Source organism: Lithobates pipiens, unplaced genomic scaffold, assembly GCF_037356315.1.
Source record: "Lithobates pipiens isolate NorthernLeopardFrog02 unplaced genomic scaffold, aLitPip1_a1.2 Scaffold_18, whole genome shotgun sequence".
Taxonomy (NCBI): Eukaryota; Metazoa; Chordata; class Amphibia; order Anura; family Ranidae; genus Lithobates; species Lithobates pipiens.
In genome coordinates, this window is record NW_027507758.1 from 214715078 (window position 1) to 214859256 (window position 144179).

A 144179-nucleotide genomic window follows, 5' to 3' on the forward strand; every position below is an offset into this window, starting at 1 on the left:
TCGTCTTTAAGGTTGTATAAGGAGCCATAGTAGTTACTGAACGCATCCGCTATATCTTGTGGGTGCTGTAGTTTAGTCCTTGTCTCATGGTGTAATACATATTGAATGTGGGTCCTATGTCTATACCCCTTTAATTTATGCGCTAGCAGTTTGCCCGCTCTATTACCACTAGTGTAGTAAGTCAATTTCATTTTCCTGGAGGCTTTCTCAAAGTCCTCCAGAAGGCTCATTCTCAATTCTGTTCTTAGCAGCGTGAGTTGGTCTGTCAAGGTTTGAGTCGTGTTTCGCATGTTTTTGGTCTCTAGGGACTTCAATGTTTCAATAATAGCCGAGGTCCGCTGCTGCCTCTCCCTTTTAGCCCTCGCCCCTTGCTGGATCAGTACTCCCCTGGCGAACACCTTGTGTGCATTCCAGAGAATAAAAGGATCTGATACTGAGCCTGTATTAGTATCAAAGAATTCAGATAGTCTTTTCTGAACATATTCTTTGGTCGGACCATGGTGGAGGAGTCGGGGATTTGCTCTCCAAATAAAAGCGTTTTTTCTGTTTGTAGGATTCCCCACTTGCAACTCCACCGGAGCATGGTCCAACCGAGTTATGTCGTGGATCTGCGCAGATTTACATTGAAACAGTAATTGCTTGTCAATCAAAAACAAATCGATCCTGCTATATGTTTTGTGGCTATGAGAAAAGAATGAAAAGTCCCTGGCGTTGGCGTTCAAACATCTCCACGCATCAAAAAGGGAGTGCTTACGCAAAAATGGGAGAAGAGAAGGTTGAGGTCTTTTAGGATGTGATGTAGAGTCCAGCTTGTGATCTGGAGCCAAATTAAAGTCCCCGCAGATCAGCAAGGAGCCTTGAAGTACTTGATGAATTTTCTTCATAAGTTTGTTAAAAAAATTGGATTGACCTGCATTAGGGGCATAGATGTTCGCCAGTGTATAAAGTGAAGAGTTAATTTCACAGATCATAATTAAAAATCTGCCCTGAGGATCCTCCTCAATTTTGTGTAATTTAAATGCTACAGTGTCTCTGACCGCCACCATTACCCCTCTTTTCTTTTGGTCCGCACTGGCGAAGAAGGCATGGGGAAATTTGGGATGGGTGCATTTTGGAGGTGCAGTGCTCTGAAAGTGAGTCTCTTGCACGCACAAGATGTCGCAGTTCCTTTGGAGGGCTTCTTTCCAGACAGACCTGCGTTTAGCAGGGTGGTTAAGGCCCTTGGCATTGATTGATAAAAATTTAACCGCCATGGAAGATGATTGTAGAGAAAGTGCTTACCAAGTGGGAGCGTCTCACACGTACGACTGTTGCTCTGCGCCAACGTGGGTTTCGTAGGAGCTTCTCAGGCCGATGCTCTAATGGATTCAGATGGCATAGGATGGAAGCTTGCCTCGCATCTGGGAGGGAAGAGACGACTGACCATTCAAATAGAAAAATAAGGTGAGAGTCAACAAATAACTGAGTGGACAAGTGCCACCAACCATGTAAAAAAAAAAATCAGAAGTAGTAGAAAGGTCAAACATAACAAAAATGCGAAAAAGTGTGACATGATGCCACTCAAGTAGTAATAACTTGGGGGAAAAGTTGATTCCAACTTTACGGAGTGATACAATGCCTCCTGAGCGGGTGAGGAGTGAAGGATCCCTATTCCCAATCAGGTGTGTTTGCGGGCGTTTTTGTGGTTAACAGTGCGCCATTCTGTATCCTGCTCATCACAGGGGCTGCCCTGTCGGGGAAGCTTCTGAGTTTCTGCAATGATCCCCCATGAACTCAACAGGGCCATGCCCTTGGGGATGGAGTCCATTACATATTCCTTACCATCTTTCGTGACTATCAGTTTTGTGGGGAAACCCCATCTGTAGCTTATTTTAATTTCTGAGTGCTTTCGTCAAAGTAACCATGTTTCTGCGTTTTTGCAGCATGTAGTGAGAGAGATCCGCATAGAATTGCAGATGAGAGTATTCGTGAGGAATCTGGTCCTTCTGCCTAGTGGCTAGCATGAGTCTTTCCTTCGTGTGGAAAAAATGCAGGCGGAGAATGACATCTCTGGGGATGTTGTCAGATAGGTAGCTGGGTTTCGGGAGTCTATGGATTCTGTCCACTGTGAAGTCAAGCTCCTTCAGGTCCGGCAGAATGGCCATGAAAAGCTGTACTGCATATTCCCTCAACTCCTGCTGTTGCACCGACTCGGGTACCCCTCTGATCTTCACGTTATTCCTCCTAGACCTATCTTCAATGTCCGCCATTTTAGCTCTGATATCTTCTATCTCATCATCCTTCGCTTCATTAGCGTCAACCAGCTCATTAATAGTTGTAGCGTATTCCCCCATTCTGTGTTCAATATGGGTCACTTTAGCAGTTACAGACTGTAGATCTTTCCCAAATTTGTGCATGCATGCAACCATATCTGAATTCAATGAGCCCCTCAAAGATACCAGCATCTCCTTTAACACAGTGTCCATAACTGGTTGGCCGATAGTGGGGAATGTGTCTATGGAGTCTGGCAACTCCCTAGTGTCATCCCCTGAGTCTAAGAGGGAGCTCACCTCATGGATGCCATCCGCGTCATCCGGCTTGAATCGCGCCTTCTCCGGGCTCCCTGAGGACGGTGTGGCAGGTGGGGACTTCGGATCACCCAGAGGGCTGCTCCTTTTGTGCTTCCCATGCTGCGTTCTGCGGCTGGAGGCCGCGATGGACGGCGTGGAAGTATGGCCGGAGCCATCTTGCTTCCCTTCATAGGCGAAGTATTCCGTGAGCCTTGCTGGCCCTCCCGGTCTGCGTTTCTTCCCCGGCATGTCAGCGTAGTGATCCCTGACTGTCGGGGGTCTGGATCGCCGCCGTGGATGCCCGAATGAGCGATCGGGATGGGTGCTGTTAGCCGCTTCTTCCCCGCTGAGTCAGGAGCTCCTCTACTACGCCTCCATCTTGGACTCCGGCTAGCTCCGCCCCCTCCAAATAGAGCTTTCTTTTGGTGGTATTTAATTACAGCTGGGAGTTTTATTTTTTGCTAAACAAACAAAAAAAGATGCAAAAAAAAATAAAAATCATGTTTAATAGTTTGTTATAAAATTTTGCAAACAGGTCATTTTTCTCCTTCATTGAAATGCGCTGATGAGGTGGCACTGGTGGGCACTGATAGGCTGCACTGGTGGGCACTGATAGGCATGGTTAAGATGGCACTGATAGGCACAGATAAGGCGGTACTGATAGGCACAGATAAGGCAGCACTGATGGGCACAAATAAGGAGGCACTGATGGGCAAAGATGGGCACAGATAAGATGGCATGGATGGGCACGGATAGGTACCACTGATAGATGAGACTGATGGGCACTGATAGGTGGCTCTGATAGGTGGCACTACTGGGCACTGATGGGCGGCACTGCTGGGCACTGATGGGCACTGGTAGATAACACTGATGGGCACGGATATGTGGCATATGAGGTGCAGCACTGTTGTTGAGGCAGATTGTGGGCACTGATGGGTGGCACTATGGGCACTAATGGGTGGCACTATGGGCACTAAGGGGTGGTCCTGATGGGTGGCACTTTTACTATATGTATGATGCACTGGCAGGGGGCAGGTGGGCACTGATGACTTGGCCGTGATCGGGACTGAAGTCCCTCTCACGGCCGCCGGTGATTGGCTTTTTTTTTCTCCCTGCGCTGTCAGCGCGAGGAGGAAAATAGCTGATTACCGACTCTGTTATGCTCACATGATCAGTTGTCATTGGATGACAGCTGATCACGTGGTAAGGGGTTGGGATCGACCCCTTGCTTCGATCCGTGATCAGGCGAGTCTCATAGACTCGCTGATCACAGAGCGCCCCGCCAGCGCCCCTCAGGGGGCGCGCAGGCTGCTCGTGCACGGGACAATGTCAATAGACGTAGTCCCAGCAAACGAGGTCCGCGCTGTAGCCGTCATTCGGCTATAGCGCGGTTCTCAAGCGGTTAAACAGAATTGATCCCAAGACAGAGTCTGGGGTACCCCACTTACCACTTCAGACCAGTCTGAGTACACATTATTTATCACCACCCTTTGGACACGCCCCTGTAACCAGTTTTCTACCCAAGAACAATGCCTGCAGGCCTCAGGTTATCAAGCGTTTATGGGGAACTGTATCGAATGCTTTTGCAGATACACCACATCCGCAGGCCTCCCCCTTTCTAGATTGCAGCTCTCTTCCTTGTAGAATATTAGGTCTGGCATGAATGACTCTTTGTAAACCCATGCTGATTACTACTAATGATACTGTTTTCTTCAGTAAATTCTTGGATATAGTCCCTTATCATCTACTCCAAAAATGTACCTACTATTGATGTTAGGCTGACTGGCCTGTAGTTTCCAGGAATAATTCTCTGTCCTTTTTTGAATATTGGTACCACATTGTTTTTTCTCCAGTCAGCTGGTACAACTCCTGTCATTATGCTGTCTGAAAAAGATTAGGAATACTGGTCTGGCTATATAACCTAACTGAGTTATTTGAGGACTCTCGGGTGTAAGATTAAAGTAGTATGTTGTAAAACAGTTAAAGTGGTTCTAAAGTTAAAATATTGTTTACATTAATGCATTAGCTGCATGCCCTCCCTCCCTAAACACTTACCCACGTCCTCCAACGATTCAGCTATATATCCCAGTGCATCTGGCTGCTCTTTTTTGTGAGAAGAGAGCTGGGGGGGGGGGGGGGGCAGCTTTCTGTGTGTGTTTATGGAGAGTACACCCGCATGTGTTACCCCATAGCACACACAGAAGAAGAGCAGAAGTAAGGGCCAGCAAGGGACCCCAGAAGGCAAGGAAAGGGGCAGCTCTGTGCCTAACCATTGCACAAAGAAGGTAAGTATAACTAACATGATTATCATTTTAGTTTAAAAAAAAATGAAATATTACAAAGTAATAGTAATATGTATGTATGTAGCCTCATATGACTCATTTGTCATTAAATGGTCAAGCTGGAGGTTCCTATCACACAAATTAATCAGCAGAACAAGCTGACTTGCTTTGCTTTCTCTTTGGATAACCCATATGGATGTATTTTTACAATTTTACAGTGATATTCAGCTTGTGATTTTGCATGCACATTCAATCTGTGTGAATGAGGACAAAATCGAATGCTATTAGGCTATTTTCTCTTCAGGCCAAATGTTATTCTTACAGAATCAGGAAAATACAGCATAATGGTCAATACATTGAACTGATTATTTCAGGAAATAAATACTTATGTACCATTCTGGGGCTGGAGGACATGGACAATGACAACAAGTGCATCAGCATCAACACACCTTTGCTCCATTGAGCTCTGTAAGTCCATCTGCTCTTTTGGCAGATGGGACCTGATGTCTTTTTATTAACGGGTCCCTGTGAATGACCTTTAAATGAAAGATGCAGCTGTGTGGGTGGAGCTACACAAAACCACACTAAATTCAAACAACTGCAGACAGAAGTCAACAGGGAGAAGTACACCACCATTCAGATAAGTGGGGGTGGGGGTGATTTGAGGGGTTGGGTAATGTGACCACGTTTTATGTTGCAACATAGTTAGAAATGTAAACTAAGCCTTTAAAATGAACCTAAACACAAGAACAAAAATATAATTTATTGCATATTGCCAGTCCTTTGATGTGGTGGCTGCATTTGTTTTCCTTTTTCATGCTTATTTCCTTTATTTTCACCTTCCAGTACACAATTTGTGTCCTATGGTAAAAAAAAAAACAAAAAAAAACTATAATTCATTGTGATAGTGAAGGAAGCCTATTAAGGTGCAGTAGTGTCACCCTAAGCTGCTCTCTTCTCATTTAGACTATGTAATACCTCGCCTTCTCCTCATCTCCATAACATGGGGGGGGGGGGGGGTGAGAGTCTGTAGTTCACAAAGATGAATCAGATAGGACTGATAGCAATGTTTGAAATGTTGGTTTAGCAGAAGAACAATGCACAGTCATCTCAATTTTTGCACGTTTTTTTAGGGTAAAAAATGTAATCATGAATTTAACCCCTCTTAAACCAATGATTTAAAAAGCAAAATACGGAAATATTTTACAGAGATATACACAAAGGCAAGGCAAAAAATTACAGGCATCGGGGTCAAAGACAATAAGCAACAAGCTGAAAGAAAAAGGCAGGAAACACGCATGTATGCTAAACATTACGTGCTTAACACAGATGACGATGTATTAGTATATAGCCAAGGAGAAATTAAATTCAAGTAGCAGGGCTAGAAAACTGAACTCAAAAGATAATCAGCAAAAATATAACAAAATGACATCAGAACTTGGTTGGGATGCAAAGAAGCATGACAAAATCACAAAATCTTTACACATTTAAAACTTGTTAGAAGGCACTTATGAGGAGGGGGTGGAACACTGAATAAATATTAATATGGAGATACCAAAGCACTTCATAGCTTAACCTCATACTACAGAGGGAAGTGTAAAGACACAGAAGAGCTCAGGAAACTGGATTCAAAATAATTGGATTCAAATAGCAATAAATGTAAACATCAAGTTACCTTGTTCACAATTCCACACTCATATACAGCTTCTACAGGTGCTACAAATGAAATGTAAAAATCTATAGGATGCTTTGATAAAATATTGAGCAAATGTGAACCATGACTTTCTATATTTGTTTTAGGAGACAGGAAATAAGCGAGGATACAGAACATTTTGCATTGCTATAAAGGCTTATGCTGCTTGAGCCTGAATGTAGTTTTCAATGGAGGTCCTAGGCTTGTGAATATACATTGCACAATGCCAGTTTTTTAAATGAACAACCAGCGCTAACTAATAAGTAGCCAGCTTCTTTCAATGCCCATCCTGTCATTTGATGGGTCCACTGAGCTGTGCCTCTAGAAAGTGAGATGGTACTGTGCATTCACCCACCATTTACTGAAGTTTTTCTACATAAGCTCATATACTGTAGAATAAATCCAACTCCTAGTGAAAGGAGTATATAGTTGTGAACATTTCTAGAGCAGGGGTCCCCAGACTTTTCAGTACAAGGGTCACAAATATTCCTGGGCAGAAAAAAAGTCAGTTTTATAAATGAACAAGTCAAATTTAATCAGCATATGATTTAGGACAAGAGGGGAAAAAAACTTCAATAAAGCAAAGCAAAGAATTTTCAAATAAACTTGAACCCGACAGATTCCCCCCATTACATCTAGGTCTCTATCATAGCCCCCTTAAATAAGAGTCCCCATCAAAATCCCTCTTACATTAGCATCTCCCCTTACATAAAAGTCCCCAAAGGAGTCCCTCCTTACATCTGGGTCCCCATCAGATTTCTCCTCTTACAACTGGATCCCCATCAGCATGCCTCATTATATGAGAGGGCCACATAAAATCTTTCAGCAGGCTGAATTTAGCCCAGGGGTCACAGTTTTTAGGTCCTTTTTTCTAGAGCAATGTAAAATTGTTAACTTCAAATTCTGCTTGCCACAGAAATTATGTATGCTGTCCCCTACATGAGGGGACACTCCAAGGAACACAAGGGGCTCAGGACTATTTGCAAAATGAGTAGACTCGTGTACCATCTATGTGGATGGGGTATCCTTCTGTTATCATTGATTTTGTTACCATAAAGGTGTAATACCAGAATCTTAGAGTCTTTACTACTGTGATACTTTGAGCATGGGGTATCCTTCTGTTGCTTTTGGTACCATAAAGGCATGCCAGAACCCTGTAGTCTTTACTATTATGGTGCTATGGTTGGCTTTAGAAACGGTTCCTGCTGCACACGGCACATTTGCTCTTGAATAATCTCAAAAAGGACCCCGAATACAAGCAACTTATATAGAGCTGTTTGCTAGATTACTGCCATTTGCACTATTAATAAATAAAGCCCAGACTATTTAATGAAACATTACACAAGCAGACTTCCATTCCTGTGTCACTATTATCTTTAAGCAACCATTGCAACCAGTCTCAGAGAAAGGAACACGTAATATTTGAAATGGTAAAAATGAGTAAAAAATTGCATCATTATGTTTGATTAGTAACTTATATGTTATGGTCAGTCCGATTTCCATTAAACTGAGCCTTGAGTGTATGTTAAGTCTTCCTTGCTTTTCTTCTTTCATCTTTTTACGCTTCCCTTAATTGCTAATGTCCTTATCTACTTCATTGCTTCAGAGCTGAAATCTATCTAGTTACCATGGAAACAGCATACCCAAGTGCAGAAAAAGAAAACAGACCATCTACATATAGGGAAATCTGTTTTAAAGAACGGAACGGATAAAAAAAAATCTGCTGCATTATGTTTCCTTCCTTCCTATGCCGACCACTGCGTTTACAGGGATTTGATCAACATGTACAAATACATAAGGGGTCCATATAGTGAACTTGGTGTTATTCACTTTAAGGCCATTACAGATGGGTGCTCTTTATGTCTAGAGGAAAAGAGATTTAATCTCCCAATATGGAAAAATGTCTTCACAGTAAGAGCTGTAAAAATGTGGAATAGACTCCCTCCAGAGGTGGTTCTGGCCAGCACAGTAGATTGCTTTATAAAAGGCCTGGATTCTTTCCTAGGTGTACATAATATAACTGGGTACTAACATTTATAGGTACAGTTGATCCAGGGAATATCTGATTGCCTCTCTAGACAAGATGCCTTAGATTTTGTCGACAGTTTGGGAAATAACAGTTACAATCTACAATCTATCTTTTACCATTGAGTGTGACCTTAACCACTTGCCTACTGGGCACTTAAACCCCCTTTCTGCCCAGACCAATTTTCATCTTTCAGTGCTCTTACACTTTGAATGACAATAACTCAGTCATGCAGCACTGTGCCTGTCAAGGGGAAATTGTAGGAACTCACCCAAGATTCCACCCCCCACCTCAAAAATAAATGTATCCCATCCCTGCTCAGAATGATCCTCATCCCTGCCCAGCATCATCCATCCCTCTCCACAATGTATCCCTATCCCCACCTAGAATTATCTCCTTCCCTCTCCACAACGTATTCCCATCTCCGCCCAGCATAATCCATCCCTCTCCATATTGTATCCCCCATCCCTGCCCAGAACGATCTCCATCCCTCTCCACAATGTATCCCCGTCCCATCCCTCTCTACTATGTATCCCCATCCCCTCCCAGAATAATTTCCATCCTTCTCCACAATGTATCCCCATCACCGCTCAGCATCATCCATCCCTCTCTACAATGTATCCTCATCCCTGCCCAGAATTATCTCCATCCCTCTCCACAATGTATTCCCATCTCCGCCCAGCCTCATCCATTCCTCTCTACAATTTATCCCCATCCCTGCCAAGAATCCTGAAGAGGGATAGATGATGCTGGGCGGGGATGGGAATACAATGTGGAGAGGGATGGATAATGCTGAGCGGGGATGAGGATACAATGTAGAGAGGGATAGATGATGCTGGGCGGGGATGGGGATATACTGTTGAGAGGGATGGATCATTCTGACTGGGGATAGGGATACATTGTGGAAAGGGAAGGATGATGCTGGATGGGGATGGGGATACACTGTGGAGAGGGATGGATGATTTTGGGTGGGGATGTGGATACACTGTGGAGAGGGATGGATGATTCTGGGTGAGGATGGGGATAAATTGTGGAGACGGATGGATGATTCTGGGTGGGGATGAGGATGATGGAGTTGCATTGGGAAAATGGATGAGGATGATTACATAGTGAAGAGGCTCTCCACAATGTAACTCTCATCCCCACCAAGAGTCATCTTCATCCATTTTCACAATGCAGACATGATACAGGAGATGGTCAGAGACTGAGGGCATGATACAGAAGATGGTCAGAGACTGAGGACATGATACAGGAGATGGTGAGAGACTGAGAACATTATACAGGAGATGGTCAGAGACTGCAAACATACTACAGGAGATGGTTGCAGACTACAGACATACTACAGGTGATGGTCAGAGATGGCAGACATAATACAGAAGATGGTCAGAGACTGCAGACGTAGTACAGAAGATGGTCAGAGACTGCAGACATAGTACAAGAGATGGTCAGAGGCTGCAGACATAGTACAAGAAATGGTCCAAGACTGCAGACATAGTACAAGCGATGGTCAGAGCCTGCAGACATAGTACAGGAGATGGTCAGAGACTGCAGACATAGTACAGGAGATGGTCAGAGACTACAGACATGATACAGGAGATGGTCAAAGACTACAGACATGATACAGGAGATGGTCAGAGACTGCAGGCATACTACAGGATGATCAGAGATTGCAAAGATAGTGCAGGAGATGGTCAGAGACTGAGGACATGATGCAAGAGATGGTCAGGGACTGCAGACACAAGGCGGCTGGAGAGCAATGGGGGGGGGGGGGGTCTGGAGAGCACCACGGGGGCTGAAGAGCACTGGGGATTGGAGAGAGCGGGGTGTGGAAAGCATGGGGGGGATGGAGAGCACTGGAGGAGCCAAAGGGCACTGTGGGAGCTGGAGAACATGGGGGGGTCTGGAGAGCACTATGGGGGGGGTGGAGAGTACCAGGGATCAGAGAGCGCAGGGGGTGGAGAGCACCGGGGGAGGGGGTATAGAAGAGCACGGTGGGGGTGGATGGAGATCATGGGGGAACTAAATAGCACTGGAGATGGCGAAGAACACAAGGGGGTGCCAAAGACCAAAGATGGGGGGAGGGAACTGGGAAGGAAAGGGAGCACAGGAGGAACTGAAAAACACTGGAGGGAACCAGAAAGCCAGGGGGGATATAAAGCACAGGGGGGACTGGATAGCAGTGGGGGAAGTACAGGGGGGTTGAGAGCGTGGGAGGAACTGGAAAGCACTGGGGGGAACTGGATACAACTGGTGGGCACAGGGGGGTGGATAGCACTGGAAAGCACTGGGGGGAACTGGAAAGCATTGGGGGGACTGGATAGCACTGGGGGGACTGGATGGCATGAGGGAGCACAGCGGGGTGGATAGCACTGGAAAGCACTGGGGGGAACTGGAAAGCATTGGGGGGACTGGATAGCACTGGGGGGACTGGATGGCATGAGGGAGCACAGTGGGGTGGATAGAACTGGAAAGCACTGGGGGGGACTGGATAGCACTAGGGGGGAAACATGAGGGGGTGGAGAGCACTGGAGGGCACTGGGGGTGACATGGAAAGCACTGGGGGTGACATGGAAAGCACTAGCGGGGACTAGAAAGCACTGGGTGGGAAAGGGAGCACAGAGGGGCAGAGAACACTGGGGGAGCTAAGGAGCATGAGGGGCAGAAAAAGAAGCTGGATAGGAGGAGTGGCTGGGGCAGTGGCATATAGAGGAATTGGTCTCTTGCAGCCGCTAAATGCTTGCAAGAGGGAGAGGAGGAGAAGCAGGCATTCAGCGGTTTCAGGAATATGGAAAGATCAATTCCTCTATATGCCGCTGCCCCGCCACTCCTCCTATCCAGGTACGCAGGGAGGCTGCTGCAAGCATTTACTTTTTTCCCCGTCTGGCAGGCAGCAACAGGCGATGGGATCGGGATTCATCGCAGCTCCTTCCCCCTTCAGGCCGTCATAGCGCAACTGGGTAGTTTACGCTACCTGACCCACTTGCTGGACCAAATAGGCAGGGTGACCAGTGCGGGCTGAAGGAGCAGCCCAGCTGCTTTCCCCACATGGACGTGTGGCCCAGCGGCCACCCCTGAGAGGCGCCAGCCAGACACCCCCACAATCTGTGGCACCCCACTGATGGCAGTCACTCCCATAGGAGGGATGCAAATGGGAACAGTGTTTCTTGCTGCAGAAAAAGTACAAGAACTCAGTTCCCACAGGACTCGACCCCTGACTGTACCAATATGAAATATACCAATATGAAATGGAACTTCCACTGATCTGGTTCCTCCCCCTTCCGGTGTCACATTTGGCACCTTTCGGGGGGGGGGGGCAGATACCTGTCTAATCCAGGTATATGCTCCTACTTCTGGCGAAAGTGCACTGCAGAATCCGCCATGTCCGGCCCCTCCTCCATCCCCCGCTGTCTTCTGGGAGACACACAGGTTCCAGAAAACAGCAGGGACCATTCAGAACGCACAGTGCGACTCGCGCATTCGAAGTAGGAAACAGGCTCCTATCGCGGACGCCCTTGACAGGTAAAAAGCTAAAAGTCAGCAGTTGCAGTATTTGTAGCTGCTGACTTTTAATTTTTTTTTTTTTTGCAGGCGGAATTCCGCTTTAATCACCAATGGGTTTTTGGGTTTTTTTGCGCTATAAATAAAAAAAGACCAAAAATTTGGAAGAAAACCTAAATTTTCTTTGTTTCGTTTATAGGAGTTATATATGGTCAAATTAAAAAGATAAATTGAGACTTTTTTTATACCAATGGTATGTTCATCCTGTGGCAAGGTAGGGTTTGAGCATTTGATCATTGAAGTCGACTCCTCCCATTAAAAAATTGTATTTGTGGACACATGTTGGCTTTTAGCTTGGTCCATTCCTTCTGGGGATTTCCACATAGGTGTTATTGTGGATTTAAGCAGGTTAGTAAGCACACACTGCCTGCTTATTATGACACAAGCTTTATTTGATGACTGGTTCACCAACTGTTATACCCTCAGACAAGCGTTATTTTAGGAAAAAGAATCTTGACCTATATCCAAACGTAAAGGTAGTGTATTTGCCTAAAAACACAACTGCTACCCGACAACACATGGATCAGGGAGCAATAGCAACATTCAAGGCCTACTATTTGCACAACACCTTTTCCAAAGCTGTAGCAGCAACTGAAAATTATGAAGTTACCCTTCGTGATTTTTGGAAAGCTTACAACATTTGTCAATGCATAAAAAACTTTGCCTCAGCTTGGGAGCAGGTAACAGAAAAGTGTATGCAGGGTATATGGAAAAAATGCTTAAAGCGTTTTGTGAACAATAGTGAAGAGTTTGATTCATCCACCCCCCTCTCTGCCCCTCTCTTCATTTGAAGCTCACTGTATTCGTTTATTTTCTCCGGTTTCATTGAGAATTGCTGTGATCTATCCGCCCCCTGGACCGGTATCAAACTTCCTTGACGACTTCTCCTGGCTACCCTACTTTCTCTCCTCTGAAATTCCAACAATCATTCTTGGTGACTTCAACATCCCTGTTAATCTTAACACTCCTGCTACTTCTAAAGCCGCGTACACACGAGCGGACTGTATGGCCAACTTAGTCCGTCAGACAATCCGACGGACAGTCCGTCATACTTTCCACTGAACGGACTTGACCACACACGGATAGCCAAACAGTCCGCCGAAAGCTTGCGCGATGACGTACAGCACGTACGACGGGACTAGAAATAGGAAGTCCAAGACACAGCAAAGCACCCTTTGGGCTCCTTCTGCTGACTTTGCGTTAGTAGAAGTTTGGTTAGAGACGATTCGCGCTTTTCAGACTTCAGCTTAATTTGTCCGTTTTCTGCGGCGCAGTCTACCTGTGAGGTTTGTATCTGTCTTTAGGTACGCGTGGATCAGTTGGTACCTGTTGTTAGGCGCTTCTGGTCCGCTCGTTTCTGGGTTTCAGGTCGTTCTTCATAGGTCTGGCTGTTCTTCAGTGCGTTCAGTTGAGCTTGTTTGTCCAGCCGACCGTTTCAAAGCCATGGAGAGTGGACGTACTCGGGAACGAATTCGTGCTATATTGGGGCTTGGTGTTGGGGTTAATACTTTGACCCGAGCCCAGTCTGTGAACAGGGTGAGGAGGAGTTCATGGACAAAGAATTGGTTGCGCCAGCGTGACCAATTCTCGCATATGCCTTTACTCCGTGAGATCCGTGAGAATAATCCTGATGATTTCAGGAATTATCTCAGGATGACGGACCCCATTTTTTCACCGTCTGCTGGCTTTGCTGACCCCTTATATCAGCAGGCAGGATACCTGCATGCAGCAAGCCATCACTCCGGAGCAGAGGCTCGTCGCCACGTTGCGCTACTTGGCGACAGGGAGAAGCCTTCAGGACCTCAAGTTCTCTACAGGCATCTCCCCCCAGGCTCTGGGGATCATTATTCCAGAGACCTGTTCTGCCATTATTCGGGTCCTGCAGAAGGAATATATGAAGGTAAGTTTGTTCTTTTAATATTGCATTATATGCATTGTATGTTTGTATTAATTTCATCATGACTTTTAATATCCATGACAGGAATATGCTGTGAATGTCCCCTTTATATGAATGCATGCATTTTATTCATTTTTTTAGCTTTTTAACTTTTTGTGTCCCACGTGCATATTTGCTTTCACTAACGTCCCCAGCATGCAATCCTGGGCCCCTATACACCCACAGCCGAGACTGTTTTTCTTTAATTCATATTGTCAGCTCCATTGTACTGTTTTACTGCCCCCCCCACCCTTTGTATACTCTTTGTATACACCCTTTGTGTGTATGTATATATATATATATATATATATAGGGATTGTATACTCATTAATTAGGCCCCCCACCCCACTCAAATTGGTTGCAGGGATTGTATACTCATTAATTAGTCCCCCACCCCACTCAAATTGGTTGCAGGGATTGTATACTCATTAATTAGGCCCCCACCCCACTCAAATTGGTTGCAGGGATTGTATACTCATTAATTAGTCCCCCACCCCACTCAAATTGGTTGCAGGGATTGTATACTCATTAATTAGGCCCCCACCCCACTCAAATTGGTTGCAGGGATTGTATACTCATTAATTAGTCCCCCACCCCACTCAAATTGGTTGCAGGGATTGTATACTCATTAATTAGTCCCCCACCCCACTCAAATTGGTTGCAGGGATTGTATACTCATTAATTAGTCCCCCACCCCACTCAAATTGGTTGCAGGGATTGTATACTCATTAATTAGTCCCCCACCCCACTCAAATTGGTTGCAGGGATTGTATACTCATTAATTAGTCCCCCACCCCACTCAAATTGGTTGCAGGGATTGTATACTCATTAATTAGTCCCCCACCCCACTCAAATTGGTTGCAGGGATTGTATACTCATTAATTAGTCCCCCACCCCACTCAAATTGGTTGCAGGGATTGTATACTCATTAATTAGGCCCCCACCCCACTCAAATTGGTTGCAGGGATTGTATACTCATTAATTAGTCCCCCATCCCACTCAAATTGGTTGCAGGGATTGTATACTCATTAATTAGTCCCCCACCCCACTCAAATTGGTTGCAGGGATTGTATACTCATGAATTAGTCCCCCACCCCACTCAAATTGGTTGCAGGGATTGTATACTCATTAATTAGTCCCCCACCCCACTCAAATTGGTTGCAGGGATTGTATACTCATTAATTAGGCCCCCACCCCACTCACCCACCTAACTTATGTCCCCTGGTCCATCAGATGGCTGAGTAATCTGTGAATTGGGCCGTCTTTTTTTTTTTTTTCCAGAAAAATGTGTTCAATATTTCTGTTTAACTGTTGTTCCAAAATGTTTTTGAGTTTTCTTTGTTATGAATTGTTTGGATTTAATGACTCCCCAGTTTGACTCCCCAGTTTCCTTCCACGCCACAGGAATGGCAGACTGTGGCTTCCCAATTCGCTGCCCGTTGGGACTTTCCCAACTGTGGAGGGGCGATCAACGGGAAACATGTGAGGATTGTGCCCCCATCCCATTCGGGGTCCTACTATTGGAATTATAAGGGGTTCCATAGTGTGGTGTTAATGGCGGTGGTGTCAGCACAATGTGACTTTCTGTATGTGGATGTGGGGAAGAACGGCCGGATGTCTGACGGAGGAGTGTTTAGGCAGACCGAGTTCTGCCACCGTCTCATCACTGGTGGCCTGGACTTGCCACCAGATGCCGATAATGTGGAGGGTCTACCTTTTGTTTTTATTGCTGATGAAGCGTTCGGTCTGAGTGACCATCTGATGAAACCCTTCACCCAAAGGACCCTCACCCCGGAGAGGAGTGTTTTTAATTACCGGCTGGCCAGAGCAAGAAGGGTTGTGGAGAATGCCTTTGGTATTATGGCCAGCCGGTTCCGTCTGTTTATGACAGCAATCAACTTAGCAGAGTATAAACTGAACTATGTAATTCTTTGCTGCTGCATTTTGCACAATTTTTTACGCAAACTATCTGGAAACCAGTACCTGCAACCAATTGGGCCTGAGGCCGGACTAATATTACCTGAACTCACAGGACTGGATCATGCCCATCCTGGCTTAGCCCCCCAAACAGCACGTGAGGTGCGTGACCGGTATGTCACCTATTTTAATGGTAGGGGGGCTATTCCAATGCCAGCTGACCAATAAAAATTTATTTTTGTTTAAATGTGTATTGTCTGATCAAATTTTTAAGTTTGGTTCTTGTTTGCTTTTCACGGTGCTTGTCTCCTACATTCTCCTAATTCAGGGATATGCAATTGGCCAACCTCCAGCTGGTGCAAAACTACAAGTCAATCATGCCTCTGGGTCTCGTGCTTGTGGCTGTCAGTCTTGCTATGCTTCATGGGACTTGTAGTTCTGCAACAGCTGGATTTCCACTAATTGCATATTCCTGTCCTAGTGCATTTGTATTGCAAAGTGGTTTTTGCCAATAGTAAATAAGGCCCTTTGTGACAGAAAACACAAAATGACTTCCCAAACTGGTATTGAGTATTGAAAGAAGTAGACACACACACACACACACATCTTTTTTTTTAATTTTTAATAGTGCACATTCCAACCAGTGCCTCTTTTTTAGATATTTTTATTTTTGTTTTGTTTTGTTTTTGTAAACATTTTTTTTTTGTAAACATATATATATATATATATATATATATATATATATATATATATATATATATATATATATATATATATAAAATAAAATTTAAAAAAATACATAAAATCGAATTTTGAACTATTTACAGAAAACAAGGGGGAAAGCCAAATTTTGAAGATGCACACCAAAAATTGGTAATGTCAACATGTGCTATCTACCATCATGAGTGATCAATGGACGTGTTTGGTGGGTGCAATCCCTTCCTCTCACATACTAGAATGAGGAAGGGTTTGCAAACACAAAATGCGTCCATTGCGATCCTCTGATGGCACATAGCACATGTTGACACACCGTGTGCATCTTCAAAATTTGGCCTCTAAAAACAATGTTCTAAAAACATTAAAAACATTTTTACAAGGAAATGAAGAACATGATCTTTCGTTTTAGGGAAAAGGGGCTTAGATTCTCCCTAAAACATCGATCATGTTCTTCATTTCCTGCCTCATAGTGTCCAGTTCTCGTTGCATGTTAATCATCTTGTTCTGCATCTGATCGATCTTGCCATTCCAGGCCATGATCTGACCAATGAGTCTCTGGGCACTGTCAGAGGTAAATGGCTCCGCGGCTTGTCCCTCCACAACCAGATCATCACCTAAAAACATGTGTAGATAAAAAATTTGTTAAAATATACAGCCATTAATTGTTTACCTTAAGCTGGGTTGTCAGACACTCACTTTGTGGGGTGCGTATCTCCACCACCTCTTCCTCCTCCACATCTAGCCCTGGGCTGGGCTGCTCCAGCTCTGACACTGGGCTGGGCTGCTCCATCTCGGACACTGGGCTTGGGCTAACTGCCCAATCAGGCTGGTGAGGTCGGGGGGTCCTGGGCTACTCCGCCTCTTGTCTGAGTCTTTGTTCCCCTATGAGAATGAAAAAAACAAAAAAAAAAAGGTATACTTTTAAGCACAGTGATATTTGAGTTCAGAAATTGGAATATGAAACATTGGTTTGGAGTGGTGTACAATTATTAGCTGGTTATTACAAGATCCTAGTTTAATACATCATTAAAATGACATTTTTTTAGTTAGACTGTGTTCAGACTGCTGCGATGTGCGAACGCTGCAAATCTACTGTGGTTTCACGCATCGCATGCCTCCCGGAGGCAGTTCACACTGCCCTATGTGACCTGCTGGGAGTGTCAGTGTAAAGTTTTATTGGCACCTCCAAATTATTTCTCATATCACAGTGCAATCTTTTTTTTTTTTTTTTATTCAAAACGGATTTTATTAACACACAAAAACATACACAGGTCATCACATAAACCACAAAAAGAAATACATATTCAAACAACTCACACAGAAAGACATCTATTACCTAGCATAGTCACATGTCGCAGGAGGTAGTGAATATCCCATTAATCAATCATGATACCACAAATATAGGGCAAAATCTTAACTAAGCAGCCGTCCCATAACCAGCTCCAGGGGCGACAGCCCGGGAGTATCAAGCCATGGTCCCCACAATCTCTCAAAGCGTCCCGCCCGGCCTCGGTGTTGGTAAATGTACTTTTCCATACTCAATACATTCCCCATCTGAGTTATCCATTCCTTCAACCTCGGAGGGTCGCTCGCTCTCCAGTGTTGAAGTATGAGTTTGCGCGCCTGAAAAAGAGCTCTCCCCAGGGCCTCCCTAACCGGCGGCCCCAACGAGGGATCGTCCAGCACGCCCAAAAGGCACACCTTCGGATCCTGTGGAATCCGCACCTGGAAGGCCCCGTTAAGAGTAGCAATGACCCCCGACCAGTATAGATGTAATTTGGGACAACGCCAAAGTAAATGTATGAGATCCCCCCTATCCCTGGCACATCTGGTACAAAGGTCACCTTCCCCAATCCCCATCCTATACAGTCTAGCTGGTGTTCGGTGCACCCTCATAACAATATATAGTTGCGATAAGCGCTGTGCCGTGTTCAATGAGCAGCCTTGTATTGCCTGTAAGGCTTCCGCCCATTGGTCCTCCTCAAACACTCCCACATCCCTCTCCCAGGAGGCAATCACCCTGGCGGGGAAACCCGGCATAGATGCATTCAGTAACATGTTATAAGAACTGGATATAAAACCTTTAAAGCTGGTAACTTCAGTCACAAACCGAAAAATTGGGGTAGGGGATTGCCTCCAGGGATTGTTTCCAGCTTGAGCCTTGACAGCGTGGCTCAATTGCAAATAATAAAAGTACATACCCTGAGGGACGCCATATCTTTCCCTTAATACTGCAAAAGAGAGCAGTGATCCCCCAGAAAAAATTTGCGACATAAGAGTCACTCCACAGCGCCTCCAGCGTTCAGCACAAGTCAAACCGACCATCTCCCCATAGTACCGATTATGCCATATCGGGCTATACTCCGTAAAGCCCTCCACATTCTGCAATTGGCGTGTTTTATTCCATATTTTTTGAATTAGGGCAAACGTTGGAAAGAGTCTGTTAGACTTGGCGAACGAAAGAGTCTCCAAACCCGCCACCACTCCATCCGACCCCGTGCCATGGCTCAGAAGGGCAGCGGCTGGATTCTCCACCCCCTCCCCCACCTCCCGGCTATTCACCACGGAGCGGGCAATATGCTGCAATTGAGCCGCTATGTAATACAGCCATGGGTTGGGCAGAGCCAGCCCCCCCACCTCCTTCGGCTTCTGAAGCTGCTCCAGACGTATCCTAGGAGGTTTGTTAAGCCAGATAAATGATCTGAATAAGGAGTTAATAATTCTAAATAATTTAAGCGGGATCACCATGGGAGTGTTATGTAAGATATATAGTAATTGTGGCATAAAAATCATTTTAATAAGGTTCACCCTGCCCACCAGTGACATCTTCAATTTAGCCCACACTTTCGCTTTATCTCTGATCCTGCTCAGCAACGGGGAAAGGTTCAGTGATAAATAGTCACAAGGTCGCGGGGTGACCCATATCCCCAAGTATTTGAATTTATCAGCGACTGGAATATCATACCGCGTAGGATCCCGAGGGGAGGGAGCATCTAGCAACATAAGATGTGATTTGGTCCAATTAATCACCAGACCCGAAAAAGACCCGAAGTGCCGAACCACTCTCATAGCCTCAACCAAAGAACCAGAAGTATCCCCTAGGAACAACATAGCGTCATCTGCATATAGCATCAGTTTTTCATGTAACTGCCCATATTTAAAACCCGTTATCAAGGGGTTGCTTCTCACCAGAACAGCCATAGGCTCTATGGCAAGAGCAAACAGCAGAGGCGACAGAGGGCACCCCTGCCTGGTTCCCCTAAATAAGGGAAAAGGAGTTGACACCCTCCCCGCCTCCCTGATGACCGCCGATGGGGAATTATACAGTAGCTGTACCCAGGACAAAAAGCCAGGCCCAAACCCAAACCGCTCGAGAGTCGCCCACAAATATCCCCATTCAATGCTATCGAAAGCCTTATGGGCGTCGAGCGACAGCAATGCCCTGTCCCCCATATTATCAGCCCGGGACTGCACATTAAGAAACAAACGACGAAGGTTAATTGCCGTAGACCGCTCAGGTATAAAACCCGATTGGTCCGGGTGAATGAGGGAGGCGATCACCGTGTTCAATCTCCGAGCCAGCACTTTAGCAAGGATCTTGATATCATTCTGTAGCAGCGAGATCGGCCTATACGAACCGGGATCCAGCGGATCTTTCCCAGGCTTAAGAAGCAGCACAATACTGGCTCTTCTCATGGACTCAGGAAGGCAGCGGGATTCCCTGGCCAAATTCAGGGTACGGAGCAGTTGGGGCAGAAGTACTTCCCCAAACTGTTTATACACCTCTATTGGGATGCCGTCATCCCCCGGGGCTTTAGAGTTAGGGAACGAGTTGGCAGCCAACAACATCTCCTCTAGTGTAATAGGCTCCTCAAGAAACTCCACCTGGGAATCCGCCAAACTCGGTAGCTCTATCCCCCGTAGAAATTCCCGAACTTCAGCCACATTACGTGTCGACTTGGACTCATAGAGTTCCGAGTAGAAGCCTACCAACTCGCTCATCACCAAATCCGGAGTGTTAACCAGCCTGCCCAACCTGCCACGCACAGCCCCAATAGATGGGGAGGACCGTTGAGAGTGCACCAGCGTCGCCAGCAGCGTGCCCGTCTGCTCCCCCTCCTCAAAAAAAGCCAGCCTATTAAAAAATCTCTTTTGATTCGCCTTGGAGGCATCCATCCTATTAATAGCATCCTGTGCAGCTACCCAGGCCTCCCGAGTGGTCCCTCCCGAGCCAGCAATATATTCCGCCTCCAGTCGTCTAACCAACTGGTCCGCTTGATCCCTCTGGGCAGACGTAGCACGTTTAATGGCATTGACCTCAGTTATGAACAGCCCCCGTAGGAAGGCTTTAAAAGCGTCCCAGGCAGCGTTCGTGTCTACAAATGCCTCATGTCTCTGCCAGTAGGCCTCTATGTCCGCTGCAAGAGTGTTAGTGGGAGGAAGAAGATGTAACCAAAAAGCATTAAGTTTCCATGGGGCCCTCTGTAAAGTAGAAGCCGGGTTGACCGTTATGTGAACTAGCAAGGGGGAATGATCAGAGATACTTCTAGTCAAATACTGCACTTTTTCCACATGTTGGAACGCTGCATCCGAGCACAAACACATGTCAATCCTAGACAAAGAAAAATGCGTCTTGGAAAAGCATGAGAACTGCCGCTCGGTAGGGTTCCTGAGCCTCCACGGGTCCATCCAGCCCACCTCCCCCAGGAATCTAGCCAAAGACGTGGAATGCACACCCCCACCCCCCGGAGGGGGAGGGTGTCTATCCAGGCCAAGGTCTAGGACACCATTAAGATCACCCACCAACACCATAGGGGTCCCCGGGTTATTTAGCAAAAAAGTCAATAGGGCACGGAGAACCGGGGGACTAAACGGAGGGGGCACATACACCGCAGCAAGAATGAATTGCAAACGGGACACTCTACACATCAAAAATACATATTTCCCCTCCTGATCAACCTCCAATGCCATCAGCTGAAAATCGAGGGCACGATGCACCAGCACACTCACCCCCCTGGAGTAGGAGGTGTGTGTGGAGTGATGCGCCCAGCCCACCCATGCAAACCCCAGGCACGACACCGTTCCCGGGGTCAGGTGGGTCTCCTGCAGCACACAGATACCCGGCATATGTTTTCTAATGGCCGTGGAAACCATAGTACGTTTCAGGGGATCCCCGAGGCCCCTCACATTCCAGGACAATATAGGAATAGATGTCATCCCGGCACATCAGTTAAAAGGACTATACAGAATAATTCTTCCATAAATACAGTATACTGCATTCGGCATACCCAGTTCCCACACCTCCCAAAACCACCCACACCTCCATGGAAGGAATACCACAATATACAGTCCCGAAGAAGTTCAGAAATCAGGCAGCATCCCCAATGAAAAAAACCATCTAGGCCCCCACTCCCCCACCCAGGGACCATGCGGCAGTCTGTCTGCTGGGCTTGACCCGGTGTACTCCTCTGTGTGATTCTTCCACAATGATATAGTGATGACCCCTCGCCCCCCGCAGGAGCGAGAATAATGCTAGAAAGAAAAAAACCAAACTGAAAAAACAACAAAAAAAGTCTAAGGGTATAAACATAACCCCTCACCGGTCCATGTTGCAACAGGCATACCACGGCCAGTGGTTCCGTATCGACAGTGCGCTCCTGCAACGAAGGCACCTTCTTCAATAACATCAATAGCGCTTCCAAGTGTTCAGTCCTGTATAAACTGCTCCCGGCCGATCATGCTACCGGCCACTAAACAGCCAATAGTTGCAAAAGTCCTCAATCAAAATAATCACTGGTTTGTAATCCGCAAAGATGTCCAGCACGGGCCATAGCCAAAAATGTCACAGGATCAATCCACCCCCTCCTCGTTCACTCCATCCTGACGAAAAAGATGCTCATTCACCTCAAGCCACGCAGAGGCCTCTGTAGCAGACTCAAAAAATTGAGCCTGCCCTCCTGCAATCACACGGAGCTTGGCGGGATACAGCATGGCGTACTTGGCGCCTAAACGTTGCAGCCTCCTTTTCACATCCCCAAATTTTGCTCTGCGCCTCTGAACTTCCGCTGAAAAGTCAGGGTAAAAGGAGACCCTTGCCCCGTTGTATTGAACACCCCTCTTCTCCCTGGCCAAACGCAGTATGATTTCCTTGTCCTTGTAATGAAGCAACTTAGCTAGCATGGTGCGGGGGGGATTGCCCGGAGGTAAGGGCCTAGGAGGGACCCGATGAGCCCGTTCGATGGAATAGAAAGGGGACAACGCCTCACGGCCGAAAACTTCCACCAACCAGTTCTCCACAAAGTCAGTAGGATCCCTACCCTCCGTTTTTTCCGGTAACCCAACAATGCGGATATTACTCCTTCTCAAGCGGTTCTCAATGTCCTCATGCTTAAGCTCATTAGCATTCGCGGCCCTGGCCGTGATCTGTAATTCCCTGACCATGGGCACCATTCTATCTTCCACTTCGCTGATCCGGCCCTCCACCGCCGTTGTGCGCTCCCTAACTTTCTGCATGTCATGTCTGATCAGCCCAACCTCCTCTTTCAGGCTTCCAAATTGTTCCTGCAGAGTCTGTACCGTTGCTGTGCATTTCTGCACCGCTCGCAAAATATCAGCCAGCGTGGGTTGTTCCGCAGTGTCTTCCTCCTCCAACACCTCCATCGCCGGGGTATAGTGCTCCCCCTCAGCCTGCTGGGCCCGCTCAGAGGGTTCCCCCATTTGTTGTGGTGGCATCCAACTCTACATCTTCCCGGGGCCTCTCCGCCCCCTTCAACTTCTGGGCATAATAAAGGATATCTTTCCCCTGGGCTTTAGGAGTCTTAGGGAGCGCCTTACCCTTCTCCTTGCTGTCCCCTCGTGCGCGCTGTGATGACGCGGCGCCATCTTGGATATTCAGCACAGGGCCTTCGTCTCCCCTCGACGGCTTGCGGGCCGGCATGGCAGCTCCGGAGCCAGCAACTGAGCCAGATGATGCCCGCAGGATTCCCCGAGGCGGTGGAACGGTTCCGCGCCCGGTACGAGCCCCGGTTCGGCCGGGAGAAGGATCGTAGTCAGGATGTACTCAGGGAGCTCTGTGAGACACGTCCGCTCACATGCCGCTCTTGGCCACGCCCCTTCCACAGTGCAATCTTTAAACTCGGACAGGAATCGGACCACATGGTGTGAACACCCATGTGATCCGATTCTGCTGTGGACTAAAAAAAGGGCCATGTACAAGTTTGGGCCCGATTGCGATGCGAATTCAGCCATACTATATGTATGGCTGAAATCGCATCAAACAGAGATCACATGTGATTTGCACTGCAGTGCGGTGCAAATCACATTCAATCTCGTACATTGCAGCAGTGTGAACCTAGCCTTTAACCAAACTGCGATACTTTATATCTTTTGTCCAAGTTTCACAGACGGACACACTCGAATCATCCCCTGGAGTACCTGTGTGTGATTATGTCAAAAAATGTTCTATGATGTCCCAAACTACACTAAATGATTCCCAGTCCAGATGTTGAACCAGCATTTTATCTACCTATCTATCTATCTATCTATCTGTCTATCTCTTTTTTTTATTTAGACTACATTACACTGAATACATTTATGAAACAGCTGCAGCTATAAAGACATGTACACAAAGATATCCTAAACTGAGTGTGACAATTCAGTTTATCATGAACAATACAAAAAAAATTAATAACTAATTAAAATCTAATCCAACACCAGATAAATTTACACCATATACAAATTCATGCTATTTACATCCACATATACGAACGAGCATATTCGCTCATTACATGGACTATTAACCACACGAACGATCAAATTCGCCAGATTTACATATATATCGTATACCTATACGAGCGATTATGTCCGGCCGTCACGATAAGCGCAGAGTACTCACTTTTTTTCAGGGCCTTTTTGATTCTATGGTATTGGTCCGGCTCCCTGGATTTGATGTCGGACCATCGTTTCCGGAGCTGATCTTTGGCTCTTCGGACACCAAATTTGCTTTCCAAAGTTTCTACAACTGTGTTCATGATGCAATTTTTCCTGATATTGGGTTTGGGATACGGGCCATTTTCCCCATCGTAATCCTCCCTTCTCAGTATATCCACCATCTCCACCATCTCTTCAAAGGCCATGTTTGTGGCCTTATACCTCTTCCTTGCTCCGGAAGCATGGGGTTCAGGGCTTTCCTCCGCGCTGCTCACTGAAATTCCGTCCGCCATTTTCATCTATCAATCTCCCACAGCGGAACGAGGGTAAAAGGGGCGGGGAAATACGGTCACACCGAACGTCAGGGGCGGGCAACGTGGGCGACGCAGGCGGAGCTTGAACGCATGCGCTGTATATAAAGCGTTACCGCGAGGCCGTACGTTTGATCCGAACGGAAGCAGCGAGTGCTACACGCGACGGTAAGATGGTTATCTTTTTATTTCTAGGGTTTTAGCCCTGCGTTTGGAATGTATATAGTGGGATTTCACCTTGTGGATGGTTAGTTGATTTTTATGTGGGTTGGTGGTTGAGTGGGGTTGGTGTTTTGTGTGGTAGTGTGGGGGTGGGGGTGGGTGTATGGGGGGGTAGTGTGTGTGTGGGGGTGGGGGTGGGTGTATGGGGGGGGTAGTGTGTGTGTGGGGGTGGGTGTATGGGGGGTAGTGTGGGGGTGGGTGTATGGGGGGGTAGTGTGTGTGTGGGGGTGGGTGTATGGGGGGGGTAGTGTGTGTGTGGGGGTGGGTGTATGGGGGGGTAGTGTGTGTGGGGGGGTGGGGGTGGGTGTATGGGGGGGTAGTGTGGGGGTGGGTGTATGGGGGGGTAGTGGGTGTGTGGGGGTGGGGGTGGGTGTATGGGGGGATAGTGTGTGTGTGGGGGTGGGGGTGGGTGTATGGGGGGGTAGTGTGTGTGTGTGTGGGGGGGGTAGTGTGTGTGTGGGGGGGTAGTGTGTGTGGTAGTGTGTGTGGGGGTGGGGGTGGGTGTATGGGGGGTAGTGTGTGTGTGGGGGGGTAGTGTGTGTGGTAGTGTGTGTGTGGGGGTAGTGTGGGTGTAGTGTGTGTCTCGCCTACATTGTCACAATATAAATAGTGTGCATTTGGTCTGACATTAGTATTTATGTTTTTTGTTTTTTTTTCAGAAATCAAAATGCAAAAGTACACTCCAGACCCCTTTAAGGAGGAGGCCTTCCTCTCCACATTTATAGATATGTTAGAGTCGCACAGGAGCCTGTGGGATTCCAAGCACCCACAATATTCCAGCCGCCCTGGCCGGAGGAAGACACTGGGGACAATTTTGACGTTTGTGAAAACCCGACTCCCCCAGGCAGACATTAACTTTGTGAGCTCCAAAATTCAGAACCTGCGTAACGTGTATAGGCGGGAGCGCAAAAAGGTCCTAGACTCCCAATTATCAGGAGCAGCAGCAGATCAGATCTATGTACCTAAGCTGTGGTATTACGACAGGCTGCGTTTTCTGGATGACACGTCAGAAGCCAGGCAGTCACTTTCCACTCTTCCGTCTACCCTTCCCTCCACCCTTCCCTCCACCTCAGGTGAGCCACCCCAGGAAGATCCAGACCCTTCCTTGCTGGACAAAGTTGATGCGCCCAGCTGGAGCCAGGTATATTTTAGTTTCTAAAGTTAGGATTGCTCAAATATTAATCACAAATTAAATTAGATATAAGGATACAGTAGTTTCCACAAATGTGGCTCAAATCTTGGTGAACTGATGGAAAAATGTTGGTGTCAAAATGATAGCCTTTTGTATTTCAAGACAAATGTATTTGCAAGTGAGAACTGTAAAATTGTCAGTGATTGATGATTTCAAAATATAGACATATTTTATTTCTTTATTTTTTACACAGGATGAGCTCACCCAGGAGGAGGCCGGGACCAGTGGTATGGAGGAGGAGACCAGCCACACGCAGGAGCTAGCTGGGCCCAGCAGGATTCGGACCGAAAGTCAGGTCCCTCCCCTCCGCCTAGCCAGCAAAAGGCCCAGGAGGATGACGCAGACAGAGGAGGAGTCATTGGCACTTATACGCCAAGCCACCCAAGTGCTGAGTAAACCCCCCAATCCTGAGGAGGCCTACGCTACATATTTGGCAAGCAAGTTGCTTGAAATGGAGAAGGGACAGCGCAACTTGTGCGAATCGATTCTTTTTGACACTATTCAACGGGGTCTGAAGGGTGAGCTAACACGACCACCAGACTGTACAACACAGACCCTACTGCTCCTCCTCCTCCTCCTACCACCAGTCCACCACCAGAGGCACAGCCTCCAGCGAAGCGTGGAGGGAAGGCTAGACGGAAGATTCGGAAGTGACTGCCTGGCTTCAGTCTGCTCTGACAGAAGACGCAGGCTGTTGTAGTACCACAGTCTGGGGACATAGATCTCATCTGCTGCTGTTCCTGGTCTGTGGGATTCTAGGACCTGGTTGTGCTCCCTATTTTCATGTTACACAGGTTCTGAACTTTGGTGGCCACTCACTTGATGTGTGCCTGGGGGACAAAAGGCTTCACAAACTTCAAAATTGTCTCCAGTGTTGCCTCCCTCTTGATTTTGTTTTGTACAGACGAAAAATAAATATTTATTATTTCCAAAAATATTGTATGTTTTTTTTTGTTATTTTGGCTTAAAAAAACAGAGTTTATTTGTGAGTAGGCAGGTACATGTCAAAAGACTATGGGGGTTATTTACAAAACACACGTTCATGTTAATATAAATATGCTAACTTCAAGTGCAATTTTTAAAGCACTGCAAGTGCACTTGGAAGTGCAGTCGCTGTAAATTTGAGGCTAACATTTGAAATGAGGGGAAGCTCTGCTGATTTTGAACATTCAATCATGTGTAAGCTAAAATGCTGGTTTGGGTATCTATCTATCTATCTATCTATCTATCTATCTATCTATCTATCTATCTATCTATCTCTACTTACATAGTCTGCTTGGCCAAAAAAAACGCAAGTACATCTTGTTTAAACCCCCCCCCACAATAAATAAATAAATAAATAAATAAATAATTTTAAACTGACAATAGTAGTTCCAAAAATATATAGTAATAGATAAATTATAATTTTATATATATATATATATATATATATATATATATATATATATTTTTTTTTCTATTTTTCTCAAATTGGAATATTAATCATAGGATGAGGATGAATAAAAACATTTGTGATAACTCTGTGTGAATATAAGCAGCAAAGCTACTTCACTTTTCTTGCATTATGAAGAAGAAAAGAATGGGCTATATTAAAAAAACACAAAATTAGCAGCATGACGAATATGCTAGCTTCAATACGAACACTAGTTTTACAAGACCGAGCGCTTCCGCCCTGTAAATCCTTTCTGGGCATGCGTCATACTTAGCCTGTCCGACTAGCCTACTGACGAGCGGATTGTCCGCTGAAACCAAAGTCTGACGGACAATATTACGGAAATTCCGAAATACTTAGTCCGCCAGACTGCACGCTGAAAAAGTCCCTGAAGCCCACACACGAGCGGACTGTCCGCTGAAATGTGTTTCGACGGACTAAGTTGGCCAGACAGTCCGCCCGTGTGTACGCGGCTTTAGCTTCTGAGCCTAACCTCCTCTTTTGATCTAAAACAATGAACAAGTGCTTCCACTCACTCTGTTGGCAACTGCCTTGACCTCATATTTTCCTACCTATGCACTCTGCACACCCTCTCCAATATTCCTTTGCCTCTATCTGATCCCCACTTTATTAGTTTCACTCTCTCCTTGTCTGCCTCCTCCTTGTCTTCCAACTACCAAACTATTACCCGTAGAAACCTTCGCCATTTTAACCCTCCTCTTCTTTTTTCTGCTACAGATTGTCTCTATGACAAAATCTCATCCTTGTCCTGCCCCAACTTGGCTACTTCTGTCTACAACAGTTCACTGTCATCCACCCTGGATACCTTTGCTCCCCTCACTATGCACAGAATCAGGCCCCGACCACTACAACCCTGGCAGACAGACAATACCAGAAGCCTCAAAAAACGTAGCTGTGCTCTTGAGCGTCTGTGGCGTAAAACTAAGTCACAGCAAGATTTCAGCCAATATAAATCTGCCCTCCAAAAATACCATTCCTGCCTGCACACTGCCAAACAGACCTACTTTGTCACTCTCATTAAACCCTCCCACGCAGTCCCCGTCAACTACCTTTACCACTCTACTTCGTTCTCCATTACCCCCACCCACTAACTTATTCACTACCCAGGAGATTGCTTATCACTTCAAAAATAAGATTGAGACGATTTGTCTTGAGATCTCCGCTCTACAGACATCTCCCTCACCTTACACTCCTTGTCCTCCTGCACAATCAATACTTTCCTCTTTTAACCCAGCTACTATAGAGGAAGTCACTAAACATTTTTCCAATGCCCACCTAACCTCCTGCCCCCTGGACCCTGTTCCTTCTCAAATACTAGGGTCACAATCTGACTCAATCCTACACTCCTTAACCACTTCAGCTCCGGACCATTTTGCTGGCCAAAGACCAGACTACTTTTTGCGATTCTGTACTGCGTCGCTTTAACTAACAATGGCACGGTAATGCGACATGGCTCCCAAACAAAATTGACGTCTTTTTTTTCCCACAAATAGAGCTTTCTTTTGGTGGTATTTGATCACCCCTGCAGTTTTAATTTTTGCGCTATAAACAAAAATGGAGCGTAAATTTTGAAAAAAACGCATTATTTTTAACTTTTTGTTATAATAAATATCCCTAAAAAAATATAAAAAAAATAAAAATTTCCCTCAGTTTAGGCCGATACGTATTCTTCTACATATTTTTGGTAAATAAAATCGCAATAAGCGATTATTGATTGGTTTGCGCAAAAGTTATAGCGTTTACAAAATAGGGGACAGTTTCATGGCATTTTTATTAATATTTTTTTTTACTAGTAATGGTGGCGATCAGCGATTTTTATTGTGACTGCGACATTATGGTGGACACATCGGACATTTTTGACACATTTTTGGGTTAAGTATTCCTAGGGGCGTGTTACTAACTGTGGGGGCTGGGCTTTCATTTAGTGAACACTGATCTCTGCTCCAATCACATGGAGCAGAGATCAGCGTCACTTGTTGCTAGGCAGAATGGCAGATGCTGTTTACAACGGCATCTCTCCGTTCAGCCGCCCCGTGACACGATCGCGGGTATGCCCGCGGTGATCGAGTCCACGGGACCCGCGACCGGACTCACGGGAGTCCCGACCAGCGAGCGTGCCGCTGCCGGCGCATTCGCGATGGCAAGGCGGCATTAAAGATTGGACGTACCTGTACGCCAATATGCCTGCCCGTGCCATTCTGCTGACGTACATCGGCGTGCGCTGGTCGGGAACTGGTTAACTCATATCTTCAACCTCTCACTCTACTGGCATCTTCCCCAACCCTCTAAAACAGGCATCTGCAATTAGCGGATCTCCAGCTGTTGCAAAACTACAAGTCCCATCATGCCTCTGCATTTGGGTTTCATGCTTGTGGCTGTCAGAGTCTTGCTATGCCTCATGGGGTTTGTAGTTCTGCAACAGCTGGAGGTCCGCTATTTGCATATCCCTGCTCTAAAACATGCACTAGTCACTCCCATACCAAAAAAGGCCTCAGACCCCACCAATCTTAACAACTTAAAGCGGTTCTTCACCCTAAAGGGGAAGTTCCGCTAGTATTATCCCTCCCCCCCCCCGTGCCACAATCGGCACCTTTCGGGGGGAGGGGGGTGCAGTTACCTGGATAATCCAGGTAACTGCACCCACTTCCGGCCAGACCGCCGCAGACCCCCGCATCGCTCCGCCCCCCCCGTTGTGTTCTGGGAAACACACAGTTCCCAGAGACACAGCGGGGAACCAGCGCAGCGCGACTCGCGCATGCGCAGTAGGGAACCGGGCAGTGAAGCCCTCATGCTTCACTTCCCGATTCCCTGACAGAGGATGGCGGCGGTGGCTGCAGCGAGACGAGCGATCGCTCGTCATCTGCCGCCGACATCGCTGGAACCTGGGACAGGTAAGTGTGATATTATTAAAAGTCAGCAGCTGCAATATTAGTAGCTGCTGGCTTTTAATATTTTTTTTTTAGGTGCAGCTCCTCTTTAAGACCCATCTCTTTACTCCCTTTTGCCTCCAAACTCCTTGAACGTTTAGTCTACAACCGACTGAGCAACCACCTCATTGAAAATAACCTTCTTGATCCCCTTCAGTCTGGATTTTGCCCACAGCACTCCACAGAAACTACCCTCCTAAAACTCATAAACGACTCACTAACAGCCAAAACCAACAGTCATTATTCCATACTCTTACTCTTGGACCTTTCTGCTGCCTTTGATACAGTTGACCACCCCCTCCTCCTCAAAAAACTAAATTTGCTTGGTCTCCATGGCTGCACTCTCCGTTGGTTTGAATCTTACCTATCTCATTGCACCTTCAGTGTCACTTACAACTCCACTTCCTCTTCTTCAACTCCCCTTTACGTTGGGGTCCCCCAAGGTTCTGTCCTTGGACTTCTACTATTCTCGATCTACCTGTCCTCCCTGGGTCAGCTGATAGCCTCCCATGGCTTTCACTACCATTTATATGCTGATGACACCCAAATCTATCTCTCTGCCCCTCAGCTCACCCCATCAATCTCCTCACGCATCACTGATCTACTAACAGACTTATCAGCCTGTATGTCACACCACTTTCTCAAACTTAATCTATCTAAAACCGAGCTCTTAATATTTCCTCCCCCACGTGCCCCTTCGCCTGACATCTCTGTCAAGATCAATGGGACATCTATCAGTCCGTCCCCACATGCAGGGTGCTAGGTATAACCTTAGACTCCGAACTGTCCTTTTATGACCACATACAAGCCCTGTCCAAATCATGCCGCCTTAGCCTCCGAAACATTTCCAGAATACGCCCCTTTTTAACCAATGACACCACCAAGCTTCTAATTCACTCCCTGGTTGTCATGGTTATGCAGTAATCTTCCTGTGTTTGCTTACCTCCCCTCATGTGTTCAGACTAAGAGACCAGCCACTTCCACCTGGTGGTTTTTATAACCTCTCCTCTAAGCATGGCTCCACCCCAGGCCCTATCAGGGAGCCCTATATTAACCTGTGCACTGCAGGCCATCAGTTCTGATCAACCATTGTGTATTCCTTTGTGTGTTAGCTTCCTGTTACCTGCTGTGTGCTCGTCTACTGTTTTCCGTTACCGACTTTGGCGTGTCTTTGACTATCCCTGTTTGACTGTGATCCTGACCTTTTGGCGTGTCCCCGACTATTCTTGTCTGCTTGTGGCCCCGACCTTGGCTTTGTCCCTCACCATCCCTATCCTCCTGTTGCCTACTGTGGGTGTGAGCTGGGGGACCCTGGGGGTCGTGACCTGGAGCCAGTTGCAGCCAAGTCCATCCTCACCACTCGAGGCTCTGGTGAACACCTGCTGGCTCTTAGACTCCGCGCCCCAGGGAATCTTATGCTCTAACCCCGGTGGGACCTGTCTCCAGTCCGCAGCAGTCAGCCGTAGGGTCCACAACCTTGCGGTGCACTCCTGATCCCTACGGTGTGCATCTGTCACCTCGCCTCAAGGTGACCTGACACTGGTCATCTCTCGCCTCGACTACTGCAACTCCCTCCTCATTGGATTACCTTTACATAGACTATCCCCCCTTCAGTCCATAACGAATTCTGCTGCCAGACTCATCCACCTTACCAGCCATTCAGTGTCCTCCACCCCTTTCTGCCAATCCCTCCACTGGCTTCCATTCACCCAAAGAATATTCAAAGTACTGACAATAATTTACAAAGCCATCCATAACTCTGCCCCTAGTTACCTCATTAACCTAGTCCCACTCCCAAAATACCAACCAAGCCGCTCTTTTCGGTCATCCCAAGACCTCCTGCTCTCTAGCTCCCTTGTCACCTCCTCCCATGCACGCCTCCAGGATTTCTCCAGAGCTTCTCCCATCCTTTGGAACTCCCTACCCCAATCTGTCCAACTGTGCCCTAATCTATCCATCTTTAGACGATCCCTGAAAACCCTTCTCTTCAAAGAAGCCTATCCTGCTTCTAACTAACACTGTTTTACTTCCTCCATCAGCTCATCCCCCCACAGCTATTACCTTTTGTATCAATTGACCCTTCCTTTTTAGATTGTAAGCTCTAACGAGCAGGGCCCTCTGATTCCTCTTGTACCAAATTGTAATGTAACTGTAATGTTTGCCCTCATGTTGTAAAGTGCTGAGCAAACTGTTGGCACTATATAAAACCTGTATAATAATAATAATAATAATAATGAAACAGATGTTGATGTTATACTGTAAATCAAAAAAGTGTGCAAGTTGCTAACATGCTCGACTTAGATGTTGAAGTGGACCGATATTAAAGAATTCGTGGAATTTGTTGAGGGAGAGCTAAGTAATGAAGACTTATTTAATAGAGTTCAAAGCACAGCAGCACTTAGAATAATAAGAGGAAGAAAAGGAAGAAACAATAGAATAATTACAAAAGAAGTTCACAGACAGGGGGTTAGCTGGCATGTTCTCAAAAGTGAATGCAGCTTTATTACAATTAGAGAGTATGGATCCAAATGTTGAAAGGTTCTCTCAAGTGGAACGGCAGATGAAGGAACTTATGCAATGTTATTGTGAAATTTATGACGAAAAAAAGAAAAGAAAAGAAAAAAGAAAATTATAAAGCAGAGCACCTTAACAGAATTCTTCTTGAAAGGTACCCCTACCAGTTCTATAATTTCCTTGTCGTCTTCTCCCTCATCTACAACTCCTGATGACCTTGCTGGTAACTCCAATGATGATACTGATGACCCTGCTGGAAATTTCTATTTCAATTATGGCACTGATGACCCTGAAACACTGTCATGTTCGATGTGAGCTTGTTGTCGGAAAGTCCAACCGTGTGTATGCTCCATCAAACATTAGCTGTCGGAATTTCCGCACACAAATGGTTTGAGAGCGGGTTTTCAAATTTTCAGACAACAAAACTTGTTGTCGGAAAGTCTGAGCCTGTGTACACAAGTCCGACACACAAAAATAGGATTTTTATAACAGCTTAACTGTAAAATCCTTTTCTTGGAGTACATCACGGGACACAGATCCACAGTAATTACTGTATGGGTTATATGGCACCTTCAGGTGATGGACACTGGCATACCCTAGAGAGGAAGTTCAATTCCCCATATAACCCCTCCCCTTACTAGGAGTACCTCAGTTTTGTAGAAAAGCAATACACATGTGACCAAAGAGGGGGGGGGGGGGGCCCTGTGTCCCGTGATGTACTCCAAGAAAAGGATTTTTACAGGTAAGCTGTTATAAAAATCCTATTTTCATTATCGTACATCATGGGACAAAGAGCCACAGTAATTACTGTATGGGATGTCCCAGAGCAATGCCACCTGAGGGGAGAGGACACAAACAAAAGTATCATATGAGTATCAAAAGAATCATACCTGAGGACCTATACTGCTGCCTGCAGTACACCCAGAGGCGATATGCTCATGTCTTCTTACATCCACCTGATAGAATCTGGTGAATGTATGGACTGAAGACCAAGTTGCGGCCTTGCAGATTTGAGCCATGGCGGCTTGATGGTGCACTGCCCACAAAGCACTAACAGCCCTGATGGAGTGTGCTTTGATTTGAAAAGGTAGAACTTTCCTCTTCAAACCATAAGCTTGAATAACCGCAACCGCCAAAATTTTCACTATCCCCAATTACCGTAGACACCGCAAAAAACATCATTAATAAACTGCGTGACAGTACCTCACCTATTGACATCATCCCCACAAAACTACTGAAAGAATGCTCCGACATCGTGGCTCCAACCATAACCCACCTCATAAACCGATCATTCCACGAAGGGATTGTTCCCAGCATCCTCAAACAAGGCATCGTCAAACCTCTACTCAAGAAACCAAACCTGGACCCTCAGGATCCAAACAACCGTAGGCCGATTACAAGCCTCAACACCATTTCTAAGATCATAGAGAAAGCTGTAGTACATCAGCTACAACTTCACCTGGATACTCACAAACTCCTGGACCCGCTGCAATCAGGCTTCCGCCCGGGTCATGGAACAGAAACAGCTCTCCTCAAGATTTGGGATGACGCCCTCGAAGCAGCAGATGACGGAGAGCCATGTCTCCTCGTACTGCTAGACCTAAGTGCAGCGTTTGATACAGTAGATCACAATACTCTACTTGTCCGCCTCACAGAAGTAGCCGGAGTCCAAAACATAGATCTCCAATGGTTCGCGTCCTTCCTAGGAAATCGGTCACAGACAGTGAAACTAGGAAACTTCCTCTCCGAAACTCGGGCAGTCACCTGCGGAGTCCCTCAAGGCTCTCCGTTGTCACCCGTTCTCTTCAACATTTACATTCGCCCACTCTTTCAAATCATCAGATGCTCAGATCTCTGCTTCCACTCTTACGCTGACGACACGCAACTTTATTTCCGGATCAATGGAAAAAAAGATCACCAACAACAACTTGAAAACTGCCTCAAATCAATAGAGGACTGGATGACCACCAACTCCCTCCAGCTGAACCAATCAAAGACAGAGCTTCTTATCTTACACCCAAATCATAAGCCCGCAACCAAAACCTCCTGGTCTCCACCAACCGTCTTTGGGCAGACTATCTCCCCAAAGACCAAAGCGAAGAGTCTCGGGGTTATTTTAGAAGCACAAATGTCAATGGATGCGCAAATAGGATCTGTAGTCAGTCGATCTCACCATCTGCTGCGCATGCTTCGCAGACTCATCCCTTTTATCCCAAAGAATGACAAAGCAGTGGTAGTTGGAACAATCATTAATTCAGGACTGGACTACGCAAACTCGCTTTACATAGGATTACCACAATATCAACTTGCGCGATTACAACTGATCCAAAACACGGCGGCAAGGCTGATAACAGGAAAAAAACCCTGGGAATCCATTTCTCCTTCACTGAGGAGCTTACATTGGCTAACCGTAAAAAATCGGATCACGTTCAAGACCCTTTGCCTCACCCACAAATGCGTGCATAGAGAAGCTCCGCAATACCTAATGGAGAAAATAAATCATTACACACCAAACCGCAGTCTTCGATCAGCCAACAAAAACCTCCTCCTCGTGCCCAAAGCCCGGTATAAATCCAAGGGTGATCGGAGATTCGCTGTCCAAGGGCCTCGGCTATGGAATGCTCTACCAATCAACATCCGCCTGGAAGAAAATCACCTGGCTTTTAGGAAAAAACTCAAGACCTTCCTCTTTTAGCAGATGATCAAAGCTCGCCACAGCGCCTAGAGGCGATTCAGTTCGCATTGTGCGCTATACAAGTATTTCATTCATTCATTCATTCAATAATTACTTGCCAAAACCATTTGGCAATAGTGGATTTCGGCACTGCCTGTCCTTTCCTAGGACCTTCAGGCAACACAAACAAAACATCTGTTTTGCGGACCTGAGCAGTCACCTTCAAATAGATTTTGACTGCTCTCACTACATCCGAAGAATGTAGTGACTTTTCTTCCTTAGAACAGGGTTCTGGAAAACCTGAAACCACCTTTGGCAGAAAGCTAGGATGAGGACACAATACTACTCTATCCTTGTGAATGATTAAATATGACTCTTTACAAGAAAGAGCGGCCAACTCTGATACCCCAGAAGAAATGGCAACCAGAAAAACTACTTTCTTGTCAAAAGAACTAAAGGAATATTGTATCGGCTGTTTCTGTAACGCCGATAGAACTAAATTCAAGTCCCAAGGGTTCAGGGGTGTTCTAACCAGTGGACCCCCTGTATAAAGCTTCAGACCAAAGAATGCGAAGCAAGCGAACGTTGAAACAATACTGATAAGGCCAAGACTTGGCCCCTGATATTACTCAAGACCAGTTTCATCTCTAACGCCATCTGCATAAAGGCAAGGATTCTACCTCTGACATACTTTCTAGGACACCAACCCCTGGATTCACACCAGGAAACATATGCCTTCCAGACTCTATAATAAATTACTCTGGAAGTTGGCTTCCTTGCATTAATCAAAGTAGATATCACTGAGCCTGAAAGCCCTTGATTCTTCAGAATGTGGGTTTCAATAGCTAGACCGTTAAATTTAGCATTTGTAAAGTAGGGTGGAACACTGGTCAATGTGATAGCAGGTCTGGACGTAGTGGTAGGGTCCATGGGGCCACTACCACCATCTTTACCATTTCTGCATACAACGATCTTCTGGGCCACGCTGGGGCTTCAAGAACTATTGACTTCTTTGCGCGCTTGATCCTGCGAAGAAGTCAAGGTAGCAGTAGAATAGGAGGGAATGCATAAATCAGTGAGAACTTATCCCACAGGGTCACCAATGCATCTGTTCCGCATGCGAGTGGATCCCTTGTTCTTGACACAAAGTCGCCGACTTTGTTGTTGAACCTGGACACAAACAGATCTACGTTCAGGATCCCCCATCTTTGGAATATAGCCAGGAACATGTCAAGGTGAAGGGATCATTCCCTCGGAAACAACTGCTGGCGACTAAGTAGCCCACCTGCCAGTTCTCTACTCCTGGAATGAAGATTGCTGATATGCACGGCACATGCGTTTCTGCCCAGATCAGGATCTGATTTACCTCTCCCTGGGCTGCCTGACTTCTGGTGCCCCCCGGTGATTGATATAAGCCACTGCCGTGGCATTGTTGGATTGAATCCTGACACTAGAATTACAACCTGAATGTCCAGGCCCTTAGGGCTAGGTACGCTGCCCGAATCTCTAAGACATTGATGGGCAAAGTCCTTTTGGTTCTGGACCATTTCCCTTGGACTTCTTCCAGGACTGCTCTCCAACCTGAAATGCTGGCATCTGTTGTTACCACCTTCCAGGTAACTGGTAAGAAGGATTTCCCCTTCTGCAGATTCTTGGGTTTCCTCCTCCAATTGAGACTCTGACACACGTTGGGCAACAAACGCATCAGAAAATCTAGTGCTTGGATCTTCTTGTTCCAAGCCGACAGGATACTGTTTTGCAGCAGTCTCGAATGAAACTGAGTATAGGGAACTGCTTCAAATGAAGCCACCATCTTCCCCAACAACCTCATACAAAGGCAGATAGAAGGACCCTTCTCTGCCCTGACCACCTGCACCAGCTCCTTTATTGCATTGATTTTTGCCTGGGGTAAGAACACCCTCTTCTGGGCTGAATCTTTAATCAGACCCAAGTACTCTAAACTTCTTACTGGTTTTAAAGACGATTTCTCTAGGTTGATGACCCAACCTAGTTATTCCAGGTAGTTTACTGTGATGACCATACTTTGGTCCAGGCGGGCTACCAACTGGTCTATCAAGAGCATGTCGTCTAGGTATGTTATTGCTGTTATACCTTGAGTCCTTAATCTGGCCAGAGGAAGGGCCAGAAGTTTTGTAAACACCTGAGGTGCAGTAGCTAGACCAAAAGGCAAGGCTACAAACTGAAAATTAAGCTTTTCTACTTCGAAACGCAGATATTTCTGGTGAGCTGGGAAAATAGGTACATGCAGGTATACATCCTTAATGTCGATTGATGCCAGAAGTTCTCCTCCTTGTAGGACGAGATTACTGATCGGATTGATTCCATGTGAAAAGAGCAAATTTTCAGGAACCGGTTTAGATCTTTCAGATCTAGAATGGACCTGACATCTCCATTTGGTTTTGACACCATGAAAAGGTGTGAACAAAACCCCAACCCCTGCTTTTCCATGAGGACCATTATGATCACTTTTTGTGACAAAAGTAGGTCTAACGCTAGAAAGAGAGACTTCTTTTTCTCTGGATCTTTGGGGACATTTGACCTGAGGAAAACGAGGAGACGGGAATTTTCTAAACTCTAGTTTGTAATCTAGAGCTATTGTGGAGACCACCCATCTGTCTCAAAATTCTTCCTGCCAGACACTTGAGAACTCCAGAAGTCTTCCCCCCACTTGAATGAGCGGGGGCACCCCTTCATAAAGAGGCTTTAGCGTTTTATCTTGTGGGTTTCCTCCCCCAGGATTTCTTTTGTCCTTGGGGTTGACCCCGAGGTTTACCTCTTGAACCTGATGGTGGAGGCCATCGCGACTGCCTGGAGGCTGATGCCCCTGGCACTGGAGAAAGAGCCTATTTAATGAGGGACATTTACTCCTTTCCTTAACTGGCAAAAGGGAACTTTTCCCACTTGATATTTTTTGGATATATTTGTCCAAATCATCCCCAAACAGCTTTTCACCACGGAAAGGAAAACCAGCTTTTTGCATGGCGCTTCGGCTGACCAACTTTTCACCCATAGGATTCTACGCATATGCATTAACCCAAGTGTAAGGCGAGAGGTTTGAAGAATAGAATCTCTGATTGTGTCAATTTTAAAACACAAAACTGCTGGCAGCTCAACTAACTCCTGGGCCTGCTGTTCAGGGAAAACCTTGAGCACCTGTTTCAAATGGCCTCTCAAGGATTGACATACCCCAATTACGCCACTGCAGGTTGAGCCACTGAACCTGCCAAGGAAAAAAATATCTTTTAACAGGAATTCCAGTCAGATCCATAAGCATTTGTACATTGTCAACCGGACAAGTCAAACTTTGTATTCACAGAGGATATAGCAGCATCAATTGCTGGTATACTCCACATTTTGTGCCATTTTCCTCCATAGGATAAAGTGTTGAAAACTTTTTAGGAGGGAAAAAATGCTTATCTGGATGACCCCACTCAGAATATATAAGCTTTTCCAGCAATAAATGTACAGAAAAGGTATGCAATGCTTGAGGAGGCTTTAGTGAACCCAAACAAAAAGTGGGCACTTCAACTGACTCAGTTAAGTGTAGCTTAAATGTGGAGTATACCATTTCAGTAAGAGAATGCACCAGCAACTTCTCAGCATGTGAAGCTGAAGAAGGTCCTTCCCCACTTGATCCCTCAGAAGAGGAGTCAGTCTCTCCATGGTCCCCTGAGGGGGATTCATTTTACCCCTACCACTGTTCCTCTGTTTGAGGATCCTGAGTGGTAGAAGGGGGCCTAATGCGTTTTCTTCCACTCTGTGAACATGCGATTAAAGTTGTTAACCTTTCCTCTAATCCACTGATAGTTGAGGAAAAATCCTCCTCAGTTACATAGACAGGGGCTGAAGTGTCAGAAGCAATTGTAGCCCCTGATGACTCCGATGGCTCACTCGAACCAGCCTCCCTAGATCTTTCAGGGGGATGGTCTTGCAGGGGGGGGGTCCTTAGGGCCTGAGGGTGACCCTTTTGGGCCCTTATATTTTGCGGTATTTGTACCATTCCCTCTTGTTTTAGTGCTGAGCACAAACGCAGAGGTACAGCCAAGAAAATGCAGCTACTGCTGAGCAATAGTCCAGCAACTGCCGGTGATATTAAGCTCAGCCTGATGCAAAGTAAATGTGTCCTGGGAATGCCTGTGTCAACCAACAATCACATGCGACCCGTTTGCTCTGTGTCCCTCTTTTAGCTGTATGCCCCTGAAAAAGTTGCACTTGATAGCTACATAGCCCACGTTGTGGGCACTGAAGCACATCAATGCTGCTAAGCCCTGCCCCCCTTTCCTCTGACCACCCACCGCGCCCCCCTCTCAAAGATACAGTTCTCCCACGCGAGCGGGCTCCGATCCACCGGATCGTATATGGAGGAGGGCTGGGGTGGAGAAGAGCCGCTGTAATGGATGCGGCAGCGGGAGCAGCGTGGCACACCACGACTGAGCCACGATCCCTCTGCCTCCTGGGGGAAGCTGTCCAGGTGGGGGAACATTCCTAAAAGGAAAAAAAAAACCTTCCCTGCATCTTACCTGGGGCTTGGGCTGGAGGAAGCATGCAGCTTGACACAGAGGTGAGATTGACAAGCATGGAATCAGTTACGTGCTCTTGACAGCATCTTGGTGGTGACTATAGGCATGACAACATTTACTTTAAAGGAGAAATACCCACAAGAATTAGAAAAATTCCTTAGTAATCTCCCTTACCTTATCCAGCTGCAGGTTTCTGTAGTAATGGACCCAATCTTCACCTCTCACAGTGGTCTCCATTAAAAAAACCTTCAAGGACTGGGGCCCCCTTTTTATCAGGGGATCCACAGCCCTGGGCCTGTAAAAAGCACCCCGCCAGGAATATGGCTGAAAAAAAAATACTGGATCCCAGGGTAGAGCTCTCTAAAACGAGAAACGTTACAGGTAAAACCTAATTTCTTTTTACACGAGGCCTGGGTACCATTCAATTTGGCCTGGAAAAGACACTTTGAATGGATCTGGTTACATGGCTTGCCCCAGTAAGGAATATTCCAGCGGAGCTCAGCACAGCACATCTTTACTTGTAACCAACACCTAAGACACTGGTGAAAAAACTGAGGTACTCCCAGTAAGGGGAGGGGTTATATGGGGAATTGAACTTCCTGTCTAGGGTGTGCCAGTGTACATCACCTGAAGGTGCCATATAACCCATACAGTAATTACTGTGGATCTGTGTCCCCTGATGTACGATAAAGAAATTCCAGGCATGCTCAGAATCAAGTACGGAAGCGCTCGGTCTTGTAAAACTAGCATTCGTAATGGAGATAGCACATTCGTCACGCGGCAAATTTTTTACATTTTTCTTTGCAGTGCATTCTCTTCTTCTTTATAATGCTAGAATAATGAAGTTGCTTTGCTGCTGATATTCAAAGAGTTCTGACAAACTGATTTTTTATTCTTTTTCGTGATCTGAATAATCTTTGTCTTTGTTAGTTTTTTTTCTCAAGATCTCTAGAATCTTTTTTTTTTTTTTTTTTTTTTTTTTTTTCATAGTGATCTCCTTTTTTTTTTATCAAGATCTTCAGAATAATAATGGAAAATTCCTATCAAAATACTTACCGTAATTTTCCTTTCCTGATGGACTCCATGGCAGCAACGTGTGGGTTAAGTCCCGCCTCCACTACCCTATAGGACACTACTCACATAAATCTTTGCTCCCTGCCCCTGGCCGTGTTCAGTAACTAGCCTACTCCAGCCATTTGGGAGGGAACTCCTGCTGCCATGGAGTCCATCAGGAAAGGAAAATTACGGTAAGTATTTTGATAGGAATTTTCAATTTTCCTGACAGACTCCATGGCAGCAACGTGTGGGAAATAACTCACCAAACACACCCGGGTGGGCAAAATGCTGAACAAAAGATTTATTTGACACTGTCAGCCGACAGGACTTTCAAACCAAAATCAACAGAGGATAAAGATCCTGGCTCAACACAATAGTGAGGCATGAAGGTATGAATTGAAGACCAGGAAGCCGCTCTGCAGATTACATCAGGCGCAACATGACGCAAAGCCGCCCATGAGGTTGAGAGAATTCTGGTAGAGTGAGCTGTAACCGCCTCAGGAGGAGCCAAGCCCTTCTCTCTATAAGCCCATTGGATTGCCTGGACCACCCAAGCAGGGATGGATCTAACGGAGGCCTTAGCGCCTTTATTTTTCCCGTTAAATAACACGAAGAGGAAGTCAGATTGACGAAAAGAGGCTGTAACATCCAGATATTGTTTTAGAGTAACTCCCAAATCGAGTGGATGTGGACCCGGACTTCCATCAGAATTGAAGGTAGGAAGAGTGAAATTCCCTGGTTTTCATGGAAAACAGAGGTAACCTTGGGATTTGTCCCCAACATTGGAATTAGGACTACCCTATCTGGAAAGAAGGTGAGAAAAGGTTCCTTTGCACCTAGTGACTGAATTTCGGAGATTCTCTTCGCCAAAGTTATGGCTACCAGAAAATAGGTTTTAAGGGTTAATTCCCTGATTGAGAGCGTTTTGTTAAGTTGAGAGAAGAAATCTAGAACCAATGGAAGGTCCCATTTGGGGAATTTAGGCTTCCTTTGTGGCCTAAGCCTGACTGCTCCTTTGAAAAATTGTTGGACCAAGGGATGATCGGCCCATGCGACTCCAGAAAAAGCTGAAATTGCTGATACCTGGACCCGGAGAGAACTAACCGAAAGGGAGATATCCAATCCTGATTGTAAAAAGCCTAAAACGTCCCGGACTGTCGGGGTATTACAGGAACTGGACCTTGAAGACAAGTGATCTGTAAACTTCGCCCAAATTCTCTCATACACCCGGTTGGTACTACATCTTCGTGCACTAAGAAGAGTGGGAATGACTTCTTCAGGACAGCCTAAAGCCTTCAACCGCCCCCTTTCAAAAACCAAGCCTTTAGGCGCAGGTGATCCGGGCAAGGATGTAATCTCGACCCTTGAGACAGAAGGTCTGGTCTGGATGGTAAAGGAATTGGATCCCTGACACTGAGGAGCATCAGAAGCGGAAACCAGGTTCTGTTGGGCCAATAAGGGATTATGGCTATCACTTCTGCTGTCTCTGACCTGAGTCTCCTCAGGAACTGATGAATGATAGGAGTTGGTGGAAAGGCATAGGCCCTGTGGAACCACCATTTCTCCGTCAAGGCATCCACCCCGTAGGCTTGAGGATCCCTGTACCTTGAGTAGTACTTCTCCAGTTTTTTGTTGCAGGGAGAGGCAAACAGGTTGACTTCCGGGGAGAGCCCCATCGTCAGCATCCAGTTGAACACTTCCTCGTGAAGAGACCACTCGTTGTTGTCCAGAAGTATCCAGGAAAGAAAGTCTGCCTGAACGTTCTGAATCCCCAGAACATAAGTTGCTGTCAGATCCTTCAGGTTCCTCTGAGCCCAGGTCATGATCGGTTCCACCTCCTGGAGAAGGGATAGACTTTGGGTACCCCCTTTCCTTATTATGTAAGCTACTGCTGCGGTATTGTCTAGCCTGAGTAATTCCGAGGCTCCTGAAATCAGATGCCGAAAGGCTAGCAGAGCTTGAAAGGCTGCCCTTAACTCCAGGATGTTTGACACCGTCCTTCTGGAGGGGAGAATCCAGGTGCCCTGAGCCACTTCCGCCAGACAGTGGGCACCCCAGCCTCTGTTGCTGGCATCCGTTGTTATGGTGACCCATGAGATGGGGAGAATGGAATGGCAGTTGCAGAGATTTTCCCATTGGAGCCACCACGGAAGGACATTCCTCATGGATAGGGTGATCCGAATCAGCTGGGTTTTGCTGCCTGACCATTGAAGAAGGAAACCCTTCTAAAAGGGCCTCATCCTCCACTGTGCCCACCTCACCATCGGAATTGTCGCTACCATAGTCCCTATAATTTTCAGGCACTGGAGAGCCTGGAGATGAGAGACAGAGAGGGCTGGATGGATTCTGTCCCCGACCACCGAAAACTTCTCTTCTGGTAATGAGATGGTGCCTCTGACAGTGTTGAATAGGGCCCCTAAGAACACCAGCCGCTGAGATGGGTCCAGCTGGCTCTTCTCCAAGTTCAAGATCCACCCGAACTCCTGTAGGGTGGAGATGACCTGCTCTCTGTGTACCAGAAGTTGATCCTTGTCTTGAGCCAACAACAGAAGGTCGTCTAGGTAGTGATGTAGACGCATCCCTTTGGTTCTCAGAAGAGCCACCACTGCCAACAGTACTTTTGAAAATACACGAGGAGAAGTTCATAGCCCGAAGGGAAGGCATGTGAATTGAAAATGGCTTTCGCCCATGGAGAAGCGGAGATACTGCTGGTAATTTTCTGCAACTGGGACGTGAAAATAGGCGTCCTTGAGGTCTATGGAGACCATCCAGTCCCCTGCTTGAACAGATTGTTGAATTGTGGATAATGTCTCCATCTTGAATTTTTCTTTTTTGATAAAACTGTTCAAGTGAGTTAGATCTATGACTGGCCTCCAGGCCCCGCTCTTTTTCTGGACCATAAATAGAGGAGAGTAGATTCCTATGCCTTGCTGAATGACTGGAACATGGATAATGGCGCCTTGAGCCAACAAAGATTCCACGTAGGCTAGAAGAATTAGCCTTTTTTTCGTCTGAAGCCGGAAGAGAGGTGGGGACCCATCTGAGCCTGGGAGATTCCTTGAAGGTCCAAACATGACCTGAGGAGACAGACTTGACAGTCCAGAAGTCTTGGATTGAGGCCGCCCAGACATGGCGAAAGTGGAAAAGACGAGCCCCCATCTGCCCTGTCTGATAATTTAGTCGGTTCCCTCTCTCCCTTCAAATCACTTTTTGTAGATTTTTTAAAAGAGGATTGTCTTGATTGCCCAGTCTGTAACTGCGAGCTTCCCTGGCTCGTTCCTGGTACTGTCTCTTTGGAAAAGACCTTCTCTGGGCCTGCAAACGCCGGTCCTGGGGAAGGAACCCCGACTTCCCACCAGTGGCTCAGGTAATAGCCTCATCCAACTTATTGCCGAAAAGGGAGGACCCCTCTAAGGGGATACGGCACCATACTTGTTTTGAGGCTGGGTCCGCCAGCCAAGGGCAGAGCCACAGAGCCCGTTTGGCCGTAACAGAAGAAAGCATCACTCGAGCCACCAGGCGTATGATGTCGATAGAGGCCTCCCCAAGAAAGGCAGAGGCCAGCCTAAGTTCTTGGATAGGCGAGCTCTTAGCCGTATCTTCAGAGATATTTCTAAGCGTCTCATCTACACTATCCGTCCATATCTCCATTGCTTTGGACATAGCGGCCAGAGCTAACGCTGGCTTACAGGCCATTCCTGCTGTAAGATACACTCTCTTCAAATCAGCGTCAATCCGTCTGTCCAGAACATCCTTAAAAGAAACAGTATCCTCTAAGGGAAGTGTGACATGTTTCACCAGCCTCATGACTGCTGCGTCTACCAACGGTGCTGACTCCAAATGCTTCACCTCTTCTTCATTGAAAGGATAGAATTTCGAAACCTTAGATAGCATGGAATTTTTCTTCTCCACCTTGCCCCATTCATCTGTGATAATCTCACCTAGCTCCGAGATAAAAGGAAAATTAATCCGTTCCTTCTTTAATTGCTTAAAGAATTTTCTCTGTTTGGAAGGAGCAGCCACAGAATCTTCCCAGTTCAGTGTCTCCCTAACAGCTCTGACCAGAGGAGGAAGTAGAGCAAAATCAAAACCCACACAGGGATTACTTTCATCAGAGTCACTGTCAGATATGGCAGCTGAGGGGTGGCTATGCGCAGAGGATTCCCAAGTATCCTGCAGCTGAGCTCTGCACCCCCAACAGGCACTAGCTGAGTGACTAGATTGAGTCCTCGAGGAATGCGACCGTTCCTCACTACGGTGTCCTGATCTTGAGGAGGAACCATAATGTTTTGATTTGGAAGAGGAGTGCCGGTGATGCGACTTGGAAGAGTCGCTCCCTCTGTGAGAGCTGCGATGCTGTTCTGACCTGGAAGGGCTGAAACAGGAACAAGACAAGAAACCACAAGAGACAAGATATCAGGACAGAGCTAACAGATATATACCCCTCCCCCACCAGACCTTCAGGTGATCATTAAAAATACCTTTTATGAGAGGGCTGGCCACAGACAAGCGGTAGAGAATCCATGTCCTCAGCGATATCCATACATGCTGGAAAGATGACAAGGGATCAGTGCAAGCGACAGGGAAGGGATAGCCACCCTGTCCCAGAATGCCACTTACCAATAGATGCAACACAGAGGCAGGGGGAAGTCACCGCAACAGCCCGCAAGCATTCCCAAAGCTTGCAGACTAATTCCTCGTTTAAATAGCCCGCCCCTGTGATGTCACCGCCGTGCCTGTGCGCATGCGTGAAATAGCGGCAATTTGCCGCTATCGCGCATGCGCGAAACCAAGCCTCGATCTCAAACCGCACTCGCACATGCGCAGTACGGCCGAGAACGCAAACCCGGAAGTAGAACAGCGGCTGGAACGCGGAAGAACCAGCCGCCATGCCTGCACATACAAACAAACAGAAAAAACGAGGACAGATAAAAGATACACAAACTGCTGCCATAATGAACTATAGAACCTCTCACCACTCCCAACACGATCGATCACTCGGCCGAAGGTAAGGTAAGATGACACCGGACTTTCCAGGGGGCAAAACAGGTCACCTGCTAATAGCTGGCTATCCGACCAATGCGCAGCCTGCCTGCCAGTGGCCAGGACATGGGCTTCTTCACAGCGCCTCTTCCACTGCCCACTCCATACCCTGCTAATAGCTAGGGCTTAACGGAGTAATGCGACTTTCCAGACCCAGAGTCGCAGACCGGCCGACCTCAATCGTGGGGATGATAGATCTTCAGGTAGAAAGACCACTGTGGGTCCTTCGGAGGAGGACAAAAAAAGAACACGGCCAGGGGCAGGGAGCAAAGATTTATGGGAGTAGTGTCCTATAGGGTAGTGGAGGCGGGACTTAACCCACACGTTGCTGACATGGAGTCTGTCAGGAAATATATATTTTTTTCTAGTGATCTCCATAATATTTTTTTTGTCGTTTTGTGTGTCAAGTTACCACAACACAATTATTATCTTGAATTTTTTTACCTCAAAGAGGTTGGTTGGTGTTGGTGTCCCTTGTTAATTTGACATTGTATTTTTTAAATGTACCTGCCTACTCACAAATTGTCCTTTTTGAAGTAAAACACATAGCCAAGTATTTGTCAAATTAAAAAATTTACTAGGGGTCCTAAAAAATTTAAGAGGATGGCAACGCTAGAGAAACAGTTGGAATTAGTGAAGCCTTTGTACCCCAGGGCAGAAATCAATTATTTGACTGTCAAAATTGGTAACCTGAAGAGTCCATTTAATAGGGAGTACAATACGTCCCAGGACTCCGAGAGATCGGGAGCAGCAGCAGGTGACATATATGTTCCGAGGCTATGGTCTTACAGCAGCCTGTGTTTTTTGCCAGACCACACCAAACCCAGGCCATCACTCTCAACACTTCCTTCCAGGCTGCTGTGGTGGGTTGGATGGCTGTGGTGGTGCTGCTGGAGGTGGTGGAGCAATATGATCCAACTCACAGACGTGGCTTTAATTGGTGAGTTGGCACCTCACCCCTTATTTAGGGCCTGAAGTATGACCTCCTCACAGATGAGGCATTGGCCCTCCTCCATTCTTTCCACTTTACTGCCCGTCATACACCCAAAGGACTCATAGACACTAGGGTGGTTGTGAGGACTGCAGTAGTCTGCTGAATCAAAGTAGTCATTGACTCCCCCCATGTTCCTCACCTTCCTCGTCCTTTTTGTTGGAAGGCGGAGGGGAGGAACCTAGGCTTCGGTCAGGCTACAGGGCATGGCCACCTCCTGGCTGCCACTCCACGGCCTCCTCCTGGCTGCCACTTTCCATGGCCTCCTCCTGGCTGAGACTTTCCTGTGTATGAAAATGGTACAAACTTTTAGTTTTTTTGTCATCAATCACACAATTTTGAGCTCATGACTATTGCAAATTGAATGTTAACAAATAGAAAAGACTATAATTCTGACCCCAGCATTTTGCATTCTTGTCCCAATCATTTTTGGCTATTATTATCTATATGTAAACCACTATGTTAAATCAGAAATAGTGATCAAGAATAACATCTAGTTAACATAATTACATGTTTGACAAGACATATGTTGAACAATGCTATACCTCCCTTAAGCTGGGCTCTTCCACATCTTCTTCCTGGGTGGAAGGCCCAGGTTAGACATCTGAAGCTTCATCTGATATGGAAGGAAGTGTGGAAGGAAGGGTTGAGAGTGATAGCCTGGGTTCACTCTGGTCTGACAAAAACCGCAGTCTGTTGTAGTACCACAGCCTGGGGCCATAAATGTCAACTGCTGCTTTTCCTGATCTCATTGAATCCTGGACCTTTTTGCTCTCCCTATTATATGTGTCCCTCAGGCCACCAATTTTGGCCTTCAAATAGGGGATGTCTGCCATGGGATGCATCTGCTTCACTAATTCCAACAGTTGCTCCAGTGCTGCCTTCCTCTTTAGTTTGTTGGAATAATATTGTTTTTTACTTGCCACAGACAGGGCAGCTCTCTGTATTTTAGAAGAAAATTATGTTGCGCTGCTCAGAGGGGATAGTTCAATATTAAAAAAGCCAGTAACTATGCAATTCTCTTAAATAAGTGTTCACGGGGGGCGTGTCCTGACGTTGATGGCGGCGGACGTGGATTTCAACAGCTCCCAAGACTCAAGAAGAAGTCCACCGCCATCCGCATGATTAACGGCACTTTCGGACAACATTACACCACCACAGCAACTGGCACAAACAGCAGCTCATACCTGGGCAATTATTTTGAGCACATTTGCTCCACGGATGCCTTTGTCCCCTCGCCGAGGATCCTGCTTGTCCGCCGCCATCTTGTTTACACGAGGCCTCCCGGGGATTCCGATATTAACACCCTCCTGAAGGTAAGGGACGACCATCTGTCCACCTTCCGTCACTCTCCCGCACCCCACATAGGGTCCGGTGGCCGCCCAGTGCTTTTTTAATCCCCGGGGGAGCCGTAGCTGGTCCCAAGCCTGGCGCGGCCTAGTCGGGCCTGGGAATCCCCGGCCTTTCCTGGGGCAGTCGCCCAGAAGAGTGGATAGCGGCGGGCCCGCACCTCACTGGACGTTCATCTGTCCTTCCAAGCCATCCATCCCATCTGGATATAGGACCCAGAGGCCGTCCATGACTTCTATAACCCCATCAGCGCTGCTGCCGGCCCCGGCCTGGCGCGGCCTACTTAGGCCTCAGAATCCCCGGCCTTTCCTAAATTGGCTACCCGGGAAGGGTTCCACAACCGGCCTGGCCTTTTCCTGTGGCCTTATACAGTAACCCACAACTGGCCAATCCTCTTTTAATGAGACACACATAGAGGCTCAGTAAAAGACTTACTATCCCAACAATCAAAGCCTCTCCTGAATCAACAGGCACCCCAGGCTTGAGTGATTAAGACACCCTCTCTACCTCAGTGACACCCAGGCTCAGGGGGATGTCCATTGCCCTTATGAACCATACCTGACTATATTGAGAAGAGTGCCTCAAATCTTTTAGCCTGACCTTCCCCCACCCCAACAGCAGGTACATTTATTTGCCTTTACAACCACCCTTTTTTTTTTATGGGGAGCATGCGCGCCGCACTTAAGGAGAACCCCAGCATACACGGGGCTTTCAGCCACAATCCCGGGGCTATAAACACTAGATAACGCTTGTTTTATACACACCCCCGACGATAAGACTTTGTGCATGCCTAATTCGCAGAAAGGGAGACGTGGGAGCCACCAGAAGTCCCGTTCTCTATACCCTCTCAGATCACAGACTCCAGGAAGCATGGCAAAAATGGCGCCGGCAGCGGTCTTCCGTCATCTGCTACCTTCCCTCACACTACAGAGCCTCAGCAACATGACTCAACTCCTGCAAACAACAGTGAGTACAATCCACTTTCAAATGCTGAACTGGATGCTAGCTTAGAGGCATTATATACTAAACTACATTCCAACTTTCAAACTGAGATACAAAAATCTACACACACGCTGTTTTAGGAGATAGCAGCCATTGGAACGCGCACAGACCTATTAGAGAACAAGCATGATGAGCTTGCAATCGCTTTTAATGATCTCTCAAGAGAACATGAAACACTTTCTTCAGCATTTACACAGTTACAAGCGCACGTGGAAGATTTGGACAATCGTAACAGAAGAAACAACCTTAGAATCAGAGGCGCTCCAGAATCGATCACAGATTTAATCGCCTATTCCACTAAACTATTCCATTCCCTACTACCCGACCAAGACCCTACCTCCTTTAAATGTGACCGAATTCACCGCGCTCTGAGGGCTAAACCTCCTCCTGACAAACCCCCAAGAGACATTGTCTTATGTCTAAAAGATTTTCTTATTAAAGAAGAAATAATGCGGGCAGCACGTGGTATCAGGAATATCACATTGGATGGGGTACAACTGCAACTCTTCCCAGACATCTTCCAAGCAACGCTGGATAGACGCAGAAATATGAAGGAGATTACTTCGGCTCTCTTCACAGCCAGAATCAGATATAGATGGGGCTTTCCCTTTAAGCTGATAATCCCTCATAATGGCACCACATATATAGCTACCAACATATCAGAAGGAAGAGACATTCTAACCAAACTAGGCCTCCTGGATCCCAGCAACATTCCTCGCACCCCAGTTACACCACGCCCTGCTCCAATATGGAACACCCCAGCATCAAGGAGAGATGGTCGCAGAGCGAGACATGAAAGCGCACAATGGAACTAATAGTCTCCCCTCTCTTACATGAAGATTGACTAAACATTCTCTACGGGTATACCATTCTACCTCCAACAAGCGGAATTTTTTCCTTTTTTCTTCTTTTTTGCATTTTCAGACTTCACTAACTAATAATTTTTCCCTTTTTCCATCTAACTTTTGTTTTCAAATTTATTTATTTATTTTTTTATTTTTTATTTTTATTATATATATCCCCTTTTTATCCTCCGTATATTCAGCCCAACAATACGAAGGTTATTTTCCCAGATTTTATAGTGTTCAGAGCTATTTTCAATACTACATTTAGTAGTTAGATTGATTTTTCACAGAAGTTACTCATATTTACATGTTTTTTTCTACCAAAGCTCTGGTTTACCCAATACTGCCATCTTGTGTCTGTTTAGGGGAACTGCAGAACCTCTGACAGATTTGGTTGAATACATTAGGTTTGCTCTTTTTAAATTAATAAGAGAACCTTTTCTCTCACACCCTTTCCCTTCTTTAGCTTTTTTCAAGCCTTTTTTTTTGCACTTAAGCTTACTCTCCGCATATATACATATTTTTTTTATTTTTTCTAATTTTTATTATTTTTCTTTTAATTTTTGTTTACACTTTTTTCATATATTCTTGATTTCTCCCTATACATATGCAGCCTAGCAACACAAAGGTTGATATCCTAGATTTTATAATGAGCAAAGTTGTCCTCAATACTACATGTATTGGCTATACCTGATTTCACAAATACCACTTATTTATACATGTTCTTTTCTACCAGAGCCCTGCTTTACCTAATGCTGCCATCTTGTGGTTATTTAGAGGTGCTGCGGAGCCTTTGATAGATTTTTGTTGAATATACTGTTTGTTCTATTTAAATCATCAAGAATATCTCTCCACTTTTTTTTTTTTTTCCTTTTTCCACCCTGTCCCTCATTTAATTTTTATTTAAGCTTTTTTGCATTCTGGCTTTCTCTTTACTTATACATATAATTTTTTATTTTATTTATTTATTTATTTATTTTTCTTTCTTCTCTCTCTTCTTTTTTTTTTTTTTTTTTTTTTTCTTTCCTCTCATTTTCACTATTTACTCTTGTTTCTTACAGGCAGCACAAAATTATATATCACTTTTAACCAAAGTGGCTGCCCCGCCCTATGCCGTCATGATTTACCCCCACTCAGTTACTATGTTCTCCCTACACAAAGGGACTTCTCAACTATTACCCTATTTTGATTTCAAAGTTTATACATTCAGATATATTATACTGTTTTTGGTACTTTTTTGTAATTTTCTTACACTGAGTTTTAGACCGGCTGGTCTAAACAAATTTCTCTGTCGGTTGAGGAACCTTTTTTTTCTCAACCCCTTACAATTTTTATTTTATTATTATCATTACGTCCATTGTTATTACTCTGGTTATTATTACATGTTCATATTTGGCAGAACCGAAAATCTACTGAATCATTTCTAATGTTTTTGTTTAATTATAGATATGGTACAACTTTTCTATTAAGCTTAGATATGCATAGTTTAAGAAGAAAAATATTGACTAATTCATCATACACATTAATACACCCAATCACACTTCATTATTGGTGATATGAGTTCACCGAATACTTTGCATTACCTTTACATTCAGCTGATCCCAAGACCCATAAAAAATTACAATGACTATTACAATAGTATCACACAATGTTCAGGGCTTCAACTCCCCGAACAAAAGGAAAAAAGCTTTCGTACAATATAAAAAACTCAATGCAAAAATAGTAATGTTACAAGAAACTCATTTCATGAAGGACAATCACCCTACCTTTTTCCATAAAACATTCAATCAATCCTTTTACACAACCTCCTCCTCCAAGACCAAAGGAGTTGCTATTTTTTTACACCATTCCTTCCCACTAGAAGTTCAACAGGTTTACAAGGATCCAGACAGTAGGTTTATAATCATTAAAGGCTCCCTCTCAGGTAGAGACATCACAATCGCTAATATATATGCCCCTAGCGACGCCCAATCCACTTTTTTCCTACAATTTTTCAATACACTTCAACAATTTCACTCACCACATATTATTTTAGGAGGCGACTTTAACTCAGTCCCCCAACCCAATCTCGACCGCAGCAGACAAAACCCAAATTCTAAATCTTTCTCCAAAACAACCACCTCACACATTAATGACTTACAACTGATTGATTCCTGGAGAGCACTGAATATAGGCGCACGAGAGTACACCTTCTACTCTCACCCACATGACTCTTATTCCCGGATTGACCACATACTATGTACCCCAATAATTCTAGCTAATGCAAAAGACGCCACTATACTTCCCTGCTCTTGGTCAGATCACATATTGTCACATTTAGTACCCAATTTATTGGTTTAACCTCTACCCCGTACTCATGGAGACTCAACGAATCTCTACTAACAGATCCTACCCACCAACATGAAATTGAAACGGAAATAAAAGAATATTTTTCATTAAACTCAACACCAGATATTTCCCCATCTACGCTTTGGATGGCACACAAAGCAGTTCTAAGAGGTCACCTTATCAAACGTGCTGCCCAAAGTAACAGACTGAAATGGGAAAAAATCCACGCTATCACTAAAGACCTTAACAAATTATACAAAGTCCATACAAACACTCATAACCCCGACATCTTTAATATGATATCCCAAAAACGTAATGAACTGGATTCCTTATTAACGTTTAAAGCTGAAAAGGAACTTAGATGGTCGAAGGCTAAATTTTTCTTATCTAGCAACAATTACTCCACAATGTTCGCATGAAAGCTTAACCAATCCATCAAGCCTACACATGTTTATAAACTCAAAAATAATTCCAATCAAATAATCACTCACCCACAAGAAGTACTCTCCATTTTCAGGAATTTTTACTCTAATTTGCTGTCAACCCCATCCTCACCTATCCCTCCCACATCACTCTCTTGGCTAGACAACCTTCACTTTCCCAAACTTACACAAACACAATTAGATACTTTAAATGCCCCATGCACAGAAGAGGAATTACTTACAACAATTAAATCCCTCAAAAAAAATTCCGCCCCAGGTCCGGATGGATTCTCCTCCTTCTATTACAAACAATTCCACCAAGTATTAATACCAAATTTAATAAAGCTATATAATAATGTTCTAAAAGGGAACCACTTCCCAGAAGAGATGTTACATGCAAATATGTCACTCATTCCGAAACCAAATAAAGACCATACATTACCACAGAACTACAGACCAATCTCAGTAATAAACAATGATCTTAAAATATTCAGTCGAATCTTGTCAAATAGATTGGCGTCAATAATCCCCTCCTTAATTTCTCCCTATCAATCAGGCTTAATCCCAGGCAGACAGATCACGGACAATATAAGATTAGTTACAAATGTTATTCAAGATGCCAATATTAACTCCAAATCAGTTCTCCTCCTTAGTCTGGACATTAACAAAGCTTTCCACAGCGTATCATGGAACTTTCTAGATATAATTTTAGATAAATATGGTTTCAAAGGGGAATTTACACATGAATTCCATGCACTATACCATAACCCATCCACCAGAATTAGACTACCAGGTTGTAATTCAGATTTTTTTAATGTAGGGAGAGGCACTCGGCAAGGCTGTCCCCTTTCCCCATTACTTTTCGCGTTAGCGATAGAACCCTTAGCAACAGCTATTCTACTAAACCCTGACATTAAAGGCTATACTACAAACAACAACACATATAAATTAAGTATGTATGCAGATGACATGATCCTCTTCCTTACACAACCAAACATTTCTCTACCGAACCTGCTTCAAACACTCAACACCTTTGCGTCTCTATCAGGGCTAACAGTAAACGTTTCCAAGTCTGTAGGTATGCCAATTAATATCCCACCAACTCAATTAGATACCCTACGCTCTACATTTAATTTTTCCTGGTCGCTAGAATCACTCCCCTACTTGGGCATCTTCCTTACCCCCAACATCAATGATTTATATTCCAAAAATTATATACCTTTAATTAATAAAATAAGATCTACCCTCAAAATGTGGAAATCATTTAAAATTTCATTCTTAGGCAGAATCACAGCAGTTAAAATGACCATTCTACCAAACATTTTATATCTATTTAGAGCACTACCAATCAGACTAAATAAAATAATGATCTCAATATTCCAGACAATTATTAATAAATATGTGTGGCTGGACTCCCACCCACGCCTACCCAAACTGGTATTATATAAACCACAGAGAAACGGAGGATTAGGCCTTCCGGACTTTTGGTTATACTATCTGTCTGCAAGATGGGCGCAAATGGCCCAATGGCATATTTACAACTCTAAGATACCATGGGTCAGATTTGAACAAGAGTCTATCAAACCACTATCTATCTCTGGTATTCTCTGGGGCAACAAAATCCCAATAAACACTATTGATGCTCTCAATCAAATAGTCGCACACTCTTATCAATTATGGACTTTACACAATAAAAAATTCAATCTTATTTCTAGATCTCCACCCCACGCTTCCTTTGTAGGAGATCCAAGATCCCCACAAAACAACAACGATATGGTGGACTTGTCATGGTGGATCAACCATAATTTTACCTCCCTTAAGAACTTTATAGAAAACAACAATTTCTCCTCATTTGCATCTCTTAAATCAAAACATCAGATCCCAAATACAGAATTTTGTGGATATCTGCAGATTAGACATTTCTTCAATACATATTTCCAAACAACAAATCCCCCTCCCCCCTCGTTTTTTGAAAATATCTGCCTTAAAACACCAAGGAATCCCGGACTCATCTCAGAAATATATCATAACCTTCTCAATCACACTGAAATGACCAAACTCCCATACATGATCAAATGGGAACAGGAAACAAATCTCTTGCTCTCATCTCATGACTGGGACATTTGTATTAGCAATCTACACAAATGTACGAGATCAATCACAGTCAAAGAGACAGCACTAAAATGATTTACCAGATGGTACTATACCCCAGTAAAATTACATTCAATATACCCCACAACACCTCGTACATGCTTCAGAGGCTGTAATTCCCCGGGCTCATTCTCACATATCTTCTGGGATTGTTCCAAAATTACACACATATGGAAACAGTTAGAAAATTTTGCCTCAGTGATCACAAATAAAAACATAAAACTAACCCTACAGAATTGCCTCCTATATGCCCCTATCCCCTCTCTTTCCACCTACAATATGAGATTGATTCATACAATATGTGTCGCAATCCATTGGCTAATTGCTTTTCATTGGAAATCGCATTCCGTCCCCTTGGATCACCTTAAAATCAGAATTAATAACATTAATCTGATGGAAAAGATATTCCATATCACACAGAATTCCACACATTTATATAATAAGAAATGGGGTTTAACCACTCTACCTCCTTTTTTAATACTCCCTGAAATTGGGTCTCCTATACAGGTTGGTCTACGGTTTACTGCACTATTATGGCTTTAGCCTATCACCTTACCAAATTAAAACACAAAATATTGAAATATATATGCACTGCATCTTGTACAAATTTTGTATCTATGGTGATTTTCTATGTTTATCTTGATATACATTGCACTTATTATGTTATATCTATGCTTACTCTCTGTACTCTCTCTATGTACCAAATAAAAATCGTTTGTAAACAAAAAAAAATAAGTGTTCACACTGCTCTGCAAAATCCCCAACTGCAGTGAGGACACGGACAGAAGGGGGAGACCGAGAACAGCAGGATCAACCAGTTTTAGAAAACGAATCTCATAGTGACTGAAGAGAATTGCATAGTTACTGACTTTTTTAATATTGACCTATCCTCTCTGAGCAGCGCAACATCATTTTCTTCTATAGTGCATATTTTGTGGATACGGTTTGACTCACACAGGTGTTTGCAGCAGCTCTGTTTTCTCTGTCCCTCCCCTTCCATTACCCTCTCCTCTTCCCTCTTTCCCCCTACCCCCCCCCCCCCCCGACATACATACCTTCTCTTCATATGGTAGCGCGAGAATAATTTTTTTAATTTATCAGCTCTCTGTATTTATCAATAAAGTTTGGCAAGAAATCTGGATCGGTAAATTTATCCATATTCTCTGTAAGAGACAACACAAGACAAACCCTAATGTCAGGATAAACTCTACTAATCTTGTCCCAATATAGGCCTCAATCTAGAAGCAGTATAGGCCACTAACCAATGATGCCCCAAGTTAAAATTGTATCTTCGTTTCCATGATCGGCGCTTGCGCTACTCCATCCTCTGCTCACATATCGTACATAGGATGCATGCATGTTATGCTTTATATATACTGCGCGTGCATGAAACTCCGCCCCTGACCTTATTTCTAGTGTATTCCCTGGCCCTTCTCTTTCGGCGCAATGGGAGAGCACATGGCGGAGAGACAGCAGGTGCCTGCAGAGAACAGCAATGAGAGCAAGGCAGTTCCCAATCCAGGAGGAGATATAAGGCTTCAATATGTCGTTTGTATAGATGGTGGACTTCTTGAAGAGGGCCGACTATGATGGGAAGTATGGACCATACAGCAACCCAAATGTGAGAAAGGCCAACATCATGACTAAAGTTGTGAGAAGTCTGCACAGGAATTTTGGGGTACAACGATCCAAGGAGCAATTGAGGAAACACTGGTCAGACCTGAAATTGAGGGAGCACGATGAGTACAGAAGGATCAAGAAAGTGCTGCAAAAAAGTAAGTATTTGTCTGTGTTCCTATTATTATTATTATTACTTTAGTGCTGCTCCATGTGCCTTTTTTTTACTGTTGTACAGTTTAAAATGGCAAGTTTCAGGTTCGTGGGCACAGTAATCATTCATAGTAAACATCATTAGTTCGCCCACTCATACAATGTTTTTGGAAGATGCAGGCTAACTACATTTGTTCATGCCTATTTGTATTAAAAGAAGTTTAGTACATTGTCTAGATGGGTTTGTAACTAGAATGAAATGACAACTTGATTCACTGTAAGGAGGGTTTATACATCTGGATGCAGGAGCACTAGTGTGGTACACCAGAACAAGCTTTTTAGGGTGTCATACACAGGTTCTTCAGTGGATACTAGGGGTCTCTCCATGTGTGAAACTTTAACAAGTATTCCAGCTTTTGAAAGGGAAAAAAAACTTGCTTTCAGCTTGGAACTCTGCCAAAACAGACAATAGTACGACAACTTCCAAGCAATGTTTCATATTCCTATTTCTTGCCTGAAATATCTGTGTGCTAAGTATACCTTTTTTGTATTCACATAGGGGGATGCATATTTATAATACATGGTGTGCTTTTTTTCTTATTTTTAGGTGATGTGGATGTTATGGAAGAAGAAACTAATTTCAACAGTGCAAGTGCACAGATCCTCATTGGTGAGCAATCGGAATTTAGAGATGGTTACATAGTTACATAGTTAGTAAGGTTGAATAAAGACACCAGTCCATCCAGTTCAACCTGAGTGAGTGTCTACAATTGTCCCTATCCCTTGCACACTCACATTGGTCCCTACCCTCAAGGAGCCCACAATCCAAGGTCCCAATTCATATACTAGGGCCAATTTTGGACAGAAACCAATTAACCTACCTGCATGTCTTTGGAGTATGGGGGGGGGGGGGGGAAACCGGAGTGCCCGGAGGAAACCCATGCAGGCACAGGGAGAACATGCAAACTCCAGGCAGGTAGTGTCGTGGTTGGGATTTGAACCAGTGACCCTTTTTACTGCTAGGTGAGAGTGCTAACCACTACACCACTGTGCTGCCCAGATGGTCAAGCAAAATATCACTGATGTACAAAAAAAATGACCAACATCATTGATGTTTTAGGTAGAATCTAAAACCAACAAAAAATGAAACGTTGCTTGTATTTTTGCAAAAGTTTTAAAGTAATTTGAAAACCAAATGTCTCAGTGTGTCAACATGTGCTATCTGCCATCTCGGGATATCAATCCACGCGTTTTGTGGGTGTATCCCCTGAAACACGTCAATTTATCCCACATGATGGGAGCTAGCACATGATGACATTAGGCATGGGATCAGGAGGTAAATCCATTTGACTCCTAATTTGTGTAAATCTTCAAAATTTAGCTTTTATAGGGGTGACATCACTTCATCTGATGAAGGCAAAATCAACACAGTTTTGACATAATAATGTCTCATATTGCCTTCACTTTATCAAAGTTAAACTTTGTAAGTTCCTGAGTTGTGTATGTTTTATGGTTTTAAACATATATACTGTCAACATACATGTTATACACCAAAGATGTTTGTTAAAAAACCCTTTTACAATGCACATGTGAATGTGCTTGGAGTAAAATGTTTTATACTCAACAATGTGTGGCTTCTTCTTTCAATGCTCAATACCAGTTTTTAGAGTAAGTTGGTATAGTTACAGTGACAATGGGGGTATTTACTAAAGGCAAATCCACTTTGCACTACAAGTGCACTTTCAGTGCAGTTTCATTTCACTTTCACGTGCACTTGGATTTTCCTTTAGTAAAAAACCCCCACAGTGCTCTAAAATTTGACCCAATCAGGCCATTTTAGGGACTGCAAGCAATTAATTAATGGAGTTGAAAAGGATGATTATTTTTTATCATTAATGCATTACATACATTAACAACAAAAACGAGGTGTGTGTGTGTGTGTGTAGCAAACCCATAGCACAAAATCATAGTTAACTGAAGAAGAGATTGTCACCTCGTGTATCAAATAAGTTACATTTGCACTATTGAAGAAAATGGACAAAAATAAAAGGGCATTGGAGAACCTAGGAGAAGCTAAAAGAAACACAAGCAGTAAATCAAATGAAATATGAGTTCAGTTTATAATTTTTATTTTTATTTTGAACATGTTTAGATATTCTCTGGCATATCAATGGTCCCCCTGCCTGCAAAGTACTCTAGATACTTTTGGTGAACTTTACGGGTGCTTTGGGGGGGGGGGGGCAAGCTAGGACAGCCAGGTTCAAGAGCCATCAGAGTTGTTGGATCCGGCAAGCCAGTTTGATGCATTTTTTTCGCAAACAGTTATGTAACATGCAGCATGCAAGAATTATATGATTGCGTTTATATTCCGCCATGTTGATAGCTGTAAGGAATAAGCGGAACCGGCTGGCCATTATTTCAAAGGCATTTCCCACTACTCTTCTGGCTCTGGCCAGCTGGCAATTAAAAACCCTCTGGTCTAGGGTGCGGGTCCCCATCGGGAATGGCTGCAAAAGATGGTCCCCCAGGGCAAAAGCTTCATCGGAAGCACGAACGGGAGTCCCGCCACATTGTCTTCCAGAGGTGGCAAGCACAAGTGGCCATTATGGAGCCATCTGTAGAACTCCATTTGGGCAATGAGTCCACCATCCGACATCCTGCCATTTTCCCCCATGTCCACATACAGAAACTCGTAAGCCGCCGACACCACCGCCAACAACACTATACTATTATACCCCTTATAATTATAATAGTATGATAGTTGGGGGGAGGGACAATGTGGACATGCTTCCCATCTATTGCCCCACTGCAGTTGGGAAATTCCCACTGCTGGGCCAAGCTGGGCAGCCACAGTCTGCCATTCCTGTGGGTTTGAAGGAAGCTGTGGAGTCCAACAAGAAAAAAAAATAGTACTTTTGCCCATAAAATTGCAAGCAAATTAGACATGAACATTCTTGGCCAACATAAGTATAACATTTATTGAAATTAGTATTTAAAGACAAAAGTATAAAGTACACTTATCAGATTCATCACCCCCTTTGATGGCCCATTGTAAACATTTTAGGATGGGGAGGGTGGGGTGAGATGTTTTGGACAGGTAACCCTCTCCACTTCATGGAGAGCTGAAGCATAAATAATGTATGTTACTTTGGCCAGCCCCTCCTTAGTTACACTATTGGCAGCCCACTGGACAGGTAAGAAGTGTCATAATAAAAAAATATGAATACACACTGTACAAATGGAATCACATTTTTAACATTCTGTAATTACCTATGAAGATAATAAGAGAACAAAACTTTAAACAGTACCATTTGAAAGTATTCAGGCAGGCTTTTGCACTACATTCTTGAATAGAATTGGGTATATGGGATTGTATGATAGTATTTTGAACTGGATAGACCTGTGTCTTTTTCCAACCTGACTAACTATGTAACTATACTTTGGTGAATTCATCCATAACTATGAACACAAAAGAGGTAGGTATAGTGTGTATGGGTTTGGCAAAGTCAGCAGATAGAATATTGGTATTGGTTGACTTAGCAGTTGGGGAGAGGGAGGGTTCCAAATGAGTTTGGGCCCACAAAAATAAAGCCTCTTGTACTTTGCCAGAATTTAGGGCCAAAAATAACATTTGGACACATTTTAGGGGGTGTTTAGGGTGAGCACTACAATGGAGTAGGGTTGCGTATCTTCACTGGTCTCACAATTCGATTTGATTATGATTATCCTGTCCACAATTAGATTCAATTTCCGTGATGCATCATGATTACAGTGCATGGTTAAAAACGTTTTATCCGAAAATTGAAGCATTCAGAAAAACAAAATTTTTCTCCAGTGAGGGATGTTGGGATCAGAGGCAGAGGGATGTTGGGATCAGAGAAATATTGGGATCAGAGGCAGAGGGATAGATGGGATCAGGCAGGCGGATGGTGGAAGCAGAGGCAGAGGGATAGATGGGATCAGGCAGACAGATGGTGGTATCAGAGGCAGAGGGATAGATGGATGGTATCAGAGGCAGAGGGATGGATGGCATCAGAGGCAGAGGGATGGATGGATTTAGGCAGAAGGATGGTGGTATCAGAGGCAGAGGGATGGATGGATGGATGGGATCAGAGGCAGAGGGATAGATGGGATCAGGCAGGCGGATGGTGGGAGCAGAGGCAGAGGGATAGATGGGATCAGGCAGACGGATGGTGGTATCAGAGGCAGAGGGATAGATGGATGGTATCAGAGGCAGAGGGATGGATGGTATCAGAGGCAGAGGGATGGATGGGTTTAGGCAGATGGATGGTGGTATCAGAGGCAGAGGGATGGATGGGATCAGAGGGATGGATGGATGGATGGAATCAGAGGCAGAGGGATGGATGGGATCAGGCAGATCGATAGTGGGATCAGTGACACTTGCACTCAGGGTACAGGCATTCACATAGTAGAAAAACAAACTGCTGCCGGGAGGACATAAGTGATGGAATCTGCTGCTGACAAACAGAATACAGTAAACTACTTCACAGATCTCTCAGTGCTGAGAGTTCAGCTCTCCCCTGTTGCACATTCCAGCACTCTAGGAGTTAAAGTGGTTGTAAACTCTTACAGACCACTTTTACCTACAGGTAAGCTTAGATTACGGCTTACCTGTAGGTGCAAGAAATATCTTCTAAACCTACAGACAGGCACCGCAGACAGCCGCATGCTGGTGCACTGAGCATGCCGCTGCTAATGGCGATCATGCCGTTAGTGGCGGCTCCCGTGCGCATGAGTGACGTCATCGCGGCTCCAGCAAGTCACAGTGCCAGAGCCGCGATACCCAGAAGTCACAGGATAGATGGCGGCGTTGGAGGAGGAGAAAGAGGGTCACTTCGGGGATTCCATCTCAGGTAAGTTATTCATAATGAGCTAGTATGCTATGCATACTAGCTCATTATGCCTTTGTCTTGCAGGGTGTATTTTTTTGTGGCTTTACTTCCTCTTTAACATAGTGGAATGTGTGAACAGAGAAGACGGAGCTGAACTCTCTCACACGGCCAATACAAGTTGTAAGCAGAGTACACTTATATGTACTCTGCTTACTTCTGTTAAACTAACTGTGCCTTATCAAATCATCTCTTATGTACATTAAGTGCCCCACTGTAAATGCCTTTTAAAAAATATGTAGCTATTTAAATACCGCATATTTCAGACTGTTCCTCAGCTCACATGTAACTCAGACCCGACTGGCCACTTGCTGCTCCCCCTCTCCTCTCTGCTCACATCAGCAGAGGTTTCTCAGCCCCGCTCACTGTAGCTGTTAGATGGGGGGAGGAGAGCTGTATTATAAGAGGGAATTCATTAAGACACATTTATTTTTAAGCCAGGAGGGGATGGGCAAGTCGGCATGATGCCACCTGCCAATCGATTATGCCAGTCGTAACATCTACGATTATATTCAACACCCCTACAATGGAGCTGACAAAATACATTGTTACGTGACTAGGCTAGGTGTGTATGGGCCCAGCATAGCATGCTGGGGAGGTTAGTGAAGGTAAATATGCATGAAGGACAAAAAAGGAGCATTAAAAGCTTACAGCATGCATGAGGACAAAAAGGATATTCACAGCATATTACAATCATGGTAATTAGGAAATGATTAAATAAATACAATACATTAGCAAACATGAAATAATACATAGAATGTGATGTTAAAGGATAAAACTTACCTTAATATAGATCTTCTGCAGGACCTGAATTATGGCAGAACAGGTCTCTGGAATAATGATTCCCAGATCCTGGGCGGAGATCCCAGTCGTAAACTTAATTTCTCTTTCGTTCATTGATGGACACAGCTCCTTTAATTCTTGATCTTAGGGTTATCACGCCACCTTCAGGAGAGGACTAGACAGAACATGTAACACGTGTAAAAACGGCAAGACTGCACAGCACCGCCCAGGGGGTAGTCCCTCTGGCTATAGCCCCTCACCCTGCCTAATGCAGCACAAATTTGGGTGAGTCAGCTAGTCCGGGATTCCCTTCTCTGGTGTCCGAGGTCTCCGAACCTTCGATCCGGGAGATCGTTCCTTCCTCTCCATTGGACGTGATCACAACGGATACCAGCCTGACCAGTTGGGGGGGAGTTCTAAGAGTACAGTCGGCCCAGGGCCTTTGGTCACGGGAGGGAACTGCCGATAAATGTGCCTGAGCTTCGGGCGATCAGGCTGTGCATCTCCGCATGGTCAATGAGGCTACAAGGGCGTCCGATCAGGAGGCAGTTGGACAACTCCATGGCAGTGGCGTATGTCAACCATCAAGGTGGAACAAGGAGCGCAACTGCAGCACAAGAGGTCACTCACATCTTCCAGTGGGCAGAGTGACATGTGCTGGCCCTGTCGGCCATATACATCCTGCTCATAGAAAACTGGCAGGCGGACTACTCGTCAGATGCTGGACCCAGGGGAATGGTTGTTGCATTCGGATGTATTTTGGCCCCTTTGCCTAAGATGGGGTACACCAGATGTGGACCTCCTGGCCTCTCAGCTCAATCAGCAGGTGCAGAGGTTTGTGTAAGGTGTTCGTCTTCTAGATTCCCCTGGATAGCCTAGGCTGGAGTGGCTCAATGGAGGTCCTGATCGCCGGCGGTTAATCAATACACATACACTCGAGAGTACGTGGTGAATGATTACAAGGTTTAATGGGGGAGTGGACCGTCTTTTATGTGGTACTCCACAAAGCCCTGCCCCGTGAGGGGCCACATATACATACATCGACAATTTCTTAACTCATGATATTAGTTCATTCCTGAAATGTAAGTCAAAGGTTAGTACAATCTCCTGACAGTTATTTTGCCCTTTCAGCATCTGCTGACTGACCACATTCTTGCATAACCAGTCCTATCTATCTTTGTGCCTCTCAGCAATGTATAGAGACGAAACCACAGGCAGATGTTTCCTGAGATGTCAACATCTTGCATAGACCCTCTGGCGAGATATACAGATATCTGTCATCTAGTCACACTATCTTGTATATAGTTTGTCACGTACGCCAGTATGCTTGTATGTCTTAATTCTGAAGCTATTGAAATGCAATCCCAAGCATATTAGTCTTAGATTTTGACTAGTATATCTTTGGTAATTTCAATAGGTATCCCCTTATAATCCTCCCTTTGATCATTCTGTGATTTACATAATGATCATTCCTTTTCTAATTTAATAGCACAGGCTTCATACTCCGAACCCTCGTGCTCTTGGTTTTCATACCATACCGTTGGATCTTTAACAATGGAAGTGAGTTTCAGATCCTCCGGAGCGGCCATGTTTCCCTTTTTACATAAACATTTGATTATCTTATAACAGGCATATAAAAATAGAATGAAGAGAATCACAGTGGCAATTGTCATGGCAGTATTTCGGAGCCAAGATATTAATCCCCCAAAACTAAAGCTGCTCGAGAATGGATCCCAGTTTTTTCCTATGTTTCTTGCCTCTTCCTGTAGTTTATTTACCTCTTCCCTGTGTTGGGCAATAACGTCATAATAGTCTGGGACTTCGATGCTGGTATTATGAATCCAGGTACAGCACTCATAATCCTCAGTAGTCTCACAGAGGCCAGTAAGGGCTGCACTCATACTTTCTATAGCCAACTCATGTAGTTCTAGTTGCTTCCTAATTGCCCGTGTTTCTAAATTTAGTTTGGTTATGTCATCAGAATTCTTCTCCAGAATCTCATCAATTATGCCAGTGTAATTATTTAATCTTTTCATTAGGTCAATTCCCCACCCTGTCCAGGAAGGGAACCATGCCCAGGCCATATCTTTTTCTAAAAACAATTCTCGTTTATTACGGTGTCTAAGGGGGTATCTAGGATGCATGCTAGCTTCAAGGAGGTGACTTCCCTTGTTATCCCCTAATACCCCCATGATAGGAACCAGGGCTGCAAGGTAACACCAGCCCTGGGGTTTGGTTGGGATCCAGGGGTGACAGAGCTTGCCGCAGCATATATATGTGGTATTTCCTAGAGCTAGGGGCCGTTTATGGAACACGTTTCTAAGAGTATCAAAAAGGCCAGAGAGCATCAGAATTGACATTAATTGGTGTATTGTAGACTTGGTACTGGAGGTAAGGAAGTCTAAAAAGGTGGCATTTAGGGTGGGATCTGAAGTATGGAAGAAAGAAGGACTGTTAAGCGATGTCATTGAAATGTTAAGTTTTGCTTGTTTGCAAACCTCGGCTCCATCTGTGGTGTTTCCCAGTTGGAAACACCAGTCTGGGAAGTGGCCTCTACCTATAATTTGGAAAGTGAGGGTTTTATTTGAAAGGGTCCTAGTAACATTCGTTAGGACGATAGGGGGTGTTCCATTAAGGAGGGGGGTAAAATTCAAGGGGACTGCCATGAGAGGGATTCTAGCTGTACTGGGATGTAGCTTGCTGCAGATCCAGCATTTCTCAAAACCGGATTTTTGAGCATAGCTATATTTGAATTTTAGTAGTAACATCTTGTCAGTCAGTCCCTTGGGTGACTCATTAACGGGTATAATACTTCTGCTATGTCTTTGGCTGGGGGTATTATTCATCTTAGGTGGTCCACATATCCCTTTTAATAGATCTAAGTCTTTTGGATGATATATACAGTTGGCTATAAACCATGTGGGCAGGAATACAAGTAGTACCAGACTACCCCAGAGGCATACAGCCTTCCCTGACACTGGAGGTAAAAACATTTCTACAAGTTCTTATGCTTGTCCTTCTTCCTCGCTATCGTGTAGGGTTTCAAGGGTTAATTGTCCAATGCCTTCCTGAATCTCTTGCAGTTCCGGTAGCTGTTCGGGTGGGCCGGGTTCTCCTTCAATAGGTGGGGGGTCGGGGGTTGTGGGAAGCGGTGGGCACTTTTTCAGCCTGCTGGCGTGGATCCAGGTGTTTCCTAGGTCAGTCAGGACCGCAGTTCTGGACACCTTTTCAACCTTCCAAGGTCCAGAGTAGATTGGTCCGATCCTCTTTTTGTGGGCCAGTTGTTTGACTAGCACTTGATCTCCTGGGATGAAGGGGTGTGTTGGCTCTGTGGAGAGAGGAGAGAAGGTGACAGAAACTTGTTCATTCGTTTCATGAAGCATACTTACCAGGTTTTTCACGTACATTTCCTGTTGGGAATAAATGTCAATATCAGTGTCTTGGTCTAATGGGGGTAGTTCTATGTTTGCGGGGACTCCCATCAAAATTTCAAAAGGTGAAAGTTTCGTTCTGGCGTGGGGTGCCGTCCTAATCTGGAATAGCACAGAAGGGAGGTGATCAAGCCATCCCTTCATTGTGCCCCCTGTGGCCTTTTTCAATTTATCCTTTATATTTCTATTCATTCTTTCCACTACCCCTGCGCTTTGAGGGTGATAGGGGATGTGTAGTTTCCATTGCAGCCCTAACAATTTAGCCACAGCCTGGGTAACGGAGGAGCTGAATGCAGGTCCCCTATCTGACCAAATAGATGTTGGTATGCCAAACCTACAAATCCAGTTATTCAGCAAGCATTTTGCTGCTATATTGGCTGTCTCACCTGCACAGGGAGTGGCTTCGACCCAGCCTGAAAATTTATCGACGACAACGCACAGGTATTTTAGGTTCCCCTTTTGTTTTGGAATGTGTGTGAAATCTACTTGTAAATCTGTAAGGGGACCTATTGGTGGGGGTAGATGACCATGTAGGCCATGCCGTTTGCCCTGCACATTGTTTTGAGCACAGGTAAGGCAACTTGTGGTCAGGAGTTTGACTTGTTTGTTCAAGGCGTTTATGCAGAAAGATTTGGTGTACATAGTGGCTAAAGGGACGGCACCTATGTGTCCTGGACCATGAAGGTAGGAGAGAATTAGAATACTGCTTGCCTCAGGTATTCCCAATATCTTCCCCTCTTTTGACCACAGACCCTCTGGGTCTTTGGTCAAGCCAGCCTTCACCCAATACAAGACATCTTCCTTAGTGGCTAATGATTGCATTTGTGCCACTACAGATTTAAAGTTAGGACAGGTGAAATGATCCTTAAAGTACATGGACGTGGGGGTGGGCTCCTGGGTGGAGGACTGGGCTGCCTTTTTCGCTTCTCGGTCAGCTAAGGCATTTCCCTTGGAAAGTCTGCTATTATCTGAAGAATGTGCTTTTACTTTAATTATTGCCACATCTTTTGGGAGCAAAATAGCCCGAAGAAGTGCCTGAATCTGGGTAGCATTGGAAATAGGTTTATTATCTGCTGTTTTAAAACCTCTTTTAGCCCATATTACTCCGAAGTCATGCACCACCCCAAATGCATATCTACTGTCTGTGTAAATGTTCACCTTCTTATCTGTAAACAAAATGCAGGCCCTGGTGAGGGCTTCTAGTTCAGCCACCTGAGCCGAAGAGGGGGGCAGTGGTTTGGCTTCTAATACCTTGTTTGGCAACTGGACTATTGCATATCCTGTTTGGAAGGTGGAATCGGAGGGACGGGAGCAACTACCGTCCACAAAAACATCGTCTGCATTGGTAATCGGTACGTCGGTGAGGTCTGGTCTTGGTGATGTGATAGACTCCACTCGTGTTATACAGTCATGAAACTGGTCTGGGTCTCGTGGTAGGCGTAACATGGAGTGCAAGAGACGGACGGCAGGGTTGTTGGCGGGAACATATTTGAGAGACAGATTGTCTGTATTCATGAGGGAAATCTCATATCCACTGAGTCTTTGTGAGGTCATGTGTTGGGTGTTCATGTTCTGTATGAGGTGGGTGACAGAATGTGTGGTGTAAAGCGTCATCGGGTGTCCCAAGACCATCTTGTTGGCATCTTGTACAGCCATAGCACAGGCGGCTAAATTCTGAAGGCATGATGGCATGCTTTGAACCTGAAGGGGGAGTTTTTTAGATAGGTAGGAGACAGGGCGGTAGCCTGTTCCATGCTGTTGTGTCAAAACCGCGGCAAAAGAGGTCCCCGAGACTACACAGTATAGTTGAAAAGCTTTACCATAGTCTACCAACCCCAGGGCGGGTGCACATGACAAACTGTTCAATAGGGCCTGGAAGGCCTTAAGCCGTTCCTCTGTCCAATCGACCTGCCTAGGGGCTGTTGAGGCGGTGGCCTCTCTTAGTATGCCATCATAATGAGAACAGTCGGGGATCCACTGGCGGCAATATACCACAGCGCCCAAGAATGAGAGCAGGGCTGCCTTGTCTTTTGGGGGGGCTCAGAGCTTGTAGGGCTGCGGCGCGTTTGGGGGAGACCATCCTTGTCCCCCCTTTCAGTATGCACCCCAAGTATTCCACTTGTGGCATACACCACTGTATCTTCTTTCTGGATGCTAAATGCCCGATGTGGGCTAGATGGTTCAACAGAGATGTGGAATCGACCGCACAATCTTCAGCAGTGCGACTGCACAAGAGCAAGTCGTCCACATACTGTATTAGTACCGACCCTCGCTCAGGCGTCCAAGATTTGACAGTCTCATTGAGTACCATAGAGAAGGCAGCAGGACTATCAACATACCCCTGAGGCAGGCGTGTCCAGGTTAACTGACCCGTCAACTGGCCCTCCGTCCAGGAGAAGGCAAACATAGGCTGGGCCTCTTCCGCAATGGGAATGCTAAAGAAGGCATTTGCTAAATCAATCACTGTGTAGCATAGAGAATGTGCCGGTATACATGAGAAGATAAAAGTGATGTCTGAGACTAGGGGCGGAAGTGGAATCACTTGTTTGTTAACTGCCCTTAGGTCTTGTACAAGTCTCCACTCCCCACTGGCCTTTTTTACGGGGTAAATGGGCGTGTTCCAGGGACTGATGATTGGTTTCAGGATACCTTTTGATATGTAATCATTAATTTGAGGGGAGATGCCTTTGACTTTCTCTGGGGGTAGGGGATACTGTTTTTGATATTGTATCCCCGCATCTGATCGCATTTGGGGTGCATATGGTGTGCAATTAATAAAGCCCACACTACCTTTGTTTTCTGCCCAAATTGTGTGATGGTCAAGGGAGGAAGGTATCATTAGAAAGAAACTCCTGTGTGCATGTCTTTTTGGGCTGTGTAAGTCACAAAGAGGGGAACTCGCAGTGAGGGAGCCGTCTTTGTCAAACTTAATGGTAATGTTCAACTGGGATAGTAAATCTCTGCCCATTAGGGACACTGGACAGGAAGTCAGGACAGCGAAACTCTGCATACATAGCTCTAGTCCATCCGGGGTAGAGACTGGTAAAGGTGGGGTGACGGAATGAGTAACCGATGTCCCATTTATTCCAATAGAGTGTCCCTCAGTACACAGTGGTGTGTCATACCTCTCATCATTTAATGAGCTAAAAGTGGCACCTGAATCAAGCAGGAAACACACTATGTGGTTGTCTACGCGTAATATAACTTGTGGTAGACTCTTCCATGATAGGTTGTGGCACACCAGACTGAGGGAAGGGACATACTCTAGGCATCCCTATTGGGGGTGTGTTTGTCGGGTAGACGGCCACTGCATGGGGATTCGAGGGGGAGGTCTGTTAGAGGTTGGGGTGTAGGGTGGCTGTGCAAGCGCATGGTTTTGAGATGGTGTTTGGGGAGGTGGCGGATATTGGGGGTACCTTGTAGTGTGAGGGGGGCGATTAGCAGCGTTGTACCCCCTTCCCCTGCCCCTCGGATAGCTCGCCCTCTGTCTATATGGGCACTGTGATTTCCAATGTCCCTGTTCCCCACAATTGAAACATCCTTGGTCAGGTGGGTAGGGCTGCATGGTCATGAGGTGCGGTGGTGAGGATGAGGTTTCAGGTGTGACTAGGGTTTGTGTTTGTGTCAAGGAGGGGAAAATTCCCCCTTTTTGTTCAAAGACTCCTGAAGTCTCTCTGGACCTAGCGTCCTTCATGAATTCATCTGGTACTTGCTCCGCCCATTTGGGGTTTGTGAATTTGAGCAATTGCGTCACTTTGGGATCGCCTCCCGACATGATGCTAGTAGTAAATAATTGTGGTGTGGCCCCATCTACAGCTTTCAATAGGGAGTATACTCTGGTACAGTAATCATAGAATTTCTCTTTAGGTCCCTGCTTGGCTAGGATCAGTTCTTGAAGTGCAGATGATCCTTTGTATAATTTGGACCAATGACCTCCCATGCCTTTCCAAAAGGATATCCAATCCTTATTGGTCTGGATATGGGTTGCCCATAGGTCGTCTACAGGGGCTTCTTCTGGGCTGTCTGGGTCTACAATGCTAAGAATACCTTTTATGTCATCTTTGTCAAGCCCTGTGCCTGCACTATATTTTGCCAGAAAGGTACCTGCATCTCGTGGATACTTCTTGGGATTGGGACATAGTTCTTTTATTTTGGAGAGTGTACCCAAAGGTAATGGTATATGCACCTCGGTGTTCCCTATGGTCATCAAAGGTGCTTTAAATGAAGCCCCTACTGCTTCTTTCTCAGTTTCCTCTTCTATGGATAATGTCCCTTTTTTACTAATTGGACCTGACTCCTCAGTTTTGGGAATAGGTGTCTCTTTTGTATGGCTTCTTGTAGTGGTGGGGGGCAGCGCTATAATCCTATCCTGCGCTTCTTTTAACACTTCCTCCTTCTTCCCTAATTGCCTTCTTAACTTTTCTAGTTCCTTTTTTAAGTCCTCCATCCTTTGTTCCTCTCTCTCTCTTCCCTCCTGGAGTTCCTTTTCCCTTTCTTCCAAGTCTTTCTGATACATTTCTAACTCTATTTTCCTATCCACTTCTACCTTTTCTGCCTCATTGAGGGCTATTTCTTTTTGTTTTAGTTCTTCCATAAGTGTTTCTAACTCAGTTCTCCTTTTCCCTATTCTCTCTTCTTCCTCCTTTTTCTTCTCTTCAAACTCTTTTATCTTTGCCTCTAATTCCTGCTTTTCGGGACTACCCACTTCTTCTTGTCCTGTAACTTCTTCCTGTCTCCCCTCTTCCTCTCTGCCCCTACTTACTTGTTCCCATTGGGCCACTTGTTGTGGTGTTGCTGTGGTGTGTGCTATGGCGGCTAGGACTACAGGATCCAGTGAAGGATATAGTTGAAGGTATGGACCTGGCGTCCCATCCTCGTTTTTTATCATAACATAAGGTGGGGGTGGACATTGAGGCGGGGGAGGGGGAGGTGAAGGGGGTGCAGGGGCTTCAGCCATAGTACTGGGTCCTATATTTGGAGTAAGCTTTGTAGTTTTATTAATATGCTTCTTTTTATATTTGTGTAGACATTTATCCCATGCATGGTAACAATCTTTCATATATTGAATATTTTCCCACTTCCCTGGAGGGTACGAATTTTTGTGGATTTGGCATATTTTACTTACTTCCTGCCAGTCTTCCTCAGTACAAGGACCATATGGCCCTGGGTCATGTATCCCCAATTGCTGACACCTTTCTCGGACTTGTGTCCAAAATGGTTCTACCTGGGGGCCAGGGATCATATTACTGACAAGTTCATAGGGTGATGGGGTGGCCATGGCTTGGGTTGCTGCAGAATTCCCCATCTAGTAGTCTGGGCAGTGTGTGTCTAGTGGCAGGACACAGGTGATAACACCCGGTTTGTTCAATAATCCGGTCTCTGGTCTGGGAGTATGATCCCTGATCTTCTAGGGCAGATGGACTTATATAGCTGTGTAGATTTATTCTTAGTACGCGATGAAGGGTACCTCTCCTTGTGGCGGGATATACCCCTCTGGCACCTAGTCTATAAGAGAAACCCGTGGGTCTAGTGGTTAAAAGGACCCATTTCCCGTCTATGCTAAGAAATAAGAGACCTAGTGTGCAGCGGGGACAAGCGGGAGCTATTTCACTACAATCTGGTTCCGATGGTACAATATTCATTTAAACAGTATGCAAAAGATCATATATATTTTTTAAACTATATACTCACGTGGTTACCTGAAAGAAAATTAATGCATACACATATATACTCATACAGTGTTGGTCAGATATTAGCCTCAAAATATTGCTTTAAACATATATGGTGCACCTTTTACATAAGTCTCTGTTTAGCAGGCGTCCATTTAGCCAATCCTTATGTCACGGGCGTATATGATACCTCCCGTGTTAGAATATAATCATGAATATCTCTCTTAGTTTATAGTCGGACCAACCTAGTCAGACTCCTCAGTACCTGCGAACCCTTTTCACCCCCCAAGGGACCAGCCTAGTCCGTTGCGAAGGCACAGTTTATATATATATATATACAATTAAAATTTCTTATAATGGTTGTTTGGACAGGTCAAGCATAAACGCCAATTACCATAAAAAGAGGTAAAGGTGTAAATGACTTACCTGTGCAAACCCCACTCCTGGTACCAAAACTGTAAGGTGTTCGTCTTCTAGATTCCCCTGGATAGCCTAGGCTGGAGTGGCTCAATGGAGGTCCTGATCGCCGGCGGTTAATCAATACACATACACTCGAGAGTACGTGGTGAATGATTACAAGGTTTAATGGGGGAGTGGACCGTCTTTTATGTGGTACTCCACAAAGCCCTGCCCCGTGAGGGGCCACATATACATACATCGACAATTTCTTAACTCATGATATTAGTTCATTCCTGAAATGTAAGTCAAAGGTTAGTACAATCTCCTGACAGTTATTTTGCCCTTTCAGCATCTGCTGACTGACCACATTCTTGCGTAACCAGTCCTATCTATCTTTGTGCCTCTCAGCAATGTATAGAGACGAAACCACAGGCAGATGTTTCCTGAGATGTCAACATCTTGCATAGACCCTCTGGCGAGATATACAGATATCTGTCATCTAGTCACACTATCTTGTATATAGTTTGTCACGTACGCCAGTATGCTTGTATGTCTTAATTCTGAAGCTATTGAAATGCAAGCCCAAGCATATTAGTCTTAGATTTTGACTAGTATGTCTTTGGTCATTTCAATAGGTATCCCCTTATAGTTTGTATCCAGGACAAGAGACCCCTAGGCAGACGCGTCAGACACGTTGGGGACTCCATGGGGGCATTATCGGCTGATTTATGCCATCCCCCCCACACAAACTTCTACCACCTCTGCTGCGCAGAGTGGAGGGCGAGGGGGATTCCAGTAATTCTGATCACCCCAGATTGGCCTCTGCGTCCTTGGTACACCGACCTAGTATGACTGGTGGCGGATGTTCCTTGGAAGCTAACGCTGCTAGAGGTCCTTCTATCGCAAGGTCCAATGCTTCATCCTGCTTTACAGTCACTGGTTTTAACGACATGGCTGTTGAAAGCCAGGTGCTAAGGGACCAAGGTCTGTCAAGCTCTGTAATTTCCACTTTGCTGAGGGCACAGAAGTCTTCTTCTCTGAAGATTTACCATCGTACGTGGAAGGCTTACATCTCCATTTGTGAGAGGATGCGTCCACGCTTTTATTCAGTTTCCAGGATCCTGCTGTTTTTGCAGGAATTGTTTAAAAACTTGCCTTAAGGACCATCAAGGGATAGATATCAGCCTTGGCTGTCCTTTTCCAACATCCCTTGGTGAATCACTCATTGGTGGGTACTTTTGCGCAGGGGGTTCAACGCGTAGTCCCTCTGGTTTGACCTCCACTACCTCCGTGGGATCTGAATCTGGTGATATCAGCTCTCCAAAAACCGCTGTGTGAAAACAGGGAGATTCCCTTGTTGATTCATTGTCAGAAATTAGTCTTCCTAGTAGCTATTACATCTGCCAGGAGGTTTTTGGAGTTGGCGGCCTTGTCATGCAAGTCTTCCTACCTGGTCATCCACAAGTATAAGGCGGTGCTATGTCCGCAGCCCTCTTTCCTTCCAAAGGTGGTTTCGGCATTTCATCTAAATGAGGACATCGTGTTACAATCCCCTTGTCCTAAGCCGACACACCCAAAAGAAGTTGGCTTACATTTCCTGGACATGGTCCGGGCTCTACGGGTGTATCTGTCTGCTACGGCTCCCTTCCGGAAGTCAAACTCTCTGTTTTGGTGGCGGGTCTGAAAAAAGGTCTGGCAGTCTCGTCATCCACCATTTCTAGGTGGATCAGACAAATCGTGGTTCAGGCCTATGCCTTAAAGGACGGGTGCCCTCTTTTCCTGTCACGGCTCATTCCACCAGGGCAATTGGAACCTCCTGGGCTTTCCGACATCAAGCGTCTGTCTCCCAGATGTGTAAGGCGGCAACTTGGTCGTCCATTCACACTTTCCGACATCAAGCGTCTGTCTCCCAGATGTGTAAGGCGGCAACTTGGTAGTCCATTCACACTTTCACTAAGTTGGTGTAAGCACATCTTCCAATGCTTGTTTTGGCCGCAAGGTTTTGCAGGCAGCTTTGTAACGTTGCAAGTTATGCTTTCTTAAAGAGGGATTCCACCTACAAAAAAATATTAAAAGCCAGCAGCTATAAATACTACAGCTGCTGACTTTTAATAAATGGACACTCACCTGTCCCGGGTTCCAGCGATGCCGGCAGCCGAGGCCGATCGATCGCTCGGCTCTCGGCTGCTGCCACCACCATTCTAGGTGAGGGAATCAGGAAGTGAAGCGAATCGGCTTCACTTTCCGGTTCCCTACTGCGCATTCGCGAGTCGCGCAGCGCAATAGGAATTGTCCGCGCTGTCTCTGAGACCCGTGTGTGTCCCAGCAGACAGCGCAGCAGGACAGGAAATGGCGTAGACTCCCACGGGATTCTATACCCGGAAGTGGGTGTAAATACCTGTCTTTGACAGGTATCTCCACCCCCCTCCCCCCTGAAAGGTGCCAATTGTGACATCGGAGGGGGGGAGGGTTCCGATCAGCGGAAGTTCCACTTTAGGGTGGAACCCCGCTTTAAGTTACAAGTTTTGTTGTGAACGCATCTTTTGATGCATAAGTTCGCCGCAGGTTTTGATGGCAGCCGTTTAAGATGGCAACTCGTCTGTTGATGTATACCTTTTGTTGTGGGTGAAGTTGTTTTTCTATTTCCAGCCCTCATTTTTTTACACTACTTGGGGACGTCCCTAAGGTCAAGAATTAAAGGAGCTGTGTCCATCAAAGAACGAAAGAGAAAATTGGATTTTTGTACTCAACGTAAAATCCTTTTCTCTGAAGTTCATTGATGGACACAGCACACACCCCTCCTATTTGTGTTTGTACTGCTTTTTGACGAACTGAGAGACAGGAAGTAGGGTGAGGGGTTATAGACAGAGGGACTGCCCCCTGGGTGGTTCTGAGCAGCCTTGCTGTTTTTACATGTGTTACATGTTCTGCCTAGTCCTCTCCTGAAGGTGGGGTGATAACCCTATGGTCAAGAATTAAAGGAGCTGTGTCCGCCAATGAACTTCATAGAATTTTTTTTTACTGTGAGTACAAAAATCCCATTATCCTGGAGTCTTCTCCCCGTCGCCAAGTACCACAAGGTGGCAATGAGCCTCTGCTCGAGAGTGATGGCTTTCCGCATGCAGGTGTCCTGCTTCGTCATATAAGGGGACAGCAAAGCCAACAGTCAGTGAAAAATGGGGTCCGTCATTAGGAGATAATTCCTGAAATCATCAGGATTATTCTCCTGGATCTCCCACAACAAAAACATGTGCGAGAATTGGTCATGCTGCAGCAACCAATTCTTCACCCATGAACTCCTCCTCGACCTGTTCATGGACTGAACTTGGGTCAAAGCAAGAATTCCAACACCAAGCCCAAGCCCAAGCACAGCACAAACTCTACAAGTATGTACCCGCAATATGGCTTGAAAATAGTGGGCTGCTCAGAACGAACTAACAGAACACACTGAAAATCAGAAAGGACCTGAGAAGAACGATCTGAAAAAGCTGAAAAGCGCGGATTGTCTCTTACCAGACTCACGGAATAAACACGAGATTAACAGAAAGAAGGAGCCCAAAGTGTGGCGCACTGGCTATTGAACTTCCTTTTTATAGTCCCGTCATACATGTTGTACGCCACCGCGTTCTTGAAGTTCAGAATTTCCGACAACATTTGTGTGACCGTGTGTATGCAACATTCAACATTGTTTGGAAAAAAATGCACGGTTTTGTTATCGGAAAATATGATTGTGTGTACGCGGAATTACTCTAAATGTCTACTGTACAGTATACATTTACTTTTTGGGCACTGTACATTCTATATATCCTGTACACTACAGTATTTGTGTCTTCTGTGCTTCTGCAAAATAAAACAACATTACTGCATTGGAGTTTTGTGTTTTTAGAATTCAGTAGAGTACAGTAGTTACGAATACTTAAAATATGATTACTTGAAGGGGGCATGACAGGAAGTGAGCTGAGCAGGACGCCTCAGAGAAGAGCTCCTGGATTCCCAACGCTCCATCCGAGCCTCATCACGCCTGGAACAGGTCTGGACCCCACAGATTTGTTGGGCATCGTCCCCTGCACCGGCCTATACCACTACTGTGCCAAGTTGACAGTCTAGTCCGCGGCCCGCCGCAATTACAGCCATTCCTGACACCATCCTCAGGCTCCCAAGGCCTCATACCTGCCATCCTCCACCCAGTCAGCACTGCATCTCGCCTGCCTTCGTCCCAGCCATGTAGGAGAGCTTCCGGAGTGAGTTGTCTGAAGCTGCAGCCAGCTCTCCCCTCAGTCACAGCTCAATCCAGCTCCATCCTCGGGCACAGATAGATTAATCCTCTCCATCCTTCCAATAGACTCTGTCACATCATCCCCTGCTATTATCCACATTATATGGGAGGATATTCTGGGATTCTGGCAAAGAAATGAAGAGGACCCGAGGCGTAAACGCGGCAGCGGATCCTAAGATGGCCATGTAGTCTGGGAGTGCCACTTTGCTCCGACATACAAGCACCCACACAGGCACACAACCAGTCCCATCACCAGCTCATCAGGTAGCCCCAGAGAGGTAAAAAGAGCAGGTACCACATGCGGTACACAGGAACGGTTAATAGGCCCTCAAAGGCACAAATCTCTCCCACTGTGGATTCTCTTCAGGGAACCAAGATGGTGGCCACGACCCAGCCTCTGGCACAGGATAATCAGGGTAACTTCCCACACGGCACAGCCCTGGAATCCATACACCTTAGTCCTCTCCCAAGAGCATTAGAGAGCACTCACATAATAGGAGCTGCATCCCCTGCATCCACGGAATCATTGATAAGGCACGCCATGGATGACTCTTTATTATCCCCTATGGAAGAAAGCTCCGTTCTACCAGAGTTAAGGGAGGATCACCGTGACCTTCGGCCTGATATGCCTAATAACTTAGCGGATTTGTTCTCTAGATTCTCAGACATGCTGAGCAAACAGACTTTCTCAAACAGTTGCCAAAATTACAGGGGACATCAAAGCGTAACTCCAGACCTTAGGATCCCACATAGAAACAATTGAATCACACCTGGACACCACAATTGCCAGAATGAATTAAAACACTGATCGTATACAGGACCTTCAAGACCAGCTCGAGAAGGCCATGTCTAAAATAGACAACCTTGAGAATAGATTTCGCAGATATAAATTCAGGATCAAAGGTCTTCCGGAAAAAGTCACAGATGTGCATGCAGCGGTTCGCCCCCTCATTCAGAGCCTTATCTCCGATATTCACCCCCGCAAATTGAAGTTGAACAGGGTTCATAGAGCTCTGGGACCCCCTGTTCAGAAGGACTCTCAAGAGACATTGTGGTGAAACCACATTATTATGCGATTAAGGAAGAAGTTCTGCAGCGGGCATGCTCTATCACAAATCTCAAGATCCAGGATCATTCTAATCAAATCTATGTGGATATAGCCCCATCTACCATCCAAAAAAGGAGATTGCTCCTCTCCTTGCTTGCTCAAAAGGACATAAAATATTGGTGGCTATTTCCATTCAGTCTCAAGTTTTTCTATAAGAACAAGTCATATACCTTCTCCAAGCTTCAGGAGGGAGAAAAACTCCTCCTTTATCTGGGACTCATTAGTCAGACCACATCTTCTCCTCCACCTGGACCTGCCGCTGGATCCTCTAAACGACAGATGCCCACGAGTCCGATCAATTTGGTGTGGCAGAAACCAAAAACCAACAGATCCAAGGAATCCGCGCCTATCTAATCTCAATGAGCTCAAACAGTTTTTTCGCTCTGGGTCCTTCCCATTTTACTGACTCCAGCTGGGTCTCTTTGGAGCACTTGTTGCACCCCTTCTCTTTTTCAATTTCCCCCACTTTTTTAGGATAGGGAGGGATTTTGGGGAAAGGTTTGTTTGGGTTCTACACTGGTTCTAGATATTTTAAAACACGATACTTTAAATGTAGTGTATCAGATATGGTGTGGTGGGGGGTGGGGTCCCCCCCCCTTTTTTTTATTATTATTATTTTAATTGTGGGGCATGTCCTAGCTGATTTCAGCAGGAGGGACCACACAATTGAAACTACACCAGTAACAAGATTAACGGGAACCCATGTCCGAATTATACCACTATACCTTCTTTCCATAGCACAGCTGTTCCCCTTCTAACCACCTACATGTTAGCCTTTCTTCCCTTTATCCCATAGGACTCCATACAGGTCCGAACAGGTTACACACCTTGATAGGCGGTTTTATTTCAATTAAGCTGGTTGCGTTTCTATCATAAATTGCTATTGTTTAGTTATTTCTTTTCATATACGTTGCAATACAAAGGTGCTGCTGTCGGAGCAGCCTATTGGTGCCTCTGTCTATACAGGAGATATGGATTACCACTCTCCCCTGGACAGGGTTGCTTCTTCTCTGGCAGAAGAAGACTCTTTAATTTTGTTAAAGGGAGCGTTTGGGCCTTGTTCCATCTCCCTTCTGAACTTAGCTATATATTCTCACCATTGTTACATACTTTTCTCCTCTCTTTCTGTTGCTCATGCTTGTCTTTCTTCCAGATGGCCTTCCAGAAAATATTGCATCCTTTCCCTACCTGACTTGAATTCCAGACACCAGGACAAATACTATATACCTCTTCCATGAGGCTCACGGGTAAGTGGCTGTGTGTCGCTTGAGCTTCCCCTCCATCTGCTCCATGGCTGAAGCTGATAAAATGACCTCACCCCTACGAATAGTATCCTATAATACACGTATCCTATAATACACAGGGATTGAACTCCCAGATTAAAAGTTGAAAAATATTTCAATACTACCATAACCAATAGATTGATGTGATCTTGTTACAGGAAACACACTTCCCTAGATCATATTGCCCCAAGTTCATCCATCCTAAATTCCCAAATTTTTACCTTGCTAATGTGGAAAATAAGACTAAGGGTGTAGCAATTCTTTTCTCTCACAAATCGAAATTCCCACTCCAGCTGCAACATAAAGATCTGGATGGAAGATTCATCCTAATCAAGGGAGTGTTGGATGAATGTCTTTAGTCCTTTGTTTCTTATTATGCACACTGTTAGAAAAGTTTTAAATGTTTATTGTGTGACTATTAGAAAAACAATAGTCCTGAGACTGATTTGTTAAAAAGCTTACTTCTGAGCACATTATTGTATTAACTCATTGTATTGTTTTGTCTTAATTAACTCCATAGTAAGTTGTAGAATCATTAGATTTAACTAAATATGATAGCCTAAGAATGTACGGAACATGGATAGCTAATAAAGGTACCAGTTCGTACCATGACAACGTTATTTATGTTCCCTCAGCCAATAGAAGCATAGAGATGTTATTCTTGTGGGGTATGTGAAGGCGGGACACTTTCTTTTGTTGAGACTTTTTTCCTGCAGCTTGTCCTGTAAGCATGTCTCCCTGTTGTGGGCCACATCAGAAATAAATTGTTTGCTTCTCAAGAACACCTGGAGTTTTTACTGATCACAAGGGAAGTTCCTAACATTTTTGGTCTTTCGAGCCGGAAGCAACACGCTGGTTTTCAGATCAGACTGTTCGACAAAACTTCGGTGAGTATTGGACTTTGAAGCTCACCGAACGCTTAAAAGTCCCCCCAATCAATGTTATTTGGTGAAAAAGAGGCGGGGTGCAAAAAGATCTGGATTCCACTGTCTGTTTCCGAACCTTGTGTGATCCAGTCCAGGTGTTTGAGAGGTAAGATAATTTAAATTATTCTTAATTCTTTCTAAGAGTCTTTTCTTCTCTTTCTCTTTGCTTCTGGTTTAATGTGTTGTAATTGCCGACATTGGTATTGATCGTATAATATCTAGATGATCCAGTGCTCATAGACAGAGACACTTGGGGACGTTGTCTAAGGTAAAAAATTACGTCGCCCGCTGTCCGGACAGATAACAAAAAGATTTGAGGTATACCGAATGTCAGAGGTTGAATGCCTGACTATTTAAGCGCTGTTTAGTTAAGTTATCTACAAAGATCGCAAGGCTAACTTTCTTCTGTGTGTGTTTACTTTATCTTTGTTCATGTTTAACCCTTTTTGATTTCGCTCGATAGTGTGGGGAGTGCTGATGTTTTTTTTTTCTCTTGTATTGCTTTGTTCGTTTACATGTTTTTGTGCTGCGTATTTCTAAAAGGAGATAAGAAGCCAAGCACTGAACTCTCTCCCCCTCCCCCTCCCCTCATGTAAGGAATGAGGATTGCTCGTGCAAGAAGTTGTAAAAGTTAACCCTTGATTAGCTATGACAATACAGAAGGGTTATATTGTAAATATTGAAACTTAGCATAAAAGAAAAAGAAGGTAGATTGCACTTTGGAGTAAATAGAATGTTGTAGAATTATTATCAGGTGGGTTGATGAATGTGAAAAGAAAAAAAAAAAAAGGCTGAGAATGTTTTCATTGCTATGAAGGTCAAGAAGCTGTTTCTCGGAAACAAGAAAATGCAGATTGCCTGACAGAGGTTAATTTGTGCATCTGTGAAAATATTAGGACTTTTGGTGGGAAAGAGTCTGAATAATAGTCTTAAAGTAAATATTTATATTGGATTGGAGTTATTTTTAGAATTCATAGACTTTCAACTGTGAAGTGTTAATGATGCAATGCTGTTTATATTTGGGTACATTTATAAGTCAAAAGGCTAAGTTCTGAATCAGAATACTAAAAAAAATTAAAAAGAAAGAAAGTTCTATTTTGGGGCCCTGTGGATAAGCTTAAAATGTCAGGACCCAAAGTTCAAAAAAGGTATGGGTTGGAAATGGCGGAGTATTGGCTTCAGCATGCTAAAATTAGGGTAGAAGGAAAAAGAACAAAGGAAAAATGCCAAGCCCAATTGCCCCTAGTGGACAAAGAGGATGATCTCATCTGCTATACCCAGAGACCACCTCCCTATAATGGTCCTCCCCCTCAGGTGCAAGTAACTGCCCAGAGTAACACCTTCCCTGTGACATCCACCCCTGTCAAAGGAACCACCTCTGAACAAAACCCCAACTCTACTTCCTCAATCTCTCCAGACAGTAGTTCAGTCCTGGAGATGAACAGATCGATCCTTGAAACATTAACTGATGCCATAACTCATGTACTAGGTGCCCCAGCAGGAGCCAAGAGACTAAGTAAACCTCCTATTAGGTATGGTGTGGAGGACGGTGAGGAATACCCCTGCGCCCCAGAAAATGCACAGGGACGGGGGGATCCATTGCCTCCAGAAAGCCCAGACTTAGGGAACAGGTTGACTGCCTTATTGAACAGATGCCATCTTAGATGGGTACAACGGACTGATTGGCAAAAAATAAATATGACAGTACAAGAAGACAAGGAAAGTGTCAGTGACTACCTAAATAAATTACGAGAGATTTTTAGAGTGTTCTCCGTGCTCCCCGAAGCTGAGGATGTGAATAGTGCATATCAGCAACAGCTAAATATTGCTTTTTTAAATGGATTGAAACAGGATCATAAGGATTACATTGTTAAAAACATGGTTACTTACCGAACTGCATCAGTTTTAGATGTTTTACAATATGCTAAGCATTCTGAGAAGTATTTGAAAGCAAAAGCAAAAAAGAATGTGAAAGTAAAGGTTCTTGTGCAAGGTGATGAAGGAGATGATGATGCAGAAGAGTACACTGCTGAGGCAGAACCAGAGGGGTCTCATAGAGGAAGAGGCACAGGTGGTTTTAGAGGAAGGATTACTCTACAGAAATAGACAGTGCAACGAGAGTACTTCCACCCTGTGTACAAGCACTGGTAGCATCAGCGGTGTAGTGGTTAGCACTCTCGCCTAGCAGTGAAGGGGGTCACTGGTTCGAATCCCAATCATGGCGCTGCCTGCCTGGAGTTTGCATGTACTCCCTGTGCCTGCGTGGATTTCCTCCGGGTGCTCTGGTTTCCTCCCGCACTCCGGGGACATGCAGGTGGGTTGATTGGCTTCTGTCCCGGTTTGGCCTTGGTATATGAATGGGGACGTTGGATCCTTGGGGGTGGAGAACGATGTGGGTGTACAGGGGTAGGGGCTAGACACTCACTCAGGCTGAACCGGATGGACTGGTGTCTTTATTCAACTTTACTAACTGAAAAGGTACCACATGCAGTGTTTGTTATCTTGTTACAGCAAAAGATATCACATTTGAGCCCAGCACGACACCTTTCCTGTATGACAATACTCTTGACACAACCTCACTTAACAATACAGAGGTGTACTACATTAAACCCATCCACGCTACTACCACTTCCTACTGACGGGTATAAACATGACTGCACTGTTGCCATCGCTGAAAAGGTACTGCCACGAAGTGATCTGAAAGATGTACCATTATCTAACCCTGACATGATACTTTTTGTTGATGGTTCTAGTAAGAAAAATTCAGATGGCACAAATACAACAAGAGATGCAGTAGTGACACAGGATGAGATTTTGGAAGCGGGGCCACTACCAAAACATTATTCAGCACAAGTTGCAGAACTTGTAGCATTGACAAGAGCATGTATACTGTCAGAAGGAAAATCTGTAACCATATACACTGACAGTCAATATGCCTTTTCAACAGTGCATGTTTTCGCACAACAATGGAAAAACAGGGGGATGATCACCTCCAGTGGTAAACCAATTTCACATACGGACTTCATTTTAGAACTCCTAGATGCAATACAGTTACCAAAAAAGCTTGCAATCTGTAAATGTCAAGCACACACAAAATATACGGACCCCATCTCAAAGGGAAATAAAAGGGCAGATGAAGCTGCACATAAAATAATGACGAGAAATCATAGTGATAGATCATACAGTCCTTACTGATATGCAGCAAAATGCCCCCCTGGGGAAAACAATATTGGAAAACAAAGGGTTGCATAATAATTGATGACATTTACACATCACCTGAAGGGAAACCGGTATTACCAAAATCTTTATTTAGGTATGCAGCAGTATTGACACATGGAGTAACGCATGTGTCAAACAGGGGGGTGACTGAGATGTTAAATAAAGTATGTACAGCCTATGGATTCACAAATTACTCAAAAAACTTTTTGCTCTCAATGTCTTATATGTGCAAGACACAATGCTCAGGGAGGTATAAGACCACAGAAAGGGAAGTTCCCTATACCACAATATCCATTCCAACACATTTGCATGGATTTTATTGAATTAGACAAATGTGAAAGGAAGAAATATTGTTTGGTACCCAGGCACCCTGACCAAATGGGTGGAGATATTCCCGACAGGAAGTGCAGATGCACAGACTGTAGCCAAAGCATTACTAAGAAATATTATTCCTAGATTTGGAATCCCTGAAAGGATTTACAGTGATAATGGACCCCATTTTGTAATTAACAAATATACAACATTTGACAGAAGTGATGAGAATTAAAGGGAAATACCATTGTGCCTATCATTCCCAATCAGCTGGATTGGTAGAAAGACATAATGGCATTCTAAAAAGCAAACTGAGAAAAGCTATGGAAGAAATAGGTAAAAATAATTGGATGTATTGCCTACTAGTAGCTGTGACCAGTATGTATATCACACCCCCAAAAGAAGATGAAAAAGGTGCATGTGGGAGATTGGGTCTCAATAAGAAGTAATAAGAAAAAAGCAGTGGTACTCCCCAAGGTGGGATGGTCCTTTCAAAGTCCTTTTAACTACCCCTACTGTGATAAGGATAGCAGAGAGGTCTACCTGGATTCACCAGTACCATTGTAAGAAGGTTTTACAGGCAGAGTAGGGCCAGTTGGCTACAAGAGGTCCAGAAAATCCGGCTACAAAGGGAGGTCTCACACAAGGTGGGACTTGTCTCAAACCGGTGAAGTCTCCCTCCCCTTCCAACTCCCCTATCCTATCCGCTGGAACTCTGTAGCTGGTTAGGATGAAAGGGACAGTAATTATCCTTGGGTTACTGGTGACTCTAGGAGAGGCATCCATAAGAGGGGGTAGGCGCTATGGAAGAGTAGAGGAACCTTTGAATTGGGAAAGAACAGGAAAAGCATTAAATCTAACCTTTATAGAGGGAATAACTAGCACTATACTGGTAGACTTCTGTCAGATTGCAGATTGTGGGGATACAACTGGGGCTAGAGGACTTCTATGGGCAGATAAATATATCTGCTGGCTCTGGAATAAGGCAGGATGTCAAGCATGGGATCAGGCCCTGTGGACTACAGCACATCAAGATTGGGGGAATAATCAACCAGGGGCTAAAAAGAGTGGTATAAAGGAGAGACTCATAATCACAAAAGCGGCCAACTCCCCCTGCACAAATAGTAAGAACTGTAACCAACTATTAATAACATTAAAGGAGCCGAGGAAGGAAGATCAGCGGTTGTATTCCATGGGAGCATGGGTGTCAGGAACTGATCCCTCAGGAACATTTTTCTTTGAGGTATTACCACCTAATAAAATTAAACAACAGGAAAAAGTAGACTCAGAAGGGAAAGAAGAAGGCCATACTAAAATAGAAGTTCTGAGTAAAACTATAAGATTCACTAACGTAACAATAGAAGATGCCATAGCTTTGGAGACGGGCTACCAAGAAAAAAAAATGAGTGGTTAGAATGGTTGAGGTACACGGTTAGAACTCTGAAAAAGGAAAACTGTTTGGTTTGTGCCGGAGCCAGACCACATTTAGCAACAGTTCCTTTTCCTCTAGATCACAATACAGATCCAGAAGGTTTAAAATGTATGTTGCAATTGTATAATAAGAGCTATAAACCTGAAGCAAATTCTACTTGTCACACATTGAGTTTGTTGTTTCCCCCAGTACAGAGACCTCAGATACCTCCAGCGGTTACCGCTTATCCGGGCAACTTTACATGTTTTGCACTCCCAGGGACCCGTAGCGCGGTGGATCTTGGGTCACTACCTGATGACTACTGTGTGGAGAGGATTAACACGGACAACGGTGACTGGGTTGAACATGACATTCAGAGAGCTGATGTCTGGTGGATGTGTGGGGATAAGAAACTGCGAGCTGGACTACCAGCCAATGCCCAAGGGGATTGCGCTATGGTCCAGCTGGCTATGCCCCTGAGAATCCTGTCAGAATACCCGTGGACTAAGAGTCACCGACAGTATCGGAGGGACACCTCTCCCTTGGGGTCATTTGACTCTCAGATCTACATAGATGAGATTGGGGTTTCTCGCGGGGTGCCGGACGAGTTTAAAGCCAGGAATTAGGTGACAGCTGGGTTTGAGTCTCTTCTCTGGTGGGTGACTATAGATAAAAATGTTGACTGGATTAATTATATATATATATTATAACCAACGACGATTTGTAAACTATACTAGGGATGCTGTGAAGGGCCTAGCAGAACAGTTGGCCCCCACATCTCTAATGGCCTGGCAGAACCGAATGGCTTTAGATATGGTCTTAGCTGAAAGAGGAGGGTATGCAAAATGTTTGGTAGCATGTGTTGTACCTTTAACCCTACAATACAGCTCCTGGAGAGACAGTGACCAGAGCCTTGGAAGGACTGACTGCGCTATCGAATGAATTGGCGGAAAACTCAGGTATTAATGATCCATTCACAACTTGGCTTGAAGGATGGTTCGGTAAATGGACTGGATTTATCACATCATGTTTGATCTCAATCGCTGTGGCTTTGGCCGTTTTGGTCACTCGCGGATGCTGCTGCATTCCCTGCATTCCCTGTATTTTTTCACAAAAACTCATTGAAACTGCAGTCTCAAGAACAATGTATCAAACCCTCTCTACCTCTGAGGATACATATGTGGACATTGAAGCTCAACTTAATGACATACAGTCCGAAAGTGTATAACACAGGGACTTTCATCGAAATGTGTTGAGATAAAATAGTCACACAAAGAGGAGGGAATGTTAGAAAAGTTTTAAATGTTTATTGTGTGACTATTAGAAAAACAATAGTCCTGAGACTGATTTGTTAAAAAGCTTACTTCTGAGCACATTATTGTATTAACTCATTGTATTGTTTTGTCTTAATTAACTCCATAGTAAGTTGTAGAATCATGAGATTTAACTAAATATGATAGCCTAAGAATGTACGGAACATGGATAGCTAATAAAGGTACCAGTTCGTACCATGACAACGTTATTTATGTTCCCTCAGCCAATAGAAGCATAGAGATGTTATTCTTGTGGGGTATGTGAAGGCGGGACACTTTCTTTTGTTGAGAATTTTTTCCTGCAGCTTGTCCTGTAAGCATGTCTCCCTGTTGTGGGCCACATCAGAAATAAATTGTTTGCTTCTCAAGAACACCTGGAGTTTTTACTGATCACAAGGGAAGTTCCTAACACACACAATCAAGGCCAAGCAAAATTCTTTGAACAAATGTTCCAGAAACTGGGACCCAGGCTGGAAGGCACAATTGTGATGGGAGGAGATACCAACATAGCCTTCGACTTGGGGCTTGACAAAAAGCTCCCACTGGGTACTCAAACTACCCCCCCCACCCAAACAAATCTTACGGATAGCTAGACTCATTTACCAACATTAATTAACTGACATTTGGAGAGAACTCAATTCTCAAACTTGGGACTATACCTATTGTTCGCACCCACACCAATCTTTTTCCAGAATAGACCACATCTTCCTGTCTACCACGCATATACCCCTAGCACACAAATCATTCATAAGAGATACTGTGTGGTCTGACCACTCTACGGTTTTTCTTCTCATACAAGGAGCCCAGAGTCCTCATGTAAAGAATCACTGGAGGCTTAAGGAATCAATACTTAGTGACCCGGTGAGATCAATTGAAATTGAAAAAGCCATCAATGACTACTTCTCCCTAAATGACAAGGAAGATATAAACCCTGAAGCTCTGTGGGCAGCCCATAAATCCACCATCAGAGGGAAACTTATCCAGATTTCTTCCCAAATCAAACAAGCAAATAAAGCAGACATAGATAAACTAGAAAAGGAATTCCTAACTATTATCAAACAACATAAAAAAGACCCTAAATCTATTCCGGCAGCCAAGCTCGACGAGGCCAGACTGGCTTTAAACCTAGCTCTTACATCAAGAGCAGAGAAAAATTTACGATGGAGTGGGGCCCGATTTTACCAAATGAGAGATAAAATGGATTCAATGCTAGCAGCTGGTCTATTTTGCAAACTACCTTACCAAACATAAGTCTCCCAAATGGATCTGGGATGCACAACCCTCAGAAAATAATGAGCACCTTCCATGATTTCTATAAAACTTTATATAGCAGAGGGGCGCAGGAGGATCAGGCTGGTATTTACTCCTTTTTAGACTCTTTACCTATTCCCAAACTGGAAGACTGCCATATAGATAGATTGGAATCTCCAATAACGGCGGAAGAAATGTTCTTGGTGATCAAAAACTTGAAAGGGAGATTGGCTCCCAGACCAGATGGCTTCTCAAACCCCTATTACAAAAAGTTTTCACTCATTCTGTCCCCATATCTAGCATGATTATTTAATGCCCTGAGGAAGGGAAGGACCCTCACTTAACTCAGCGTTTATCATAGTGCTTCCAATACCAGGGAAAGACCAAGGGGAGGTTAGCAACTACAGGCCCATATCCTTAATTAATAATGACCTAAAGATCTTAACCAAATTGTTAGCGGACCGGGTGTCCTCCTTCATAAGCTTATACATACATAAATAATGGGTGGGGTTCATCCCGGGTAGGCAAGGCCCAGATCAAATTAGATGGGCAATTGACATTATCTCACTGTTGATCTCAGGCTGGGATTGGGGGCAATCTCAAGAAGGACTTTTACTATCTATAGATTTACACAAGTCCTTTGATACTGTCTCATGGCCTTATCTTTTCAAAATATTACAGTATTGGGGGTTCACTAATGGGGATGAGCTTCATGTTCGAGTCGAACATACGCTCGACTCGAACATCGGCTGTTCGCCCGTTCGGCGAATTCCGAACGTTATGGGCCGTTCGCGCCAAATTCGTGTGGCGCTCACGGCCCACAATGCACTGCGATGGCGCAGTGCATTGCTGGCTCATTATTGGCCAAGCATGCACTGTGACCCCGTATGCTTGGCCAATCACAGCGCCGGCAGCGAGGAGAGCCATAATTGGCCACAGGCAGGATGCCTGTGGCCAATCATAGCTCAGGCTGTGTAGTACACGCCCCACACTATATAAGACCACCAGCGCAGCGGCCTTGTGTAGTGTGTTGGCGTCTGTAGCAGTTAGTGGGTGTTCTGTGTACCTTCAACACAGTATACACCAATCGTTATCGGCCGATTTTTCGTTCTTGCTCTTCTGTAGTGGTTGTTGTCTGCGTGCCCTGACCGCAGTATACACCGATATATTCACCTATATAGCTAGCGATATATCTATCTTTTATAATAGAGCTTGCAGTCAGTGTTAGGAGATTGTGCGTGCTGTCTGCGTGCTCTGAACCCAGTATACACCGCTATATCCACCTATATAGCTAACTATCTTGCTCGTTTTAAATAGAGCTGTCAGTGTTAGGAGATTGTGTGTGCTGTCTGCGTGCTCTGAACGCAGTATACACCGCTATATCCACCTATATAGAATAGAGCTTTCAGTCAGTGTTAGGAGATTGTGTGTGCTGTCTGCGTGCTCTGAACCCAGTATACACCGCTATTCCACCTATATAGCTAACTATCTTGCTCGTTTTAAATAGAGCTTGCAGTCAGCGTTAGGAGATTGTGCGTGCTGTCTGCATGCTCTGAACCCAGTATACACCGCTATATCCACCTATATAGCTAACTATCTTGCTCGTTTTAAATAGAGCTTGCAGTCAGCGGTAGGAGATTGTGCGTGCTGTCTGCGTGCTCTGAACCCAGTATACACCACTATATCCACCTATATATAGCTAACTATCTTGCTCGTTTTAAATAGAGCTTGCAGTCAGCGTTAGGAGATTGTGCGTGCTGTCTGCGTGCTCTGAACCCAGTATACACCGCTATATCCACCTATATAGCTAACTATCTTGCTCATTTTAAATAGAGCTTGCAGTCAGCATTAGGGGATTGTGCGTGCTGTCTGCGTGCTCTGAACCCACTATACACCGCTATTCCACCTATATAGCTAACTATCTTGCTCATTTTAAATAGAGCTTGCAGTCATCGTTAGAAGATTGTATGTGCTGTCTGCGTGCTCTGAACCCAGTATACACCGCTATATCCACCTATATAGCTAACTATCTTGCTCGTTTTAAATAGAGCTTGCAGTCAGCACTAGGAGATTGTGCGTGCTGTCTGCGTGCTCTGAACCCAGTATACACCGCTATTCCACCTATATAGCTAACTATCTTGCTTGTTTTAAATGGAGCTTGAAGTCAGCGTTAGGAGATTGTGCGTGCTGTCTGCGTGCTCTAAACCCAGTATACACCACTATATCCACCTATATAGCTAACTATCTTGCTCGTTTTAAATAGAGCTTGCAGTCAGCGTTAGGAGATTGTGCGTGCTGTCTGCGTGCTCTGAACCCAGTATACACCGCTATATTCACCTACATAGCTCTTCTCCATTTGAGCCATCTGCCATCTGCAGGAGTTAGTGGAAGTTGTGTGTGCCTCCAGCACAATATACACTACCCAATTGCTGGTTTTCCCAACTCCCTTCAGGCCATTACCATGTCTGGAAGGCCAGCAAGGAGAGGCAGACAGGTGCAAGCCGATAAAAGAGGGCAAGCAGGCTCTGTGTCTAGAGACAACAGTGCTGGTCGTGGACGCGGTGCATCGTCATCATCAGCACGTGGCCATGGGACACGCTTGTCCTTCTTTTCGGCAGCTGGACATGTTAAGCCGCAACATGCCAATGACTTGGTAGAGTGGATGACCAAGCCCTCTTCATCCTCCTCATCCTCTCTCACCCAGGCTCAGGGTACTAGCAAAGCAGCTGCCAACGCATTGTCTTCCCTCCTCTCAATGTCATCATCAGTGACTCCTTCCCTAGGCCCACCACGTCCTCCTGAGGGGTCTCCTGAACTCTTTGAGCACAGTGTTGGGTACATGCTCCAGGAGGATGCCCAGTGTTTTGTAGGCTCTGATGATGATACTTAGCTAGAGGAAGGCAGTAGCGTGAATGCAGAGAGAGGGGATGCTCAAGAAGGACAGCAATCTGGCAGTCATGTTCCACAAGCTGCAGCATACTACCAGGTTTGCTCCAGCGATGAAGAGGGAGGGGATGATGAGGGCACTGACTCCACGTGGGTGCCTGGTAGGAGAGAGGAGGAGGCACATGTCCAACGAGGCAGGATGCCCTCCGGAGGCCAGCTTAGGGGCAGCACACTGACTGAATCACACCGCAGAGCTCCGCCTGTGCAGGGCGCTGCCTCTGCGCGTTATTCTAAAAGTTCTTTGGTGTGGGCCTTTTTTGAGATGAGTGCATCAGATCGCACCACTGCTATTTGCAACATATGTCTCAAGCGTATCTCGCGTGGCCAAAACATCAGCCGCTTGGGCACAACATGCTTGACCAGACATATGTTGACCTGCCATGCAGCTCGTTGGCAAGCATACCTCAAAGACCCACACCAAAGAACAAAGTGGACCTCTCCTTGCTCCTCATAAGCTGGCATCTCCAACCCCACTAGACCTTCAGTCCGTTCTGAAACCTGCTCTGAGAGGAATGAAGGTGTAGAATTAGGTGTGTCACAGCCAAGTGCTTCCGGGCACTCTGCAAGCAGTACACCCACGTCCGATTATAGCAGGCAAATGTCCCTGCCCCAGGTGCTGGACCGGTGAAAAAAGTTCACTCCCAGCCATCCACATGCCCAGCGGTTGAATGCTAGCTTGGCTAAATTGCTAGCACTTCAACTGCTGCCTTTTCAGTTGGTAGACTCGGCCCCCTTCCGTGAGTTTGTACAATGTGCGGTTCCTCAGTGGCAGGTCCCCAAACGCCACTTTTTCTCACGGAAGGCGATTCCGGCTCTCTACCGGCATGTGCAAGGCAATGTCCTTGCCTCGGTCAGCGGTAAGGTGCATATTACCGCTGACTCATGGTCCAGCAGGCATGGACAGGGACGTTACCTGTCCTTCACGGCCCATTGGGTCACTCTTCTGGCAGCTGGGAAGGATGCAGGACAAGGTGCAGTAGTGTTAAAGGTTGTTCCGCCACCACGCCTCCAAAATTCTACTATTGGTTGTGACACACCTCTCTCCTCCACCCCCTCCTCTTCTTCTTCCTCCATGGCCTCTTCCAGTGCTCTGTCCCCAGAACCAGCGGTGCTCCGTAGGCGTTCCAGGGGCTACGCAAGTACGCAGGCAAAACAATGCCATGCCGTGCTTGCGCTGGCTTGTTTGGGGGACAGGAGCCACACTGGGGCGGATGTTTTGTCAGCTCTGCAGGGGCAGGCCGGGAGGTGGTTGACGCCACGTCAGCTTAAGCCAGGAATGGTGGTTTGCGACAATGGCACCAACCTCCTCTCCGCCCTCCGACAGGGACAACTGACCCATGTGCCCTGTGTGGCTCACGTCCTTAACCTGGTGGTGCAGCGGTTCTTGGGCAGGTACCCGGGCTTACAGGATGTCCTGAAGCAGGCCAGGAAAGTCTGTGTGCATTTCCGCCGATGATTTAATGCCTGTGCTCGGCTGGCTGAGCTCCAAAAGGAGTTGAACCTGCCTTATATGTTACATGCCCACCAGGTGGAACTCAACGTTGGCCATGCTGCAGCGGCTGCACACGCAGCAGAGGGCCATCAATGAGTACCTGTGTGACTACGGCACCAGGACAGGGTCAGGGGAGCTCGGTTTTTTCTCACCATGCCAGTGGGGCATGATCAGGGATGCATGCACTGTCCTGTCACCGTTTGAGGAGGCCACAAGGATGGTGAGCAGTGACAGTGCATGCATCAGTGACACTGTACCTCTTGTCCACCTCTTGGAGCATACGCTGCATGGAATACTGGACAGGGCACTTGAGGCAGAACAGAGGCAGGAAGAGGAGGACTTCCTTGCCTCTCAAGGCCCCCTTTATCCAGACAGTGTTCCTGCTGTGCCACCCATCACACAGGAAGAGGATGAGGAGGAGGAGGAGGAGGATGATTGTGTCAGCATGGAGGTGGAGGCTGGCACTCAGCATCAGCAGCAGCAGCAGCAGCAGTCTTGTAGGGATGATTTACAGTCCCAAGAAACCTGTGGACTTGTACGTGGCTGGGAGGAGGTAGCTGCGGATCATGTTGTCCTTAGTGACCCAGAGGACTCCGGACTGAATGCCTCAGCTAACCTATGCTGCATGGCCTCCCTGATCCTGCAAAGCCTGCTGAAGGATCCTCATATTCTTCGGATCAAGGAGAGGGACCATTACTGGCTGGCCAATCTCATTGATCCACGGTACAAGGGTAAGGTTGCCGACCTTATCTTGCCATCGCAGAGGGAGAAGAGGATGAGACATCTCCGGGAGGCCTTGCAGAAAGGTCTGTGCAACGCGTTCCCAGAGACTGGGAGGTTACAAACTCCTGGTCCTGGACAACGTCAGATAGAGCGGTGGAGAAGGTGGCCGTCTGACCAATTTTGAAAATGTTTTAGTCCGCAGCCCCAAGGTATGATCGGTTCCAGCAACCATCGCCAGCGTCTGATTTACATGGTGCAGGAATACCTAGGGGCAAGGTCAGACTTGAACACCTTTCCCACCGAAAATCCTCTGGCTTACTGGGTCTTGAGGATGGATCACTGGCCAGAGCTTGCACAGTATGCAATTGAACTACTGGCCTGTCCTGCATCCAGCGTTCTTTCGGAACGCACCTTCAGTGCTGCTGGTGGCTTTGTTACCGATCACAGGGTGCGCCTGTCCACCGAATCAGTTGATCGACTGACCTTCATCAAGATGAATCAGTCTTGGATCACCCACAGCTAAAAAGCACCTGAAGCTGATGTAACCGAATAATTTTTTTTGAAATATCACATCCCTTCAAGACTGCCTATGCTGATGCTGAGTGACTGTCCTGTTATGTTGATTGTCTATCCTCTTCCTCCTCTGCTGATATGTTGGAAGAACATTTCTGGTTCTGGGTGATGCCATCAGCCCAATTTTTCTGCCCCTGTTTAACAGGGGCGTTTAACTACAATTTTTGATGCAATGCTTTGCAGCAGGGCTAATTCCTGCACTACAACTAGAGTATATGGGAGAGGTTGCAGTGTCGTGGCACCAGCACCAGTGCCTAAGGCCCAATTTTTCTGCCCCTGTTTAACAGGGGCGTTTAATTACAATTTTTGATGCAATGCTTTGCAGCAGGGCTAATTCCTGCACTAAAACTAGAGTATATGGGAGAGGTTGCAGTGTCGTGGCACCAGCACCAGTGCCTAAGGCCCAATTTTTCTGCCCCTGTTTAACAGGGGCGTTTAATTACAATTTTTGATGCAATGCTTTGCAGCAGGGCTAATTCCTGCACTAAAACTAGAGTATATGGGAGAGGTTGCAGTGTCGTGGCACCAGCACCAGTGCCTAAGGCCCAATTTTTCTGCCCCTGTTTAACAGGGGCGTTCAATTACAATTTTTGATGCAATGCTTTGCAGCAGAGCTAATTCCTGCACTAAAACTAGAGTATATGGGAGAGGTTGCAGTGTCGTGGCACCAGCACCAGTGCCTAAGGCCCAATTTTTCTGCCCCTGTTTAACAGGGACATGTAATTGCAATTCTTGATATAATATTTCACAGGAGGGCCCATTCCTGTGCCCACCCAGAGTAACTGTGAGGACTTATAGTGTTGTGGCACCAGCACCACAACCACCAAAGGTAAATTTTTCTACCACTGTTCAACAATGGCATGTAATTACAATTCTTGATATAATCGTTCACAGCAGGGCGCTCCAGCGCCCACCAAGAGTCACTTTGAGGGCTTACAATGTTGTGGCAAAACCAACACCTTGTTTCGCCATTTCTGCAGAGCATATAGGGCAGGCCCCTACTTTCAAACATCCAACTTACAAACATCTCCTACTTGCAAACGGAAGGAGATAACAGCAAGTGAGATGAAAAAAGACGGACAGCAAAACAAATTATACTTTTTTTTGCATTGACCCCTGTCCCCTGGGGCAGGAGCCAGGTCCCCAAACCCTTTTTAGGACAGTATCTTGCATATTAGCCGTTAAAATTAGCACTTTTAATTTCGAACGTTCGAGTCCCATAGACTTGAATGGGGTTCTAACGTTCGTACGAATTTGGGGTCCGTTCGAAAGTTCTGGTGCAAACCGAACCGGGGGGTGTTCGGCTCATCCCTATTCACTAACATTCTAAGAGCACTACATTCGATTCCCAAAGCGTGAGTATGTCTTCAGGGATACTACCCTGAGCCATTTACAATCTCTAAAGGCACACGACAGGGTTGCCTCCTATCCCCCCTGATCTTCGCAATAGTGATTGAAACTTGAGCCATAATGATCAGGACTCACCTGCATATTTGTGGCATACAATGTGGCCCACAATCACACAAATGCACTCTTTTTGCAGACAATCTGCTCCTCATAACCTCACCACTAATCTCTCTACCAAATATCTGCCGCCTACGATTTCGGAAAAAATTTAGGACTACATCTCAATATGTCAAAGTCGCAGGCCCTTAACAGAAATCTACCAGATTCCAGTTTCCCGGTTAAAAAGCCACTTCACCTTTACACAGCATGATTCTCACATTCCCTACCTAGGGGGGCATTTACCATCCAGGATAGATCAGCTATATGCAACCAATTCTCCACCAATATTTCACAAATTGGAATCAGATTTGCGTGAATGGTCTTGACTACCTATATCATGGCTAGGAAGGGTTCACGCTATAAAGATGACACTACTTCCACGTATTCTCTATTTCATTCGGTCCCTACCCATACCTATTAAAATGGACCATTTGAAACGCTTTCAGGTGAAAATTATTGCCTTTGTTTGGGGATCAAAGGGGCACAGGCTAGCTAAGGGGGTCCTCTTTAGAGCTCAAAACAAGGGACGGACAGGATTACCTAACCTACACAGGTATTACCAAGCAGCACAATTAGCCCAAATATCAGTGATCTACTCCCAGATTGCAAAACCTGATTGGGTGCATATGGAAAGGGAAGCAATACCACAATTCACACTAGATTTCTTACTGTGGAATCATCCTAGTAAACGACCAGAAATTCTCACCCCAACATTATCTCATTCGATGTCAGTATGGGACAAGCTAAAAATTACTCTGGAGTTAATATCCCCAATTAAACAGCTGGCCCATTTATTCCACAATCCCCAATTCTCTCCAGGCATGAAAATTAGAGCCTTTCAATGGTGGCTGAACAAGGGGCTATACAGAATAGGCCATTATTTTAACTCATCCGGTCCACTCACCCTCAATCGCTGAATCAATATCCTTGAAATACCCCCAACTGAAACTTACAGACACCAACAAATCTCTCACTTCCTATACTCCATTTGGCAATCCAAACCCTTACTACCTAGCATAACGCCATACAAACATTGGTGTGGCCAGCTTTCAGAGCAGAGGGGGGGGGGAGATATCGGTGATATATGAGTCACTATTTGTAGAGCACTCAAAAACAACCTGTATGTTGGCCCGAGAAAGTGAGCTCAAACAGGAATGGGAGCTGGACGAATGGCACAGGGTGGTCACATGGTCGAATAAAGGTATACTGAACGTATCTCTGATGGAAGCAGACCTAAAAGTTCTAACTACATGGTAGTTGGTTCCCACTAGACTTGCAAAATTATATCCTTCAGCTTCCCCCCTATGTTTACAGTTTGAGAACGCAATCACACAGGCATCATGATCTATGTTTGGTGGGAATGTCCAAAACTAAGAGGGTTCTGGAATGGGATCTTTGCAATCATCAGAAAGACAAAGGATTTGTCCATCCCTATGTCCCCCCACATAGCACTGCTGAACTCCCCAATAGAAAAAGCCTCTAAAAGTAAAAGGAGCCTTGTTCACTTTATTCTTCTAGGGGCTGAAATTACGATAGCGAAAGCATGGAAGCATGCCACGGTTTCCAGTGACCAGGCCAAATGAAAAGTAAATCTTGGATCATAGCTCAGGAAAAAAGGATTAGTATCCTACAAGATACTGTTCAAAATTTGAGGCCACTTGGGACAGATTACATGCACATACCCTTGACATCTTCATAGGAACTGAATAAAACAATCCTGGTAGAATATCTTATTCTTCCTTCTATACATCTTCTTTCTTTTCTTTTCTCTTCTCTTCTTTTTCCTTTCTCTCTCCCTTAATACCACCTTTGCTAAAATATTACCTGGTTATGTGGGTAGCAGGCTTTAGAAAGTCACATCCCCGCTAGTTTAAATAGCATTTGATCTGTAGGTTGGATGTGCCACCTCCCTTTCCATGACACAGCTTGTACACATTTGGGGTGTCCAGAGAGGGGCAGCTCTTCCCCCCTTATGTTTGATTGATGTACCTGCACCCACTAACCACAGTTGTTTCTAAATATATCTATTTGAAATCCATTCTCTTATATGTTGCATTACTATGGATTGATTATTCCACTGTAAATAAAAATGTCACGGTAAAAGAATGATATCAAGCTTGTGATTGAAAGCTTCCTGTGTGCTGTGTGAAGAGGGTGTGTCCTTTCCCCCCCAATCAGCTCTTTGAGCTTTCATCCCTGAGCTCTACAGCTTGTAACTTCAGCTCTCCGCCAAGCTTGATCGATTCTGGACTTTGAATAGATGTAGAGAAGAGTAGACTGCAGAAAAACAGGTACAACTATGTAGAAGGATTTGTTCATCTCTGTGTATCAACGGAGGCCAGTCACTTCACTGGGTTTAGGTAAGGGTTTACAACCACTTTAACCACTTCCCACCCACCGTATGCAGAATGACAGCCGGGAAGTGGTTCAGTTATCACAGCTGATCACAGTGTAAATAAGAGAGCCATTTATCGGCTTTTAGTCCACTCGCACTGACAGACACGATTAAAGGAGAGCCAGTCGGCTTCTCTCCGGACAGGGGGGGTCTGCACTGAATGAGTAGGATTGCAGTCCCCCCCAGGATGCCCACCCAGGACCACCAGGTATGCCAAGCAATGCCCAATAGGGATGGCACTCAGTGCCCATCAGTGATGCCTGCCAGTGCCTCCTGATCAGTGCTGCCTAACAGTGCCCTCTATCATTGCCACCCATCGGTGCCCACCAGTGCCGCCTATGAGTGTCGATCAGTGCAGCATATTAGAGCCACCTTTCAGTGCCCGTCAGTGCTGCATATAAGTGCCTCATCATCAGTGCCAATCAGTACTGCCTCATCAGTGCCCATCAGTGAAGAAAATTTACTTATTTACAAAGTTTTGTAAAAGAAACAAAGAAAAACTTATTTTTTTTTCAAAATGTTCAGTCTTTATTTGTAGCACAAAAAAGAAAAACCCCAGTGGTGATCAAATACCACCAAAAGAAACCTCTATTTGTGGGGGGAAAAAAAGATAAACATTTTGTTTGGGTACAGCATCGCATGACCACGCAATTGTCATTCAAAATGCAACAGCGCTAAAAGCTGAAAATTGGTCTGGACAGGAAGGGGGGAACGTGCCCTGTATTGAAGTGGTTAAACCACTCCCCACTGTAAACTAGGGCCAGATTTAAAAGACATATTAACTGCTTGATCCCCACAGGTGTATATATACAAAATGTCTTCTTCCCTAATTTGGGGATTTCACAGTGCTGGTTCTGGCCCTGTACATCCTGGAACATGAATGCAAATACACCACCACTAGCAAATTATTTGGAATAGCTGGTTGTGCTGGAGTTCAGTTCTAGCTGTCTTCTAGTCTGGTTAACCACTTAAGGACCGCCGCATGTAAATCTGATCGGACCCCCTCCCGCTGGCTTTGACGGTCCGTTTCGCTTCAGGAGTGATCCGGGATGAGGGGATGGCCGTGGGCCATCCCCTCTCGATCGCTCCAGTGAGGCCCGGAACGGAAAAGACAGAAAAGAAAAAGTAGTGCAGGGCCGGGCATGACCATGTGTTTAGGGGAGACAATGCATGGGTTAATATGAAGAGATTAGAGGGGAGGGGACAGTGAGAAAAGTCCAAGGGGGAGTGGTAATATATAAGGAGGAGGCGGGGCTGGGCTGGGAAACAGAAAGTTGTGGAGAAAGAAATGAGGAGGCAGTTTTTTGCTCTGCTCCTCCAACATGGCTGAGATGCCACTTGGATGAGGGCCTTTATGGATGACCAGGTGAGCGGATGGAGGCTGGGAGCTGAGAGTTGCTGTGCATGCAGAATTTGCAGCCTCTGGCACTCTGTTTTCACCAGGGCCCTCATTTGGGACCATGCGCCAGGCAAGGAGCCCTCTGGGGGGAACAATCCGGTCCCCCAGCAAAGAATAGCCACCCGTTTGCCTGAGCAGGGTCTGGGTGGACTCCACGCCACCAGCCCAGCTCGGTGGGCGGGGCCACGGGCCGTTATGGTGCCGCTTCCCTGCCCATGAATCGCAGGACTACTACCTCCTCTGCCTGCATCGCTGCGCAGGGAGGAAGGCTTGGCGAGGGAGACTTATTAGTATGGCCATCAGGCTGCTTATACAAAAAAAAAAAAAAAAAGTTTTTTTTAAGGGGGGCGGGGCTCCGTGGGTGGGCGTGGCCTATACCGGTGGCTCGAGATGGCACAAGATGGCGGTGGAAGGACGAGGTTGACCTTCCAGGTCATAGTATGTGAGGGCATGTGTGGAACTGTGGCAGGAGGCGGAGCTTCAGGGGTGAGACAGGCAGTACAACGGAGGGACTCCACGGCCCCCAGGACCTCTTTGCCTGGGGGGCTGATGACACCACCGGTCCTGGTCTGGGACCACAGGTCGGAAGGCGAGCTGACAGTGTGCGAGGAGGAGGAGCCGCAGGAATGCAAACCAGCGATGGAGGCAAGCGAGGCAGCTGTTGGGGTTCCAGTCAGCCTGGTAAGTCAAATAATGTCTAAATGTTTTTCGTTTAAGTTGCATTGCAGGATTTGTTGGGGGGTTGGAAAGGGGGGTGCAATGTTGGCAGTAGTTTCTCCTCCTTGAACAGAGTTGGTGGATGCTGGCCCACAAGTGGCGGGCGGTGCACCTGCCAGTTTGGGGACAGTGGTGCAGTGGTGGGGTTGTCAGGTAATGGTAGGATGGAGATGGTAAGGATTGCAGATGCAAAATAAATAAATGAATAAAAAATAAAATAAATAACTAAATAAAAATGTGAGATGTACGGGTGCTTTGAGGGTCCCCTGGGAACACAATTAAATAGGGGGTCCAGATTACGATTTGAAAAGGTAAGTGTGTGGAGATCTTCTCGTTATGGCCAACTTTAAAAAAAGAAAAAAAAAAAAAAGGGGGGGAATTTACATTTTAAGTGTATAGGGTCAAGCAGGAAGATCAAGGGAAAAAGGATGAAGGTAAGAGGAGGCACCGATCGCTTTTGCTGAAGGCAGTCGCCATTATGCGATTGTCATGGGGGGAAGAACCCGAACATGGTTCGGCGTTGTTCTGTTATATGTAGGCCATTGGTAGGTGCACATTTTAAAAAGGGGGATCTGATTGGCTACGGGATGATGAGCAGTTTAGACCGTGCAGGTCGGTATGGCCGTTTCTTAATGGGGATCAGGATAGCGGCTTCTGAATGCGGTTTCTGTAGTAGTAGAGGCAACTATACCCCCCTCTGGATGGTCGGCTGAAAAGAAAGGGGTGGGTTGGCAATGCAATGTGAGCTCCTGTCAGTTCAGTTAAACACGAGTGTTAAAAGGGTGGGGGGACCCATCCATTGTATTGTGGCTTCATGTGAGGACAATGTACAGGCGAGCCTAGTCACACAAGGGATGACTTTTGGAAGGGGGTGAAAAGGTTGCAGCCTTTCATAAGTAGATACGGAAATAGCGAGGCTGCTTGCCTGTGGGGTTTTTTAATGGGGTCTACAGTGGGGGTGGTGCCTGAGAAGGAACCAGACACGTTTCGCCTCGTTTCCCCACTTATCTGTCAAAAAAAAAAAAGAGTTCTGTCATAATCCGATGCGGAGCACTGTGTCCGATACTTCACGTACACAGCTATAAGGTGGGTTAGGTGTGATGGAAAAGGGGCGCCTATGGCAAACTAGGAATCCGTGTTCCACTTGCTTCCAATTTATTCGGAGAGCTTTGGCTGCTGGATAGATGCTGGCAAGAGGAGTTTTTTACTTGGAACGATGCCTGCCCATGGGTTTCTCAATTTAGTGGGCTATGGTTAGATGTTTAGTTCTTTACCGGAGTGGGGGGGTAGAGACGTGTCGGTCCCTGATTCAATCATACATGGCTTGGATGTTTGTGTGTTGGGCCGCCTTCCTCCGATGTGTGTGCGATTATACTTTATACATTGCAGCACATTGCAGGTAGGTTCATTAGTGCCATTGGCTGCAAAACACAGGGGGCCGACGAGGGATATTGTACTATTTTGTTCTGGCATTGTGATTGTTTCAGGGGTTACGGAGGGTCATTTGTTGGTGACCAAGTTGGAGGTACTATAGAAGGGGGTGTGTGAGGCCCAGGGACGGCGTGAGGTACAGTTGAGGACTTTGCATTCATTGCTGGGTAAGTTCAATTTCACCTGCCGGTTTTATTCCAATGAGCGGGTTTTGGCCGACGGCTGCCGTCTGCTACAGTGGGGGTTTCAGGCCCTGGATAATTTAAACAGTTAAATGCGGAACATAGGGAGGGTTAGAAGGTTTGGTACGAGTTCTTGGCCACATATAACGGACGATGGGTGGTTGCCAGGTCGATGGGAAAAGAGGTCACGAACACGGCGGGGTAAACAGGTTTGGGGGAAATTTCTCTTTCAGGGGCAATAGAGTGAGGAAATTTGGCCCCAAGTTTGTTGGGTGGAAGTGGGGTGTTCATTCGTAAACTTGTGCTATTGGAATTTTTCCAGTGGTTGCGGCTATGGAGCTGGGGTAAGGGTCATGCAGGAACCTGACACGGAGTTGAATTGTGATTATGTGGGTGTGGTTACGTGGTCAACCACATGTCCGCATTGTCACAACTGGTCATACGGTGGCTATGCCATTTTGTGTTGCGTTAGGTGCAGTTGAACATTTTCTATATGCTATTCATCTTGCAGGCTTCGGAAACACGGGGGGCTTACTCGTGCATCTATTTTCGGTGGGATAGGTTCAGAGAGTTAGCCGGACACAGAGGGGGAGGAGTTCCCTACTCGGGCTGGATAGGGGAGATGGCATTGGAGTCACCACGGGAGGTAACAGGGCAGTCAGCCAGTGAGTCCACATGGGCGGCTTATGTAAAGGTATGAAAAGAAGGGTGGGTTGTTCAGTGCAGGAGTCTGAGGTCGAACATGGCTGTGTGGGGGCTAAGGTTGTTGTTGGTACTGTGGTTCCAGGAACTTGGTAAACGGGGTCGGTATCTGCCATCGAGCGGAAACTGGTGGGTTTTTGGCTTTTGTTTAACCTGCTGTGCAGGGTGGATTGAAAAAAGGAGTTTGGGTTGGACAATAAATAAAAAAAAAAATAAAAAAAAATGATCAAAGGGTTAGAGGGGTGGAGGTGCTGCTGTTTGTGTTACCAGGATTCAGAGTAATAAAAAATAGATAAAAATAAAATAAATAAATCATAAAATAATAATAATAAAAAAAGGGATAAAACGTTTAGAGAGTTTCTAGGGTTTGGAACAGATGGCATGGGGGGCAGTTCATGTGGCACAAGGCTGGGAAGTATTGGTCGAGGTTCCAGTTTGGGTGGGTGTTCTGAAAATGCCACTGGGACGCAAGGTTGGATGGTGCAGAATACGCTTCACACTCCTTCCACATCGGGGCAGCTTTAGAAGCTGCCAGATATGGGTTGGATGAGACAGCGGTAAGGAGGAATGGTAGGTGGGAAGCAAAGTGATTACGCACTTACCTATGCCTTCATGTGGTGGTGGAATAAATAATAATAATAATAATAATAAAAAAAAAAAACACACGAGTGGGGGAGTAGTCTGTACATACGAGCTGTGTTGTTTGTTGTATGGGGTTACATTGGTTTACTTTAAAGTTGGTGCTGCCTTTGTTTGCCGTTTTTTTTTTTTTTTGTCCAGATGGAGGACTTATACGCCTTGTCTGGATTTTCTTTGTTATCTGTATGTTTGTTGGGGGGGCCAGAAGAGCAGATGTGAGATCGGTTGGCAGACAGTTGGGTAGTTAGAGGAGGGAGGCATGTGTTCACTGGCTAGGTGTATGGGGGTTGAGGTGCAGCAAGGTGATATGGGAAGTGGAACGTTAGGCGCGGCGGTATAAACCGCCGGCCATTTGGGTTATGCATGCAAGGGGTAATGCTTTTGGGTTCGAATGATCAGGGAGCTGATCTCGTACGTTAAGTCAGATATTTTACGACTTCGTACAGTTGTCTCAGGTCGGGAGGTTGTGGCTCAGAATGGGGGGCCTGGTGATCAGGAAAGTAGAGGTGGAAACTAATGTGGGCCTGTAATTGAGGGTGTTAGAATACACCTCTAGGTAGTAGGGATAGTTTTCTGGGCTCTGGGACTCAAAGATGGGATCCAGCGGGCCCCGGGGGTGTGGGGGAGCCCTTAAGGGTAAGGTGTCATCCTTGTGGGCTGTGGCGGTGTTTTGTTGGTCTTTGACGGTGGCAGTAAACATATGTGATGGAAAGGGGTGGGGGGCTCATCGGTAGTATGTGCCCCTCCGGTGAATTCCAGCGAAAGGTTAGCTGGAATACTGTAATGGTTGCACTGCGGGAAGGGGGTTGTCTCCGAGCTGATTATCCGCTGGAGGCCTATCGTGTGGAAAAAGGTCCCGCAGTGTATTGGTGGAATATGTGTTGGAGTTCCGGGGTGCCGTCAAAGACCAACAGACTGGAGTTGAACAAGTTGTTACGGAGGTGATATTTTGGTATATATTTGATATTGGAGTTATTTATATGGTGTGAATAATAAATAGGCTGCTATGGCCATTTATACTCCAAAATGAAGGTGTGGTCTCATCATTTTAGAAGGGTAAGAAATGGGGATGGTGGAGTACAAGTGGTATAGCAGTAAGAGGCAAGTTGGGTACCTCTGAACTACACTGGTCATGGCGAATGAGAAGCTTCCCCTGCCTGTGTAGTGTAAACACAGGCAGGGAGGAAGTGATGTCACTCTCCTCGGGGTGGTCTTTTTGACCGGACTGCGAGGAGAGCAGAGATAGTAAGTGCACCAACACTACACTGACACGTAGGTACACATAGGCACACAAATCACCCCCCCCCCCCCGATCGCCCCCCCGATCCACCCCCCCTCCCAGTCACAGTGTCACTGATTGCAGTGATCATTTATTTACTGATCACTGCATTTAGTGTCAGTTGTGACAGTAAAAAGTGTCAGGGCAGTTAGTGTTAGGTCCAGGGTAGCCCCCTACCCCCCCAATAAAGGTTTAACCCCCTGATTGCCCCTAGAGTTAACCCTTTTACCCCCTTTTGCCAGTGTCACTAAGCGATCGTTTTTCTGATCGCTGCATTAGTGTCACTGGTGCCGCTAGGTAGAAACATTGCATGACCGCGCAATTACCAGTTAAAGCTATGCAGTACGAAATTGTAAAAAGACCTCTGGTCCTTAGGCTGACAATTGGTCCGGGGCTTAAGTGGTTAAACAGCGTGTCATGTTCCTCACTTCCTGCCTCATAGTTTCAGCCTTCCCACCCTCCTCAGCCAATGTTTGGGGTGGGAGGGATAAAGACCACAATTACTCCACCCCTCCTCTACCAGTGTTCTCTAATTCTGACAACTACTATTTTACCCCTACGTACTGGAAGGTACAGCTCGCTAAAAACACCAAGGCTGGTGCCAGTACACAGAACGCTCATGAATGTGTAAACACGCCTAAGCAATAGGTGCGTTTAATGCGCGAGTATTCATTCATTTCAATGGCCAGAATATGTGTTTTTAATGTTGCTTTTTTCATCTTTTTACACAGGTCCCAGAATATAGCGGGACCATTCAAGAAGTGCAGTGCAACTCACACATGGGCAGTAGGAAACAAGCTGTGAAGCCACAAGGCTTCACTTTCTGTTTCCCTTAGTAAGGATGCCGGCACCTGCACTCAGTTCAAGCTGGCAAGGTGGCTAGCTCGAGTAGTGTCCCGCTGCCACCAAGAAGAAGACAAAGACAGGCCCATCAAGCCCATAGTGCCCTTCCTGCTGCATTTGCCAATCCTAATTGGGAGCCCACCACTTCTGCAGCACCCGTGCTTCCCCCATTCACAGGCCAACCCAGAATTCAGGTGGAAACAGTTGATTTTAGTCACTTGATTTTTATTTGCTGTTTTTCACCGAAGATCTCTATAGATCTATTGTGGACCAAAGCAATTTATATGCTGGTCAATTCATCGCTGCTAATCTCCAGTTGACCCTTGGCAGAGATAAAACAGAGATAACTGAATAAAACAATCCTGGTAGAACATCTTATTCTTCCTTCTATACATCTTCTTCTTTCTTTTCTTTTCTCTTCTCTTCTTTTTCCTTTCTCTCTCCCTTAATACCACCTTTGCTAAAATATTACCTGGTTATGTGGGTAGCAGGCTTTAGAAAGTCACATCCCCGCTAGTTTAAATAGCATTTGATCTGTAGGTTGGATGTGCCACCTCCCTTTCCATGACACAGCTTGTACCCATTTGGGGTGTCCAGAGAGGGGCAGCTCTTCCCCCCCTTATGTTTGATTGATGTACCTGCACCCACTAACCACAGTTGTTTCTAAATATATCTATTTGAAATCCATTCTCTTATATGTTGCATTACTATGGATTGATTATTCCACTGTAAATAAAAATGTCACGGTAAAAGAATGATATCAAGCTTGTGATTGAAAGCTTCCTGTGTGCTGTGTGAAGAGGGTGTGTCCTTTCCCCCCCAATCAGCTCTTTGAGCTTTCATCCCTGAGCTCTACAGCTTGTAACTTCAGCTCTCCGCCAAGCTTGATCGATTCTGGACTTTGAATAGATGTAGAGAAGAGTAGACTGCAGAAAAACAGGTACAACTATGTAGAAGGATTTGTTCATCTCTGTGTATCAACGGAGGCCAGTCACTTCACTGGGTTTAGGTAAGGGTTTACAACCACTTTAACCACTTCCCACCCACCGTATGCAGAATGACAGCTGGGAAGTGGTTCAGTTATCACAGCTGATCACAGTGTAAATAAGAGAGCCATTTATCGGCTTTTAGTCCACTCGCACTGACAGACACGATTAAAGGAGAGCCAGTCGGCTTCTCTCCGGACAGGGGGGGTCTGCACTGAATGAGTAGGATTGCAGTCCCCCCCAGGATGCCCACCCAGGACCACCAGGTATGCCAAGCAATGCCCACTAGGGATGGCACTCAGTGCCCATCAGTGATGCCTGCCAGTGCCTCCTGATCAGTGCTGCCTAACAGTGCCCTCTATCATTGCCACCCATCGGTGCCCACCAGTGCCGCCTATGAGTGTCGATCAGTGCAGCATATTAGTGCCACCTTTCAGTGCCCGTCAGTGCTGCATATAAGTGCCTCATCATCAGTGCCAATCAGTACTGCCTCATCAGTGCCCATCAGTGAAGAAAATTTACTTATTTACAAAGTTTTGTAAAAGAAACAAAGAAAAACTTATTTTTTTTTCAAAATGTTCAGTCTTTATTTGTAGCACAAAAAAGAAAAACCCCAGTGGTGATCAAATATCACCAAAAGAAAGCTCTATTTGTGGGGGGAAAAAAAGATAAACATTTTGTTTGGGTACAGCATCGCATGACCACGCAATTGTCATTCAAAATGCAACAGCGCTAAAAGCTGAAAATTGGTCTGGACAGGAAAGGGGGAACGTGCCCTGTATTGAAGTGGTTAAACCACTCCCCACTGTAAACTAGGGCCAGATTTAAAAGACATATTAACTGCTGGATCCCCACAGGTGTATATATACAAAATTTCTTCTTCCCTAATTTGGGGATTTCACAGTGCTGGTTCTGGCCCTGTACATCCTGGAACATGAATGCAAATACACCACCACTAGCAAATTATTTGGAATAGCTGGTTGTGCTGGAGTTCAGTTCTAGCTGTCTTCTAGTCTGGTTAACCACTTAAGGACCGCCGCATGTAAATCTGATCGGACCCCCTCCCGCTGGCTTTGGCGGTCCGTTTCGCTTCAGGTGCGATCCGGGATGAGGGGATGGCCGTGGGCCATCCCTTCTCGATCGCTCCTGGCGAATGAGAAGCTTCCCCTGCCTGTGTAGTGTAAACACAGGCAGGGAGGAAGTGATGTCACTCTCCTCGGGGTGGTCTTTTTGACCGGACTGCGAGGAGAGCAGAGATAGTAAGTGCACCAACACTACACTGACACGTAGGTACACATAGGCACACAAATCACCCCCCCCCCCGATCGCCCCCCCCGATCCACCCCCCCTCCCAGTCACAGTGTCACTGATTGCAGTGATCATTTATTTACTGATCACTGCATTTAGTGTCAGTTGTGACAGTAAAAAGTGTCAGGGCAGTTAGTGTTAGGTCCAGGGTAGCCCCCTACCCCCCCAATAAAGGTTTAACCCCCTGATTGCCCCTAGAGTTAACCCTTTTACCCCCTTTTGCCAGTGTCACTAAGCGATCGTTTTTCTGATCGCTGCATTAGTGTCACTGGTGCCGCTAGGTAGCAACATTGCATGACCGCGCAATTACCAGTTAAAGCTATGCAGTGCGAAATTGTAAAAAGACCTCTGGGCCTTAGGCTGACAATTGGTTCGGGGCTTAAGTGGTTAAACAGCGTGTCATGTTCCTCACTTCCTGCCTCATAGTTTCAGCCTTCCCACCCTCCTCAGCCAATGTTTGGGGTGGGAGGGATAAAGACCACAATTACTCCACCCCTCCTCTACCAGTGTTCTCTAATTCTGACAACTACTATTTTACCCCTACGTACTGGAAGGTACAGCTCGCTAAAAACACCAAGGCTGGTGCCAGTACACAGAACGCTCATGAATGTGTAAACACGCCTAAGCAATAGGTGCGTTTAATGCGCGAGTGTTCATTCATTTCAATGGCCAGAATATGTGTTTTTAATGTTGCCTTTTTCATCTTTTTACACAGGTCCCAGAATATAGCGGGACCATTCAAGAAGTGCAGTGCAACTCACACATGGGCAGTAGGAAACAAGCTGTGAAGCCACAAGGCTTCACTTTCTGTTTCCCTTAGTAAGGATGCCGGCACCTGCACTCAGTTCAAGCTGGCAAGGTGGCTAGCTCGAGTAGTGTCCCGCTGCCACCAAGAAGAAGACAAAGACAGGCCCGTCAAGCCCATAGTGCCCTTCCTGCTGCATTTGCCAATCCTAATTGGGAGCCCACCACTTCTGCAGCACCCGTGCTTCCCCCATTCACAGGCCAACCCAGAATTCAGGTGGAAACAGTTGATTTTAGTCACTTGATTTTTATTTGCTGTTTTTCACCGAAGATCTCTATAGATCTATTGTGGACCAAAGCAATTTATATGCTGGTCAATTCATCGCTGCTAATCTCCAGTTGACCCTTGGCAGAGATTGGAAACCAATTACAGTTTCTGAATTTATGACCTTCCTGGGCCTATCCTTCCTCATGGACATTGCTAAAAAGAGTGAGTTGCGGTCATATTGGTCCACTGACCCAAGTCACCATATGCCCTTGTTCTCTGCCTCCATGACCAGGACACGATACAAGCAGATCTTGTGGTTCATAACCTTCAACAATAATGAACTCTGTCGTCCTCGGGGTGACCCTGAATATGATTGGCTCTACAAAATCCAGCCCCTCGTAAACCACTTCAACCTGTCATAGTTTGGCTTAGCCCTTCCTTCTCTGGGCTGTCTGCTCAGCTGTCAGCTAATTGCCAGCTCTCATCTCTCTCCAGAGTTACCCAGCTGTTCCTGATCCTGCTCGTCTGACCTGCCTACTTAAAGCTGTCCAGCTCACTTCATCTCTGCCTTTGCCTTGGTCACATCACAATAAACCATCTCCTGCGTTCCTGTTTAAAGACTGGCTTGCTAACATCCCTTCTGGCTCCTTATCCTGCTGGCTGTTCCTCCACTTGGATCTCTGACTTTTGGCCTGGCTGATTACCCGATCTGATTATTGAACTCTGGCCTGGCTGACTACTCGATCCGGTTACTGGACTCTGGCTATGCTTTGACTACGCTTACTCTATTTACCTTTTTATTTTTTTTATCAATAAACAAGTGTGATTTAATTGTACTTCTGTCTAGGTCTGGTTCATGTTTTCTGACAGTAGGCGAAGGCCATGAATTCAGGAGATACAGTCAATCCACTTGTCGGTAATATTTTTTTCCAGATTGGATGAACAAGATCACCGCATGGATCAGTTTGCCATAGCATTACAAAAGCTCCTGAGTCGCACGGCTCACCTGGAATCCCCCACTGTGTCAATGAGTCATCCTCATTGATTCCAGACGCAGAGAAAGACTTTCTTTGAAAGAGTGCTTGCAGAAGCCTCCTGTACGTTTGCCTCCGAGCTTTGCAGTCCCACCCTTGCCTCCCTCACCTCCCATGCCTCCTGGTACAGAGTCGGTCAGTGAAGATGAACCCATGCACCTGGGTTTCACGTGTCTCTCTGTGGATGAGAGAGCCTTTAGGAGGAGGGAGAGATTGTGCCTTTATTGTGGCCAGACAGGTCACTTTTTGAAGTCTTGTCCTACCCATCCAGGGAATTCCCGAACCTTGAGGTCCTGTCATGGGCAGACCTTAGGTGACATTGTTTCGTCCCCAGTTATCCCGAAGGAAAAGCCCCTGGTTTCGGTCACCCTTTCTTGGGCTGAGTCGTCCATCGAGATACAGGCTCTAACCGACTCTGGGGTGGGAGGCCTGTTCATTGATGCTGCCTTTGTATCGCAGCACTCGATTCCGCTGCAGCTGCGTGACACTCCACTAGCCATTGAGGCTCTTGACAGGAGACCTCTACAGCCTGCCCATGTGACTCATGAGACGATTCCGTTGTCCAGGGCCATAGGGGCTCTTCACCATGAGATAATCCAATTCCAAGTTATTTCCTCAGCCAGGTTTCTGCTGGTTATTGGTTATCCTTGGTTACAGAGGCACAACCCCTCTTTTGATTGGCTCCATGCTGAGGTTCTCTCCTGGTCACCACAATGCAGTGAGACATACTTCCTGAAGGTATCCAAGGTCCTGTGCACCTCTTCACTCTCCTCCCTGCCGAAGGAGTACCTAAAATTTTAGCGATGTCTTTGACAAAGGTCAAGCCGGTAGTTTGCCTCCACACCAGTCTTATGATTGCGCAATTAACCTTCAACCTGGTGCCATATCCCCTTGTGGCCAGGTTTACCCTTTGTCGGTCTTGGAGGATAAAGCCATTGAGGAGTATGTTGCAGACGTACTTTCTTGAGGTTTCATCTGCAAATCCTCGTCTCCTGCTGGTGCTGGTTTTTTCTTTGTGAAGAAGAAGAGCGGTGAACTAAGACCTTGTATTGATTATAGGGGTCTCACGATTAAGAATGCCTACCCGATTCAGTTGATTACAGAGTTTTGACCGCCTCAAGAGAGCAACGGTTTTCACAAAGCTTGATTTGAGAGGGGCATACAATCTCGTGAGGATTAAGGAGGGCGATGAGTGGAAAACTGCTTTTAATACCAGAACAGGCCATTATAAGTACCTGGTAATGCCCTTTGGCCTTTGTAACATTTCGGCAGTTTTCCAGGAATTTATTAACGATGTCCTCCGAGATGTGTTGCAGTTATGTGTGGTGGTTTATCTTGATGATATCCTCATATTTTCCAAGTCCCTGGAGAGCCACCACGCAGATGTCTGTCATGTGCTTCAGAAACTAAGAGAAAACAATCTCTATTGTAAACTGGAGAAGTGCGAGTTCCATCGTGAACAGGTTATATTCCTGGGCTATTGTCACGTACCTGGTGGTAGAGCCTGACTTGCAGGAGGAGACCTCTCTTGCGGCTCCGACTCAAGGGCCCTGGTAGTGTATACAGGTAACACAAGAGTCAAGAGTGGCACGAGTGTCTGGCAGGATCAACAGCTGGATCAGGGGATGGCTGGAATCAGAGGGAAACAGGATCAGCAGGCAGGTGCAGGAAGCTGAAGCAGAGCGGCAGGCGGAGAGGCTGGACCAGGACACAATGCAGGAACTCTGGCAGAGGCTGGACTTCAGGCAGGTGCTGAAACCACTACTGGAGGTAGAGAAGCAGACGGCACCGGAACAGGAGGCTGGAAGCAGAGCAGTCAGACAAGCCGGGTCGGAGGTCAGGCGGTCAGCGGAGGTACCAAGGATCAAGCAGGTGGATGGTCGGACGAGCCGGGTCGGTTAACGGGCAGACAGCAAAAGCACCGAAGGAACAAGCAGAGGGGAAGTCAGGCAGGCCGGGGTCAGATGCAGGCGGATAGCAGGAGTAGTAGGTAAGCAAGCCGGGTCAACAGGTCACAGAAGGCAGGTTCTCAGAATCAGGGTACTCGCACGTTGTAGATCAGACAGCAAGAACTGGACGTGACCAACAGAGTTAAATAGCCCGCCTGGCGCCAACGAGCGCACACACGCGCCCACGACCGCGTGCGTGCGGACGCGCGGCAGAAGGTCCGGACTGACCACTGCTGGCAGGATCCTCGTGACAGCTATGTCATTTCCACTGCTGGTTTTTCGATGAACCCAGAGAAACTATCGTCAGTCCTACAATGGCCTTGACCTGTGGGTTTACAAAGCTTCAGGACGAACTGGATCCTTCCTTAAATTCCAGGAAGAGATCATCACAGCCCTTCTGTTTCCAGACGGTGCTGTGGCCCACCTTCCCAATCCAAATGCAGTAAGCCGGCTGCATGAAAGGCATTTTCCGCATTTGTCCTCTCTGGTACCCCAACCCAAAGAAACACCAAAAGAAGATGTGTCTGTAGAAAGTGCGAATATAGGCGTGACACCCACTTTTATTGTCCCTCCTGTCCTGACCAGCCTGGTCTTTGCATTGGTGACTGTTGAACACTACCACACACTAGTTGAGTATTAGTGAAGGGTACAGCACTACACAGTCCTAGGCACACGTACACAGGGTCTCGAAAGATGTGATGGCCATCACATTTTTAGAGACCCTAATCAGCAACGTTCAGTTTACAGTTTTTTTTACAGTTTTTATAAAAGTGAAAAAAGTAAAAAAAAAACACAAAAACACAAAAAATAAAAAAGCTAAAAATAGTCGTGAGTTTATTTTTATTCTCTCTCTCTCTCTCTCTCTCTCTCTCTCTCTCTCTATTGTTCTCTCTCTTATGTCCGCTCTGTTCTGTTCGCTCTACTGTTCGCTCACTATTCTATATCTATCGTTCTCTCTCTGTTTTATTTTTACTATGTTTTATTGTATTTGCTTTGCAGGTATGGTATATTATACTGTAATGTTTGTTTTATTGTCAAACATCATTTGCTTAGCAGGTACACCATTCAGCTGCAGCACAGGTTTATTTATTCTGACAGCAACAGCGTTTGCTCCCACGATACATAAAGCCGGGATTCCAGCGCTTGCGGAGGTGATTTCACCACCACAGTTAAAAAAAAGAGCTTATATGGCGTAGCATGGGGGCAGAGGTGGAGGAGCAATTTGTTCCTAACATTAGGGCGGATTGCCACCATGCTTCGGCATATATTTTTTTAGGCGCATATTGCAATGTTTTATTTTTACTATGTTTTGTTGTATTTGCTTTGCAAATACAACAAAGCATAGTAAAAATAAAATGGTAAGTCTTACCGTTACTGTAATGTTACTTTGTTTTATTGTTAACCATCATTTGCTTAGCAGGTACGCAATTCAGCTGCAGCACTGGTTTATTTCTCTTGATAGCAACAGCGTTTTCTCCCACGATACGTAAATCAGTGACTCCAGCTCTGTAGAAGGCAATTTCACCACCACAGTTAAAAAAAATGGTGCATGTATGCCCATCATTAGAAGTGGGTGGATGAAGGACAGTATTCTAATGATGGGCATACCCACTGATCAACCTCTTTTTTTTCATGCAAAAAGAAAGAACATTACAATGTATGGCCAACAAGGACCAGCAACGTATTGGTATGTTGTTGGACTTTGAGTGGTTATACCAGAATGATGCAGGCTTAGGTATCATCTTAGTATCATTCTTTTCAGCCAGTGGTCGGCTTTCATGTAAAAGAAATCCTAGCAGCTAATTAGCCTCTAGACTGCTTTTATAAACAATAGGAGGGAACGTTCCCCCACTGTCTTCCATGGTTTTATCGGGCTCTCCTGTCCCAACAGGGAACCCGAGAAAGCAGCCGGTTGTTCTGCCAGCTGACCATAGAGCTGATCAGAGACCAGAACAGCTCCAATCATCTCTATGGCCTAAGAAACCGGAAGCTACAAGCATTTCATGAATCAGGTTTCGCCAGATAGATTTGTTTGGGTACAGCATTGCATGACTGCGCAATTACTAGTTAAAGCAGCACAGTGCCAAATTGTAACAAGTGCTCTGGTCATTGAGCAGCCAAATCCTCCGGGGCTAAAGTGGTTAAGAAGGGCTGGGCAAATGCCCAGTGTGCATGAGGCCTAATAGATTCCAGGCTAAACAGTGTGGATGGAAGAATCACCCCTGCTGGCTGTTGTATTCAGACAGCCACATCATCTGCATCGTCTGAATACCTGAACAGTGACGACTGCTGACAGGGTGCATTTACTGACAATTTCTCACTTCTTTAATTTTTTATTTAAATTATTTATTTAAATTTGGGCCACCCACGGTTCCGATTTCAGCCATGTATGGCCAACATAAATCACTTTTGGACCTTGGATACAATAAGTATCTTAAATGTGTTGTGAAGCGCTAATCACAAAAACTGACATAATATAAATACAAACAAAAATTCAATAAAACAAAGAAATAAAAATAAAATGCACTTAATTTTTTGGACACATTTTGAATATTTATTTGGATTCATTGTCACTTTTTATGTTTATTTCATAGACTTTTTGTATGTGATCATATTATGTCACTGTTTTTGTAATTAGTGTAGCACAACTTTTGCTGTTCATTTGATTATCAAAAAATGTGTGCCAGCTGATTCTGATTTTAAGCAAGGTAGTGCATTTGTTTTAGAACTCACAATAAACCTCTTGCCACTAGAGATGAGCAAATTTTGCAAAAGTTCAAGTGATTCAGGTGAACTTTTCCAAAACTTGTGAACATCTGAAGTTTGCCATATTCCAACCAGAGGTCTCATGAAAGTTAAGAGGAATCCAAACCAGGTTTAAATATGGGTTATGTTACAGAGCAGGGAGTTAAAAAAAATAAAAATAAAAATAGAATACTTTTGGATGCTCAACATACTGCTACTACATCACAGTTTTCTCAAATAGAAGAGACAAATCTTCATCGCATATATGGTGAGGTCTGGGGGCATTAGCCAAGGTACTGCTGCTGCTGGCCTGAGAACTGCAAACCAGGGGAGTGTGCAACCCTGTAACTGCTGCTACTGGTCTGTGAAACCGATGATGTGGTGAAGTCATAAAATCCACCACTGCTTCTGCAAGCCGGGTAATTTATTGCAGCATAGCCACAGTTTTCATTGCACCTGCCCCCAACTTCATTTCTTCCTGACATTTGTGTTGTAAGCACATGGGATTCTCCTTAAAACTTTATTATATGGTGGAAAGAGAATCAAGACTGTAGGATAATCCTTTTTTTACACTGTACTGTATAACTTACATTATATATTTTTTTGTTATTTCCCAGGACAGTGTTACCAGAGGCTGTGTGCAAAATATCCCAGCTGGCAAGACCAACCCAATCTGCAATAACAGTTTTCTCTACATGATTGTGGTCTGCGAGTCCCCATCTCAGGTATGTGGGTTCATATAACCAATGGCAAACAATAGTTTTGACCTTAAGGACGTTAAAAAATAATTGTATAACAAACTGTTGCTTTTGTTCAATAAGTCCCAAATCTTGAGGGTTGCAAGGTAAGTGGGGAGGTGTTGGGCCAAGTGCTAGGTGGAGGCAGGTTATAAATTAAAGAGTGGAAAGTCACTTAAAGTGATTGTAAAGGCTCAAGGTATTTTACCTTCATGCAATCTATGCATGAAGGTAAAGAAAAACCTTCTGTGTGCAGCAGCCCCCCTTAATACTTACCCGAGCCCCATCTTGATCCAGAAATGTGCATAAGAACTGAGGCTGTCCCGGGTCTCTTCCTCCTTATTCTTAAATCAAATTGTAGGGCAGTGCAACACACCTATCAATAAAGTATAGTGCAAAGGCAAAATAATTGACTTCTGTCTAAACTGGCCCTAGTATATGAAATGTTACTTAGGGACCTTAGATTGCAAGCTCATTGAGTGTAGGGACCAATGTGAATGTACAATGTGTTTGTAAAGTGCTGCGTAAATTGACGGTGCTATATAAGTAAGTACCTTAAATAAATAAAATGTTAACACAAAAACTTTTCTTTCGCTGATGGTTAGGATTTGGCTGAAGCCATTTCTTATCAATCAACTGTGTTTACTCTTTTTAAATCATAATCACAACAGAAACTACCCAAATGACCCTGATCAAAAGTTTACATACCCCAGTTCTTAATCCCCTGTATTGCTCCCTTTAACATCAATGACAGCTTAAAGTCTTTTGTCTTATTTATGGATGAGGCTTTTTATCTTCTCAGATGGTAAAGCTGCCCATTCCTCTTGGCAAAAAGCCTCCAGTTCCTGTAAATTCTTGGGCTGTCTTGCGTGAACTACACGTTTGAGATCTCCCCAGAGTGGCTCAATGATATTGAGGTCAGGAGATGGCCACTCCAGAACCTCCACTTTATTCTGCTGTAGTCAATGACAGGTCGCCTTGGCCTTGTGTTTTGAATCATTGTCATGTTGGAATGTCCAAGTACGTCCCATGCACAGCTTCCTGGCTGGTGAATGCAAATATTTCCCCAGTATTTTTTGATAACATACTGCATTCATCTTGCCAACAATTTTGATCAAATTTCCTGTGTCTTCGCAGCTCACACCCCCAAAACATCAGCAATCCACCTCCGTTTTTCACAGAAGGAATGGTGTACCTTTGTCATCATAGGCCTTGATGACTCAAGTTCAAGCTCAATTTTGGTTTCATCACTCCAAATTACTTTGTGCCAGAAGGTTTGAGGCTGGTCTCTGTGCTGTTTTTCGTATTGTAATCAGGATACATTGTGGTATTTGCGTAGTAATGACTCGACCATGCAACCCATCTTTCCTCAAGTGTCTTCTTTTTGTGCATTTTGAAACAGACACACCACATGTTTTCAGAGTGTCCTGTATTTCACCTGAAGTTATTTGTGGGTTTTTCTTTGCATCCCAAACAATTTCCCTGGCAGTTGTGGCTGAAATTTTAGCTGGTCTACCTGACAGTGGTTTGGTTTCAACAGAACGCCTCATTTTCCACTTCTTGATTAGAGTTTGAACACTGCTGATCATGGGCGTCCGCAGAACTTTTTCCAAGGGGGGGCATCATTTCAAGGCCACTCATGCTCCGCCCCTTTTCGACAATCTCATGAAAATCTTTACACTGGTAATACATATGTGTTATATAACAGATAATTCATCTTCACTTTGTATTGGAAGTGACTCTGGCGGCTGTGTTCCATGCCCATATAGCCTAGAGAATGTACATCTTTTTACATTGCAATACATCTGTTGTGGCCATATTTTGATCTCATACTGTCACTGTATAGGCTGTTTTCATCAAGATAAAAATATGGCCACAACAGATGTATTGCAATGTAAAAAGATGTACATTCTCTAGGCTATATGGGCATGGTACGCAGCCACCTGAGTAACCTTGCGGACGCCCATGCTTTCAAAAACCAGCCCTGGAAAAAATTTCATACCAGCCTCACAGCATTATTATACCAGCCCAACAGCATAACGTCATTATTTTCTTGTTCATGAAAGGGAAAAACCATGCATTTTAAAGCACATTTGATGAAGAGAGTATTAGATATAGATATGAAATCACATATATATATATATATATATTCAAATTCCAGTTAATAGTGGTAAGTGATCAATCATCAAGGGGGACCCCAGAAACTCTGAACGTGGGGGGGGGGGGGAACCACCTTCTGCAGAAAGAATACTCTAAGGTAAGGGGGGTGGGTTACTAATATAAGGAGGAAACCCTTTATATCAGTGCCACTTACATTATCGTATTCACTCCCCCCTTACATCAGTGACCCCCGACTGGCCTGGCGGTGCTTTCACTGACCTCCTCTCAGGTGCACTGTGCAGGGCTCAGTCAGTCGGCTCCAGCTTGGAGGTCTTATCCTATAGTCTCCTATCCACAGTCCACACAAATCTGACTTCTCCAATGACCCCCATCCCGGCGGTGCTCCCACTTTTGACTCCTCTCCAGACTCCCTCAGAGACTTCAGACATGCTACAGGAGATGGACAGAGACTGCAGACTTGATGCAAGAGCTCAATGCAGCCTCACCAGTGCCCATCAAATGCAGCCTCACCAGTGCCCATCAAATGCAGCCTCACTGTGCCCATCAAATGCAGCCTCACTGTGCCCATCAAATGCAGCCTCACTGTGCCCACCAAATGCAGCCTCACTGTGCCCACCAAATGCAGCCTCACTGTGCCCACCAAATGCAGCCTCACTGTGCCCACCAAATGCAGCCTCACTGTGCCCACCAAATGCAGCCTCACTGTGTCCATCAAATGCAGCCTCACTGTGTCCATCAAATGCAGCCTCACTGTGTCCATCAAATGCAGCCTCACCGTGTCCATCAAATGCAGCTTTACTGTGCCGTGAATGCAGTCTCACTGTGCACATCATTGCAGCCCCTCCTGTGCCCCATGTCCCAGTCTGCAGTCCCTGTCTGTGGGAAGGTGTGTTGTTTATGCTCGGTACAGTACCTTGCATGCCAGCAGGATATCCATGACGGCCAGCAGCAGGCAGGGTCTGTTCTCGTTTTGGATGGGGACGGTGCTCCTTCCAGAGGATCTGTCTGCTGTGAGATGGAGTGGTCCCTGGCCACCTGCACCTTCAGCCGTCCTCATTTTCTGGCCCCAGTCTGCCTGCCCTCTGGTCCTGGGGAAGTGGAGTGAAGTGGAGAGCACTGAGTGGGAGTTGGAGAGAAGGGGGAGCAAAGAGTACTGGCGGGGTTGGAGAACACATGGGTGGGGGCAAAGAGTGAGGGGGAGTGGAGATCACAGGGGTGGGGAGCGGAGAGCGCTTGGGGGGGGAACTTGAGAGCACTGGGGGGGCCAACAAGAACAGGGGTAGAGAGCACGGTAGGCTGAGAGCACTGGGGGGGGCTAAGAGTGTGGGGTGGTGAAGAGCACTGGGGGGGGGGAACAAAGAGCAGGGGTGAGTGGAGAGCAATGGGGGGAGCTTGAGAGCACCAGTGGGGGCCAGAAAGAACAGGGGTGGAAAGCACGGGGGACTGGAGAGCACTATGGGGGGTGGAGAGCACATGGGTGTGTGCAAAATGCAGGGGGAGAGGAGAGTACAGGGGTGGGGGAGTGGAGGGTGCTAAGGGGGAGCCAAAAAGCACGGGGGACTGGAGAGCACGGAGGGTAGAGAGCACTGAGGGGGGGGGGCTGGAGAGCACCAGGGGGGCAGATAGAACAGGGGTGGGGAGTAAGGAGGGCTGGAGAGCACTGGGGTGGGGGCTAGAGAGGATAGGAGAGAGCTGAAGAGCACTGGGGGGGGGGAAGAACAGGGGGGGAGCATTGGGGGGAGGGGAGGAGCACTGAGGGAGAGCACTGGAGGGGAAAGAACAGGGGGAGAGAGGAGAGCACTGGGGGAGTGGAGGGCACGGGGGGGGGGAGAGCACTGTGGGGAACAGGGGCAGAGACACTGGGGATGGTGGCTAGAGAAGGATGGGGAGAGCTGGAGAGCAGCAAGAACAGGGGAGAGAAAACTGGGGGGGCAGGAGAGTGTGGTGGTGGTGGAGGAGAGCACTGTGGGGGGGGGGGGCAGGAGAGTGTGGTGGTGGAGGAGAGCACTGGAGGGGGTGGCAGGAGAGTGTGGTGGTGGAGGAGAGCACTGTGGGGGGGGGGCAGGAGAGCGTGGCGGTGGAGAAGAGCACTGGGGGGAGGCAGGAGAGTGTGGTGGTGGAGGAGAGCACTGGAGGGGTGGCAGGAGAGTGTGGTGGTGGAGGAGAGCACTGGAGGGGGTGGCAGGAGAGTGTGGTGGTAGAGGAGACCACTGGGGGGGGGGAAGGAGAGTGCGGTGGTGGAGGAGAGCACTGGGGGGGCAGGAGAGTGCAGTGGTGGAAGAGAAGAGCACTGGGGGGGGCAGGAGAGTGCGGTGGTGGAAGAGAGCACAGTGGTGGAAGAGAGCATGGGGCAGGAGAGTGCGGTGGTGGAGGAGAGCACTGGGGGGGGCAGGAGAGTGCGGTGGTGGAGGAGAGCACTGGGGGGGCAGGAGAGTGCGGTGGTGGAAGAGAAGAGCACTGGGGGGGCAGGAGAGTGCGGTGGTGGAGGAAGAGAGCATGGGGGGGGCAGGAGAGTGCAGTGGTGAGGAGAGCACTGGGGGGCAGGAGAGTGCGGTGGTGGAAGAGAAGAGCACTGGGGGGCAGGAGAGTGCGGTGGTGGAGGAGAGCACTGGGGGGGCAGGAGAGTGCGGTGGTGGAAGAGAGCACTGGGGGCAGGAGAGTGCGGTGGTGGAGGAGAGCACTGGGGGCAGGAGAGTGCGGTGGTGGAGGAGAGCACTGGGGGGGCAGGAGAGTGCGGTGGTGGAAGAGAAGAGCACTGGGGGGGCAGGAGAGTGCGGTGGTGGAGGAGAGCACTGGGGGGGCAGGAGAGTGCGGTGGTGGTGGAGAGCACTGGGCGGGGCAGGAGAGTGCAGTGGTGGAGGGAGAGCACTGGGGGGGCAGGAGAGTGCGGTGGTGGAAGAGAAGAGCACTGGGGGGGGGCAGGAGAGTGCGGTGGTGGAAGAGAGCACGGGGGGCAGGAGAGTGTGGTGGTGGAGGAGGAGGAGCACTGGGGGGCAGGAGAGTACGGTGGTGGATGAGAGGAGGACTGGGGGGGCAGGAGAGTGCGGTGGTGGAGGAGAGGAGCACTGGGGGGGTCAGGAGAGTGCGGTGGTGGAAGAGAAGAGCGGGGGGGCAGGAGAGTGCGGTGGTGGAAGAGAGCACGGGGGGGCAGGAGAGTGTGGTGGTGGAGGAGAGCACGGGGGGCAGGAGAGTGCGGTGGTGGAGGAGAGCACGGGGGGCAGGAGAGTGCGGTGGTGGAGCAGAGGAGCACTGGGGGGTGCAGGAGAGTGCGGTGGTGGAGGGAGCGCACTGGGGGGGCAGGAGAGTGCAGTGGTGGAAGAGAGCACTGGGGGGGGGGTCAGGAGAGTGCAGTGGTGGAAGAGAGCACTAGGGGGGGTCAGGAGAGTGTGTGGTGGAGGAGAGCACGGGGGTCAGGAGAGTGCGGTGGTGGAAGAGAAGAGCAGGGGGGGGCAGGAGAGTGCGGTGGTGGAGGAGAGCACTGGGGGGGGGTCAGGAGAGTGCGGTGGTGGAGGAGAGGAGGACTGGGGGGCAGGAGAGTGCGGTGGTGGAGGAGAGGAGCACTGGGGGGTCAGGAGAGTGCGGTGGTGGAAGAGAAGAGCGGGGGGGGCAGGAGAGTGCGGTGGTGGAAGAGAGCACGGGGGGCTGGGCAGGAGAGTGCGGTGGTGGAAGAGAGCACGGGGGGGGGCAGGAGAGTGTGGTGGTGGAGGAGAGCACGGGGGCAGGAGAGTGCGGTGGTGGAGGAGAGGAGCACTGGGGGGGGCAGGAGAGTGCGGTGGTGGAGGAGCGCACTGGGGGGGGGCAGGAGAGTGCGGTGGTGGAGGAGCGCACTGGGGGGGGGGGCAGGAGAGTGCAGTGGTGGAGGAGAGCACTGGGGGGGGGGGGTCAGGAGATTGTGGTGGTGGAGGAGAGCACGGGGGTCAGGAGAGTGCGGTGGTGGAAGAGAAGAGCAGGGGGGGGGCAGGAGAGTGCGGTGGTGGAAGAGAAGAGCGGGGGGAGGGCAGGAGAGTGCGGTGGTGGAGGAGAGCACTGCAGCCCCCCTCCCCCTCTCGATCCTCCTATCTATCCAGGCACTGTAGCACGGATCATGGGCATCTACTCCTGTGTATCACAGCGCTGGATGGCTGTGTTCGGCGGCCGCTCTGTAACACAGTCCCGCCCCCCCCAGACTCATGTGATAGGCGGAGCGTTGATTCTCTCTACTATCACACGAGATGGTCTGGGGGGGCGGGACTGTGTTACAGAACGGCCGCCGAACCCAGCCATCCAGCGCTGTGATACACAGGAGAGAGCGGACTCAGAAAAAAAAATAATGCAGCATGGCAGCGGCGGCGGCAGTGGCAACACCTTGGGGATTCCAGGGGGGGGCACTTGACCCCCCTTGCCCCCTGCTGCGGACGCCCATGCTGCTGATTGGTATTCTCAATTCCTTGGATATCTTTTTATATCCCTTTCCTGTTTTATACAGTCCAAGTACCCTTTCCCGCAGATCCAGGTCTTCTGCTTTCCCCGTGACTCAAAATCCAGAAACATCAGTGCAGCATTGGATGAAAGAAACACATTGACCTTTTATACACACACATACACACACACACACTAATTACAAGAAAACAGATCACAGGTGAGGATGGTTACCTTTATTAGCCATTCAAATCCCTTTATGTCAACTTGTTTGCATGTTATCAGGCCAAAATCACCAGGGTATGTAAACTTTTGATCAGGGTCATTTGGGTAGTTGATTGATAATAAAGGGCTTCAGCCAAATACTAACCATGAGTGAAAGAAAAGTTTTTTGTGTTATCATTCATATTCTCTGACAAATGGCCAAGAAATCATCAATTCTACCAGGGTATGTAAACTTATGAGCACAACTGTATATATAATTTTAAAGTAGTTGTATACCCCTGTAGGTGATTTTTACCTACAGGTAAGCCTATAATAAGGCTTACCTATAGGTAAAATGAATATTTCCTTCTAAAACATTTTGGTTTAGGAGATATTCACCTCGCATGCAGCCGCCGATGTGAGGGGTGCTCTGGCCACTCACAGCGCTGGAGCCACGAACCTGGATGACACACTGAAAGGAAAATGTCAGCTCCCTCGGCGGTGTCCGTGATCAGATACCAATGCCTCGATCAAAGGTATTTCAGAATGAGCTAGTATGCATGCAGTATGCGTGCGGGTATACAACCGCTTTAAGTGATCAACACAGTTCATGTACAGTATATATGTAATATTCATTGTTATGTGATATTATGCCATTGCACTTTACTTTATTGATAGGTGTGTTGCGCTGCACTAAGATTTGATTTAAGAATAAGGAAGAAGAGACCCGGGAAAGCCTCAGCTCACATTGCTGGATCGAGATGGGGCTCAGGTAATTATTAGGGGGGCTGCTGCACACAGAAGAAATTCTGCCCGGGTATTTAAACTTATGAGCACAACTGTTTATATATATGCGAAAGTATTCGGCCCCCTTGAACTTTTCAACCTTTTGCCACATTTCAGGCTTCAAACATAAAGATATCAAATTGTTATTTTTTTGTGAAGAATCACCAACAAGTGGGACACAATTGTGAAGTGGAACGAAATCTATTGGATATTTTGAACTTTTTTAGCAAATAAAAAACTGAAAAGTGGTGCGTGCAAAATTATTCGGCCCCTTTACTTTCAGTGCAGCAAACTCACTCAAGTTCAGCGAGGATCTCTGAATGATCCAATGTTGTCCTAAATGACTGATGGTGATAAATAGAATCCACCTGTGTGTAATCAAGTCTCTGTATAAATGCACCTGCTCTGTGATAGTCTCAGGGTTCTGTTGAAAGCGCAGAGAGCATCATGAAGACCAAGGAACACACCAGGCATGTCCGTAATACTGTTGTGGAGAAGTTTAAAGCCGGATTTGGATACAAAAAGATTTCCCAAGCTTTAAACATCCCAAGGAGCACTGTGCAAGCGATCATTTTGAAATGGAAGGAGTATCAGACCACTGCAAATCTACCAAGACCTGGCCGCCCCTCTAAACTTTCAGCTCAGACAAGGAGAAGACTGATCAGAGATGCAGCCAAGAGGCCCATGATCACTCTGGATGAACTGCAGAGAACTACAGCTGAGGTGGGAGAGTCTGTCCATAGGACAACAATCAGTCATACACTGCACAAATCTGGCCTTTATGGAAGAGTGGCAAGAAGAAAGCCATTTCTCAAAGATATCCATAAAAAGTCTCGTCTAAAGTTTGCCACAAGCCACCTGGGAGACACACCAAACATGTGGAAGGAGGTGCTCTGGTCAGATGAAACCAAAATCAAACTTTTTGCCCACAATGCAAAACGATGTGTTTGGCGTAAAAGCAACACAGCTCATCACCCTCAACACACCATCCCCACTGTCAAACATGGTGGTGGCAGCATCATGGTTTGGGCCTGCTTTTCTTCAGCAGGGACAGGGAAGATGGTTAAAATTGAGGGGGAGATGGATGCAGCCAAATACAGGACTGGATGAAAAGCTGTTGGAGTCTGCAAAAGACCTGAAACTGGGATGGAGATTTATCTTCCAACAAGACAATGATCCCAAACATACAGCAAAATCTACAAAGGAATGGTTCACAAATAAACGTATCCAGGTGTTAGGCCGTGTACACACGAGAGGATTGTCCGTCCAACTGAGTCCGTCAGACAATCCGACAGACAGTCCGTCCTACTTTTGAATGAACGGACTTGACCACACACGATGAACAGACAGTCCGCTGAAAGCTTGCGCGATGACGTGTACAGCACGTACGACGGGACTAGAAATACGACGTCCAATACACTGCAATGCAACCTTCGGCCGTGTAAATCCTTTCTGAGCATGCGCCATACTTAGTCCGTCCAACTAGCCTACTCACGAGCGGACTGTCCGCTGAAACCAAAGTTGGACGGACAATATTACGGAAATTCCGAAAGACTTAGTCCGCCAGACTGTCCGCTGAAAAAGTCCGCTGAAGCCCACACACGAGCGGACTGTCCGCTGAAACACGTTTCAGCGGACTAAGTTGGACGGACAATCCTCTCGTGTGTACGCGGCCTTAGAATGGCCAAGTCAAAGTCCAGACCAGAATCCAATCGAGAATCTGTGGAAAGAGCTGAAAACTGCTGTTCACAAACGCTCTCCATCCAACCTCACTGAGCTCGAGCTGTTTTGCAAGGAAGAATGGGCAAGAATTTCAGTCTCTTGATGTGCAAAACTGATAGAGACATACCCCAAGCGACTTGCAGCTGTAATCGCAGCAAAGGGTGGCTCTACAAAATATTAATGCAAGGAGGCCGAATAATTTTGCATGCCCCACTTTTCATTTTTTTATTAGTTAAAAAAGTTAAAAAAATCCAATAGATTTCGTTCCACTTCACAATTGTGTCCCACAGATTGGTGATTCTTCACAAAAAATAAAAATGTTATATCTTTATGTTTGAAGCCTGAAATGTGGCAAAAGGTTGAAAAGTTCAAGGGGGCCGAATACTTTCGCAAGGCACTGTGTGTGTATATATATATGTATGTATATATATATATATATATATATATATATATATATATATATATATACATACATACATATATTAGACATGTGCATTCGTTTTCGTCCGAACGCATTTTCGTCCGAATTTCAGCTATTTTCGTTTTCGTTTTGACAAACGATAACGAAAGCACAAAATCCGAAGAACGAAAATCCGACATAAATAAATGCTTTATTTTCGTTCGTTTTTGTTGTTACAACAGTTCGATATAGAATAGGAGATTGGGTCCTGCCCCAGGGGACATGTATCAATGCAAAAAAAAGTTTTAAAAACGGCCGTTTTTTCGGGAGCAGTGATTTTAATAATGATTAAAGTGAAACAATAAAAGTGTAATATTCCTTTAAATTTCGTAGGGGGGGGGGGGTTGTCTATAGTATGCCTGTGAAGGGGCGCATGTTTCCCGTGCTTAGAATTGTCCCTGCACAAAGTGTCATTTATGCAGGAAAAAAAGTCCTTTAAAATCACTCGCAGCTATAATGAATTGTCGGCTCCGTAATACAGAGAACACTCATTGAAAGTCATTGATAAAAAAATAAATAAATAAATAAAAAAAAAAACGTGGGGGTCCCCCAAATTAAATTACCAGGCCCTTCAGGCCTGGTATGGATATTAAGGGGAACCCTGCCTCAAATTTAAGAAAAAATTTGACGTGGGGTTCCCCCTAAATATCCATAACAAGACCCTTCAGGTCTGGTATGGATATTAAGGGGAACCCCGCGTCAAATTAAAAAAAAAATTGACGTGGGGTTCCCCCTAAAAATCCATACCAGACCCTTTATCCGAGCACGCAACCTGGCAGGCCGCAGGAAAAGAGGCGGGGACGAGAGAGCGGCCCCCCTCCCTCCTGAACCGTACCAGGCCACATGCCCTCAACATTGGGAGGATGCTTTGGGGGTCTGTGACCCCTCAAAGCACCTTGTCCCCATGTTGATGAGGACAAGGGCCTCATCCCCACAACCCTGGCCGGTGGTTGTGGAGGTCTGCGGGCGGGGGGCTTATCAGAATCTGGAAGCCCCCTTTAACAAGGGGACCCCCAGATCCCGGCCCCCCCCTGTTTGAAATGGTAAGGGGGTACAAAAGTACCCCTACCATTTCACAAAGAAAGTGTAAAAAATGGTTAAATAAAACAAACACACTTTTGAAAAATTCCTTTATTAAAAATAAAAAAATAAAAAAAAGATTCCAGCGGCGGTAATCCACTCTTGCTATCCAGCGACGGACGGTCATCTCTCCAGCGATGTCTCATGTCATCCAGCGCAGCGATCCTGTCTTCTGTCTCCTCCACGGAGACACTACAGGCATTCCGGCGGCTGACGTTTCTTATATACGGAGTGCGGGGCCACCCGTCACCTGACCCCGCCCCCCTCTGACGCAAGGGGAAACCCGGGGTTCCCTGTGACGTAGGGGTGACCCGCACCCCTCTGATGTAACACAGGCAGGTTTCCGTTACATCAGAGGGGGGGTGGGGTCACCCATACGTCACGGGGAACCCCGGGTTTCCCCTTGCGTCAGAGGGGGGCGGGGTCAGGTGACGGGTGGCCCCGCCCTCCGTATATAAGAAACGTCAGCCGCCGGAATGCCTGTAGTGTCTCCGTAGAGGAGACAGAAGAAGGATGGATCGCTGCGCTGGATGACATGAGACATCGCTGGAGAGATGACCGTCCGTCGCTGGATAGCAAGAGTGGATTACCGCCGCTGGAATCTTTTTTTTATTTTTTTATTTTTAATAAAGGAATTTTTCAAAAGTGTGTTTGTTTTATTTAACCATTTTTTACACTTTCTTTGTGAAATGGTAGGGGTACTTTTGTACCCCCTTACCATTTCAAACAGGGGGGGGCCGGGATCTGGGGGTCCCCTTGTTAAAGGGGGCTTCCAGATTCTGATAAGCCCCCCGCCCGCAGACCTCCACAACCACCGGCCAGGGTTGTGGGGATGAGGCCCTTGTCCTCATCAACATGGGGACAAGGTGCTTTGAGGGGTCACAGACCCCCAAAGCATCCTCCCAATGTTGAGGGCATGTGGCCTGGTACGGTTCAGGAGGGAGGGGGGGCCGCTCTCTCGTCCCCCCCTCTTTTCCTGCGGCCTGCCAGGTTGCGTGCTCGGATAAAGGGTCTGGTATGGATTTTTAGGGGGAACCCCACGTCAATTTTTTTTTTAATTTGACGCGGGGTTCCCCTTAATATCCATACCAGACCTGAAGGGTCTGGTTATGGATATTTAGGGGGAACCCCACGTCAATTTTTTCTTAAATTTGAGGCAGGGTTCCCCTTAATATCCATACCAGACCTGAAGGGCCTGGTAATTGAATTTGGGGGACCCCCACGCTTTTTTTAAAATTTATTTATTTATTTTTTTATCAATGAGTGTTCTCTGTATTACGGAGCCAACAATTCATTATAGCTGCGAGAGATTTTAAAGGACTTTTTTTCCTGCATAAATGACACTTTGTGCAGGGACAATTCTAAGCACGGGAAACGTGCCCCTTCACAGGCATACTATAGACAACCCCCCCCTACGAAATTTAAAGGAATATTACACTTTTATTGTTTCACTTTAATCATTATTAAAATCACTGCTCCCGAAAAAACGGCCGTTTTTAAAACTTTTTTTTACATTGATACATGTCCCCTGGGGCAGGACCCGGGTCCCCAAACACTTTTTAGGACAGTAACTTGCAAATTAGCCTTTAAAATTAGCACTTTAGATTTTGAACGTTGGAGTCCCATAGACTTTAATAGGGTTCTAAAGTATGCTATATAGTTAGCTCCGTCAAATCTTCTTTATACATTGACAGACACCATAAGCCTTCCAAGACAGAGTCGAACGTAATTCATGTGGATTTTCGGACGAATGCAATTTTTGAACGAAAACGAAATAAATAAAAACGATTTTCGGGAGTAACTAAATAAATTAAGTTTTCGGACGAAAACGAAATTCCGAAACAAAATATTTTACTCTGCACATGTCTAATATATATATATATATATATATATATATATATATATATATATATATATATATATATATATATATATATATATATATATATATAAATCAGTGCCAAATGTCCATGTATTAAATACAAATAATAGTCCAAAAATCATCCATCTCCGTGCATATGAAACAAAAAACAATGTAAAGTGCCCACGCAATCCTCCACATGTGCTCTCTGACCTCTTACCTCATGTTATGACCCCTGTTTACCAGTGAGTCATAACAAGCTGTTCCCTTTAATGGATATAATCAAAGCTGCATATTGTGTTTAGCCTTCCGTTTTCCTTTGATCGACTCCCCACATCTTAGATGTGCTCAAGGGATAATGGTATATGAAATAAATATACAACATCTAGTCCTCTCCATATGTTAAAACGTATTCCCATTAAAAAAAAAGTATGATTACACTTACAAAGATGGCACTTCAGCCGTGGCAGTAAGGCTCATACAATCGCGTCGGCTTATCACCGTGTAGCTAAGGATGGCTGCGGAATGACATAAGCGATCTGGCTCTTCACCCATACAGGTTACGTTCTGGGTGTGGACTTCCTTAGTAGGGGTGGAATGACAGTTTTCTCTACATGATTGTGGTCTGCAAGTCTCCATTTCAGGTAGGTGGGTTCATCTAACCAATGCCAAACAATAGTTGTGACTAAGGATGGCCTTGCAGTCGCACCCACATGTGCAGAGCCCACCAGGTAATCAGCACTGCACAGCGCTAATCGCAGGTAGTGAGGCATTTCCCGATCCGTGGCTGCAGAGATCTGGAAATGTCTCACTGCCTGTGATTTGTGCTGTGCAGTGCTGACTTCCTGGCGGGCTCTGCACATGTGGTTGCAAACAATTGTATATCCAACTGTTGCTTTTGTTCAATAAGTCCCAAATGGAAAGGGTTGCAAGGTAAGTGGGGAGGTGTGGGGTCAAGTGCTTGGTGGAGGCAGGAGGCATTACAAATTAAAGAGCGGCAAGTCTCTAAAGTGATTGTAAAGGCTCAAATTTTTTTACCTTCATGCAATTTGTGAAAAGCCAATGTCACACATCTAAGATCCTAGTTTCGAGGTATACTAGGTTAACCAAGGAGACTAGTCTTTGATTGCCTTTATGCAATTGCTCTTCCTGGAAGCCCACATGAGTTTGTATTGACAATGTATGTGGATGGTAAAAACAAAAAGAAGTAACACAGCACCAAAGGTTTGGAGAGTGCCATTCACCCCTGGTTGTAAAGAAAAAAAGAAAAAGGTCTCCCCTATGGTGGGGTTTTTTTTGGCAACAATATTTCTATAATATGGTAAAAAACATGTATATGCGAGTAGAGTTACTACAAACGCAAAAAATCGGGCAAACTTGTTATTTCATAATATTTATTAAGTAAAAAAGAGGATATAAATGGCTAACATGATAGTCAAGAATTGAACTCCACTTGGCAATAAAAACATATATTATGGATGCACATATATAGACAACATAGATTATGTCACACAGACACTGTACACCTGTATATACAATGCAAAAATGACACTAACACTTTTCGACCCTCGCAGGGGTCTTCTTCAGAGAATTTGTCTATTGTGGAAGAAAAAAAGACAACTGTAAATTGATATATGAAAGAAAGATTTGTTCATCGTAATATACTAAGAACAATTTGCTGTAAGCAATATATACATCTATCATCACAATGTTGTATAATTACCAATTAATGTGCATCACACGCCATAAAAAGTATGGTCCACAGTGGGGATCCTCCTTAGAAAGCACATGTGGCCCCAAAGATTCCTCTCCTGTCCTGCATAGATGCACCGAAGATCACACACTAGACCGTTGTCGCTGGAGTCCACCCCAGAAAGGGGGGGAAGGAGAGGGGAAAAAGGGAGTCCAGGGGTGTGGCTTGCGAAAGATCACATGTATAGTATAGATCCAGTGTAACACACGGAGGGTAGTACAGGTATCGATAGCCAGAGGCAGGATGGGACGCACCCGCAACAGGACAGGACGTAAAACAAACTGATTAGGCAGTTATCAACTCCAAAAGGAATGGAGAAGGTCCCCCACTACCAGTAATGAGTAGGGGAACATAAGGTAGCATACCGGAACAGTATCCAATGAGACTAAAGCTGATAAGTAACACCATAGATAGAGAGTAAAAAGTGCACTCAATAGACAGTGTGACCACCATTATTATTGGTGAGTAATATCAGGAAAAGGTAAAAAGCCGATAGAAGTGCCATAGAGTGAAGGAAATGATATAATGTAATAAACAAAAAGAAACATCCAAATATGGATGTGGTGTAAAGTGCACAAGGAGAGAGACGTATATAAGTTTACCTAAATATATGTCATCTGATAGAAGATTCTTAGAGGAATGAACCAGGCTGACCACAGTGCAAATAGAGGAGAGACTATCTGGTCCCAACCTCAGGGGTCCAGGGTATGCACACCCCACCCTTATATGACTCAATAGGGTACAGAAGACCCGGGTCTGTAAATGAAAATGATAAGGACAATAGTGACCATAGTGATCAAGAAATGAAAAAGACTAGAGTGCCTAAAGAAATCCAGAAAGTGACTTACCCAGGTGTACGGTAAAGTATCAGCAGGTAATAGTCTCCTCGATGGGGACGGATAGATTGCCCTCCCTCATTGCCAAATAAATATAGTGTATGGCCAAACCTACCCCAGTTGTGTCCTGTTCCGCAATCGCAGATGGGCCCCACCCAGTACGTCCTCCATCGAATAAACCCGCATGGTCGCCAAACATGGCTGACCACATGTGGTCTCCTTGGCGTTCCGGAAGTGCCATTACCGGAAGTGACGGAATGACTACAGTTCCGTCGCACAGGTGTGACGTCAGCACGTCACGCACATCTGCAAAAATTGTGCATGCGCGATAGCGTGCCGCGTCCGGAGCTGTTCCGGAATGCCGCCGGCCGGGCGACGAATCCCAGGGAAGCGGGCGGTACCTACCCGTCTAGATCCCGGGAGCCTAGGGGAGGGGCCCACGCGCGCTCCGGCCCATCCCCTCGTTCATCCGGGAAGCCACACTGCTGCAGTCCGCCCTCTAAAACAGTGACAACAAAGGTCGAGGCGCCATCTAGAGGCAGGAAAAGAGAAGACGTTTATGATGGCCACATGTGTCAAAATGTATTTAAATTCCATAAGAAAATTCGCCCGATAACTATCAATGTTACTAAGTATAGACATATGTATAGAAACTCCAACAATTATGCAAGTATTGAAAAAATGACAAAAAAGTTAGAGAACAAGATTTTTCAAAGACGAATAATTGGCCATAATTCAATTGACAGTAAGTCTAATAAAAATCATGTATCCCATGTCAAAAAGCAAAAACTAAAAACAAAAAACTTGATCCCAATAAATCAATCTAAGTTAAGATTTGAAATTGAAGAAGATCATGATGAGACTATCTAGATAAGAATGAAAAAAATAATCAGATGAAAAAATAGAATAAATAGGAAAATAAAAATAAGTAAGTTTTTACTGTGTCCTTCCTGAAATAAATCCCTTAAGAAATGGGGCAAACGAGATGGCTTCGTTCAACCCAGGATATAAGGTAGCGTTTAATTTAAAAATCCATCTTTGTTCGTGTTGGAGAAGGATCTTATTCCAATCTCCTCCATGATTGGGAATATGTACACGATCCAATATGGCAAAAAATACCTTAGGCATCCTGTAATTGTGTATGGCGACCACATGTCGTCCTAAAGGGAGATAGTAATTCCCAATTTCCATACTATAGATGTGTTTCGCTATTCTTGTATGGAATTCTAGTTTCGTTTTCCCAACATAGAACGCTACGCATTCACACTCCATGAAGTATACGACCCCCCGCGTTTGACAATTGGCGAAATGGGCGGGGCGAAATGTTTTACCGTTGGGTAAACGGAAAAACTTTTCTCGTTTGATGTATTTACAGGAGAAACAGTGACCACACGGGAAGGATCCCAAGACTGAGCAATGTCTAGCTCGTTTAGTCTCATCCTGATATTCGCTTTGAACTAATTTGTCATGTAAAGAAGTAGCTCGTCTATAGGTAATTGAAGGATGTGCTGAAATGAGATTTCCAATTTTCTGGTCATCCTTTAGGATTGACCAGTGTTTCTGAATAATGTTACGGATATTCACATGTTGTTTGGAGAATCGAAGGATGATCCTGGTTATTTGAGAACCAGAACCTGCCTTCGCCTCCTTTGGAAGCAGCAGATTGTGGCGGGATTGTATTGCCGTCTTGTTATATGCTTTCCGCAAACAAGAACGGCTGTATCCACGCGCTAAGAGTCTCTTTTGTAATTTGGCGGCCTCTTCACGAAAGAGGACATCGCTAGAACAATTTCTGCGTAACCGCAGATATTGTCCATATGGAATGGATCGTTTTGGGTTAGTTGGATGAAAGCTGTATGCATGTAAGACAGTGTTACCTGCAGTATTTTTTCGATGAAGGGTGGTAAAGATTTGATTGGTAGAAGAGCGTCCAATTGATACATTTAAGAATGTAATTTGGAAAAAATCATAAATCATGGTGAATTTTAGATTGTGGTCATTCACATTGATACGTGACAGAAATTTTAATAATAGTTCCTCCGTCCCCTACCATACGACGAGAACGTCGTCGATGTAACGCCGCCATAGAGAAATGTGGCGTGTAAATTCAAGGAGGCTCTCGTCGCATAGGAGAGACTTCTCCCACTCCCCCAGATACAGATTGGCGTAGGCCGGGGCACAGCATGTGCCCATGGCCACGCCTTGTATCTGGAGGTAGTGGGAGTTGTTGAATGTAAAACAATTATGGTGTAAGATAAACTCCAGACCCTGGGCAATAAATTCGCTCAATGCCTGATCATATATGCTACTCTGTTGAAGTGTATTTCGTATAGTTGCAATTCCCTTAGTGTGTGGTATCGAACTGTAGAGAGCCTCTACGTCGATTGCTACCAACAGGGCATTGGCCGATAGAGTCATATTGTCCAGGATCTGTAACAAGTGTATTGTGTCCTTTATGAAGGACGGCATGTTCACCACAAGGGATTGCAAGAGAGAATCTATTAGTTTGCTAAGATTCTCTGTTAGCCCACCCCTTCCAGAGACGATAGGTCGACCTGGTGGATGAGATTGGCTTTTATGGATTTTTGGAAGGCAGTAGAAGGTAGCCTCTCTTGGAAATTTAGTGTTAATAAACACATATTGGTCTCTAGTGATGCTGCCTATTTCCAAAGCTATTTCAATAAACACATAGAATTGTTGGTGGTAAGATAGTAATAGCTTACTTGGTATGATCTTATACCAATCGGTATTGTCCAAGATGTCTTGACACATATTGACATAGTTAGCATTGACCATTATGACTATGTTACCCCCTTTGTCGGAGGGTTTAACAGTGATATTGGTATTATTGCATAATGATTGGACAGCTTTATATTCTTCGTTATTTAGGTTATCAGGGTATGATCTCCTGTAGCGAAGTTTGGAAATGTCCCTTAGTACTTGTTTTACAAAAATTTCAATACAAGGAATTAAGTTTAATGGGGGAAAATGGCCCGATGGTTTTTTCAAGGACAGTTTGGATGCGATAGGTTCACTGGTATCGTCCAAGAGGGATTCAAGGTCCAATTGGTCTATCATATCCACAGTGTTGTTCTCTTTAAAAAGGAGTGTTAGGTCCCGTAATGCTCTAAGTTCTCTCATATTAAATTTCGATCCCTCAAGGTCATCTGAATTCTTATTATTCTTCGCATGCAGGCTCTTTAGAAGGAGCCTGCGTGCGAAGAGTTGAATGTCAGTGGTCACCTCGAAATGATCAAAATCCTTTTGTATGCAAAAGGTCAGGCCTCGCGAAAGAACATCAATTTCAATGGGGAACAGTACATAGGGCGACAAGTTGATCACACTTAGGGATTCATGTATGTGGATGGTTTCTAAGGTTTGTAGAAAACTAGGGGACTTAGCGTTCTAGTTTCTAACTATTATTGATCTTGCTGCTAAAAGAATGTGAATTACTGAAAAAGGTAGGGAAAGGTGTACATTTCTAGATTTAATAATGTCAGATCTAGTGAAGGTTGGATTGGTATAGTTGTCATTTCAGCTACACCAAAATATCTGTGACCGGAAGCCAGTAACTCCTTTGCAGGATCACAGATGATACAGCATACCTGTTTCACCACAATTCCACCAGCACTCCTGAGGCCGCGTACACACGGGCGGACTGTTCGCCCAACTTTGTCCGCTGAACAGTGTTTCAGCGGACAGTCCGCTCGTGTGTGGGCTTGAGCGGACAGTTTCAGCAGACTGTTTGACGAACAAAGTCTTACGGAATTTCCGTAAAACTGTTCGCTGAAACTTAGTTTCAGCGGACAGTCCGCCCGTGTGTGTGCCAGTCCGCTGTACTTTCGAAATGAGCGGACTGTTCCCGCCCGGAGAAAAGTCTGCTCATTTCGAGCGCGTGTCCAGGTAGGCGGGGCCCGCGACGGAGACGTCGCGGGCTCCGCCGCCTGGAATGGACTTAAAGGGGAACCCCAACGCCGAAAAAAATCGGCGTGGGGGTCCCCCCAAAGTCCACAACAGACCCTTGTCCGAGCACGCTACCCGGCCGGCCAGGAAAGGGGGGCGAGCGAGCGTGCCCCCCCTCCTGAGCTGTACCAGGCCGCGTGCCCTCAACATGGGGGGTGCCTTGGGGAAGGGGGGCCGCGCGGCCCCCCCACCCCAAAGCACCTTGTCCCCATGTTGATGAGGACAAGGGCCTCTTCCCGACAACCCTGGCCGTTGGTTGTCGGGGTCTGCGGGAGGGGGGCTTATCGGAATCCAGGAGCCCCCTTTAATAAGGGGGCCCCCGGATACCGGCCCCCCACCCTATGTGAATGAGTATGGGGTACAATGTACCCCTACCCATTCACCTGTAAAATAAAAGTACCCAAAAAAAACACAACACACGAGATAAAATATTTTATTGCACAGCTCCGGGGGTCTTCCGTCTTCGGGGGTCTTCTCGCCGGACTCCTCCGCTATCTTCTTGTAGCTCTTTTGCTAGCGGAGGAGTCCGGCTTTCTTCCTCCCCGCCGCCGGCCTCTTCTCCCGACTTCGGGGGTCTTGTCCCCCTCTTCAGTTCTTCTGCCGGGCCACCGCGCCTTCTTATAGCTCTTTTAGAGGCGGTGGCCCGGTCTTCTGTCGCCGCTGCCTTCGGTTCTTCTTCTTCTTCTTCTTCTTCTTCTTCTTCTTCTTCTCCAGGAGATGTTGACACGTTGCTCTCTCCGGCCGGAATGCCAGAGCCGCGCTGCGCGGCCACTTATATAGTGACAATGGGGCGGTGTCGCATGGTATATGTCACATGGGTTGGTCACATGGGTTGATGTCACATAGGGACTATGACATCGTAAGGGGGCGGGGTCACCATGTGACCAACCCATGTGACATATACCATGTGACACCGCCCCATTGTCACTATATAAGTGGCCGCGCAGCACGGCTCTGGCATTCCGGCCGGAGAGAGCGACGTGTCAACATCTCCTGGAGAAGAAGAAGAAGAAGAAGAAGAACGGAAGGCGGCGGCGACAGCGGCGACAGCGGCGACAGAAGACCGGGCCACCGCCTCTAAAAGAGCTATAAGAAGGCGCGGTGGCCCGGCAGAAGAACCGAAGAGGGGGACAAGACCCCCGAAGTCGGGAGAAGAGGCCGGCGGCGGGGAGGAAGAAAGCCGGACTCCTCCGCTAGCAAAAGAGCTACAAGAAGATAGCGGAGGAGTCCGGCGAGAAGACCCCCGAAGACGGAAGACCCCCGGAGCTGTGCAATAAAATATTTTATCTCGTGTGTTGTGTTTTTTTTGGGTACTTTTATTTTACAGGTGAATGGGTAGGGGTACATTGTACCCCATACTCATTCACATAGGGTGGGGGGCCGGTATCCGGGGGCCCCCTTATTAAAGGGGGCTCCTGGATTCCGATAAGCCCCCCGCCCGCAGACCCCGACAACCAACGGCCAGGGTTGTCGGGAAGAGGCCCTTGTCCTCATCAACATGGGGACAAGGTGCTTTGGGGTGGGGGGGCCGCGCGGCCCCCCCTTCCCCAAGGCACCCCCCATGTTGAGGGCACGCGGCCTGGTACGGCTCAGGAGGGGGGGCGCGCTCGCTCGCCCCCCTTTCCTGGCCGGCCGGGTAGCGTGCTCGGACAAGGGTCTGTTGTGGACTTTGGGGGGACCCCCACGCCGATTTTTTTCGGCGTTGGGGTTCCCCTTTAAGTCCATTCCAGGCGGCGGAGCCCACGACGTCTCCTTCGCGGGCCCCGCCTACCTGGACACGCGCTCGAAATGAGCGGACTGTCCCCTCGTGTGTGGGCGAGTCCGTTCATTTCAAAAGTTGCGCGGACTTAGTACGACTAACTTAGTTTGCCGTATTTGTCCGCTAAAAAAGTGCCGTGTGTGGGCAAGTTCGTTCATTCAAAAGTTTGAGCAGACTGTTTGACGAACTTAGTTTCGGCAGACAGTCCGCCCGTGTGTACGCCGCCTGAGATGTATGAGGAGCTCATTTGGAAATATGGGAGGGTGCAAGATGCCACCTTAGCAAAAGATTAAGGCTTACCTGTAGGTCCAAGAAATATCTCCCAAACCTATACGGTTTAGGAGATATTTGCCCAAAGACGGGCACCGCTATCTACGGCGCATGCGCCGTAGACAGCGGCACGCAGGCGAACTGAGCGGGGCATCGTCGATGACGATGATGCCGCGCAATGCCGCGCGTCTCGGCTCCCGTGCGCATGTGCGGGAGTGACGTCATCGCTGCTCCGGCGAATCACAGCGCCGGAGCAGCGAGACCCACGGAGACCCACCAAGAAGATGGACACTCAGAACTACAGGGGACAGCAGTGACTTCGCTGGCTCCTGTGTCAGGTAAGTGACACATAATGGACTACTATACGATGCATAGTAGTCCATTATGCTTTGCCTTTGCAGGGAATGAAAGAGGAAGTAAACTCATCAGGGTTTACTTCCTCTTTAAGTACTTGAAAGGCTCTTGGGAAAGAAGAAAATTATTTCAAAGTCTCTTTATCATAAATATTGCTAAGCCAATGGATGCCATAATCAGGCCGTGAGTGTAGCACTAAGTCAAGGATACATAACAAGAGTGCAATAATAGGGATTTTTAATACTCTAGGATTATCTGCTACTGGGGCCAAAACAACTTATCAATTTTTGACAACTAATTAATTATGAAAATAGTCGTCAACTGTTTTTATAATCGATTAGTTGGCCTGCATATATAAGAAGGCCAGTATGGTGGCCTGTAATTATGGGAGGAGCCTGGAGGGTATTTAACCAGACCACCCACAACAGTCTATTCCAGTGCGCGGTATTGCATGTCAGGGGGCCGACTCTTCTCAGCTCACCTTGTGTTTGTCAGTCCGTGTATTCAATCGCAGGTACAGTCCAGCTTCTTTGTTTGGGCTCTTCGTCGGCGGTTCCCACTCACGGTTGCAGGTAGTATCCAAACCTTTTCGCATCATGTGCAAACTTTCGGTTTATTATGCTTACTATCCTGCACCCCTTTCGCAAAACCTGCCTCTGAGTTGTTAACACTCTACACCATTCGGCACAGGCGTAGAACATTTGTAAGTTCCTTCTACCAAACATACGATTCATTCATAGATCCAAGCCTCCGAGTCGCTGTTGGTCGTTTTCCGATATCACTCACCATAGGCTTCACTGGTTATAAAATTCACTGTCCATGGGGTTGCCATCTCATCCATTTTTGAGATAAACATGTATTGTTTGTATGGGTTTCTGTGGCTGATTGAGGTGTAATTAAACCCACCTGATGTCTTTCCTGCACTTGACTAGCCTGGGAGGATGGGTGGTTGATAGGTGTTCGGTTTCACAGTAAGGAATGGCATACACTCTACAACCAATTCATATCAGATACTCCTTACTACCAATTTATATCAGATTCATCTCATACAGTTTTCAAGCTGATTCGTATCAGATGCATTGCAGAGGCTGACTCTGCCAACTCACTGCGTGTCCACGTAGTTGTACTTTCGAAATTGGTCGTATATTTTCATTGATTGTCCCACACTCGGACCACTACACACTCGCTGATGCAGGTAGGACTTTGTTGTTACCACTCCTTCTAAACTCGAATAGTTACGTTATCATGTTTGTTTCACAAAAGTCGCACTTACGCCACCGTAAGTCTTTCTATGTCATCTTTCATGTATTTGATGCTTTCTACCCAACACGGGTTTACTCAAGTCAGTTGCAACCCCTATGAAACGTTCACTTCACTGTCGATGCGGTCAGATCGGACATTCAAGCCCCTTAGTCACCTCGCATCTACGGCCGATTCGAATCTAGTCGTAACTTCACTTCTATGTTTCGGATCCTCGGCAGTCACAAGCCCCTTCAACCGCCATCACCATTCAGTCGATTCAAACCCAGCCATATCATCGGCGATACGGTCAGATCTGACATACGAGCCCCGTAGACACCTCGCATCTATGGCCGATTCGAATCTAATCGAAAATTTGCTTCTATGTTTCGGATCCTCGGCAATCACAAGCCCCTTCAACCACCATCACAATTCAATCAATCCGAACCCAGCAATATCATCAGCGATACGGTCGGATCCGACATACGAGCCCCTCAGTGGCATCTATGGAGGATTCGAGTCTAGTTGCAGCATCGGTGCAACGATTCGAGTCCTTGCCAGTCCTTGCCAAACACAAACTCTAACAACCAAGCCGAATCATGTTGCATCACCAACTTAAATGAGTCAAATCTTTCACAGACTATTCCATAGCTATAGCCCGGTTCAAAACAGTCACATCGACAGTACAAATTCAGCAGTACTTGCGTTTCACTTTCTCAGTCTATCCATGCATGATCTTACACAATTCCCTCCACCAATTTGCTCCAATTTGCTCAGTGTTGCGCACGGTCATTCCTGCATAATCACATTTCCTCTATAACCTTTTCTTTCACCTTTCAGCAATCGCTGCAAGTCTTTCTACATTTGGCTCAAAACTTCCAATCAACTCCAGTAGCAACACGGCTGCCCATCTCATTCCTACACACTTATAATTCCGCAAAACATTACTTTCACTTTTCAAATAAAGCTGCTTCCTTGCAATCGCTGCAAGCATCTCTGCAATGGCTCAATACGGCCACTCATCTCCAGTAGCAACACAGCTGCTCACCTCATTCCTTCACACTTATAATTCAATTTATAATTCAGATAAGACCGCTTCCTTGCAATCGCTGCAAGCATTTCAGCAAGTGGCTCAAACTGCCACTCATCATCTCCAGTAGAAACACGGCTGCTCATCATTTTCTCTGTCGCTTTCCCCTTTTTTAGGCCAGTTAGAACACCAGTTAGTCCACCCTGCGCCAGGTTTGGACAGTATCTCCCAAAAACAAAACAAAAAAAACCCCATTGTCGGGGGGCTTGCATCTTCACCAGGGGCCAGCTTTGTCCCAAACAGCTCTTTGCAATCCCCCCTTGTCAAAACGAAATTCTCATGTCACCTTACTACAGGCTCCCGGTCAACTCAGTTCTCGACCCCAACCGGTCGACTTCACAAGTAGGGCATAAAGTCAGGTGTGTAGTTCAATGGGATTCCCCCTTTCTCTTAAACACTCTTTCAGTATATATTTTACTTCACAGAATTTGACCTGCTCCTGAGACGTTAGCAACTGTCACATACTTCTGTGCACTTCACTCTGTTTTTGAAGCACAAGCCTTCAATACGCAGACAAGGTCGCCTAATCTCCATACTTGCTGGTAGTGCAAGTGTTTGTAGACTGAACCCAGGTCAATAAACTACAGATCGCAACATTCCTACTTAGTATACCAGACTTCAGCTACCCACCCCAGTCCGCCCTGGGGGGCTCTGGTTCATTAGTCTGTGCCGAGCACAGATGGACACCCGAGCTATTGGTTACCTATCCAGTCACCTCCTGGCTCACCTCGGTTGTCACACATTCTTTTGAGTTTTCTAAAGTCACACTCAACAGCGCTCGAGCGCAAACCAACTGTCACTATGGCTGTCGTTCTTGTTTTCCTTCCGCCTTTCATCTTATCTACCCAAAGGCATCTATCCCCTCCTACCTTCGCAACTTACCTCAAACATGCGCATCCCCCCGTTGCTTTTAGCTGACGCCATATCGCAGGCAGACAGCGAGGACTTAGCCTCAGCCCTGCCATCACCCTTTGCGGGCTCAGCCAGCGGTGGCTTACAGTCTCACAAGAGCTTGGACCGTTATTTATATATATATATATGTATATATATATATATATATATATATATGTGTATATATATATATATATATATATATATATATATATATATATATATGTATATATATATATATATATATATATATATAATTTATTTTTTAAGTACATTAAAAAAAAACAATCTCATAGCAGAACTGCGTCGCAGGAGTAATTCCTACCCTGCCGCAGCTAGGAATCTGAACTTTTAGGCTACTGTTTCCACTGCCAGTGGAAGCCCTACCAGGCACCACTTCAGTCTATCTTCTTTGCGACTACTCAGCTGCACTCCTGGGTGACTACACTGTCAACAGCAGTCACCAAAGTCCAAGCAGAGTGAGAGCCCTGGAGGAACGCCCAGCCGTGCCCCTACCAGCTCCAGTCACCACCGTCATTCCCGCACCTTCACTTACAGGTACGCCCAACATCTGCACCACTGTCTTCCCTACGCACCTTGTCCCAGCAGGGCATCAAAATAGACACCTTGGGTGACAATGACTTTAACTTAGCATCCCTCCTCATTGCAGTACGCAACTTGCACGCACAACAGGGATCCCAGAAAGGTTTAAAGCATGCTCTTCTTGCTCCTCCTTATCCGCCCCGGCACCATCCTCCTCTGATTCCTCTTCAGACTCCTGTTGTTGACTTGTCTCAGATAGAGTAGCCCCCCTGGGAATTCATCCAGCATTGTGACTTCCTCATCTTCCTGCTCCTGCTCCTCCACGGCTTGATCAATGACATGACGCAATGCACGCTTCATAAAGAAGGCATAAGGTACCATGTCACTGATGGAGCCATGGCTGTGACGACCAGTTTGGTGATCTCATCAAATGGCCGCAGAAGTGTGCATGCGTCGCGTATGAGCAGCCACTGGCACAGTGAAAAAAAACCCAGCTGCCCAGGACCTGTTCTGCCGCAGAGTTCGTACAGGTAGACGTTAACTGCACATTTCTGCTGGAACAGCCTATCAAGCATATAGAAGGTTGAGTTCCATCGAGTCGGGCAATCGCAAATAAGACGTCTGACCGGCAGATTGTGTCACTGCTGAATGTCAGCAAGGCGAGCCATGGCCGTGTAAGATCTTCTGAAATGGGCTGAGATTTTCCTTGCCTGCCGCAAGATGTCCTGGACCCCAGGGTATTTGACAATGAATCCCTGCACGACCAAGTTTAACCACTTGACCACTGGGCACTTAAACACCCTTAATAACCAGACCAATTTTCAGCTTTCGGTGCTCTCGCATTTTGAATGACAATTACTCAGTCATGCAACACTGGACCTATATGACATTTTTGTCCTTTTTTTCACACAAATAGAGCTTTCTTTTGGTGGTATTTAATCACCGCTGGGTTTTTTATTTTTTGTGCTATAAAGGAAAAAATACCGAAAATTCTGTAAAAAAAATGAATTTTTCTTTGTTTCTGTTAGAAAATTTAGCAGATTAGTAATTTTTTCTTCATAAATTTTGGCCAAAATTTATATTACTACATATCTTTGGTAAAAATAAGTACAAATTGGTGGATATTATTTGGTCTTTGTGAACGTTATAGAGTCCACAAGCTATGGTGCCAATATCTGAAAATTTATCACACCTGAAGTACTGACAGCCTATTTCAATTCTTGAGACCCTAACATGCCAGAAAAGTACAAATACCCCCCAAATGACCCCTTTTTGGAAAGAAGACATTCCAAGGTATTTAGTAAGAGGCATGATGAGTTTTTTTGAAGTTGTCATTTTTTCCCACAATTCTTTGCAAAATCAAGATTTTTTTTACTTTTTTTTTTTTTTTTTTCACAAAATTGTCATATTATCAGGTTATTTCTCACACACAGCATATGCATACCACAAATTACACCCCAAAACACATTCTGCTATTACTCCCGAGTATGGCGATACCACATGTGTGAGACTTTTACACAGTGTGGCCACATACAGAGGCCCAACATGCAGGGAGCGCCATCAGGTGTTCTGGAGCACCCAGGACAATTCTGACATTTCTCTCCTACATGTAAAAATCATCATTTATTTGCTAGAAAATTACATAGAACTCCAAAACATTATATATGTTTTTTTAGCAAACACCCTGGAGAATACAATGGTGATCTTTGCAACTTTTTATCTCGCACGGTATTTGCGCAGTAATTTTTCGAATGCTTTTTTTTGGAAAAAAAAACAGTTTTGGGCTTAAAAAATAAAATAAAAAAACAGTAAAGTTAGCCCAATTTTTCCATAATGTGAAAGATGAAGTTACGCAGAGTAAATAGATACCTAATATGTCACTCTTCAAAATTGCACACGCTCGTGGAATGGCGCCAAACGTTGCTACTTAAAAATCCCCATAGGCGACGATTTAATTTTTTTTTTTACTGGTTATATGTTTTGAGTTACAGAGGAGGTCTAGGGCTAGAATTATTGCTCTCGCTCTAACGTTCGCAGTGATACCTCACATGTGTGGTTTGAACACCGTTTTCATATGTGGGCGGGACTTACGTATGCGTTCGCTTCTGCATGCGAGCACATGGGGACAGGGGCGCTTTAAAAAAAAAACATTTTTTTTTATTGTTCATTTTACATTTTATTTATTTTAGTTTGACATTTTTTTCCCCCAAAAATTTTTTTGATCACTTTTATTCCTATTACAAGGAATGTAAACATCCCTTGTAATAGGAATATGGCATGACAGGTCCTCTTTACAGTGAGATGTGGGGTCAATAAGACCCCACATCTCACCTCTAAGCTGGGAAGCCTGAAAAAAAATAAAAATAAAAAAAAAAGATTCTGTCTTTGATCGTATTAGCGATTCGGTAGAAGCACCGGAGGGCGGCGGGAGGGGATGTCTATGGCTGGGTATTGCAGGATATCACCGACTATGGCTGGGTATCTCAGAGTATGGCGTTGCAGAGTATTGCATTGCAGGGTATTGGCGGGTGTTGCAGAGCATTGCAGAGTGTTGCAGGGTATTGGCGGGTGTTGCAGAGCATTGCAGAGTGTTGCAGGGTATTGGCGGGTGTTGCAGAGTGTTGCAGGGTATTGCAGAGTGTTGCAGGGTATTGCAGAGTGTTGCAGAGTATTGCAGAGTGTTGCAGGGTATTGCAGAGTGTTGCAGGGTATTGCAGAGTGTTGCAGGGTATTGCAGAGTGTTGCAGGGTATTGCAGAGTGTTGCAAGGTGTTGCAGGGCATTGCAGAGCATTGCGGAGTGTTGCAGGGCATTGCGGAGTGTTGCAGGGCGTTGCGGAGTGTTGCAGGGCGTTGCGGAGTGTTGCAGGGCGTTGCGGAGTGTTGCAGGGCGTTGCGGAGTGTTGCAGGGCGTTGCAGGGTATTGCAGAGCGTTGCAAGGTGTTGCGGAGTGTTGCAGGGTATTGCAGAGTTTTGCAGGGTATTGCAGAGCGTTGCAAGGTGTTGCGGAGCGTTGCAAGGTGTTGCGGAGCGTTGCAGGGTATTGCGGAGCGTTGCAGGGCAATGCGGAGCGTTGCAGGGCAATGCAGAGTAATGGGGGTATTGCAGAGTAATGGGGGTATTGCAGAGTATTGCAGAGTATTGCAGAGTGTTGGCAGGGAATTGAGGGGTTAATTTTCGGTGCGCAGCGATGTGGGAACTGCAGATGCAGCCCACATCGCTGCTGACACCGATCTCTTCCCCCTCCGCTGTACCGATCGGTACAGAGAGGGGGAGGGAGGAACCGGCGTCATAACATGACGCCGGTTTGTTTACAAGTGATCACTCCGTCATTTGACGGAGCGATCACGTGGTAAACGGCCGCGCTGAGCGGCCGTTTACCGTGATTCGTGATGCGCCGGGTCCTGTGGACCCCACGGTCACGGATGCTCTCTAGTGCGCGCCCCAGGGGGCGCGCGAGAGCAGAATTCTGGGAGGCCGTTAATTAACGGCTTCTCAGAGTTAAACAACCGCCCTGAAGCCGTTAATCGGCAATGGGCGGTTGTTAAGTGGTTAAGACGTGTGCCATGCATGGCACGTGCGTAATTTTGCCCTGTTTCAATGCGCTAAGCAGATTGGCACCGTTGTCACACACCACTTTACCAACTGTCAAATTGAGCGGTGTTAGCCACTGATCTGCCTGTGAACGCAAAGCTGAAAGGAGTGCAGGGCCAGTGTGGCTTATGGCTTCCAGGCACAACAGACACAACACAGCATGGCAATGTCTCACCTGGCATGTCGAATAGGTTCTGGGGAGCTTGGGCGGCACAGCAGAAGAGACACTAGCAGCAGAAAAGGAGGAGTCAGCCGAGGAGAAAAGGGAGGAGGAGAAGAAGAGCCAGGCCTGCATGCAATCCGTGGCGGTAAAACCAAATCTACACGGGTGCCACTGGTTACATGCTTGACGGCCGTCAGAAGGTTCACTCAGTGGTCAGTAAAAGTGATATACCTTCCCTGCCCGTGTTTGCTAGACCACATGTCTGTGGTCAGATGTATCTTGGCACCGACACTGTGTGCCAGAGATACATTCACTTGCCGCTGAACATGGCCATATAGCTCTGGGATGCCCATCTGTGAGAAATACTTCCTTCCTGGGACCTTCCATTGTGGTGTTCCAAAGGCCACAAATTTTTGAAAGGCCTCCGAGTCCACCAGTTTATATGGCAGTAGTTGGCGGGCTATCAGTTCTGACAAGCCAGCCATCAACTGTTGGGCAAGAGGGATATCCAACGTCATCATTTTTTTACGCTCGAACATTTGGCCCACGGAAGCCTGCCTTTTTGCAGAAAAAACGTGAGCTTGGCATGATGGAAGGAGGAGTGGAGGACAATTGTGAGGAGAGAGGAGAAGGAGAAGTAGAAGACCAGGCTGGATGGTGAGAGCCTGGAGTGTGGCTTTGTGAGTTCCGTTGCTCCCACTGGGCTCGGTGATGGCAGCTCATGTGCCTTCTTAAGGCGGTCGTCCCTAGGTGAGTGTTATGCCGCGTACACACGACCAGACTTAGGTCCGACAGACTTTCGACGT